The sequence below is a fragment of the Dendrobates tinctorius genome, unplaced genomic scaffold, assembly GCF_039654945.1.
Source record: "Dendrobates tinctorius isolate UK_male_01 unplaced genomic scaffold, ASM3965494v1 ptg000060l, whole genome shotgun sequence".
Classification (NCBI taxonomy): Eukaryota; Metazoa; Chordata; class Amphibia; order Anura; family Dendrobatidae; genus Dendrobates; species Dendrobates tinctorius.
In genome coordinates, this window is record NW_027361728.1 from 60,299,072 (window position 1) to 60,443,250 (window position 144,179).

Here is a 144,179-nt window from a genome sequence, read left to right on the forward strand (position 1 = left end):
AGTTCTGCCATCCCCGGCTGGGGGTGAGCTGAATTCCATTTTTGTCTCTGATCTGTTGATCTTTTGCTCTGTCTTCAGAATATACCTGAGTGCTGATATAGTCTTTTGAAGCCTAGCGACTTCAGGGCCTGTTTTTCCTATCAGTCGGTTGGCTCATTTTGATAGGGTTTTTGCGGATGGTAGACAGCAGCTTTCCTATCCTGTCCTATGTGGTTAGGTTGAGCAAATGATGGGGCCCAAGCTATCTTTCTATCTGTGTTAGTGTTTTCATCTTGCTTCACCGTCATTATATGTTGGGGCTGCCTATTGCTTTGGGGTCTGCTCTGGGGCAGTTTAGTTTTTCCCCTTTCTGTCTTTAGGCTATGTAGTTGTCCGGCTGTGATCGAGGGGTCTAGGGCAACCTTAGGAACCCCCCCACGGCTACTGCTAGTTGTTGTGAATAGGTTCAGGGGTCTGCAATCTGATAGCTGCCAACCTCTCTGGTTTTTCTGGACTTAGCTGGTATTTTGTTTTTCCCTCCTTCGGTGACTCATCATAACAATGGACCATTTTCGAAAATCTATCACAAATCACCCAGATAACAGTCATCCTCAGAGACAGGAAGATCAGAAATAAAATCCATTGAGATATGGGTCCATGGCCTCTTGGGCACCGACAGGGGCATCAGCAACCCACTAGAACGAGAACAGGGTTTAGACCGAGAACAAGTCCCACAGGACTGTACAAAATTTCTGATGCCACGAGATAAGGCAGGCCACCAAAAAGACCGACTCACCAAATCTCTGGTACCAAAAATACCTGGATGACGAGCCAATGCGGAGCAATGAATTTCAGACATCACTCTCTTTCTCCACTGGAACATACAATTTTCCCCATAGGGCAACGCTCAGATTTATCCTCCTGAAATTCCTCCAGGGCACGTCTCAAATCGGGCGAAATGGCAGAAAGAACTACCCCCTCACCTAGGATGGTAGTAGGCTCGGTCACACTAAGGGAATCGGCAAAGAAACTCCTAGAAAGGGCGTCTGCCTTAACATTCTTAGAGCCCGAAAGAAAAGAGACCACAAAATTAAAATGCATGAAAAACAAGGCCCATCTAGCCTGTCTAGGATTCAAGCATTTAGCCGACTCCAGATAAATCAAATTCTTGTGGTCGGTGAGGACTTGATGTCTAGCTCCCTCCAACCAATGTCTCCACTCCTCAAATGCCCATTTCATGGCCAACAATTCCCGATTCCCCACATCATAGTTGCGTTCAGATGGGGAGAACTTTTGAGAAAAGAAGGCACGGATTCATCTTAGAAGTCACAGGGTCTTTTTGGGACAAAACAGCTCCTGCACCAATCTCAGAAGCATCTACCTCCACCTGAAATGGAAGTGAGACATCAGGTTGCCGTAAAACTGGAGCTGAAGTAAATCTCCGGAAATGGTGAGACAGGCTCAGGAGACCAATTCAGCACATCAGCGCCCTTCTTGGTCAGATCAGTCAATGGTTTGACAATACCAGAAAAATTACCTATAAATTTACGATAGAAATTAGCAAAATCCAAAAACTTCTGGAGGGCCTTCAAAGAAGTAGGCTGAACCCAATAATAAATGGCCTGTACCTTGGCCGGGTCCATTTCAATAGTCGATGGAGACAAGATAAATCCCAAAAATGAAATCCTCTGTACACCAAAGAGACATTTTGATCCCTTAACAAACAGGGAATTCTCCTGTCAGGGATTTTTTGTCTTCCAATTAGAAATCGTCCAGACCTGAATAAGCAAGATGTGTCTTTATTTGGTCATGCCAGCATGGAGAGAGAGAATGACAGCCACACTAGGTGTGGACCGTTCTCTGTCTAACTTCAATACATATTCTTAGAGTTTAAATAGCAGGAAAAGAAGGCGTTGAAATTGAAAACACTACATTTGCAAAAAGAGTACATGGAATATGCTTAGCTTGTTAGCAATCCTTATCTACGCTACCAGAGAAGCAAAGGTATGACTTTTATTTTGTACGTTAGATAAGTTTTGCAACCTAAGCATTACACCCATGTATTACATCAGCTGAAAAGAGTTTCAGTCTAAACATAATAGCACATATGCAATTATATATATATATATATATATATATATATATATATATATACACACATTATTTATAATATATACACATATATATATATATATATATATATACACATATATATATACACATATATATATATATATATATATATATATATATATATATACATACATACATACACACACACACACACATACACGAACACACACACACACACACACACACACGAAAGAACATTATAATTATTATAACATTCCCTCATCTTGTAATAAAATCATTTATCTGTACACATTGGAGACAGATTTCTTTTTGCAGATTTCACAGAAGATCTTCATATAATCTAGAGGGAGAGTAACATGTTCAGTATATTTATCATTAAGTCCCAAAATTTTCATTCTTTCATTGGATTCCAAGGTATCCATTCCTTGATGCATACTTTTTGTTATGGCAGAGTCCGTTAATCAGTCTTTGAACGAGTCCTCTAATGCATAGAATAGCACAGCATCCACAAACAATCAGAACTCTGGCCACGATGGGAAGAGATGTCAACGCAGAAGTGAATAATCCGGACCATTTCCCAAACCATCCTTCAGTCCAGGAAGTGAATATGTCGTCATATCCAGAGTTCTCTGCTAATTCATTAGACGGGCAGTCAGTCAATCAAGAGCTTTGGATATACTCCCATCAGGATCTGTATTAAGGATAAGGGGTGCAACAAAATCCTCCAAACATTTTATATACACCTCCCTTTTCTGCTAAGAGCTTGTCTAATGCCATCTTATTCTACCAAGCCATAAGAGAAGTTGATCCTAATTGCTCAGCTGTCTCTTTAACTGCATCTCGGGTATAATTAGCAAATCTCTGCTGGTTATAGTACAAGTGGTTTATCCAATCTACATTCATTTTTATAGTCACCCACCAAATTATGGATTCCCACCCGACTGCTACCTGGATCCTATCCTTGTACTCGTTGGACACTCCCCTGGGAAGTCCAGTGTCATCTCTGTAGATACTAGAATGGAAGGATCCTTGCAGAGTTTCACGCTTCTGTCTCTTCCACTACATACCTTTGGCCATATCCCTGTTGACAACAGGTGGAACGGCATGATTAGCTGGACCACCGCACAATCCCCTCGGGAACCATGTGGTAGTCTGGCTCTTATGCTTTTATCACCGCACAACCACCATATGTCCGCTCTCAGGGTAGTGTGGTCTGACCATATGTCTGAGTACTTGGCCCTGTGAGAGACAATCTATTCTCTACAAGAATTGCCTCGGAGCTCTCCGAAGTCGTGCCCATGCCCTGGAAGACTAAAACAAGTATAGTTACCAGGATTAGCAATCACCTGTGGTGGGATATCCGGTTTCTCAAGTGGAGGATATAAAAATGATAACATTTTACATTTTCCTTCACTTTCTGAGCAGACATAAGTTTTACTATATAACTTAATTATTTTAAGCTTTTTGAAATATATTTAAGCCATTCTAGCCATTCATTCTTCTCACAGCCTCTCTCTAAAGCTAGTTTATCTTCATAAGTTAGGTTAGACAATCTAACTATGAAACCTATAGACTCTATTATGGTTCTCTCTGGCATACCTTCCTTGGGTCTATGTATGCTATTATTCTGAACTTCTATGTAGAAATGTCCTATTGGGTCTGTTCCTGGCATATCAGCTCCTATAACCTTTGATCCCTCATCCTAGGGTTTCGTTACAGTTCTCAGTGGCTGATTACTATTATTCTTATTTGTGCAAGGGGATCTCCTTTTTCCTAATGGAGAATCAGGCTTTAAAATCTATGTAGCCATAAGGCATATACCTATAGTCTCAGGCTACAATTATCCATGCTGCTTTACTCCAGTCACACACATCCATCCCCTCTGCTATTAGAGCTCATAACACAAACATACTTATCAGACTCTGCTAGTTTCACAGCTTGTTCCCTATCTCTGCATCATTTATACAACAGACAGAAATTCACTAATATGGCAGCCTCCTGCCCGATTTCAAAAGTAGGATTTAAAGTCTTAAATCTGAAACCATTCTACCACTCTGGACTTTCCTCTCCTGCTGGGTCTATTACTCTCCACTCTCCCATCACTATGGTCACGAAGAATATACATGTGACTAACCCTGATGTACACATCCTAGATCTGACCGTCTTGTCCGGGTAGGGAGATGAATGGGAGACTTCACCAGTTTGAGACAAGCTTTCCCTTGTGGAAAACCTCCCTTTGTAGCTGGACTTTGACAAGCAAGTCAGATCCTACTCTGTCCCTACCTGTCTGACTAGTTTACAGTGTGAGAGATGGATCCAGGAGCTGCGCTCAGCAATCTTGACCGCAGTAGGAGTAGTCAACAGGACTTGGTAAGGACCTTCCCACTTAGGATGGTGCTGGTGTTTCTTCTTTATCACCTTCACAAGGACCGAGTCTGCAGGTTTCACAATCTCAGGTTTTGTTAGTGGGTCACCTGGAACAAAACTACGAGTAGAAACTTCTTTGTGAGTTAATATCTTAGCCATATATTCTGCTAATGTACAATCAACTTCCTGATCTATCCTTTTAAAGGATTTTAGCTGAGGTAACAGAAAAGGTCTCCCGTATATGACTTCAAAGGCTGTCAGCACTACCAATGTCCGTGTGACATACATATTTAGTACAACCAATAGGAAACCCTACAACCAATTTTTCCTGTTTCCTGCATGGTCTTTGTCAACCTATTTTTCAAGATCCCACTGTGTCTTTCAACCAGTCCAGCTGACTGAGGATGACAGGCACAGTGGTTTCCCAACTCAATTGACAATGTTTTAGGTCAGGGGTCCTCAAACTTTTTAAACAGGGGGCCAGATCACGGTCCCTCGGACCATTGGAGGGCCGGAATATAGTTTAAAAAAAATTATGAATAAATTCCTGTGCACACTGCACATATCTTATTTAGAGGTAATAAAACAAAAATAGGAACAAATACTATATTAAAAATGAAGTTAAATCATCAAACTTACCGATTTTTTGGGTTCTTCGAATATCCTACACTTCGAGTCAATTTTTTCTCTTTCTTGATATCATTGCTTCCTAGGGATTCAAAATTGCTATTAGTAAAATACCAACATATATACAGCGCTACCAAAACAATATACCAGCAATAAAACTGCCCACACAGAGACATACAGACTGCACTGCCCATCAATGCAGCCTGATCAGTGCCCATCAATGCAGCCTGATCAGTGCCCATCAATGCAGCCTGATCAGTGCCCATCAGCGCAGCCTGATCAGTGCCCATCAGCGCAGCCTGATCAGTGCCCATCAGCGCAGCCTGATCAGTGCCCATCAGCGCAGCCTGATCAGTGCCCATCAGCGCAGCCTGATCAGTGCCCATCAGCGCAGCCTGATCAGTGCCCATCAATGCAGCCTGATCAGTGCCCTTCAGCACAGCCTGATCAGTGCACATCAATGCAGCCTCACCAGTGCCCATATTGGTGGAACTCCACTTTTACCTCAGGCTCAGACTGGTGTGGTGCAAGAATCCCCAATAGGCAACATTGGTCCCTAAAAGGCAGGTAAATGTCCCCAATAGGCAGCACAGGTCCCCAATAGACAGGTAAATGTCCCCAATAGGCAGGTAAATGTCCCCAATAGGCAGCACAGGTCCCCAATAGGCAGGTAAATGTCCCCAATAGGCAGGTAAATGTCTCCAATAGGCAGCAAAGGTCCCCAATAGGCAGGTAAATGTCCCCAATAGGCAGCACAGGTCCCCAATAGGCAGCACAGGTCCCCAATAGGCAGCACAGGTCCCCAATAGGCAGCACAGGTCCCCAATAGGCAGCACAGGTCCCCAATAGGCAGGTAAATGTCCCCATTAGGCAGCACAGGTCCCCATTAGGCAGCACAGGTCCCCATTAGGCAGGTAAATGTCCCCAATAGGCAGCAAAGGTCCCCAATAGGCAGCAAAGGTCCCCAATAGGCAGGTAAATGTCCCCAATAGGCAGCACAGGTCCCCATTAGGCAGCTAAATGTCCCCATTAGGCAGCACAGGTCCCCATTAGGCAGCACAGGTCCCCATTAGGCAGGTAAATGTCCCCAATAGGCAGCAAAGGTCCCCAATAGGCAGCAAAGGTCCCCAATAGGCAGGTAAATGTCCCCAATAGGCAGCACAGGTCCCCATTAGGCAGCACAGGTCCCCATTAGGCAGCACAGGTCCCCAATAGGCAGCACAGGTCCCCAATAGGCAGGTAAATGTCCCCATTAGGCAGCACAGGTCCCCAATAGGCAGGTAAATGTCCCCAATAGGCAGCACAGGTCCCCATTAGGCAGCACAGGTCCCCATTAGGCAGCACAGGTCCCCATTAGGCAGGTAAATGTCCCCATTAGGCAGGTAAATGTCCCCATTAGGCAGGTAAATGTCTCCAATAGGTAGCACAGGTCCCCATTATGCAGCACAAGTCCCCAATAGGCAGGTAAATGTCCCCATTAGGCAGCACAGGTCCCCAATAGGCAGCACAGGTCCCCATTAGGCAGCACAGGTCCCCATTAGGCAGCACAGGTCCCCATTAGGCAGGTAAATGTCCCCATTAGGCAGGTAAATGTCCCCATTAGGCAGGTAAATGTCTCCAATAGGTAGCACAGGTCCCCATTATGCAGCACAAGTCCCCAATAGGCAGGTAAATGTCCCCATTAGGCAGCACAGGTCCCCATTAGGCAGGTAAATGTCCCCATTAGGCAGCACAGGTCCCCATTAGGCAGCACAGGTCCCCATTAGGCAGGTAAATGTCCCCATTAGGCAGAACAGGTCCCCAATAGGCAGCACAGGTCCCCATTAGGCAGGTAAATGTCCCCATTAGGCAGGTAAATGTCCCCATTAGGCAGCACAGGTCCCCAATAGGCAGGTAAATGTCCCCATTAGGCAGCACAGGTCCCCAATAGGCAGCACAGGTCCCCAATAGGCAGGTAAATGTCCCCAATAGGCAGGTAAATGTCCCCATTAGGCAGATAAATGTCCCCATTAGGCAGCACAGGTCCCCAATAGGCAGCACAGGTCCCCAATAGGCAGCACAGGTCCCCAATAGGCAGGTAAATGTCCCCATTAGGCAGCACAGGTCCCCATTAGGCAGCACAGGTCCCCATTAGGCAGGTAAATGTCCCATTAGGCAGCACAGGTCCCCAATAGGCAGGTAAATGTCCCATTAGGCAGCACAGGTCCCCAATAGGCAGGTAAATGTCCCCATTAGGCAGCACAGGTCCCCATTAGGCAGGTAAATGTCCCCATTAGGCAGATAAATGTCCCCAATAGGCAGGTAAATGTCCCCAATAGGCAGCACAGGTCCCCATTAGGCAGCACATGTCCCCATTAGACAGGTAAATGACCCCAATAGGACCCGGCGTTAAAAAAAAAAAAAAAGTACTCACCTATGTCCCCCGCTGCTCTGAAGAGGCGCCCGCTCATCTCAGTCTTCTTCCTGCACAGGCACACAGGCGGCGTGACGTCATCAGGCCGCGCAGGCGGCGTAATGATAATCAGGCCGTCTGTGTGCACTGTGCTCTGCTGCGTACGGAGGGCTGCGTAACGCCTTTCCTCGGCGCCTCGTCCCGCCCGCGATTACAGGGCCTGCCGGCATTGAACTGCAGTGCAGTTCATAAGTTCAATGTCGGCCTGGCGGGGGGCCGGATAAAAGTCCTTGGCGGGCCGCATGTGGCCCGCGGGCCGTAGTTTGAGGACCCCTGTTTTAGGTAATAATGCATTACTTAGTATACTATATATTTTCTGGAACCCCAAATCTGGGTATGACTTCCTTGAGAAGGACCTTTGGTATTAATACATCAGAGTGGACAGCTGGAAAAACTTCAATCCACCTTCTGAAAGCATCCATAATAACAAGGCCGGACTTTTTCCCTCGCACTTGTTCAATAAAATCCATTCAAATGTGTTGGAATAAGTATTCAGGGTGAGGACATTGTCCTCTCTCTGGTCTCAGGTTCCCTTGGGAATTATTTTTTTACACAAGTAATGCAGATTAAGCAAAAAATTGTAATAGTTAGTAAAGCCATACATCCTAAATACGCAAGATATGATGTCTACCATCCCTCCTGTGGAGACATAGCTTATGCCATGGCTCAATACTGTGCCATATCTTAGGAGGTTACTGGGCAGTTTATACATATAGGTCATCTTTAAAAGATAACCCGTTTGGTTACCAATTTTTATTTTTTTAATGCCAATAGCATGTTATCCACATATAAGAGCATCTGGCTACCTTCTGGTGACTCACATTGAGCTAGGTTAGCCGATTTTACCTGGAAAACAATAGTAGGTAATTCACCGTACCCTTGTGGGATTCTGGTGACTGTATACCTGCTCCCCTTATATGTGAATACAAACCAAACCTGGCTATCTGGATGTACCATGATGCTGAAGAAGACATTACTGACATCACTGTAAAGACCTTATGTTCCGGCCTCCAGTCATTCAGCAGAGTATGGGGGTCTGGCACTGTGGGGGCTCTTGTTATCACAGCCTCATTTACAGATGGGGGCGCCCTCCCTACTGGAAACAAGGCCGTGTTACAAGGTGAGCTGAACAGGATATAATCACCTCTTTTATCAATGCCACATCTGCAGGTCATGAGGACCACAAAGATTCTGGGTATGTGGTCAATTCTCTCTCTAATTCTAGGAAAGGATCAGCATTTCTCACTCGTTCTCCTGCCTCGCTGCAGGTGGACACTGGGTTTAGAAATGGTGTTCCACTTTAGTACTTGTAAACATGCCTGCAGTCTGGCATTGCAAAATAAGCCATCATCCAAAACCTCCCATTGTTACTTTCCTTACACTCTTCAACAAAATCACCAAGGAATTTCCATAATCTACCTTTACATCTGGAGGGGGAAATATGTGGCACGGTGCCTCTAAAATGCAAAAACAATTTAATTTGTTCTGACAGTTTACAACTGATATCACAGTTCCCTTTATCATACCAGTATATGGTGTGCAAAGAACAATCTAGAGCATGGAAATTCTCATATTTTACATCAGGACCCCTAAAATACCTGTAGTACATGGTGCAGTGTAGTTCTTCAGGTGTGTGAACATCTACATGTGTATACCTTTATCTATTGCTTCCTTGATGAAGGACTCCGTAATAAAGGATGGTCCTGCAGTTATTAGATCTAGACTGTTATAGTATCTAGATTCTCCATACCCCTGGAGCACCATTGTCTCAGCCATGGATTTCACCTATAGTCCAGCAGCAGTAGAAATAATTCCCAGGCTCAGTGCTTGCATCATATTCCTCCCACACAGTTGATATTATAATTTGTGTAATTGCACTTTTACCTGTGCGGAGGGCCCGGTGTCTCCACAGGCGTAGACAATGGTTCTCTGTGTCTTACCACTTGCTCCTTTTACCATTATGCAGGCAGCAGACAGTCCAATAGTCAATATCTCTTCTGGTTGTACTATGGTTCTAGTGGCTCCTGAATCAACAAGAAAAGTGACCTCATGGCTTCCCACAAGGAGAGTTACTTCTGAAAATAGAGTGTTCTGTATATACATTTCTATTTAATCTAAGTTAAATATTACTTCAGGAATCTTATTTTTTTCCTCTGGCAAAAAGGGATCTGATATTTGTGATGTGATGTTGTTTTTATCAATTGCATTTAGTCATTGGTTTTGTATATTTGGGGCGTATTGTCTATCTGGGCATGGTCAGATAAGGTGTCCAGTTTTCCCACAATGCCAACAAGATAGTCTGTCTCCTACTCTCTTACCTCTCCCCCTTCCTCTTCTTCTACCCCTGTGTCCTTGTCCTTTATTTGGATCTTTTTGGGCAAAGAAGATCTCACACCTATCATCAACTAAAAATACCTGACCCTTTTTAGCTCTTTTCTTGTCTTTGAAGTACCGTTCTGCATGCCTGGTGTAATCTAAAACTTCAGTCAGTCGGGCTGTCCTATGTGTAACCATGTGTTTGATAATATCCCCACTTATTTGGGACTGACAACCCTTTAAGAAGGCGTTTTTAATTGCTGTTCATAGGGGGTATCGTTCATCATGTTAGCAGGTGGGACTATGCCACTATGGATGTCAAATACCTCTTTAATTCTGTGATAATATTTATCAACATCCTCGTCATCCCGCTGTATAGTCGTATTAATTTCTGTCCAATTTGCTGTATCTGTGTACCTTGTCCTTACTCTATCCATTAAGTTCCCCATGTTCACAGCTTATCTTACAATCTCAAAAACTGTTAGTTCAGCTTGTACAGTACCTTCTACTGGTTATTCAAGATGAAAGGGACATCTGAATGTTCTATTTTCAAAGACATACAATTTTACTCTCTATATGGTGCAAAAGTTAGGCTTATCAATCTATAAGCAAAAAGAACACATTGCACATTTAATCTGAAGACTGTTCTCTCTGGGTACCTGATGAAAAAGGATCATATCCAGTTTCAATCCAGAGGTACCCTCTTGGTACAATCTTAATAACTTTCCAGCTTTCAGATGAAATGGACAATAACAATTCTGCCTTACAATGAGGACAAGATCTTAAAATATATATATCTATGGGATAAAGTCCCATAATGATGTTACATAAAATTCTTAATCACAAAATGACAAGCAAGATGAGAACTATACAATATAAACCCTGGAGCAGCATGGATTTCTACCCACTTGCAAGAAGTTTGACAGACCACCTCCAAAGACCTGCAGCATCATCTTGCTGCAGATGGTGTCACTGTGCATCGGTCAACAATACAGCGCACTTTGCACAAGGAGAAGCTGTATGGGAGAGTGATGCGAAAGAAGCAGTTTGTGCAAGCACGCCACAAACAGAGTCGCCTGAGGTATGCAAAAGCACATTTGGACAAGCCAGTTACATTTTGGAAGAAGGTCCTGTGAACTGATGAAACAAAGATTGAGTTGTTTGGTCATACAAAAAGGCGTTATGCATGCGCTGTATTGTTGACCGATGCACAGTGACACCATCTGCAGCAAGATGATGCTGCAGGTCTTTGGAGGTGGTCTGTGGATTGTCCTTGACTGTTCTCACCATTTTTCTTCTCTGCCTTTCTGATATTTTTCTTGGCCTGCCACTTCTGCGCTTAACAAGAACTGTACCTGTGTTCTTCCATTTCCTTACTATGTTCCTCACAGTGGAAACTGACTGGTTAAATCTCTGAGACAACTTTTTGTATCCTTCCCCTGAAAAGCTATGTTGAATAATCTTTGTTTTCAGATCATTTGAGAGTTGTTTTGAGGAGCCCATGATGCCACTCTTCATAGGAGAATCAAATAGGAGAACTACTTGCAAGTGGCCACTTTAAATACCTTTTCTCATGATTTGATACACCTGGCTATGAAGTTCAAAGCTCAATGAGGTTACAAAACCAATTTAGTGCTTCAGGAAGTCAGTAAAAAGTAGTTAGGAGTGTTCAAATCAAGAAAATGATAAGGGTGCCCATACTTTTGCACCGGTCAAATTTTGTTTAAATGCAGATTGCACATTTTCTGTTAGTACAATAAACCTCATTTGAATCCAGAAATATAACCGAGTCCATCAGTTATTAGATATATGAAACTGATATACCTGTTGCAAAAACCAAAATTGTTATAAAGAAAAAAGGTTAACATTAATAGGGGTGCCCAAACTTTTACATATATATACACATATACATATATATATATATATATACACACATATATATATATATACACATATACACACATATATATATACATATACACACATATATATATATATATACACACATACATATATATATATATACACACATACACATATATATATATATATATATATATATATATATATATATATATATATATATATATATATATATACACACACACATACACATACACACACATATATACATATACACATACACACACACATATATACATATACACATACACACACACATATACACATACATATATACATACATACACACACACAAAAGAACTTTATTACAATTATTATAACCTCTCCCTCAAAATCCGGAACACAGTCCGGACGTGTTCCACATGAGAATCCCAATCACTAGAAAAGATCAAAATATCCAGATAGATAATCAAAAACTTATCCACAAAGTCACAGAAAATATCATTCATAAAGGACTGGAAGACAGAAGGGGCATTAGTGAGCCCAAAAGGCATCACCAGGTACTCAAAATGTCCCTCCGGAGTATTAAACGCCGTCTTCGATTCATCCCCGTGCTTGATGCGAATAAGATTATACGCCCCCCTGAGGTCAAGCTTAGTAAACCAGCAGGCACTCTTAACTCTGGAGAATAAATCAGACATCAGAGGTAACGGGTACTGATATTTAACAGTCATCTTGTTAAGGGAACGATAATCAATACACGGTCTTAATGAACCATCTTTCTTGGCCACAAAAAAAAAAAAACCAGCACCTAAAGGTGACGAGGATTGTCTAATATGACCCTTCTCCAACGACTCCTTAATATAGGATCGCATAGCATCATGTTCGGGTACTGATAAGCTGAAAAGCCGACCCTTGGGAAATTTACACCCATCCATCAACTCAATTGAACAGTCACAACTCCTATGAGGAGGCAAAGATGCAGACTTGCTCTAACTAAATACATCAGAAAAATCAGGCTAGATAATCAGGAATATCATGAGACTGAGGAGAGGTGGAGAAAACAGGAGCGTCCCTAAGAACACACTGAAAACCCCAACTCACCACAGACCCAGATTTCCAATCCAAAACTGGATTATGAGTTTGCAACCAAGGAAAACCCAGAACAGTATCATGCAAATTAAGCAGCACCAAAAATTTACAATTTTCTTGGAGGTCTGGGGCAACTCACATTGTCACCTGGGTCCAAAACTGAGGTTTATTCTCCGCCAAAGGAGTAGCATCAATACCCCTCAAAGGAATAGGCGTCCGCAGAGGAGTCATGGAAAAACCACAACGTTTAGCAAAGTCCAAATCCATCAGATTCAACGCTGCTCCTGAATCCACAAAAGCCTTCATGGAAAACGTGGATAAGGAGCAGATCAGTGTAATTGCCAAAAGAAACTTAGGTTGTACACCACCCACAGCAAATGTGTGTGCAAAACATTTCTCTCGTTTAGGGCAGACAGAAATAGTATGAGAGGCGTCTCCACAGAAAAAAAACACAGCTTATTACGCCTTCTAAACTCCTGACGTTGCGCCGTGGACAAAACCTCATCACATTGCATAGGTTCAGACGTTTGTTCAAAAGGTGGCAGCGCCTCCTGTGTAGTTTTACGTTCACGTAAACGCCGATCAACTTGAATGGCTAATGACATGGAATCATCCAGACCAGAGGGAACAGGAAATCCCACCATAACATCTTTTATGGTCTCTGATAAACCCTTCCGAAAGAGAGCTGCCAATGCACTATCATTCCATGTGGTAAGGACCGCCCACTTTTGGAATTTTTGACCGTATAACTCTGCAGAATCCTGACCCTGGTTTAATGCCAACAGGGTTCTCTCAGCTTGATCAACAGCATTAGGTTCATCATACAACACCAAGGCTTGAAAAAATGCATCTACATTGGTCAGAATAGTATTTTCCGTTGTCATAGAAAAAGCCCAATCCTGGGGATCGCTGCGCAGCAAGGAGATGACAATTTTAACCTGCTGCACAGAGCTCCCCGATGAGTTAGGTTTTAAGGCAAGAAATAATTTACAATTATTCTTAAAATTCAGAAATTTAGACCGATCCCCAGAAAACACATCAGGAGTAGGGATCTTAGGTTCAGCAGCATGTGACTGAATGAGGTAGGTGGAAATTCCCTGCACTTTAGCAGCAAGTTGCTCCACATGATCAGACAATTGCTTAATCTCCATTAGGAAAAAAAAAAAAAAAAAAAATTCTCCTACGGCCCCAGAGAAAAAGAGGAAAAAAATATATAAAAAAAAAAAAAAATTCTGACTTTTTTTTTTTTTTTTTTTAACAACTTTTTCCTGCTTTTGAGTACCCTAGAATTTGCGGTATGGCTGGTGATTCTGTTATGAATGGGTCACTGAGGAGAAAAAAACAAAACAAGCTAAGTCACAGAAAACCAGAGAGGTTGGTAACTATGCAGATTGCAGATCCCTGATCTTAACCACAACAACTAACAGCAGCCGTGGAGCGTACCTACGATAATCCTAGATGCTTCGTCACAGCCAGAGAACTACATAAGCCTGAAGCAAGAAAAGGGGAAAGACTAACTGCCCCTGAGCAGACCCCAAAGGAAAGACAGCCCCCACACATGTATTGACGGTAAAACAAGATGAAAGCACAAACACAGGCAGGAAAATAGGCTGAGCAAACGATGGAGCCCAAACTAACTAGAAAGGACAGGGAAGGAAAGACACTGTCTGCAATTTGCAAAAAAACCCTACAAAAATAACGTCCAACACTTCTGATAGCAAAATTAACCCTGAAGTCACTAGACTTCTCCCACTATATCAGCACTATGAAATATTCTGAGACAGAGCAAAAAGAGGCCAATCTAATAAGGGACAAGAAGCAAATTGGCCAATACAGGTAAATAAGAGTGGAAATTCAGCACAGCCCCAGCCGGGGCTGGCTGACCACACAAAAAACTGAATAGACCAACAAAATCAAGTGTGAACATTAGCAGAAAAACTTAGCTTTAGATGACTGGAACAGAGCTGAAAACCAAGACCTGACAAGCCAGAAGGAATGACCAGCACCAGAATAGGGCATCGGCTGTCTTAAATCCAGTCTGAGATTCCTGAGGTCCAATCGTCATCCTCCTTATCAGGTGGCAGATCTCCACTGATTAAATCAGCCTCACTACCTCCTGTTACCACCAGAGGGAGCCTGGAAGGAGAACTCACAACTGGTGGACCAGAAAATGAACTCACAAACCGGGACCCCCCTGCCTCCAGGCATTACATCACCCCTTAGAGGGAGGCAATGTCACCGTGGCAACTGGACTCTGGGGTGCTACATTCCCCCCCAGTGAAATTCAGTACTCCCGGATTGAACTAACATAACAAGAACTGTTAACAACAATAAATTAAAATCTAAAAAGTCGTAAAAATTATCAAAACCTAAAAAATACAACAGTTATTGCAGCGACCAGTCCTTACACTGCAGTCCAGGAATTGTCTTTGTCCTTGTACCTGGAGTTTGATTGGCGGGAACCGCCTTAGCCCAATTTGTGTGTCGTCCCTGGGTGTGGCAACAGGACACTCTGTAGATGGGCCTGGTTTTCAGCCACGCCGGTGGCTTAATTTCATCACCAAGTTGGGGTAACTATTTACAAATAAAGTCCTGACCACACAGTCCTGTGGCCCAATTTTCCTTCAATTGGTTATTACTAGTGATGGGCGAACTCTAAAATGCTTGGGTGCTCGTTGCTTGGGTCAAGCAAATTGGAATACTTGGGTACTCGGACAGAATAACAAGCCCAATGTAAATCTCTGGGAGACAGGAGAATTTTTAAGGTCTAAAAATGTTTGAAAATGATGGAAGCACAGCTCAAATGACATGGGGACATCATGGGGATCGCCACTAGAAGCCTTCCTGACTCCTAGTTCACAGCTTTAAACACTGTTGTCAGAGTTTTATGCCATTTTTACAGATGCACCAAAAAAAAAAATACCAAAATAAAACCAAAATGGATTTTGCTGGTAAATATGTTAAGGTACATCCTTTCCAGGTTAATGACTTGTATATAAGGCAAAATAATTAACCCCAGACCAAAATGTTCCTCCACCACTTGGACTATGTTCAGACGCAGCGTTTTTGAGGCATTTTTCAACTTTAACATTGCTTTCAACCAACGAAAATACATTCACTGGGAAATATCATTGTAACATTTACCAACCCTAGCTGGCCATGTGGCGTGTGACACATAAGCAGACATCTTGTTTCATTTATGGAGGGACTCTTAAAAGTCACAGAGCCTATTTTTTCAGGGGCATCAGGCAGCATTAATCTGCTTTAAGGGCCATTATTAAACAGTGGGTCTCCTAAACTGTTATAGCCTATGCAGTGAGTGGATGGGCTGCCAAGAATTACGATGCACCCCAATACCCCTTTCACGAGATGTCCAGGAGGGCTTCCATAAAAAATGTTGCATTGAATGCAAGGCCTGCACTGCTACCAAGTCATATGCACCCCAATATGCCTTTGAACTGAGGTACTGGATGGGCACAGGAAAATTCACTTCACATTATTCTTTTTGTATTCCCATTCTGTATTCTTATGCATTGACTGCAAGGCCTTCCCTGCTACCAAGTCACCCTGTATGACTGAATATGTTCACCCTGGTGTTCAAGTGGTGGTGGATGGTGAGGATGAGGAGAAGGAGGAGGAGCACATCAAATAGCCAAAATCAGGAAGCGTATATCTATGTTTGGTTGTCAAGAGGTGCATGGGAATACACCTTCCAAAAAACATTACATTGGAGTTTATGCTTCGCTGTCATCATTTGGTGGTGTCAAGAAGTCAGGCCCAATCCATCCCTTGTTCATTTTTATAAGAGTCAGCCTGTCTGCATTTTCTGTAGAAAGGCGAATGCGCTTAACTGTGATAATGCCACCAGAAGCACTAAAAACCCGCTCGGTCAAAACACTAGCGGCAGGGCAGGCCAGGACCTCCAAGGCGTAGAGAGCCAGCTCATGGCACGTGTGCAGCTTGGATGCCCAATAATTAAAAAGCACAGAGGAATCACGGAGGACGTTGGTATGGTCAGCACTCCCACAGCATCTTAGAAAAGATTGCATTCCTTGTGAGATTACCCCGCGCCTCAGTGCATAGCGATGGGAGGGTCATAGAAAAGGGTCCCAGAACTTTGCCAGTGTTCCCCTGCCTCTGCTGGAGTGGACTTGTGTCTGTCTCGCCTGTCCTGCTCATCTCTGCCGCCAGCGTTTTGAGATGGGAATTTTTTTTTAATAATTCTGCAACAATGGCCCTATGGTACTGCACTATTTTGTTACACCTGTCTGCCTCTGGAACAAGAGATTGAAAGTTATCCTTGTACCGTGGGTCTAAAAGTGTCACTAGCCAGTACTGACTCAATATTTTGACAATACAAGGGTCACGGGAAAGGCAGCGCAACATAAAGTCAGCCATGCATGCCAGACTGGTAACAGGCAAGCCTTCCGTCTTCTCACCAACAGGACTGACCAAAGCGTCCTCCTCCTCCCTGTCCTCAGGCCATCCATGCTGAACAGACGGTATGACAGTTGTGGTTGTAGTCCCATCTATAGCGCATGGAAGTAGCTCCTGTTCTTCCTCCTCCTCCTCCTCGTCAACCAATCCACGTCGGGATGACGAGGCTGGGCTGTGTGTAATCACACTGTATGGTTCCTTGATCCATGTCCTCGTGCTCCGCCTGCAATGCCTCCTCTTTCATTGTGAGCAGAGAGCTTTTAAGAATGCAGATGAGCGGGATGGTGATGCTAATTATGGCGTCATCGCCGCTCACCATCTTGGTGGACTCCTCCAAGTTTTGGAGGATGCTACATATGTCTGACATCCATGTCCACTCCTGAGGTCTTATGTTTGGAGTAAAATCTGAAAAACGACTGCCGTGATGATGCTGGTATTCAACAACGACCCGCTTATGCTCACAAATCCTTTCTAACATATGCAGTGTAGAGTTTCAATGCGTGGGGATGTGGTACTAGCAGGTACGCGGGATGCAGTGATGAATCGCAAGACGGTTATGGGTTTTCGGTAATAACTTTTATAGGTTTACAGGTAACTATCCGCAGGGGTAGTGTAACCGAACAAGTAACAGGAATTGTCCTCGCAGGGACTCAATACAAGCAAACACGGAAATATAAGAACACGACTACGTCCGGCAAAAGCCGGTCACTATAGGGCCGCGGTATGGCCGACTACGGGTCCTTCACTCTATAGTGTCACTTAACCGTCCCGACGTCCCTCGGCATCCTGGACGATGGTTCTTTAGCGTAGCAGCCACTGGGCCCAGCTGCTGAGGATCTGTCGTAGTCTTCGAGTATTCCGACACTCCGGTGAAGCGGGGCACAACAGGCCCCGGAGGAGTCCTTGGACAGATGGGCCACAGCCCCCGGATAGGGGCAAGCAGTGGCAATGCGGGGTGGCGGCTGGCAGGCCACCTGCGCAGCCAGCGGCTGCAACAGGGATCCGTGGCGAGCAATGGCCCGGCCCTTGCCGCAGACTGGAGCGGGACAGCGGTGGCTGCCAACAGCACTGAACTAGCCATGGCCACGGGTGGAAGCGGGGCAGCTGCGGGCAGCAAGAGAGACAGGCCGCAGCCGCAGGCTGGAGTGAGACCACAGCGGCCACTGATGACCGCAGGCAGGCCGCAGCTGCGGGCTGGAGTAAGGTGGCAGCGGCCGTTGGTCGACGTGGGGCAGCGGTCCTCGGATGGTCGTCTCGGCGCCGTCCCACTGATGTCCAGGGTGAGTGTCTCTCCTGCCTCTGTCCTCCTCCCTGGCTCCGGTAAGTTGCTCTGGCTCTCAGTCGCTCCCACGGTCTCCTGCTCCTTGTCCAGTTCTGCTAACTCACTCTGACTAGTGTTCTCCTCCCTTTTTATATCGGCTCCTCCCCCAGCCCATCTGTCAGTCTCCATGGTCCAGCCCTGAACTCTGTCCCCCGGAACCTAAATGACGGTCCCCTTGGTTCTGGCCCGGACACTCGACGGGGGCCCCTTCTCCCACAGGGAAATCACACACCAACCGGTGAGCCGGAATCTGCAAACACTGCTGAAGCACGGCAAGGGTGGCTGAAGCTGTAGCTGACTTTCTAAAATGTGCACACAGGTAGCGTACTTTACCCAGCAGATTCGGATAGCGTTTCAGAAAATGTTGAGCAACGAGGTTCAGCACATGGGCCAGGCATGTTATGTGTGTCAGTTCGCCTTGCCTCAAAGCCGCCACCAGGTTCCTGCCATTGTCACACACAACCATGCCTGGCTGGAGATTCAGCAGTGTCAGCCACACATTTGCCTGCTCTTTCAGAGCGGTCAACAACTCTTCAGCATTGTGCGGATTGTCACCTAAGCAAATTAGCTTCAGCAAAGTCTGTTGCTGCTTGGTTTTGGCAGTGCTGCAGTGCTTCCAGCTTGTGAATGATGCGCTCATTTCAGACATGGAGGCTGAAGAGGAGGTGGTGCAGGAGTTGTACACAGTGGGGTAATCCTGACTGATGTAGGGCCCGCAATCCTTGGCGTTGGGAGGACGTGTTCCATCCCAAGGTCTGACTGGGTCCCGGCTTCCACTGTTAACCCAGTGTGCCGTCAGCAAGATGTACTGTCCCTGGCCATAAGAACTTGTCCATGGTTAGGTGTACTTTCCCAGTAACTGCATTGTTGAGGGCACGGGTAATGTTGTGGGACACGTACTTGTGTAATGCCGGGAGGGCACACCGGGAGAAAAAGTGGCGACTCAGGACCGAGTACCTTGGGACGGCTGCTGCCATTAGCTTACATTTCCACAAGCCTAAAAGGTAAAATTTAGAGAGCAAGCAGATGAGATATGTGTGAATTTAGTACGGTGGCCTGTGGGGCGTTGGCTGCGTATTTTTGCTTGCGTTCCAACAACTGGGGTATGGACAACAGAAGGCTGCGCTGGGAGGACATAGACGTGCTTGATGATGGTGGTAGTGGAGTGTGGGCAATGACAGGTGCAGGGCAGGAGGCATCTTCGCATGCACCATGGACATGGGATTGGCTTGCATGCACAAGTGGAAGAAGCAGTGGTGTCACCTGCAAATACTGTCCCTGGTGCCTGGGGTTGGGCCCACATGGCTTTGATGCCATGTGCCTGATCATGCTGGTGATGAACAGGCTGGTAGTTTTGCTACCCCTGCTGATGCGGGCATGGCAGGTGGTACAAATGGCCTGTTTGGGATTATCAGCAGAATCTTTAGAAAACAACCAGACTCAGGAAGACCTAATCGTTGTACTGCTAACTTCAGTCGTGTTGGTGTTACGAGAAACTGTCTGCAGCACCACACTGCTTCTTCCTGCCTGTTGGGGTGCTACGCCACCCTCCCCCTGTGTGCTGCTGTCCTCCTGCCAGGTTGGGTCCATTACTATATCATCCACCACCTCTTTTTCCACTTCTGCACCCTTGTCCTCCTCCTGACTTTCTGGAAATTGTGTCTCATCATTCACCTCTTGTGACACGTTTCCACCTTCGCCTTCATGTGATCGTGGCTCCTCAAATATTTGGTCTCATCTTGCCCCACTTCTAGTGGACCGGACGAGAAGCCTGAATCTATAAACAGAAAAGTGAACAGCTCTTCGGAGTGTCCAAGTGTAGGATCAGTTGTCTCCGGGCACTCGGCCTGGTGGGAGGAAGGAGGATCAGCGTGTGGTAAATGTGGTCCAGATTCACGGCTACTCAGACTTGACACTGTGGAAGACAGGGTGGTGGTAGCAAAGTGATTGAAAGTATTATCCGCTATCCAACCAACAACCTTTTGGCACTTATTTGGGTTGAATAGTGGTGTTCTGCAGTCCTAGTAATTCAGACAGGAAGGTCGGCCGAGAAAATGTGGGTGTTTGTTGTGGCACAAGTTCAGCTTGGCCTCTGCATGCACCATCACATCCACTTCCCCCATCCCTTGCCATGCACCATGCCCATATTAAATGGACTACAATATTTTCCACGTTCACTACAAATGACCGAATTTGGAGCGAACTTATATGTGATCCTTGTGTGGGAAAACCACAGTTTAAAATATCTGGCCTGTAGCTAACAATTTTTTTTTTTCCAGCAAACTGATGTCAGTAACTAAACAATGACACTGGAAAAACAGTTGAATGTAGGCCTCAAATGCCATAATTTGTAGCCCACAGATAGATGAGGCGTGTGACAGAGATACCACACTTAAATATATGTCCTGTATATTATTTTTTTGGGGGGCCTGTAAAATTGCGTCAATAAGTAGGCTAAGACAACAAAACAATTCTACGGAGGCCAGAAATGGCACAATTTTGACTGCAATGATATGCGATCCGTGTGGCAGACAAAACCCCGTGGAAAATATCTGCCCTGTAGCTAAATATTTTTTTGGCAGCAAAATGTTGTCAAGTAATCAGTTGTATATGACACTCCAAAAAATATTTTACAGTACCACAAGAATGGCAAAATTTTCTGCGCACTCGGATGTGATCGCTGGGACAGGCAAACCCGTTTAAAATAGCTGAAATTTCACGCTGTACTATGAAAAGGATCTGCCTGCATTCTGCAGTGTCAAGCAAATGGAGAGAAAAAAAAAAAAAGTGGCATCTGGATTGCTTTTGAATAAAACAATCAGGATTAAAATGCAGCAAAAAAAAAAAAAAAAAAAAAAAAAAAAAAAAAATATTCCTAGCCACTGATACCTGGGGCTATGTACAACTCCTGGCAAAAATTATGGAATCACCGGTTTTGGAGGATGTTCATTCAGTTGTGTAATTTTGTAGAAAAAAAAGCAGATCACAGACATGGCACAAAACTAAAGCTAATTAAAATGGCAACTTTCTGGCTTTAAGAAATAAAAGAAATCAAGAACAAAAAATGTGATAGTCTGTAATGGTTACTTTTTTAAACCAAGCATAGGGAAAAAATTATGGAATCACTCAATTCTGAGGAAAAAAATTATGGAATCACCCTGTAAATTTTCATTCCCAAAACTAACACCTGCATCAAATTAGATCTGCTCATTAGTCTGCATCTAAAAAGGAGTGAGCACACCTTGGAGAGCTGTTGCACCATGTAGACAGACATGAATCATGGCTCCAACACGAGAGATGTCAATTGAAACAAAGGAGAGGATTATCAAATACTTAAGAGGGTAAATCATCACGCAATCTTGCAAAAGATGTAGGTTGTTCACAGTCAGCTGTGTCTAAAATCTAGACCAAATACAAACATGGGAAGGTTGTTAAAGGCAAACATACTAGTAGACCAAGGAAGATATGAAAGCGAGACTATTGTTGTCTCATCTGCGCTGTGTGAACCTCAGGATATTGTTGTTCCCCATAGAAGTGAAGTAGCCCTAGTGGTGGGCATGCCTGAGGAAGTCGTACCGCCCCAGGACATACAACTAGCAGTAAGTCCAGAAGACCCATAGTTGGTGAAAGTCACTACCTCTCCAACGGCCGAACCGCAGTACATTCAGGAGGGTTGGCGTGTCCTGGAGCAAATACGTGCTGAACTATCCAAGCTCACTCCCACTCAAGTACATCAAGTGGAGGTGTTGCTGGGGTGCTACCGATCCATCTTTTTGAATCATGAATATGACTTCGGTTGCACTACAGCAATTACTCATGAGTCCCTACGGGAGAGTCCGCACCCATCCGAGAATGTTACCGGCAGATTCCCCCTCAGTTGTACCAAGAAGTGAGAGAGATGCTCAGTAAGATGCTACAGGAGGGTGTCATCAGAGAAAGCCAAAGCCCATGGGCGGCCCCTATTGTACTAGTACGGAAAAAAGATGGAACCCTGAGGTTCTGTGTGGACTACTGTAAGCTTAACACCTGCACTGTACGTGACTCATACCCCTGCGCCGAATTGAGGAGTCTGTCTGCATTGGGCAAGGCCAAATTCTTTTCCACACTGGACCTCGCCAGTGGCTACTGGCAAGTGCCCATGTCAGAAAAGGACCTGGCGAAGACGGCCTTCATACTTCCCATGGGCCTCTTTGATTTCAACCAAATGCCGTTCGGCTTGGCCAATGCCCCTGGTACGTTCCAGCGGCTGATAGAGAGGTGTCTAGGTGACATGAACTTTGAGGCCACCCTGATCTACTTGGATGACATCATTATGTACGCTGCTACTTTTGAAGACCAATTATGAAGACTGGAGCAGGTGTTAAGCTATGTGCAGAGATACAGGCTAAAAGTGAAACCTCAGAAGTGGCACCTGTTCTGGACTCAGATCGAGTACCTTTGGCATATCGTTTTTGCCGAGGGAGTGACACCATCACAAGAGATTGCGGTGATCAGAGATTGGCCGATTCCAGAAAGCGTGAAGGATGTCCGAGCATTCCTAGGCCTAACAGGATACTACCGACGTTTTGTGAAGAACTTTACCCGTGTGCTACAACCGTTGTTCAAACCCCTGAAGGGTGGTGCCCCCGAATGCCAAGGGTAGATTCATCGCCCACACACAAAAATGGTATCAATAAAAACTTGGGAATTTTTTTTACCACTTAAATAAAAAAAAAAAAACCTAGACATGTTTGGTGTCTGAACTCGTAATGACCTGGAGAATCATAATGGCAGGTCAGTTATTGCATTTAGAGAACATGGTAAAAGAATCCAAAAAACAATTGTGAAATTGCACATTTCTTTGCAATTTCACTGCATTTGGAATTTTTTTTTTCCAGTTTTCCAGTACACGATATGGTAAAATCAATGGTGCCATTAATAATAATAATCTTTATTTTTATATAGCGCTAACATATTCCGCAGGGGTATACACACACATCATCACTGTCCCCATCGGGGCTCACAATCTAAATTCCCTATCAGTATGTCTTTGGAATGTGGGAGGAAACCGGAGTACCCGGAGGAAACCCACGCAAACACGTGGAGAACATACAAACTCCTTGCAGATGTGCCACTGAAAAGTACAACTCTTCCCGCAAAAAAAATAAGCGCTCACATGGCCGAATTTTGGAAAAATAAAGTTATGGCCATGGGAAGAAGGGGAGAAAAAAAATGGAAACACAAAACTGGAAATACCCCTGATCCTTAAGGGGTTAAAGTTACACAACCCTCACACCATCCACATACTTTCATGCATACAATTTCACATGAAGTTTAAATGACCAGAACAAATGCAGTGACCTGAATAAAAACCTTTATTAACACACATGTAGTTTGCACAAAAAACATTATAAAAGTAACAGTTAAAATACACATTCAGTCAATTTGTTTCAGGTGTCCATCTTTCTTGTAGTTGTCAAGTCACTATAATGCAAATTGTGCAGCAATCTTACTATCCGGAGCAGAGCCGTTCAGTTTAGTGGCAAATCTGTCAAAAGCAATGTATATTTTGACTGGTGTGTAAATGTGCCACAGGGCATTAAGGTACAGAATATTGTGTGGTCACAACCTGTGGCTCTGCAGCTGGTATTGTACCACAAGTGCCAGCATGCTATGAAAGTTGCAGTCCTTGCATGTTAAAAGAGTTTCCCCTTCATCGCAGTGAACAGTAAATGTAAACACGTCATGTACATTTTTGCTTCAGGGATACATGGCCAAGTTAAGACTTTAGTGATCTGCTTCACCTCTTAAACCAAAGAATAAGTAAGAGAGAGAAAAGAGTCAAAGCAGTAAGGGCAAAGTACACACTAAGCATGAGGATTTCATTTTGACTTTTCCTGATTTGACACATTTACATACAGTGGGTACGGAAAGTATTCAGACCCCTTTAAAAATTTTTCACCTGTTGTGCTCAGACACTCATATTTAAGTCACATGCTGTCTATTTCCTTGTGATCCTCCTTGAGATGGTTCTACTCCTTCACTGGAGTCCAGCTGTGTTTAATTAAACTGATAGGACTTGATTTGTAAAGGCACACACCTGTCTATATAAGACCTCAAAGCTCACGGCGCATGTCAGACTAAATGAGAATCATGAGGTCAAATGAACTGGCCAAGGAGCGCAGAGACAGAATTGGGGCAAGGCAGAGATCTGGCCAAGGTTACAAAAGAATTTCTGCTGTACGCATGGTTCCTAAGAGTACAGTGGCCTCCATAATCCATAAATGGAAGAAGTTTGGGACCACCAGAAGTCTTCCTAGACCTGGCCGTCCAGCCAAACTGAGCAACTGTGAGAGAAGAGCCTTGGTGAGAGGTAAAGAAGAACCCCAAGATCACGGTGGCTGAGCTCCATAGATGCAGTAGGGAGATGGGAGAAAGTTCCACAAAGTCAACTATCACTGCAGCCCTCCACTAGTTGGGCCTTTATGACAGAGTGGCCCGACGGCTGCCTCTCCTCAGTGCCAGACACATGAAAGCATGTATAGGGTTCGCTTTTAAACAAAAAAAAAAAAAAAAGCCTCATGCAATACTTGGGGAAACAGCAGAAATAAAACATGAGCAAAAACTCAACTTTTGAGATGGCAACAGATCCTCTTTAAAGACTATGTACATAGTGGTTTGTAGAGTTTTCAGAGCAGAACCTTGGATAGAAACTTTCAAAAATCTTAAAAAAAAAAACCCACACAAACACGAAGATGGATCACCTCTTCTTGAGAATGTAGTAATTTTCAGAAACTGAAATGCCCAGATACATATATATCGCACCTCATTTCAAATTTGCCTGTAACAATATATTTCATATATCAAAGTTCAACAATCTTTTTCAATATACTTAAAAAGTTTTCATAAATATTACATTTTACCAGGTTACAATATAGAAACACATTTACACCTTTTACTTGAACATTTCTTTCCACACGAGTCCAATGATTAACAGTTCCAAGCTATTTGTGCTTTCTTATGGAAACCCCATCACTTACAAGGGGAATAAAAGCTGTACACTTTTTATTATAACTTCGTTAAAAAGGTATTGTCCACTACTTTTTAAAGGGAGTCTGTCACGACATTTTATCCATCTAAACTATTACCATGGGGGCATGCAGGTTACAGAACCGAAGTTACCGTATTTTTCGGACTATAAGACACTTTTTTTCCCTCCCAAAATGTGGAGGAAAAATGGGGGGGGGGGGGGGTGCATCTTATAGTCAGGATGTACTGGCTCTGGCTGTGGTGGGGAGGTGGGGATATGGTTTCTGCGGAGCAGCGGGTCACAGAGACAGGAGTCGGGCGGCTGCGGCCAACTCCTGTGCCCGCTGCTAAAGAGAAATGAATATTCACTGCATTCCACGCCGATGGGCATGGAGGTCAATGAATATTCATTTCTTTTTGGAATCCTGGTATGAGTGGCCACATCCCGTTCCTGGTATGATTGACCCCATCAGAAAAGATTTAAAAAAAATAAACCATTACACTTACCGTCCTCCACTCTATCTGAATAATAATTTCTCTTAAGTATTGGCACATGTGACCGCCGGTAGCAGCAGGAAACCGGTGGCTGACACTGCGCGCTACTGAAGAGCAATGAATACTCACTGCTCTTCTGCAACGGACAGTCCCGCTGAGTATTCCGGACGCTGTGCTCTGCTTGTGAGCAGCGCATGACGTCCCTGCCATGCGCTGCTTACAAGCATAAAGCAGTTGCTGGCACCGGAGCAGGACACTGCGAGGGAGCAGAGGAAGGCAAGTGTAATGGTTTGTTTTTTTAATCTTTTCTGATGGGGCCATGCATACCAGGATAAGGATGGGGCCATGCATACCAGAACTGGAATGGGGCCCTGCATACCAGTATAGGGATGAGGGCGATCATTCCTGCAGGGATAAGGATGAGGGGGCCATGCATACCAGGCTAGGCATAAGGAGACCTGTATACCTGGATGAGGATGCCATGCATAACAGGATAGGAATGAGGGAGCCACGCTTACAAGGATGTGGAGGAGAGGGACCATATTTACCAAGATAGGGGATATTAAGTACAGAATTGACCACATTTTTTGCTTCAGTTTCTTTTCCTAGTTTCCTCCTCTAAAACCTAGGTGCATCTTATAGTCCGCTGCGTCTTATAATCTGAAAAATACAGTCTCTTCCAGGCAACATCCTCCCCAAGTAAAACATGGATTTATCTGGAATAAGACATCAGATTGCAGATATCAAGGTATCATATAGACTGCTTAGGAGGGTTTACCTTACTGACAGATTCTCTTCAAAAAGATTAATGGGCCAGATTGGAGAAAGCAAAAAGAATAAAAAAAAATATAATAATATCTATGCACGCAAACACTTTCCACTGTGACGGCAGTGGTCGCTGAACACCCCCCCCCCCCCCACATCACCACTGAAAGAAGAAGCCGGGTGACAATTGGGGATACAGCGCAAAGTACGGAGGTACATCTGAGGTCCATATTTACAGTATGTTTTCCTACAACCCTGGGCCCATTAATGGTCTTTTATAAAGCAGTAGTATTACCTGGAATGCGTCACTCCTTCAAATTGGAAGAAGTTGTTAATAAGATGGAAGAAAATGGCAAATTAATTATAATCCATCTACAGAAACATTTTTAAGCACCACAAATCGTAAGAGTCTTTAGGGCATATGTGATTTACTATTAAATAGCAGTTTTTGCCTTTTTAGCCATCAGTGGGACTCCCACACAAGAATACCTGTACAATAGTTTAGTATTCGGTAGATCGTTCTATATTTACACTAACAAACTGTGCACCACACAGTGTAGTTTACAAATCACTGAATTATTCCTTTATGGGTACATTCACACTTGATAATTTTACAAAATCTCATTTACATGCTAAAATAATCCCATCCAGAGGATAAATGGGCTGGTTGCAAGGATCTGGCGTCCACAATGAATCAGTTTATCCGGTAGACTAACAGTGGATCCCCTCCACCTTTTCAATGCAAAGGTTGAAATTTGTGGTAATGGCACAACATTTCTAGGGTGAAATTAGTTACAAGTCCCATGTGGACATTCCCTCATACTTCAGTTAATAAACAAGTTATTAAATAACATACCACCAAAAGCGACAGTGTGCGGTCAACAGGGCCAATAGTCTAACACGCCAAAGTAACTTTTAATCCTGGATAAAGAAGGGTTGTTTAAATTTAAGGGGCTGTACAGGACTTGCATCACCAATATGAGGTAGTGGGGGGGGGTCAGACCCTCCCATCTGCTCCAGCAGCAGACAGAACACAGCAGCCCTACCAGGTATTAAACCATCCCGCCATTTACTCACCACTGCCGACTATGCAATGTACATAGTCTAATTCTGGCCACTGCAGTTTTGGCTGATTTTTGAAGATGCCAGACCTTCACTGATCTCATATTGAAGCAGCAAACATTAATAGGTCACCAATTGTTAAGTCCTGCACAACCGCTTTTACAATGTAAGTAATGGTATAGGAGCCAATTCCAACAAGGTCTATGCAGAATACATAAAAAATAAACAGATTGGACACCAGCCGCTTGTTGAAATTGAGCCAGACAACTGTCTTCAGGCTCTTTCATACATTCTCATATTTCTAGTACCAGAAAAAAACAGTACTGGAGATAATGTCCATGTATGCATCTCATACATGTGGCAACCGTGCGCCGCATCCGTATGACACATACCGGCTCCTGGAAATCAGCGATACTGTTTGCGCTGCTCCCCAGTACCGGGTGCTAAAGACAGCTCACATCACTATCCCCTGCTCGTGCTGTGATCAGCGCTAGCAGGAGGATAATGTTCAGAGTTGTATTCAACCGATAGCCAAGAGAGAAGCTGCTGCCTGTGCTATAAATAAAAATAAAACGACATGGGGTTTCCATGTATTTTTGATAACCAGACAGGTTTAGCAAGATTTAACAATCACAATTTCTACATTTTTGGCTTTAAAGCATCACTGTAAAAGTCATCACTTGGAAACTACGGTACACAAAAATAAATGAAAAGCAGCACTGATCATGGCAACAAATAGTTTGATTCCCTCCATGTAATTAAAAGAAATCTCATGTAACATTAAAATAATCGTTCAATTCAGACATTGGTCACTCAAAAATATAGATTACACAACTTCACAATAGGAAGTCTAAGTAAATTAAAAAAAAAAACAAAAAAACACGTAAACCAAAATATATTAATTTTGAAAACTGAAAGGCCGGTCCAAGACACTAAGTTTCTTCTTCATCCACAAGCAATGGCTCCACTTCTAGTGCTAGTAGGCTAGACTGGGTGGTCCGGTGCTTTCGATAGAAAATGAACTGTGCCGTCATCTTGGTTTTTTAAGTTAAGGAAAATCACAGACAAAACTTTAGAATACACTTGAAAGAGGTTTTCACATCAAAATTTAACATCTCTAAATGTATAAAAAGTTAATTCCAGAAATTTGCATTTGGTATGAGGTCATGTACTGTAGGTCAGCAATGACGTTTCCATTGTGACCAGTGTGGGGCACCAGTGGTCATCAATGGCTCACAGATGTCCATTCACCCTTAGGCAATTGTTAATAGCATGTCGTAAAGCTGCCAACGCAAATTACCATTATATATACACAAATTATAAGACAAAAAAGTCTACTACATTTTTTCAGACTTTTTTCCCCCCTTTATGGAAGACTACCAGCTTGTAGTGGATGGATGCCAAGGAAGATATTTTGGCCTCCTGGCAGTAGTGCCCTATATATTCAACAGCTTGCAAAAGTATTCACCCCCTTGGCTTTTTACCCATTTTGTTACTGTACAAGCTGTATTTACATATTTTGGTAATCAGATTTGTGCATGATACATCAGAACTAAAATAGTCTAAGTGGGGGAAGTGAGAAAAATGTAGGCATAAATTAACTTTATCGGATCAAATAACTAAAAATTGGCATATGCAAAGTGCAAATCCACCCCTTTTGCAATGAAGACCACAAAAATTTCCAGTGCAAGCAAATAAATCACATGCTTAGTGAAAGGAAGTGTGTGTGCAATCTAAGTGTCCCATGTTCTCTCAGTATACACCCCTTTTTTGAAAGGCAACATTGTCTGCAGCACCATTAAGCAAGAGGCTCCACTAAGGCCTGTTTCACACATCAGTTTTTGTCCATCAGTCAAGATCCGCCGCTTTGCAAAAAAAAAGGATCCGCCATTTTGCTTGGCGGATCCATTTTTTTTTCCCCATTGAGTTGCATTACCGGCGGATGTTGACGGATGGCCATCCTTTTTTTGCGGATCCGCCAAAATTTTTACGTCCGCAGACATGCCCGAACGGAGCATGTAACGTTTTTTCGGCCGGCGGGATCCGCACCTCACTGCGCATGGCTGAAAGACCTCTCTCTCTCTCTCTCTACCCCCCCCCCCCCCCCCCAGGCAGCGGTTCCTTTAAAATTCTTCCTTTCACGGATCCGTTAAAATAACGGTCCGGTGACAAATGTTGTGGTCAGTTCAGAAACGGATCCGCTGTCTGCCATTTTAGCGGATTTTGACTGAACACAAACTGATGTGTGAAACAGGCCTAACCAAACACCATGAAGCCCAAGGAGATCTCCAAACAAGTCAGGGACAAAAGTTGTTGAGAAGTACAAGTCAGGGTTGATAAATAGATAAATAAATAAAATAGATAAATAGATAAAATAAATATACGTCCCAATCTCTGATCTTCCAGACCACCATCAAATCCATTATCATCAAATGGAAAGAACATAGTACCACAACAAACCAGCCAAAAGAGGGACGCCCACCCGGGCAAGGAGGGCATTATTAATCAGAGAGGCAGCGCAGAGACTAACAGTAACCTTGAAGAAGCTGCAGAGTTCCCAAGCAGAGGCTGGAGTATATGTCCATACAACCACAATAAGCCAGACACTCCATAGAGGACACCTTTATGGAAGAGTGGGCAGACAAAAGCATTTTCATACAAATTGTAAGGCTCATTTTCGAGTTTACCAAAACACATGTGGGAGACACCCCAAATGTATGGAGTAAGGTGCTGTGATCAGATGAGACCAAAATTTAACTTTTTGGCCACCAAGGTAAACGTCAAGTCTGGTACCAAACCAACACAGATCCTCACCCCAAGAACACCATCCCCACAGTGAAAACATGGTGGTGGCAGCATCATGCTGTGGAGATGTTTTTTGATAGCAGGGACAGGGAAAATGGTCTGAGGCGAGGGGAAAATGGATGGTGTGAAACACAGATATAGTCTTGAGAAAAACCTGTTTTAGTCTGTTAGTGATTTGCGACTGTGACAGAGGTTCACCTTCTGACAAGAAAATGACCCAAAGCATACTGATAAAGCAAGACTCAATTGGTTTAAGGGGAAATGTGTAAATGTTTTGGAGTGGCCAAGTCAAATCCCAGACCTTAATACAATTGAGAATCTGTGGTCAGACTTCAAGATTGCTGGTCACAAGAGGATATAATCTTACTTGAAGGAGCTGGAGCGATTTTGATTTGAGGAATGGGAAGAAATCCCAGTGGCAAGTTGTGGAAAGCCCATAGAGACTTATCCAAAGTGACTTGCAGCTGCAATTGCCTCAAAAGGAGGCTCTACAAAGTACTGACTTTAGGGTTGGGGGGGGGGTGAATATTATGCACATTGAAGTTCAGTTATTTTGTCCTATTTGTTGTCTGCTTCACAAAAAGAAAACCTAATGTTCACAGTTGTAGGCATGTTCTTTACACAAACTGATGCAAATTGCAGGTTGTGAGGTTGCAAAACATAAAAAATGTCAAAAAGGGGAGAAAACTTTTGCAAGCCTAGGGCTGTGGAGTTGGTGTCAGTGTCCATTTAAAATATATGAAAATATTAGTACAGTAGTACAATCCAGGATATGCTGTAAATGTTTGGGAAGTTATGAAATGTCCTATAAACCTCTGTTCTGTTCCTGATGTAAGGATCTCAGCTTTTAGTTGAGATGAATCTGTGCTGCACTTTATGCACATGCTCAGTAGTGACCAGTGCTGTGGAGATGAATCTGTGCTGCACTTTATGCACATGCTCAGTAGTGACCAGGGCTGTGGAGATGAATCTGTGCTGCATTTTATGTACATGCTCAGTAGTGACCAGTGCTGTGGAGATGAATCTGTGCTGCATTTTATGCACATGCTCAGTAGTGACCAGGGCTGTGGAGATGAATCTGTGCTGCACTATATGTACATGCTCAGTAGCGACCAGTGCTGTGGAGATGAATCTGTGCTGCACTTTATGCACATGCTCAGTAGCGACCAGTGCTGTGGAGACGAATCTGTGCTGCACTTTATGTACATGCTCAGTAGTGACCAGGGCTGTGGAGAGGATTCTGTGCTGCAGTTTATGTACATGCTCAGTAGTGACCAGTGCTGTGGAGATGAATCTGTGCTGCACTTTATGCACATGCGCAGTTGTGACCAGTGCTGTGGAGTTGGAGTCATGGAAAATTGAGGAGTCGGAAGTTTGGCTTACCGACTCCACAGCCCTGTGGAAGCCACTGTACATTTAGCTAAACTGCACTGATTGAGCATGTTTTATGATAAATTAGTAAAACCTTGACATGTAGTTTAGTGGTCTGATGAAGCAGGCCACAATTTGTTTTTAGCCAAATTCATGGGGAAAACCAAACACACACACCTTACGGGTATCATATGACCTCGAAGGTCGATGGCAAAGACATCATTGGGTTGAATCATAAAATGTGAAGACAGTTCCATTTAGGTTAGTGTTCATATGTAACATTTTGGCAGAAGGGATCGGGTTTTTGCTCCCTGCGCCACCTGCATCATCTGTAGAAGGCTGATCCAGGTCACGACACCGCACTGTGCAGCATCACTTGTCACAGCTCAGTAAAAAGTAACCATTCATCAGTATTACTTGATATTTAAATGTGACTACATGAAGGATACAAAAAAGTCAAGTACAAGAACACCAAAACTTCCAATGAGCCAGGGCAAATGGTGTAATATATAGCGATTCTTACTATATGGAACTGAAGGTAGTTTCAATAGGAGACTTAACCCGTATGTAAAGTTTCCAAGCATTGCTAATGCAAACAACATATACGATAATCCCTCTGTAGATTTCTTCTGAAACTGTAGGAAGAATAAGAACAAATCTAGTTACAATTATCCTTTATAAAAATTAATAAACTTCACAAATCCACGAGAGAGCAGAAAATTAAAGTAACCACAGTTCACCAGTTTCTAATAAGGATATACACAGTTTACAGTCATCCCTTCTACTCCTTGTTACAGCGGGATGAAGGAACCGCAAACGGTTTCTATACTGAAGGAACTTTCAAGACACTCAAAAAAGATAACTGGGCGTCCTCCAGGTGTCCTTTGAGACTCCCCACTGTCAGCTCCTTTTAGCTGCTTGGACTATTTTGAAACCTGAAGCAGGTTAGAGAAGCTCCAAAGCCTGAACATATGCACAGCAGAGTTGTTTTTATATAAAAATGCATATATGTTTATTATTGTTTCATTTTTTTAGGTTACGTGTGCATGTTGCATATTTGCTTGCAGAAATTTCTGCAAGGGTTCTGCATCTCTTGGCAGAAAAACGCAGCGGAATAAACGCGAGTTTTTAATGCGCTTTTGCATGTTTTTTTCCTGTTCATTCAAATGGGTCAAAAACACAGGCAAACAAGAATTGACATGCTGCAGAAAATAAAATGCTGCAACTACGGACGGAAATTTACTGATCATGTGCACAACACTTCAGGATTGCCATTGCATTACCTTGCATAAGTATTCCACTGCGTTTTTGGACCATTTACGTGCATTAAAAAAAAAAAAAATGCAGCAAATATGCAACATGCGCACATAGCCTTAGAGTTTTCTCCTCCATATTTCAGGAAAAATAAGCCTGAAAAACTGCATATAAATCAGTTCCAGAAAAGTTAGCTCAAGTAAAACAACAATTTCACAGAACTGTGCAAAAAAAAAAAAAAAAAACACAGTAAAAAGTACATTGTATGAACTTTTTCTTTGTCTGTGATGTCTGCAGCACATACCTACGTAACTTACATTTTAAAAAGGGAACTGCACAGGAGACTCATGCTGCCTAAACCACGGGCAGCATAAATCAGTCTGCCTGCGCTACTGCACAAAGTGTATGCTATTCCCACAAAAGCTGCGAGCGTCAGAAAAGACTTAAAAACAAGCCGGGGACTTGGAGTCTCAGCTGACTAGTGCGAGAGGCAGGGGCCCGACAGCTTCTTCATGCCTCTCCCTGTACAAAACACAAAGGGAGAGACCCTTCGGTTTGGGAGACCTGGGCAGGGATATGCTGCACACAGAGAAAAACAAGGCGGCAATAACGCAGCCAGTGTCAGATTCATGCTGCCGTGGCGGAGAGGACTCTCCCAGCAGGGTCCCTTTAATCAAGGAAACCCATAAAACTAAAATAATTACTCGGGCATTACCCACTGACTATTGTAGACGGTCATTCCAGGAGACTTCGTTCACGAGGAGCTCACTGACCAGAATTGGCTCTGCCATGATCAGAAAACTTCACAAATGTTTAACTTAAAGAATGACTTAATCTAAAGTAGAAAGCTAAAAAGAGCTACTAGTATTAGTGTATGTGCCTCTGGCCATTTATAAACCTGACTGCAGTGAAGACCCCACAGTCCGTGCGGTCTCCTAGCTTTCTGCCTCCTGAACCGCTCACATTACTGTCTACAATGGAGGTAAAGGGGAGTCCGTGCGGCTATTTCGTACTCCAGCAGCTTTTCTCTACAGCTGGAGGACACCTCTTTGGGGTACTGTAATCACAGACACATACTTACATTTTTATGGAGTTGAGGGAAACGAGAGCCCAAATAAAAAACAGAAGAAACATAACCGCAAATAAACCCGGACATCTCTGTAGCTCCAAGCGAATGCTAAAGGGAAAGAAATAATTGCATTTTAAATATTCTCTCTTTTTAAACTGATGCAACATTTCTATTAGTGGTACAAGCATAGTAATGAACTGCACAATATGCCACAACCATAGTCCCACTACATCACAGCAGGACGGGCCGACATCATAACAGCATCCATCATACTAGTCCTGCTTTGTTCTGCCAGCTGGAAACATGGGGCAATGACCTCACTACCAGAGGTGGCGATTTAGATAATGTCGTTTTTGCTCATGCGGGAAGCACACGGGACCAGAAAATAAAAATCCCTATTCGAAAACAGCTGCAAAACTGTGTGCAGTTATTTCCATGCAGAGCACATCTGCTACATGAAGGCTGAAGCCATCTTATAATTGAAGTCTTCAATTACAGGTGTATCTCAAGTTGTCAGCTCTTGATGTACCATAATCTTCTTAGTCTCCTTACGCCCTGGTTACTAGCAGGACGGGCTCTCCTGATAGTCACCAGGACGGGCTCTCCTGATAGTCACCAGGACGGGCTCTCCTGATAGTCACCAGGACGGGCTCTCCTGATAGTCACCAGGACGGGCTCTCCTGATAGTCACCAGGACGGGCTCTCCTGATAGTCACCAGGACGGGCTCTCCTGATAGTCACCAGGACGGGCTCTCCTGATAGTCACCAGGACGGGCTCTCCTGATAGTCACCAGGACGGGCTCTCCTGATAGTCACCAGGACGGGCTCTCCTGATAGTCACCAGGACGGGCTCTCCTGATAGTCACCAGGACGGGCTCTCCTGATAGTCACCAGGACGGGCTCTCCTGATAGTCACCAGGACGGGCTCTCCTGATAGTCACCAGGACGGGCTCTCCTGATAGTCACCAGGACGGGCTCTCCTGATAGTCACCAGGACGGGCTCTCCTGATAGTCACCAGGACGGGCTCTCCTGATAGTCACCAGGACGGGCTCTCCTGATAGTCACCAGGACGGGCTCTCCTGATAGTCACCAGGACGGGCTCTCCTGATAGTCACCAGGACGGGCTCTCCTGATAGTCACCAGGACGGGCTCTCCTGATAGTCACCAGGACGGGCTCTCCTGATAGTCACCAGGACGGGCTCTCCTGATAGTCACCAGGACGGGCTCTCCTGATAGTCACCAGGACGGGCTCTCCTGATAGTCACCAGGACGGGCTCTCCTGATAGTCACCAGGACGGGCTCTCCTGATAGTCACCAGGACGGGCTCTCCTGATAGTCACCAGGACGGGCTCTCCTGATAGTCACCAGGACGGGCTCTCCTGATAGTCACCAGGACGGGCTCTCCTGATAGTCACCAGGACGGGCTCTCCTGATAGTCACCAGGACGGGCTCTCCTGATAGTCACCAGGACTGTCGCCCAAAGAGAACTGTAGTATTAGTACAATGATACAGCTCTGCTATAACAGCAGTGATCGATTCTGAGCCTACACTGCTATTACACGGAGGTAACAATGCATGTGAGCGCACAGCTCTGGAGCAGAGAATAGGAGATCTGCTCTGAAAGCTGCAGGCTGGTGATTTATAACTGCATCTCTTCAGGAGACGGAGGGAGGAAGGTGAGCAAATAACTGTCGTATAGAAATAAATGGGCTGGAAAGAGCCGACCGGGATGTTAGAATAGTTAACCTTGCTCTTGGAATGTAATTATTGCATACTTGGCAAAGCTCCATGGAAACGAGTTGTAAACTATAAAAGATAAACGCTCTCTCAAGAGAATGACAGCATGTACAGAAAGCACATCAATTGAAAACTTATTTCATGTTGTGCAACTAACTAAAGCAGTTTAAGAACTTGAGAATACCCCGTCAAAGGGAATCTGTCCCTACATCATGCTGCTCTCAGATTAGGTGGCAAAAACCTGGTGACAGAGACCCTGAATCCAGCAATTTGTCACTTACTAGGCTGCTTGGTGTATTTTCAATACACACACTACTGTTATCAGCAGGAGGTTATTACTACAGGACTAGTAAACCTGCTGCCAGGTAGGTAGTCTTTTATATTCATGAGCTCTGTATAACCCCGTCCACACCAATGATTGGCAGCTTTTTGTTTACACCATCAGTGGTGTGGGCGGGGTTATAGAGAGCTCAGCATTTGAGAACAGGTAACTCTGCACCAGATAAAACAGCATGTATATCAAAATGACAGCAAGTGACATTACTGGAATCAAGGTCTCTGCCCCAATATTATGCTGTCCTCAGATGAGGCAGCAAAAACATGGCGACAGATTCCCTTTAAGGAACAGATATTTGTCTCAGCCATAAGTGTTTTATGCAGTACAGGCTCACCATTCACTTCAACAACTAAACAGCCAATACCACATTTATCATTTCCCAGCAACCATAGATTTAATGCACGTTTTGCAATATAAAAGAAGATTTCAATTGAGAAATGTAAAAAAAAAAAAAAAAAAAAAAAATCTTGCATGGTCTACATCTAAAAGCAAGTAACCATGAGAATACGATGATTTTTGACATTTTGGGTGACCTTTTCAACTAGTATGGTGAACGTGGGAAAATTCCATGTTGCCACCTGAATCAGCACATCTGATCGCTGAAAGACAAATTCTCATGTTACCATGTCTGCATTATAAAACAATAAGTGATCCCCTAGGGTCAAAAAGATCTAGGAACTGTCATCACAACATATTATTCAGGCAGCGCTGTATAAAAACAAAACAGAAAAGAGCACTAAAGAATAATTCAAAGAACTGAACATATGAACTGCATTGTAAAAACAATTTACTCTTCATATAGTCAGACCCTTGAGTAGGTTTTAACTTCTTCAGGTTTTCAAAGCCGCAGCGTGGGTTAGAAGTAGAGTTCAGCAAATTTTTCAAACACTGTTTTTGCAATATTCGCCGAACGTCATTGGAGTCAATGGAAGTAGAAATGAACGAATATGTTCGGAGCCGATCATCAAAAATATTCGACACGAACAGATTACCAATATGGCAAATTCAGATTTGGTGACTGATTCAGAACATATTCGCTCACCTCTAGTTATAAAAAGTGATGTTCCCATCAGGGTTTCCTCCTGCAAATCTTGGCAGGTACGCTGGTGTGTACAGTCCATCATGTGCACATACTGGTAATGTATGAAACTATGCACTAATACTGAGGACATCGCTTATCCAGACTGCAGAATCTGTGCAAGCCTAAATGCTGTAGTAATGGATAATATTAGGTTGGAGATTAATTTGTGGAAAGTAAAATGTTTATGTGGTATGAAAAAAAAAAAAAAACAAGAGTTTGTGCACAAGAAAATGACTTGAATAGGATATGCCAGCTCTGAATAAAATGAGCCTTCATACTACGGATGACCCGCTGTGCTGCGATCTGCAGCCGGCCCCATCTACTTCAGTGGAGGTGTGTGACATTTCCCTGCACCACGGACAGATGGCAGTGCGGAAGGAAGCACAATGGGCACCCCATGCATTCGTTGTTGTACATGTTCAACAAAAAATATAACTTTTTTTCTTTTTATTTAAATGGAAAACAATCTGTGTGCTGCATTTTCTGGGGTTAAATAATTTACCTGGTTTACTTCAACATCGGCAGTTCTCTCTAGGTTCCTCAGAAGCAGCTGACTAGGGAGGATAACAGAGAGCATGATACAGAAGACCACCCATCCAATACAAACACCTTTCAGGCTTCCACTTCCTATAAAAAAAACAAAACAAAATAAATCTATATTATGTATTAATAAAGACGTCTTAAAAAGTGAACTATATCTGGCACAAATTGTGTGAACATGTACTGAAGATCACTTCACTGCTAATGTGTTGAGGACGCTCAGGTTGCACGGACGTGTGCCTGGATCCAAACTTTTCTATCTCAAAACATACAAAAAGATCAGCAATGCAGAGATGATCCCATAAGAGGCAACTTTTATTATATCATACAAAATACAGAAGACCATAAACTAACCCACGTCATGCCTTACTCAAGGCCAACATCAAGTTTCTCTCCATTTGTAGCCTTGTCAGACAAGGTCCAGACAGCCGCATTCGAAATTAGGCCCTTCTGCATCTTTTCGACGTGTCAAACAGTGTGTGTTCACTGCGGACAGGTGCTGGAGCTGCCTTTACACTGCACGCGTTGTTCTCATCCATAAAATGAACCAAAAGTAGTGCATGCTGAAAATTTTTACATGCGAACCATTGGTCGGGGTGGAAAAGTTGGCCATGTGCACGATCGGTCCATGGGATCTCCGGAATGATTACACACTTGTCTGAGTCCTTATGGTCAGCAATGGCTGATCAAACGATCCTTCTCTGCTTGAAACTAGCTATCAAATTTGTGGGAGCAAATACAGAAAACATGCAACTGCAAATAAATACACATCAGGCCACTTTCACACGTTCAGTATTGTAAGCCAAAACCAGGATTGGGTGAAAAAGTACAGACGTCATGCCTTCACATTGCGTTCAGGGGTCCCTTTGGAGCAAACATAAGAACCCCTCCACAAAACAGGGTTCGGACTTATGTGCCGATAGGCCATAGACTGTACTGGTGACGGTAAAGCGAATGTGTGCGCTGATGTACACCATTTTCGGACATGTACGGCTATCAGAGACAGACACTGACTGCCTAAAGAGCATACACGAGAGCTCAGGATAGCAACCTGTTCAATGATCATAAAATTAATCAGTATTTTGTAACATTTCTGTTGGAAGCAGATATCTGAAACAAACTTCAGAATATAAGGACTGTATAAATTCGAGTATACGCCGACCCGAGTATAAGCCAAGGCACCCAATTTTGACATGGAAATCTGGGTAATCTTATGGACTCGAGTATAAGCCAGGTATGCATGGCTCCCCCGTCTTGGTATGCAAGCTTCGATATATATATATATATATATACATATACATATATACATATACATATACACACACACACACCAGGATGGAGGAGCCACGCATACCAAGACATGGATGAGGGGACAATGCATACCTGGCTTATACTCGAGTCAATAAGCTTACCCACATTTCCATGTCAAAATTGAGTGCCTTGGCTTATACTTGGGTCGGCTTATACTCGAATTTATACGGTACTTATATTATGAAGATTGTTTCAGATATCTGCTTCTGGAAGCCGGAACCAACGAGAAGCTGCGAGGGCGACACGAACAACGAGATGCAGGGACGCCGGAGGGTGAGTATGATTGCTTCTGGAAACCGGCAGCTGCAGCTGTCACTGTGCGCGCTATAAGAGAAATATTCATTTCTCTCTTGCAGTGGCACAGGCTGCAGCCACAGCTCCTGCCTCTGTCACCCGCTGCTCTGCCGCTCCTCTTTTCCCACCAGCCCTCTGGGACAATTGACTCATGAAGCACAACACAAAACACATATTGACCACGAATACCAAGAATAAAAGAATATATTTTATTGTACATCACAAGATAAAAATACAGGTATTAAAAATAGCAAAGCATCAGTGTTAATACATAATCTTCTAGTATAATATTAAATATATTATGTGTGTCAGTGTCCAGCTGCAGCAATGAGACTCATGGGTCTTTCCCACCTGGTAATCAAGTACCTGCACGGACTGGATTAGGAGTAGATCCTTCAATAGGAGAACAAAAAGGAAATCCAGCAAGAACTCAGCAAACCAGGGTTGGAGTAAAATGATGCTTTTCTTTATTTCTTCAACAAGGTAAAAAAACGACCCACAAGGATCAGAAACCAGAGTGCATGGCAGAAATAAGTGCAAATGGGACATCGGGTATTCTAGAGTCTCTGTTAAAATAAAAGACTGGAAGATGCCGGGAGCGTGGTGAGAGGAGGGACAGAGTCCGCGGGTCGTCGTAAGGTGAGTATATGACGATTTTTTATTTTAACAGAGACTCTAGAATACCCGATGCGATAGAATCGAGCCACCATCTAGTGTATTATGCTCCTGTTACACCCGGAGCTGCTGTCACTGTTCTGCTGTTACCTAATGTATTGTAGTCCAGTTACACCCAGAGCTCCTGTCACTATTGTGCTCTTACCTAATGTATTGTACTCCAGTTACACCCAGATCTGCAGTCACTGTTCTGCTGTTACCTAATGTATTGTACTCCAGTTACTTCCAGAGCTGCAGTCACTGTTCTGCTTTTACCTAATGTATTGTAGTCCAGTTACACCCAGAGCTGCAGTCACCGTTCTGCTCTTACCTAATGTATTATACTCCTGTTACAGCCAGAGCTGCAGTCACTGTTCAGATCTTACCAAATGTATTGTACTCCAGTTACACCCAGAGCTGCAGTCACTGTTCTCCTGTTACCGAATATATTGTACTCCAGAATAAGTACAGGACTGTGCATGTGTAACGAGCGACACAGCAGTGATGCCTTTAACGGCTGTAATATGACTGTACAATAAGCAATGTGGCCGTGTTGCCGCGACGACTAAGCAACTGTCGCTAATTGGTTGCAGGCCTAACTGCCGCGACCAATCAGCGAGGCGGGATTTCCATTACAGACAGACAGACTTGGACAAATATATAGTAGAATATATGCAAGGGGGCAATACTATCCAATATGTAGGGGCATACAAGTGCAGCAAGTAGTGCTAAAAAATGTGCTACACAAAATATATATCACTACAAAATATTACACAAAAATTGTATTATGGTGTGATATATACTGACAAATGTTTTTGTCTTTTGCTGCTAGTTTTGGGCGCCGTTCTGCAGGTGTGGATGGCTTTTGTTTCTGTCTTTTTACCTGATGTCACTGGGACATAGATGAATTGAAAGAGGAAATACTGTATATCAACAAGATACATGCAGATAATATATATTTACGTATCTATGTCATTATTGTTGTTGTCAAAACAATTCATGCCAATTTTTGTATATTGTATCACTAGGAAATTAGATATATACATATCTGCATTGATCACTATGTTCAGGAATAACATGCTATATGGCTTTTTGAGTTATGGGTCAGTACACATCATGTAATGTACGCACGTGCGGCAATGGCACATGTGTGGGCCCCATTTGTGTCGCATCTCCATTCTCCACACATCCTGGCTGCAACCATTGCAGCTTCGATGTTGACGCGGCTCACCTGGGTGCTTCACCATTCCTTGCTCCGTGTGCGTCACTATTGGTCTGACATTTGATGTGAGACATGGCTATTTTTAACAAGAATGAGTCAACCCAAATTCCTACTCAGGTCAAGTGCAGATCACTGTGATATGTTTTTCCTATTTCTTATTTACTCATTTACTCTTAGTGACCATATGGTGTGTATATATGAATTTTTTAAGATGGTCACAATTGCCTTAATCCCCCCCCCCCCCTCTCTAATCTTTTTTAATTTATGCCTGTTATCGCTGTGGCCAACAAATGTAACATCATAGTGTATTTCACTGCTTACTAATACGTAATGACAGAATATACATTCTATTGTGTGCCGCAATTTCGGTTGCTATGGACGCTATATGAGGACGGTATTCCATGTCCATTTATATGTGGCATTAGTCCTAATTCCTATTACGATGGACGCTATTCTTTTTGTAGTGTGGCGTCCACACTTCCTCCTGTCATCCGCAGTGTAAGTTTCTACTTATGTTGCTATGGAAGCTATGTATCCACAAGTAGTGGCTGCCATTTTCTTCCGGTCATGCACAATTAAGACCGGACCTCTTGTATTCTCACACGCTGCAGAGATCTGCAATGACACGATTCCCTTTTCCGGGCATGCGCAGTAATAGGGGTCTAATTCATGACGTATGAAGTGGAACAGGCGGGGGAGTTGAATATGCTCATTGATAAACACGCCCCCTCATCTCTGATTGACCAGTTTTGCCATATTTGTTGAGTGATTGGTTGGTCTGGGTATGCTTACCTGTGTCCCGTAGGCACCACCCCCTGACAAAGGCTACAGGCCGAAACGCGCGTTGGGGAGGGCTGCTATCCAAGGAGACCAGGAGCAGTGTAGTCTGTAAGTGGTTACTCCCTAACTACTTTAATTTTTTATGATACACTCTGTATCTCTGCATCTTCCCTGGTCTATGATAGAAATAATCTATATACTGACACCCATTGGTGCCATTGGGTACTACTACTATTTGTTTTGTTGCATACATATGCAGTGACACCTGCTGGTGGTTCACTTTCTTCTGCACTAATATAAGCACTTTATCAGTACTATTTTTTGCACCTTAAGAAAAACATTTATTCATGTCATAATGTGCACGTGTATATCAGTTCCTACACTACTTTTACTAAGTTTTTAGGCACCTTATGAACAGAAAGGTTTTTGTCACTTAATTTGTGTGTAATGTTTTGTAGTGAAATATATTTTGTGTAGCACTACTTGCTGTACTTGTATGCCCCTACATATTGGATAGTATTGCCCCCTTGTATATATATATATATATATACACACATATATATATATATATATATATATATATATATATATACACACATATATATATATATATATATATATATATATATATATATATATATATACACATATACACACACACACATATATATATATATATATATATATATATATATATATATATATATATATATGTGTATGTATGTATGTATGTATGTGTGTGTATATATACACACACACACACACACACACACACACACATATACATATACATATACATATACATACATACATACACACACAGAGGAAGATTATGTATTAACACTGATGCTTTGCTATTTTTAATACCTGTATTTTTATCTTGTGATATACAATAAACCACCATGGTTACTTACCGGTAGCCGGTTTTTCCGGAACCCATGACAGCACCACATGAGAGAGGGATCCGCCCCGCCAGGACAGGAACCTACTGAGACATAAGGGGCGGCACCTCTCCCCCGCTTCAGTTGGGTTACAGAGCATTGAGAGGACTTCCCGGTTAGTTACATGTTTATCCAACACCACAACACTCAAAACACCCTACTAATTGTGCACACCATACAGTGAAAAAGGGGGGGAATGTACGGGTGCTGTCATGGGTTCCGGAAAAACCGGCTACCGGTAAGTAACCATGGTGGTTTTCCCTTCACCCATGACAGCACCACATGAGAGATTTTTGGAGACTTCGAAACACCTTAGGGAGGGACCACTGCTTGCAGCACCCTTCTACCAAAGGTTAAGTCAGCAGAGGAGGATAGATTTAATCTATAGTGCTTAAAGAAGGTTGAAGGTGAGGCCCAGGTAGCGGCCTTACAAATTTGTTCGATTGATACCTCTGCCTTTTCAGCCCAGGAGGTCGCCACGGCTCTGGTGGAATGAGCTTTGATGCCGTCAGGAATCGGGATACCACTAGCTGAATAGGCTACACTAATGGCTTCCCTGATCCATCTAGCAATAGTCCCTTTTGAAACCCCATAGCCTTTCCTGGCACCCTGAAAAGCTACGAATAGGGACTGTGACCTCCTCCACTGGCTAGTGGCAGATATATATTCTACAAGAGCTCTTTTAACATCCAGACTATGGAATTTTTCCTCCCCCAGATTTTTTGGATTTTCGCAAAAGGATGGAAGAACAATTTCCTGACCCCGATGGAAATCTGACACTACCTTGGGCAGATAACTGGGGTCTGTTCTTAACACTACCCTATCCTGAAAGACTTGCGTATAAGGAGGATTTACTGAGAGAGCCTGTAAGTCGCTTATCCTGCGGGCTGATGTGAGGGCTACTAACAGGATCGTTTTTAGGGTCAAAAACTTTAGGGGTAGCTGATGTAATGGCTCATACGGTTCTTTTGTAAGGGCTTCTAACACCAGGTTTAAATCCCAGGGGGCTATTCTAGGTATTGGAATAGGTCTAGCTCTATGGCAGGATTTAATAAATCTGGCTATCCACCTATCTGATGCCAGTTTGCAATTGTAGAGCGCCCCTAGTGCCGACACCTGAACCTTAAGTGTGTTTACTGCTAACCCCATCTGCAACCCAGATTGTAAGAACTCTAGGATGTCACTAATCGGAGGTTCTTTCCCTAACGGCTTACCCAAGAACTGTAGGAACTTATCCCATGTTCTGCCGTAGATGTTAGTAGTCACCGGTTTCCTGCTTTTTTGCAGAGTGGCCACCAGCCCAGGGGAGAACCCCCTATCTATTAAAAGCGACCTTTCAAATTCCACGCCGTCAGATGGAATCCTTTGACCTGAGCGTGTAATATTGGACCCTGAGCTAGTAGGTCCGGGATTTCTGGCAGAACCCAAGGATCGGAGAGGGACATCTTCCGTAGCAGAGCGAACCAGGGCCTTTTTGGCCAAAATGGAGCTATTAGAATCACCCTGGCTTGATCGTTTCTGATTTTTCTTACCACAGTCGGGATCAGAGCTACTGGGGGGAACGCGTAAGCCAGTCTGAAGTTCCACTGGATGTGCAATGAGTCCACTGCCCATGGGTTTTCCCTTGGGTTTAGAGAGCAGAACCTTTCTGTTTGCCTGTTGTGCTTGTTTGCAAAGAGGTCTATCACCGGTTCCCCCCAAAGCTGAATTAACTTTTGAAAAATGGATCGGTTTAGTGCCCATTCTCCTTGCCTCAGGGTATTGCGACTCAGGAAATCTGCCTCTATGTTTTCTGCCCCTTTTATGTGTAGGGCTGTCACGGAGTGTAGGTGATCCTCTGCCCTGCTCAGAATGTTTGTTGCTGCTTCCATTAAGGAGTGTGATCTTGTCCCTCCTTGGTGGTTGATGTATGCCACTGCTACCTTGTTGTCTGACATGATGCGTACATCTTGACCCTGGAGTAGCGGAATGAAGTGGTTTAGGGCCTTGCCCACTGCACACAGTTCTCTCAGGTTGGAGGATGCCTTCCTTTCTTGAGGTGTCCAGGAACCCTGACCTATGAGGCCCCTTAGGTGTGCCCCCCACCCCGAGGAGCTTGCATCTGTTAAAATTATATCTGTCGCCTGTCTGTCCCATGGTATTCCTAAGGTCAGATTTGTCTCGTTCAACCACCAGTTGAGAGAGTCTCTGGTTTTTAAGGAAAGCTCCAGCTTTCCTTCCAAACGCCCTCTTAGCGATCTTTGTGCTCTTAGTATCTCCCACTGGAGTTGCCGGGTGTGAAACTGAGCCCACCTGACCGCCGGAATACAGGATGTTAGGGTACCTAGCAGGGACATTGCTTTTCTTAATGTCATACATGGTTGGTTTCGGCCTGCCAAGGCCAGATTTTGCACCTTCTCTATCTTGGACTCTGGGAGCAGACACTCTTGCCTTTCTGAGTCCAGTATAAATCCTAGGAAGGTCTGTTTCTTTAGGGGTTGTAATTTTGATTTTTTGAAATTGACTATCCACCCTAACTCTTGCAAGGTGTTGATCACCTGAGTCAGCTGTGCTGTACAGTGGTCCTCTGAACTGCCCACTATAAGAAAATCGTCCAGGTATGGTATTATGACCGTATCGTGAATCCGGAGAAAGGCTGTCACTTCCGCTATGACCTTGGTGAAGACCCTCGGGGCTATGGATATGCCAAACGGAAGAGCCCTGAACTGAAAGTGCCTTAGTGTGCCCTGAATATAAAGCGCTACCCTCAGGTATTTCTGGTAATCTGGATGGATAGGGATGTGGTAATACGCATCCTTTAAATCGACTACGGCCATGAAGCAATCTTGATGTAGCAGCTTCACTGCCGTAGTTACTGATTCCATCTTGAAGGTCGGGTTCTTTATCCATAGATTGAGGCGTCTGAGATTTATGATTGTCCTGAACGACTGATCCGGTTTTTTTATTAGGAAAAGGGGTGAATAAAACCCCTTTCCTTCCTGTAAGCGTGGCACCTCGGACAGTACCCGCTTGTCTATCAGGCTCAGGATTTCTGTTTCTAAGGCCAGTTGTTCTTCGGTCATCTTCCTGATAGGTGTGATGACGACCACGGATTTTGGCTGACGAATAAAGGGGATTTTCAGGCCTTCTTTTAGGATGCTCAGAATCCAGGTGTTGGAGGAGATCTTTTCCCAGGCCTGGAAAAAGAGTGCCAATCTCGCTCCTACTGGAATACTGGCGTCACTGTGGTGACTTTTTGGAGGTGGAGGTGCCTCCACCAAACATAAACCCTGATTCTTTCTTCTTTTTATCCTCCCATCTTCTCCTGTCAGCGGGAGGACGTCCTCTATTGAATCTTCCCCTCCGAAAGGGCTGTCTCCTCTGATCCATAGGGAATCTGGGGAAGCCTTTTTTCTTATCGCCTGCTTTCTCCAGAATATCATCCAAGTTTTTGCCGAACAGGAATCGGCCATCGCAGGGGAGAGAGCACAATTTGGTCTTGGACTGAAGGTCACCCGGACAGCCTTTAAGCCATAACGCGCGTCTAGCAGCATTTGATAGTGACGCTGCTCTGGCTGTTAATCGCATAGAGTCCGCCGAGGTATCTGCCAGAAAAGCCGCTGCCCCGTGCAAGAGATACATGTCTGATAAGATCTTCTCTCTTGGGACCCTTGACGCCAGCTTCTCTTCTAACTGCTGCAGCCAGATCATGAGGGAGCGTGCCGTGCAGGTGCCCGCTATTGCCGGCTTAAGACCTCCTGCTGTTGCTTCCCATGCGTGCCTCAAATATGAGTCCGCTTTTTTGTCTAGCGGGTCTCTAAGAACCCCTGCGTCTTCCAAGGGCAGGGCCGACCTTTTGGAAGACCTGGACACCGCTGCATCTATTTTTGGGACTTTGTCCCATATTTCCGTATCCTTGTATTCAAAGGGGTATCGCCTCTTAGAAGCGGATGGAAGGGCCCCCGATTTTTCAGGCTTTTTCCACTCCTTCTCAATAAGCGCCTGGATTTTCGCGTTTACTGGGAAGGTTCGTTTTTTCCTCTCCTGAAGCCCCCCAAACATGACGTCCTCTAGGGTTTTGGCCGCCCTTTCTTCCTGTAGGCCCATTGTGGTTCTAATGGCCTTTAGGAGGGCATCTGTATCTTCTACAGGGAAACATGGCTTACCCCCTGTGTCACTATCTGAGGAGTCTGAGGAGGATGATTTTTCCGCCTGAGATGATACTGATGCGGAATCTGAGGGGGAACTAGGGAAATCCTTCCTGCTTTTTTTCCCTTTTTTCAATAAGGACTTAATTGAGCCTTCCATTTCTGACCTGAGGGCAGATATTAGATTGGCTGCGAAACTAGGTGCTTCCTCCGCCATAGTTCGCTGAATGCACGAAGCACAGAGATCTTTTTGCCAGTCTCTTGCTAGGGGAGATTTACATATAGCACAATCCCTATTGTTCTTCTTGCTTCCTGCTTTTCTGGGCCTTTCCTACAGGGTGAAGCATACAATAGAAAAACCCCCTATTAACATACTGCTGACATTCACGAAGATCACTCACCACCCGTAATCAAGGGTACCGGATTTGGAGGCTGCGTCGGAGCACCTGACCCGCGCTCTTTGGACCTTGAGGAGTGCCCCGACCTGCGGCTGGGGCGACTACTGCTTGAATGGCTTCCATGCTTTCTGCCAGAGGGCTGTGAGGGAGGCAGGGACGCTGAACGTTCCTGCTCGGACTCCATCTTGCACCGCCGATCTACCGCTGTCTTCCCCTTTAAATCTGCATGCCTCCGCCTGGTGAGCGTCTTCCTCCCCTCCCCCCTGCGACCGCCGGCCCAGCGCTTCAGAAAGCCGGCGTCGCACCCGGCGCCATTACACCGTCGCCTTCTGCTGACGTCAGCCGGCGCACCCAGCATTCCAAGCGCCGCTGACGTCAGCGGCCGGAAGACGCCAGCGTCTCTCCCCTGCCACGGGGATCGAGATGCGGCGTGCGCGAGGGGAGGGCGGCGCGGTGGGGGCTTCCCGGAGCCACCGGGATCCCATCCACGCCCGCACGAACCCGGAGCCCCAGGGACCCCGGGGACTGCGCTTCCAGGACCCGACGGCCGGCGCTAAGCTACCTGTTCTTCCCGCGCCGGGACGGGCCTGGGTCTTCTTTCTCTTCGCCCATGACAGGCACCGCCACAGTGGGATTCCTTCCAGGACAGGAACCCAACTGAAGCGGGGGAGAGGTGCCGCCCCTTATGTCTCAGTAGGTTCCTGTCCTGGCGGGGCGGATCCCTCTCTCATGTGGTGCTGTCATGGGTGAAGGGAAAAATATATTCTTTTATTCTAGGGACTCATGGTCAATATGTGTTCTTTGTGTTGTGTTTTGTTTAGTGATTTGGCTGTCCTATTAGTCATAATTATTAGTGTCTATAGGTGCACCAGCAGTGGATATCACTTGGTCAGGATATATCACTGTGTGATAGCTGGTCCTTCCTTTTTATGTGTGGTGGTTACAGTTGACTCATGTACAAGCCGGGGGGGGGGGGGGGGGGGGGGCGTTTTCAGCAAAAAAAAAAAAAAAAAAAAAAAAAAAAAAAAAAAGTGCTGAAAAACTCGGCTTATTTACGAGTATATACGGTATATATAAATACATAGCCTAAAGCCACTACATTCCCCCTCAAAAAAAAAAAAAAAAAATTATAATAAATATAAATATATATATTTTTATTTTTTTGGAATGCAATGGCGTTAAGCTATGCATTTAATTTTGGAGTGGTGGTCTACATATAGATTTTACAGCACTGTCTCTACTCATACAATGGCCCCAAATCTTCAAGAACGGTCATCTTAATGAGGGGGCGTGTTGGAATCAGACATCCCTGACGTCTTCCATGGGCCACACCACAAGCGTTATGCTAGTCCCAGACTGGAGTTTAAAGTACGACAGCGCTACTCATGAATACGATGAGCTGTGGCGTCATGCCCCCACCCAGCCACAGATCCACAAATATTGGTGACAAATGCGGAGCTTCTTAAAAATGTTGCGACTGTCAAAGCAATTTACGCCAAAATTCTGACTATTGCTTTAATGAATGAGCCAATGTGTTTAATGATGCCCATTTCCTTTTACTAACCAGCAATAGTACAAACAGAATTGTTTAAGGGGTACAGAAATGAGGGAAGATTTGGAACTGGCCTGTACAGCAGCAGAATACAATCTATTACAATATTAGGAATGGAAATCTCTGTGCTGTGCTGCTGGGTGGACGCTAGAGACTGAAGAATGTAGAGGGGGGGGGGGGTGGGGAGAGCACGTAGCGGCTCTACAATTCTGTTCTATTGAGGCACCGACTCTTTCCGCCCATGAGGCTGCCACTGCCCTCGATGAATGAGCTTTCAGTTTCTCTGGTATGGCTATCCTATATGAGGAGTATGACAGTGTGATGGCATCCTTTAGCCATCTCGCCAATGTGCCCTTAGAAGCCTTTTGCCCCTTTCAAGGTCCCTGAAAGCACACAAAGAGACCTATCCTTCCTACACTCATGTGGCCACTAGATATTGGATTAGGCACCTTCTGACATCTAGTGTATGTAATACTCTCTTTCTTGTTCTTGGGATTGGGACAAAAAGAAGGGAGGGAGATCTCCTTAGATCTATGGAAACTCAACACCACTTTTGGCAAGTAGGCCGAGTCTGTCTTAAGAATAACCATCCTCCAAGATTTGTGTAAAGGGGTGGCCAGCCGATAATGCCTGGATGTCACTGACCCTACGAGCTGACGTGAGAGCTACTAAAAATGATGTCTTAAGGCAAGGTTCCCCAACACCAGTCCTCAAGGCCCACCAACAGATCATGTTTTCTGGATTTCCTTTGTATTGCACAGGTGATGCAATTATCACCTGAGCAATACTAAGGAAATCCTGAAAACATGATCTGTTGGTGGGCCTTGAGGACTGGCGTTAGGGAACCCTGTCTTAAGGGACAGGATTCACAGCGAAGCCTCTGCCAGATGTTCGAAAGGAGGTTTGGTCAGGGCTATAAAAGTACCAAATTTAAATCCAAAGGAGGAGTATTCCGAAAGATGGGTCTAGACCTGGCCGATGCGTTGATGAATCTGGATATCAATTGATTCCTATCTAGGTCGTAATTGTATAGGGTCCCTAATGCAGTGACTTGAACCTTTAGAATCATAGAATGGTAGAGTTGGAAGGGACCTCCTGGGTCATCTGGTCCAAACCCCTGCTCAAAGCAGGATTCACTAAATTCTCAGACAGATGTCTGTCCAGCCTGTTTGAAGACTTCCATGGAAGAAGATCTCAACACCTCTCGTGGCAGCCTGTTCCACTCATTGATCACCCTATGAAAAAGCTTTTATCTAATCTGTGTCTCCTCCCATTCAGTTTCATCCCATTGCTTCTAGTCTTTCCATGTGCAAAATGAGAATAAAGATGATCCTTCTACAATGTGATAGCCCTTCAGATATTTGTAGACAGCTATTAAAAGTCTCCTCTCAGTCTTTTTTGCAAGCTAAACATTCCCAAATCCTATAACCGTTCCTCATAGGACATGGTTTGCAGACCGGTCACCATTCTGGTCGCTATTCTCTGAACTTGCTCCAGTGTGTCGATGTCTTTTTTTAAAAATGTGGTGCCCAAAACTGGACACAATATTTCAGATGAGGTCTGACAAAAGAGGAGTAGAGGGCAATAATGACTTCACGTGATTTCGACTGTATGCTTCTGTTAATACATTCCAGAATTGCCTTTTCCCTTTTTTTCTGCTGCATCACACTGCTGACTCATGTTCAGTTTATGATCTATTAGTATACCCAAGTCTTTTTCACATGTGCTGTTGCTTAGCCCTAGTCCTCCCATTCTGTATATGCTTTTTTCATTTTTCTTTTTATTGCCCAGATGTAGGACTTTTCTTTCTTCTTTGTTAAAAACCATTCTGTTAGTTGCTGCCCACTGCTCCAGTTTATATCTTTTTGAATCCTCTCTCTTTAAAGTGCTTGTAGCTAGGCCCTGTTCCAACCCCTTCTATAGCAACTCTAAGATGGCTGTTAGAGGAACTCCTCCTTCTAACTTGGAACCTGAAGATAAGAACTTTCTCCACGTTTTCCCATAAAGTTTGGTGGTTACGGGTTTCCTACTTTGTAGCAACGTGGAGGTTTATTTCAGGAAAAATCCCTCATTAGTTAGGAAAGCCTTTTCAAATTACAGGCTGTCATGTGTAAGTTCGTTACCTGAGTATGAAGAACCAGTCCCTGGAAAAGAAGGTTCAGAAGCTCTGGAAGTAACCAGGGGTCCGAGATGGACATCATCCTCAGCCAAGAAAACCACGTCCTCTTTGGCCACAAGGGGGACATTAAGATCACTTTTGCCCTGTCTGGATTTTCTTCAGAACTGCCGGAATCAGGGCAATAAGAGGAAAAGCTAGGCTAGATTGTGGTCCCATGGAATCATGAAGGCCTCCAACGCTATGGGGGGGGGGGGGGTCTATTTCGCAACCTGTGTCTACTTTCCTGTTCTGACAGTTGGCAAATAGATCTATGGAAGGATGTCCCCACCTTTCTGCGATCTGGACGAACACTGACTGATTCAGTTCCCACTCGCCCTGTCTCAGCTGGGTCCGACTCAGGAAGCTCTCGCTGCGATTTTCTGTCAGTCTTACGTGGAGTGCATAAAGAGACTCCAAGTTGCCCTCAGCTAACTGAAACATGGACCTTGTCACTTTCATGAGAGGGATCAGGTCCCTCCCTGGTGATTTAAGCATGCTACTACTACCCGATTGTCTAAGAATACTCTTAGGGTATGTGCACACGTTGCGGATTTGGCTGCGGATCCGCAGCGGATTTCCATGCGGTGTACAGTACCATGTAAAACTATGGAAAACCAAATCCGCTGTGCACATGCTGCGGAAAAAAAGACGTGCAGATTTGCCACGGTTTATTTTCCGCAGCATGTCAATTCTTTGTGCAGAATCCGCAGCGTTTTCACACCTCTTCCATTACAGGAATCTGCAGGTGTATCAACGCAAGTGAAATCTGCACAAAATCCACAGTAAATCCACAGGTAAAACGCAGGTCATTTTACCTGCAGATTCAGCCAAATCCACGTGGAAAAATCCGCAGCCAAATCCGCAACGTGTGCACATACCCTTACGTGGTGTCCCTGGAAAGTGTTCAAGAATTCTAAAAGGGCGAACTTTACTGCAATAGTGTCTTCATGTTTGAGGATGCTGATCTTAGCGCAGGGGGTCTGGACAGAGGACCCATCTAGTCGTTCAGGCGAGCCCCCCCCAACCCCTAGAGCTTCTGTGGTAGGAACAAGAGATTGAAATCACCCACAGAATGCCCCGTGTTAAGTTGTTTAGCCTCACCCATCATTCTAAAGAAAGTACCATTTCTAATGACAAGGTTAACTGCCCTTCTAAATGCCCTTTTAGAGAGTTTTCAGCTGATAAAATTTCCCACTGCAAATCTCTGGTGTGTGTCTGAGACCATGGAACTTCTGGGACAGGCAATCATGGAACCTAGGAGGGACATCACTTTCCACAAAGTCATAGAGGAGAGGTCCCTCATCCGAGATATCAGGGCTATGATTTTCTGAACGTTCTTCAGGAGGCGACACTCGTGTTTCTTTGAATCTAATATGATACCCAGATATTCCTGCACTTGGTTCGACACAGTTTTGGATTTCCCTAGATTCAAAATCCAGCCTAAGTTCCCCAAGGAATCCATGACTTTCTCTAGTTGGTTCTTGCAATGGTGGGGGGAGTAGCCCATTATCAGAAAATTATCTAGTTATGGGACAATTAGGATATCTTGTTCCCTCAAGTGTGCCATTACCTCTGCCACCATCTTGCTGAATGGACAGTGATTTTCTACCCCATTTATCGGGACTGCTACTCTGAAGAATTTCCGATAGTCTCTGTGGATGGGGACATAATAGTATGCGTGCTTCAGGTCCAGCACAGTCATTAAACAGTCCGGAAATGGCATTTTTACTGATGTTTTTATTCTTTCCATCTTGGAAGATTTGAACTTTCAGTAACTTTTTCAGTTTCTTTAAATTTATGATTGTTCTGAACGTTCCACCTGGCTTTTTCCTCGGGAACAGAGGGGAGTAAAATACTTCACCTTTTTCCCGGTAAAGGACCTCTTGAAGTGCTGCTTTCCGTATCAGACCCAGAACCTCCCGCTCCAAGTCTAGTTACTCTTCATTTGAAGATCTCCGGGGTGTCACTGAAATTTGGACAGGGAAGTGAGTGGAAATGAAGTTTTAGACCTGATTTTATTAGGTCTACGATCCAAGAGCTGTTGGAATTTTTTTTCTTAGGCCAGAAAAAAAAAAAAAAAAAAAAAATAAAAAAAAAAAATAACCTTCCCCCCCACCTGGGGAAAACCCTCATTGGGATGTCTCCTTTTTGTCATTGGGGGGCCTGTTGAACAAGAACCCCTTGGATTCTTCCCCCTTCTATCCTCCCACTTATCCTGGTTCCTGAGGGGCTTTCTTCGGATAAGTTTCCTACTCCGAAAGGATTTCCTATAAGAGGTATTGGAGAGGATAGGGAAGCTTTTTTTTTTTTTTTTTTAATTATCCCCCACTTTGTCCAAAATATCAAGTGTAGGCCCAAACAAGAATTTGCACTCACAAGGAATAGAGCATAGTCATGACTGTCTGCAGATCTCCTGGCCAACATTTAAGCCAGAGAGCTCACCGGGCTGCAATAGAGAAGACTGTTGATCTGGCTGCCAGCCTGACCGAGTCCGCCAATGTGTCAGCCAAGAAAGCAGCTCTTTTCATTACTGGATGGAGTCTAGTATATATTGTCCCTAGAGGTTTTCTCAGCTGTGATTCCAGCTGGTCAAGCCAGGCCATCAGTGAAAGGCTGTACAAGGGGCAGCTACAGCAGGTTTTAGCCTTCACCCGGTGGTCTCACATGAACCCTTCAGGAAAGTATCTGCTTTTTTGTCCATGGGATCCTCCCATATCCTCAAAGGGAAGAGAAAACCTTTTTGGAAGCCTTGGCAATTGCCACATCTAATTTTGGGGCCTTCTGCCACAAAAGAACATGCTGGGTCATCAAAAGAATATTTCTTCTTTGGGGATAAAAGGCCCTCTCTAGTTTCTTCTACTCTCTTAATTAGGGATTGGATTTTCTGATTTAGGGGGAAAGATCTTTGTTCTAGTCAGCTGAACATTATGTCCTGAACTGATCTTTTTGGACGAGGGTCTACCAGTCCCATGGAGGTTCTGGCTGCTTCGATGAGGCTCTGTTTCCTCCAAGGGGAAACAGCCAACACCGCCGCCGGATGAAGATGCTGATGAATTCGACGTATCGAAGTCCCTCTCTTCATCCTCTGAACTGCTACAGGCAACGAACTCTGGGGACCTGTCTCTGGACTTTCGCCGTTATTGCCCCTTATCCTGAAGGGACCTAAACGTATTTTCTACGTGTGATTTTATTAAGGACCTAAGATCTGATGCAAACTCCTGGGTCTCTTCAGATAGCTTGCGATATACAAGAGCTGCAGAGTCTTTTTCCCCCCATGTAGTGGGTAACTCCTCCATGCAAAGTGCACAGGTCCCGTATTTGGGGCCCCAATTATAAGGTGGACGTTCACGTAGCTCAGTTACTATTCTGACAGAAGGGGAACCGGGGTTAGGAGGAGGAGGAACCATTCTTGTAGATGGGTTCTCCTGTGTTCGACGCCATACTGGAGTCCGTGCTGCACTGGGACGATCTGCCAGAACGACCACTCCCACTGTTACCATGCTCGTTATGATGGGAAGGGTCCTCTTGGTGTCCCGCTCGTTTTTCCTCCTGCTGTCGCTGTTGTGGCTGTGACAACGGCTGCTGCTGCTGGGGTTGTGATTGGGCATGCAGAGTCTGCACCTCCTGGTGATCCTGATCGCTTATGACTAGTGCTTTCTGGTGTTAAATAAGCCGTGGCATTTCCCCTTCCCCACCCCAAGCACACCTGTGCTGTTTCAGTGTGTCATTAGGCCTAGATGCCTGTATGCCCTTCATAGGGCAGACAGTATCCGGCATATACACTGCCGGTGAGGACACGCAAAATGTGCTGACTGGATTTCCCCAGTCCTACCTTGCAGCGCCGCGTCATTGGGGGTGCAACCACGTCCCCGCGCACTAGACCCCGGAAGTACCGGAGCACGCGTCTCGCATCAGCCTCCAGTGCTGGCCTGGCCGGACCGCCTGCAGAGCATACCCAGCGATGCATCTTCCGTGCTGCCTCTCCACACAAATCCTAGAAGCCCACTGATCCTAGCAGTGGCGCCTCAGTACACTGCGCCAGCCGAGGCAAGGAACCCCTGCTGGCTAAATCGGTCTGGCCGGGCCTTGCATCCCACAACAATCTTCTGGCACTTCAAGAATGCCTTCCTTTGCAGGTATGTCGAGTGTAGGTTCCCCGTCAAGGACAGGAAACCAACGGATGCAGGAGAAAGGTACCGCCCTTTTTATCTGTAGGCTTCCAGTCCTTGTAGAGTGGATCCCCTCTCTCCTTGGCTCCGTCAAGGGGGAACGAGAAAAACGCAGTCATCAGGTTTTGCGGCTTTTTCGAAAACCTGATCCTATAGAATAGGTCTCTCCCCCCCCCCCCCCCCCCCAACACTAAACTTTATCAGCATGCACAAAAGATATATCTAGCATGCCAAAACCACAAGCAAGAACAAGCAAGCTTTATTTTCTGCAGCTTCTATCCTGTCAAGAGATAAGGTTTTTCTGCAGAAAAAAAAAAAAAAAATTACTGAAAAAAATGCCTAGTGTGAACTTACACTAACAATGCTCTGTAGGGAAGTAACATTCAATAATAACTTCCTGGATGCAAATGTACTGTCCCATTGCGGATGAAATCATCTTTGAATTTTCCGTACACGATGCGGAGAGTCCAGCGAGGGTGGCCTACTGGTGTCCAGGGCAGACATTCCCCATTTGCCTGACGTGCCTTTGTTATCCACAGTGCTGAGTGTACGTCACTCACACGGACAGGGTTGGGCACTAGGCTGCGGAGAATGGATACACTAGCCAGGGATGGAAGAGCCCTTTCCCTTTTTCTACTCTACACAGATAAGTTTGGTGACTCTAAAGTTCAGGAAATGTTCCCTTAAAGGCGAATTGGGGGGGTGGGTATTTTCTGTTCAGAGATTATTTATTAAGTTACCTTATTTCAGTAGATTATATAGAGTGAAAATAACAAATATACAAGAAACTCATACTGTAGTCATTTCTTCTTCAGGTTGCTATATTAATCACTGTTCTATGAGACACAATGAATACAAATGTATAATTACCTTTCAACTTCTTGTTTTTCAATTTGTAGTAGGCAAACTGAGATATCATAATTATATCCATGTTGACATAAAAAATGGCAGCGACAACCTGAAAAGAAACAAGTAAAAATAAATTAACATGGAATCTAGAGGACCAGAAACATAAAATAATTGCGTTAATAGACAGTGGTTGCCTCTTATGACCAGGTGGCATTGCTGTGTCCATATTTTATGGCACAGCAAACATGATCGTGGTGTTAAAGGGATGTGTGCAGGAATAGACCACTGATCAGCTCTTAGTACATCCTGCAGGCGGCTGAAAGACACAGAGCCGGAGCGCCACAGCGCTGTACACTGCAGTGGCTGTTCTTGGTACTGCAGTTCGATTCCCACTCATTTTAATAGGAGCTGTGCTGAGAACAGCCACAATACAGTGTACAAATATGGGTGTTCTGGCATCTGATATTGAGGACTTTATCCCATGACATGGTTGTGAATATCATGGTCCTGGAAAAACATTAAGTACAAATGGCATAGGAAGTTATCTCCAGGAGTCTTACAAATGAACTCATAACTTACATTGTTCTAAACTAAAAATCTCTATTATTAAGCCTTGATGTTAATCACAAGACATGCACAGCCCCGAGTGTCAAACTGCCCTTGCATGAAGGGGCCGTTGCACCCCATCCGAATATTCAGAATTCCATTACTACACTGGTCAGGGTTCATGCAGACATCCGTGGATCTCGGTGAAAATACGGAAAGTATTGTATGGACTGCCCGCTGGCCTCTGATCGCACAACAGCGTCATATGACTCTATGAGGCTGTCATGCCAGGGTGGGGAGACCCACGGCCAGTCAGTGCACGGTGGTCCATGGTAGGACTGAACAACCGATGACTGCATGAGCCCTTAGGAAAAAGGAATTATGGATCCTAATCAGTAACTTTGGGCACCACTTTTGACACGAGGACCTTACAATGGATACTGAGATGTACCTGGATTGGAAGCTGCCTGGTTAAATAGGACCCGACAAAATTTGAGACGTCCCCTCCGAGCCAACATAAAAGAAATCCAAGAGAAAGTGCTTGATCCACTCTTCCGTTCTTGTGGGCAACATACAGCTGGCTGAGGGGAATACAAAGTCACAATGTAATAATTACTGACATTGCAACTCCAACAATGGCTGCTCTACACTCCTGAACAGCAGACTGGCCTAGTTATGGAGCAATACATCCCCGACTCTCATATCACCGCACAGCTAGGGAGACAAACCACTTGAGAACCATCTGCCTGGTCTCCACATCAGGAGGTCACATCTGCTGATCATACACAAGGGGTAACAGACCGCCACGCTCTTCTTGGTGACCGCCATCTCCAGGGTGGATTTGATTTAAATCTAACTGATTTAAATCACGATTTAAATCACTAGTCAGTATGGCTTGATTTAAATCAGTGATTTAAATCAAAGTTTCTACCTAAACTAGTTCTTGCTACTTTAACATGCAAGTAGATGAAGATTTTTAGAATCACTTTTTATATTACTTTTGTCTCCCCAGTTTAATGGGTTAATCATTCATATTTGGACACCACTGTTCTGTTGTACTTAGGAAGGAGAAAAATAATCCTGACCTTAATAACAATTTAAATAGATTCATTCAACTGAAACAATAACAACATTACAGCATAAGTTATTTGCTTAAACAAACATCCATGTTTGTTAACTAATTTGGCTAAACAAAATATATATATATATTTTAAGAAACTTAGACTGTCAGCCCAGCCGACACATGAAAAACTTAAATACTACTGTCCCTGCTGTCCTCTGTAGCTCACTTGTCATCTTCATCATCATCTTCTTCTTTGTTCCTATTCATAATCTGGAAAAGAAAAACAAGCTTTCCTGCTTTATTGGGTCCCAACCGATTTCTCAATTTAGAATGAATGAGTCCAAAGGAAGAGAATATTCTATCAACGCCTGCAGAAGAAGCTACTGCTGTTAAAAGTGAAATCATTACTTGAACAGTCTCTAACTACAAGCGCTTAAGTGACTTCCACCAGTTTACTGGTGTGACCTTCCTTAAAATATCTTCAAACATATTTCTTGAATGGTTCCCCCTTAGCTCTGAAGTTTATTATAGTTGGCATTAAAGATGGATGATTGCTGGATACCCATGTCATAGCTAACTCCTCTTCCTCAGCACTTAGGTTTTGACCCTGATATTGGATATTGACAATATTTGCCAAAAAATGAGCTGGAGTCAGTGCTTGTCCCATTCGTTTGTTTACTGCTTGCAATTTAATTCTGTCCATGTGTAGTTCTGTTTTTAAGTGTTCACTCAGTTCCTTCCAAATTTCAACAGCATCCGCAATAAAACAGCTATTTTTCTGTATTTTGTTTAAAGCTTGAGAGATGGGTTTCAGGAAGCTCAGCATATGTTCAACATTTCTCTTAAGCCCAATGTTGAGGATTTTGGCCGTGACAGTGCCATCTATTTTATCTCGATTTTCTTCACAAAGTGTCATCAGAATAGGCCAGTTTTTGATATACTGCTCAAAACAGTCCACCACAGAGTTCCATCTAACATCTTGTGGGAGCGTTAGCTTGGTTCCACCCATCCTTTTCAGAGCTGCTGCAGCAAAATGATTATTACGGAAGTATTTAGCAATTTCAACAACATTAGCCTTTATTTCTGGAACACTTAAGTCTTTGGCTAAGAGGTGCAGCAAATGAGCACTGCAACCATATGTTATTAGCAGCTTTGTATTCCCTCCCTGCTCTTCTAAATCTCTTCTCATCTTGGATACGTTTGCAGCATTGTCAGTGACCAAACTGCGTACTAGACATTTGAATTTTTGTTCACATGTCGTTATAGCTTTTACTGCCACTTCTTGTAAGTATTCTGCTGTGTGTGCATTTCCTGACGTATCAGTTGTTTGTGCAAGGAAGACTTTACCTTCTTCTGTTATACAAGCACATACAATAGGATCATTGTGGACATTACTCCACCCATCAATACTTAGGTTAACAATTTTACCCTCCAGAGCTGTTGCACATTGCTCCATTTCTCTGTCATACACTTGATCCAGCAGTTTCCCTGCAACATCAGCTCTGCTGGGTGGACTGTATCCTGGTCTCAGTGACTGAACCATATTAATGAAATGTGGGTTCTCCGTCAGACGGAAAGAAGAGTTCGTTGCATAAATAAACTGGGCAATTTTTTCATCAATCAACTCTTTTTCTAATCTGCTAGTTCTTATCACAAACCTATCTATGGTGGTTCCAGGAGGTAAAGGTTTTTTCTTCCTTTTGGGTGATGGTGATATGTGGCTGTGGGTGTCTGATGATGATGATGATGCTGCTGCTGCTGCTAATGAAGCACTATCCTGGATGGATAACTCTGAAACTGTAGAACAGGATGATGGTGATATTGGAGGTGGATAGTTTCCAGAATCCATGAATTCCCCTAAACAAAAAAAGTCAATGCTGTTATTTTATTGTTTATACAATTTCTGCTTATTGTACACAACACATCACTGCCCCTGCCCCAAAAGGAATATTTGTTTTTCTTCATAACTGTACCAAATGACAGTAACATGCAGTAATAATAAGAAATAATTTTTCTCACACATGACAGTTCAGTCTTTAGAAATAGGATTCAATAAAAATATTTACCAACCTGAAGATCCTGCCTGTTCAGAAGTGTTTCTTTGGTCATCTTCATCACCGCACTTCTCATGATGTTGCCTCATTCGCGCCACCAGGCCTTGCATCTCTTTGTTGCATCGTTTGCATTTTGCACGCATGCCTGCCTTACCGATAGGCGAAGGCGCTTCATTAAAATATTCCCAAACTGGGTCTCTTTTACGGCCTGCCGCCATTATAAGGAAAAAATGTAATAAACCTCAGATCGTACACAAACAGATCCAGACTTGTCTGTCTGTGGCTATGCTGCAGTATTGTGCTCAAAGTTTCACTTTCATTTTCTTGTCTGCTTGCCCTTCCTCTTCCTCACACTTAGATTCACATTCTTCTTGTGTTGTGCAGATCTATTCCACTTCAAACAATCAGAAACATATTGTCTAACTTCTTGGACTTGGCACTGAAGGGCTTGATTCTGTATTCATAGGTTTGTAGAACAATAGGATTAAGGTCTTTTTCTCAACTCTGTTCATGTTGTAACATTTTTGCCGTGAAGAAGAGGCTGGGACCTCTGCGGAGTCAAATTCAGTTTTGAGAACTGCGTAAGTAAAGCGAGCGTCTGTGATAATATAGGAGAGAAACTGCCCACTAATCCTACAGAAACCTCTGGAAGAGCATGGCATTGTGAATGTTACACATATACAGCCTTTATTCTACTGAGTTAAACAACTCAGCTTTATCTCATGATTGAAGAACCTTTGGATGGTAAAATATTTTCCTCAAAAAGCAGTTTATTGAAAAAAATCCGATTTAAATAAAAAAAATCCGATTTAAATAAAAAAAATCCGATTTTTAAAAAAAAAAAAAACATTGATTTTTATCCACCCTGGCCATCTCCCAATTGCATACTTGCAGTCACAAGTCAATCCGATTCAATCAGTGTTTTATTGAGAGAAAACAAATGAGACGCTAGTCAGCTCATGACTGCAAATATGCAATTCACGCACGGCATGAACCGACTAGTGGAGCGGAATCCCAACAGTGTGGATATTACAGATGGTTAGCATTGGGCACGCTGCTCTGCTGGATGAGTTTGCCCTGGGGAGGAAAGAACATTAAATATACTATATTGTATTTAATACTACAAAATGTTGTAACTGATGCAGTATATATATAGTAGCCAGAATAAAATCCACACTCAAAGTGAAGTTTCATGCAAAATTATTACAAGCTGGAAGGATAATAACAAAAGAGTACAATAATGTACAGGATATACAATAAAAGGTTATAAAAAGTCACGTTAGTCCTCACCCAGACACCAAAGTACGAAATATCATTGATATTACCAAGAATGGTGACACAATGTACTGCACTAGCATGCCTCCAAATTAATCTGCACTAATCCCCTCCCTGTAGCATGCATTTTTATTTAAGAAAAAAGACGTTTTCCTAAATATCAAGCAGGACTGCGATCCGGACATCCGGGTGATGGAATCCCACTTTTTCTGCACGTATTAAGGCCTGTACACACGTTGCAGATTAGTTGCGTTTTTCTGCACAAAACCTGAAGGGTTTCCTGATGTCAGCAAAGTGAATGAGAATCCTGAAGTTTCATGCGCACACATTGCTTATTTCTGACTTGCAGATTTGGTGCAGATTTAAACATGCAGCGTGTCCATTTTTGCAGAGTTTTTTTGCTACAGATTTTACCCATACTAATGAGTGGAGAAAAATCTGCAGCAATAACATGTAAACAAAACACTTATTTTACACTGCGGTTTGCCTACCAGAAGACAAATAACGTGTTGACATACCCTTACGCAAATTTTTATTTCCCCATTGCATTTGAGTGTTTATTTTTAGATGCACTTTTATCGCATTTGATGCTGTGGTTTTTGTCTTTTGTTGGTATGTTATATTTTAAATAAAGCTGGTATGTTTTAGAAACTTCTTGATATTTGGCTTTAACAAGACTTCATTGATGCAGCCATAAGCAGATTGCATCTTTACTGCGTCTCCATTGCAGAAATACACATGCAATGTTTTCTGCATCTAATGCAATTCTACTTCTTTTCTGCTTCGTACTCACAGGAGAAATTAACCCCTTCACCCCCAAGGGTGGTTTGCACGTTCATGACCAGGCCAATTTTTACAATTCTGACCACTGTCCCTTTATGAGGCAACAACTCTGAAACGCTTCCATGGATCCCGGTGATTGACATTATTTTCTTGTGACATATTGTACTTCATGTTAGTGGTAAAATTTCATTCATATAACTTGCGCTTATTTGTGAAAAAAACGGAACTTTGGCGAAAATTTTGAAAATTTCGCAATTTTCCAACTTTTAATTTTTATGCCCTTAAATCACAGAGATACGGCACACAAAAAACTTGATAACTAACATTTCCCACATGTATACTTTACATCAGCACAATTTTGGAACCAAAATTTTTTTTCTTAGGAAGTTATAAGGGTTAAAAGTTGACCAGCGATTTCTCATTTTTGTAACACCATTTTATTTTTACGGACCACATCACATTTGAAACCACTTTGTGGGGTCTATATGATAGAAAATACCAAAAAGTGACATCATTCTAAAAACTGCACCCCTTAAGGTGCTCAAAACCACATTCAAGAAGTTTATTAACCCTTCAGGTGCTTCACAGGAATTTTTTGAATATTTAAAAAAAAAAAATGAACATTTAACTTTTTTTCCACATAAAAATACTTCAGGTTCAATTTTTTTTATTTTACCAAGGGTAACAGGAGAAGTTGGACTGCAAATGTTATTGTGCAGTTTGTCCTGAGTACGCTGATACCTGATATGTGGGGGGGAACCACTGTTTTGGCGCTTGGCAGAGCTCAGAAGGGAAGGAGCGCCGTTTGACTTTTTCAATGCAAAATTGGCTAGAATTCAGATCGGACGCCATGTCACATTTGGAGAGCCCCATGATGTACCTAAACAGTGGAACCCCCCCACAAGTGACCCCATTTTGGAAACTAGACCCCCCAAGGAACTTATCTAGATGTGTGGTGAGAACTTTGAACCCCCCCCAAGGGCTTCACAGAAGTTTATAACGTACAGCAGTACAATTAAAAAAAATCATTTTTTCCACAAACATGATCTTTTAATCACCAATTTTTTTATTTTCCCAAGGGTAAAAGAAGAAATTGGATCCCAAAAGTTGTTGTCCAATTTGTCCTGAGTACGCTGATATCCCATATGTGGGAGAAAACTACTGTATTGGCACACGTCGGGGCTCGGAAGGGAAGTAGTGACGTTTTGGAATGCAGACTTTGATGGAATGGTCTGCGGGTGTCATGTTGCTTTTGGAGAGCCCCTGATGTACCTAAAGGGCTTGTCACACTAAGCAATATCGCTATAACGTCACTGGTTTTTATGACGTTATAGCGATATCGCTATGTGTGATACTTACCTCCGACTGGCTCCCCCGCTGGTTATCGCTGATCACGCGAGAACGTCCTGGATCGTTTCTCGTCGTCAGCTTCCTGCTGTGGAGACGAGCGACGCGTGTACGCGGGCAGGAGGACGTCAGGATTGCCTCGTCTGACAGGTAAGTAGCAACCCCCGACCCCTGCGATGTCGCTGGTGAGATCTGCCTATGTGGCAGCTCACTAGCGACCACTTAGCGATGCATCAGCGATCCTGACAGCGTCATATCGCTGGTCAGGATCGCTGGTGCATCGCTAAGTGACAGTGGCAGTACCTTAAACAGTGGAAACCTCCCACAAGTGGCACCATTTTGGAAACTAGACCCCTAAGGAACTTATGTAGATGTGTGGTGAGCACTTTGAACCCCAAAGTGCTTCACAGAAGTTTATAACGCCCGGGCGTGAAAATAAAAAAAAATCGTATTTTTTCAACAAACATGCTCTTTTAGTCCCCTTTTTTTATTTTCCCAAGGGTAACAGGAGAAATTGGACCCCAAAAGTTGCTGTGCAATTTGTCCTGAGTACACTGATACCCCATATGTGGGAGAAAACTACTGTATGGGCACACGTCGGGGCACGGAAGGGAAGTAGTGACGTTCTGGAATGTAGACTTTGATGGAATGTTCTGCGGGTGTCGTGCGTTTGGAGAGCCCCTGATGTACCTAAACTATTGAAACTCCCCACAAGTGGCACCATTTTGGAAACTAGACCCCTAAGGAACTTATGTAGATGTGTGGTGAGCACTTTGAACCCCAAAGTGCTTCACAGAAGTTTATAACGCCCGGGCGTGAAAATAAAAAAAACATTTTTTTTCCACAAAAATGATATATTGCCCCCAATTTTTTATTTTCCTAAGGGTAACAGGAGAAATTGGACCCCAAAAGTTGTTTTGCAATTTGTGTTGAGTACGCCGATACCCTATATGTGGGGGTAAAACACTGTTTGGGCGCATGGCAGAGCTTGGAAGGGAAGGAGCACCATTTGACTTTTTCAACGCAGAATTGGCTGGAATTGAGATCAGACGCCATGTTGCATTTGGAGAACCCCTGATGTGCCCAAACAGTAGAAACCCCCAATTCTAACTCCAACCCGAACCCCAACACACCCCTAACCCTAACGGGAAAATGGAAATAAATACTTTTTTTATTTTATTATTTTTCCCTAACTAAGGGAGTGATAACAGGGGGGGGGGGTTGATTTACTATTTATGGCGGTCTTTATATTTGGCAGCTGTCACACGCTAAGACGCTTTTTATTGTACAAATAGTTTTTGCATCACCACATATTGAGAGCTATAATTTTTCCATATTTTGACCGACTGAGTCATGTGAGGTCTTATTTTTTGCGGGACGAGTTGACGCTTTTATTGATATCATGGTCGGGCACGTGACATCTTTTGATCGCTTTTTATTCCGATTTTTGGGATGCAGAATGAACAAAAACCAGCGTTTCATGAATTTCTTTTGGGGGGTGCGTTTACACCATTCCGCGTGCGGTAAAATGGATAAAGCGGTTTTATTCTTCGGGTCAGTACGGTTACAGTGATACCTCACTTAGGTCGTGTTTTATGTTTTGGCGCTTTTATGCAATGAAAACAATTTTATATAAAAAAATAATTATTTTTGCATCGCTTTATTCTGCGAGATATAACTTTATTTTTTCACTGATGATGCTGTATGGCGGCTCGTTTTCAGCGGTATCATGCATATTTATATGCGTCTTTTTGATTGCGCGTTATTGCACTTTTTGTTCGGCGGTATGATAAGTCATTTTTTTGCTTCGTTTTTTTTTTTTAAGGGGTTCGCTAAAGTGGTTAACTAATGGGACAGTTTTATAGGGCGGGAATATTTTTTTTTTTTTTTTTCATTTATTTAGCGATTTTTTAAAAAATTTTTACTTTTTTTTTTTTAAACTTTATTACATTGTCCTAGGTGGGACATCACTGTGACAGATGAGCGATCTATCACAGGTACTGCACAAGGCTTCCTCCTTGCCTGCGCTTTGCAGGCATGAGGAAGCCAGCTCCCTGCAGGCCCCCGAAGGTCCCCGTCGCCATCTTAGATTCGGGGACCTGCAGGGATGGAGCCCCCCGCAGCAGCGCTGCACCTTGCGCTGCTGTGGGGGGCTCAGGGAAGCACGGAGGGAGCCCCCTCCCTGCCGATGCTTCCCTTTAACCCCCGGTACACCGCGATCGTGTTTGATCGCGGTGTGCAAGTGGTTAAGGTGTCGGTCTGTGACCGCCCCTGACACATTGTGCCGGATGTCAGCTGTGATAATCAGCTGACACCCTGCCGCGATCAGCGGCGCTCACCACGTGGGCGCCGCTGATCGCTGTGACGTACTATCCCGTCCCTGGGAATTAAGTCCCAGGGCACAAGGACTGGATAGTACGTCACATGACAGAAAGGGGTTAAACATGTTGCAGATTTGAAACATGCAACAGAGGTCAGTTTAAAGGGAATCTGTTACCCTCCGGAATGTATATGACCTATTAATATAGGCATACGGGTTACAGAAATGTTACACTAGTCCAGCCTGTCTGCCTCCTTTTAATGGTTTTGTTGCTGAGAATCGTTATATTCTGCCTTTATGTTAGTGATTTCTTCAAGGCTGCGGGGCATGTGGTACCTGGAAGAAATCCCTGCCTCCTGTCTTCATTGTGATCCTATCCCCCTCCCATGAGCGTCAGTTACGGCCCCGGAATCCCACACCTGCGCCCTGCACTCACTCAGAAATACACACCTCATCCTCCCTTCTGTGGGCACTGCATTCAGGGATCTTTTGTGCAGGCGCCAGTGATTTCAGCTCCAGTGAACTCCGGTGTGCGCGCCGATTAGATGCTCTCCCCACTTCCTCCCTGCACAGTCATCGCCATGGTTCTTAGCTACGACTGTGTAGGGAGGAAGTGGGGAAAGCATATTATCGGCCCAAACACAGGAGGTCACAAAGACTCCCCGGCGCCTGCGCAGAAGATGCCTGAATATAGAGTGCACAGAAGGAAGGATCAGGTATGGATTTCTAAGGGAGTGCAGGGTGCAGGCGCGGGATTCCAAGGCCGTAACCGACGCTGATGGGAAGAGGCAAGGATTACAATGAAGACAAGATAGGGATTTCTTTGAGGCACCGCATGCCCCAGAGCCTGGAAGAAGTCAGTAACAATGACAGAATATAACATTTCTCTGCAACAACACCATTAATATGAGACATACAGGTAGGACTAGTGTAACATTACCTGTATGCCTATATTAATAGGTCATATATGTCCCGGGGTAGGGAATAAACATAAGATGCTCCATAGATTATACCCCCATATGCTGCCCCATAAGATGCTCCATAGATTATACCCCCCATATGCTGCCCCATAAGATGCTCCATAGATTATGCCCCCATATGCCCGTGCTGCTGAAAAAAAAAAAAAAAAAAAAAAAAAAAAAAAAGACACTCACCTCTCGTCACTGGGGGCAGTGTCGGGTCCTGAGCAGGTGGGGACACCGGTACGCTATGGGGGCCAGGTGCCGGTGTCGCCACTGGCTCAGAACCCTGGCACCTGAGATATTCACCTACCCCGTTCCATTGCTGCTCGCTGCTGTCTGCCGCGTCCTCTGTCAGCGACTGCTCAGGCAGCAGAGGGCGCGCTCTATCCATGTCATCGCTCCCTCTGCTGCCTTAACGTCACTGACGGAGGACTGGCAGACAGCGGCGAGCAGCGATGGAACGGGGACAGGTGAATACTGCATATACTTACCCCTCCTCCTGGCGCGGTCTCTGCAGCCCCGCTTCTCCCACGGTCTTCCTTCCTTCAGTGGTCACGTGGTACCACTCATTAAAGTCATGAATATGAACATATTCATGACTTTAATGAGCTGTACGTGACCGCTGAAGGAAGGGAGACTGTAGGAGAAGCAGAGGGGCTGCAGAGACATGGCATATATGGCTCGCGTATAAGCCGAGAGGGGGACTTCAGCCCCAAAAAATGAGCTGAAAATCTCGGCTTATGCGCGAGTATATACGGTATATAGATTATATATCAATACAAAATGGAACAGCACAATACTTATCTTTGGGTGTAAAGCCCCCAGGCAACCACTCCACTCACTGCCCAAAGTATACAAATTTCAAAAACGAAGGCAGCGCTCCATAGTCTTGATAGAAAAAATGTGCAAAATTTATTCAACCCACATGTCTGGGCCGGGCCACGTTTCGGCTCTGACAGAGCCTTTCTCAAGCAGTCGGCGTTACAACAGAGTGTATATTTATAGTGTCTTAATTCTAAATCCGGTTTCACACTTCAGTCTTTTAGAATCAGTCACAATCCGTCAAAGTATTGAAAAAAAAAAACGGATCCTGTGCTGGTTGTAAAAAACTGATGCACCGGATCAGTTTGACGGATCCGTCGAAGCAGCAGTTGGTGGAATTTAAGAGGGAGAGGGAAAGCTTGTATGTGCCAGAAAAGCAGTGGGGGTTAAATTAAATGATGAGAAATTGTTCTGGGCATGCTCAGTTTGAAAAACGGAATCCAGCGACGGATTCCATCTTTTGACGGACAGCGACGGATCCTGCGCCCATAGACTTCCATTATAGCCAATGACGGATGGCGCTGGATCCGTCGCTGTCTGAATTTTTGACGTACACAAAAAATGTTAATCTGTCTGTTGTGTCCTGCAAGCGGACAGAGATTTTCTGATGGATCCGTTGGACGACGGATGAAACGTGTGGCCATCCCGTCACTAATACAAGTCTATGAGGAGAAAAAAAAAAAAAAAAAAAAACGGGGGATCCAGCATGAAAAAACCCTGAATCCGTTATTTTTAAAAAACGACGGATTGTGACTGATGGCAAAAAACTGAAGTGTGAAAGAGGCCTTAATTACAGCCAATGACATTATATAATACAACCAAACAGATTATATATTCATGAAGTGCATTACATCATATTTTTGATACTTGTAGGAGTGCATTAATCTATTTCAGAACATCCATATATCTTGTTCAGTGCATATCATAAAAAGTGCTCCATGCTTATATAAAAACAAGACATTCTTTGTCTACATCACTGGATTACTGTTCAAACATTCTGTATATTTATGCATCATTATATCTTACCCCCAGGAGTCACATGTCTTCTCACGAACGACGCCATCACCGCTGTGCAGCGTTCTTTAACAATCACTGTGTATGTGAGCGAGTCATCACTACGTACTAGATTTCTGGCCAATCATTAGTCTTGTGTGGTATTTTTTGGATTGCGCATGCACATTGCTGCTCATATTAGTTGTGGCATAGATATGATTTTTTTTTTTTTTTTTTTTTACAAACAGCGGCAATACTGTGAACATTTAGCAGTTTTAGAGCGCTACTTAGCGCTAACATAATACCGCCTAATGCCATAACATTATTTGGGACCATCCTCTTAAAAATACTTATTATTTACTAGGAAATATTACACCTTATATTCACTGCCTCTTAGACTTATGTGCTTCATCTACCCTGAGGCACCGGACAGCACCTTATTCAGGTTTCTCCAGGAGTCAAATAGTGGCCAAATGTCACAGATGGCCCCTCCGGGCCAACATGTTACAAATGTGACAATTAATAGGTAGTTGCACCATAGTCCCGACAATTAAATATGTTCCAGACAAAAGATATTCCTTAATTATTTACTATAGTTATTATTTTATTGTCGCAAATTCATTGGCCAACAATCCAGTATCTCAGTGACAACTCATTTAATTAATACGCAATTGGATTCTCAAAAAAGACTTGAGCAAACAAAATTTTTTACATTAAATTGCACAGCTTATATAGAAATACAATTTTTTACAGAAAATACAATTTTTTTGTCCTCCATGTTATGTTCTCCCAGCGAGAGACAATGATACATCTGAAACAACCAAGAAAAATAATAAAAATTGGGAACATTAATAGCCAACATAACCTTAATACACTGCGCAAAAAAATAAAGGGAACACCAAGATACTATATCGTAGATATTACTGAATGAAATATTGCAGCTGCAAATCTTTATTCTTTACATAGTGGCATGCGTTGAGAACAAAAAAAACCCAAAAATGATCAAAGTAAATAAAAATGAATATCCCAGGGAGGTCTGTATTTGGAAGGATACTCAAAATCAAAGTGGAAAATTAAATTACAGGCTGATCCAAATTCAGTGGAAATGCCTCAAGACAAGGAAATGATGCTCAGTAGTGTGTGTGGCCTCCACATGCCTGTATGACCTCCTTACGACACCTGGGCATTCTCCTGATGAGTCGACAGATGTTGTCATGAGGGATCTCCTCCCAGACCTGGACTAAAGCATCCGCCAACTCCTGGACAGTCTGTGGTGCAATGTGACGCTGGTGGATGGAGCGAGACATGATGTTCCAGATGTGTTCAATCGGACTCATGTCTGAGGAACGGGCGGGCCAGTCCATGGCTTCAATGCCTTAGTTTTGCAGGAACTGCTGACACTCCAGCCACATGAGGTCTGGCATTGTCCTGCATTAGGAGGAACCCAGGGCCAACCGCACCAGCACATGGTCTCACATGGGGTCTGAGGATCTCATCTCGGTACCTAATGGCAGTCAGGCTACCTCTGGCGAGCACATGGAGGGCTGTGCGGCCCTCCAAAGAAATGCCACCCCACACCATTACTGACCCACTGCCCAACCGGTCATGCTGAAGGATGTTGCAAGCAGTAGATCGCTCTCCATGGCGTCTCCAGACTCTGTCACATGTGCTCAGTGTGAACCTGCTTTCATCTGTGAAGAGCACAGGGCGCCAGTGGTGAATTCGCCAATCCTGGTGTTCTGTTGCAAATGCCAAGCGTCCTGCACGGTGTTGGGCTGTGAGCACAATCCCCATCTATGGACGTCGGGCCCTCAGACCGTTTGAGCAGACACATGCACATTTGTGGCCTGCTGGAGGTCATTTTGCAAGGCTCTGTCAGTACTCCTCCTGTGTTCCTCCTTGCACAAAGGTGGAGTTAGCAGTCCTGCTGCTGGATTGTTGCCCTCTACAGGCCCCCCCCAGATCTCCTGCTGTACTGGCCTGTCTCCTGGTAGCGCCTCCAGCCTCTGGACACTACGCTGACAGACACAGCAAACCACCTTGCCACAGCTCGCAATGATGTGCCATCCTGGATGAGCCGCACTTCCTGAGCCACTTGTGTGGGTTGTAGAGTCACTCATGCTACCACGAGTGTGAAAGCACAACCAACATTCAAAAGTGACCAAAACATCAGCCAGAAAGCATTGGTACTGAGATGTGGTCTGTGGTCCCCACCCGCAGAACCACTCCTTTATTGAGGGTGTCTTGATAACTGCCAATAACTTCCTTCTGTTGTCTATTCCATTTGCACAACAGAAATGTGAGATTGATTGTCAAACAGTGTTGCTTCCTAAAGGGGGTTTTACACATCGCGATATCGCTATAACGTCACCAATTTTGTGACGTTATAGCGATATCGCTATGTGTGATACTTGCCTCCGACCGGCTCCCCCGCTGTCCATCGCTGATCTCGCAAGAATGTTCGGCTCCATTTCTCGTCGGGCGCTTCCTGCTGGGGCTTCCTGCTGTGACGAGCGACGCGTGGAGGCGGGCGGGAGGACATCAGGATCACTGTGTGTGAAAGGTATCGTGCGTTGCGTCGCTGCTGCATCGCTGTGAGGTCTGCCTGTGTGACAGCTCACTAGCGATCATTTAGCGATGCACCAGCGATCCTGACCGGGTCGGATCGCTGGTGCATCGCTAAATGTAAACGGCCCTTAAGTGGACAGTTTGATTTCACAGAAGTTTGATTTACTTGGAGTTATATTCTGTTTAAGTGTTCCCTTTATTTTTTTGAGCAGTGTATATTCTTACCAGTAAAAATTAAATTAAATTAGACTAGAGTCCTCAAACTATATAGATGGGAATTACTTAAATAACACTATGTATCTTAACCCCCTTCATGACCCAGCCATTTTTTTTTTTGCAATTCTGACCAGTGTCCCTTTATGAGGTAATAACTCAGGAACGCTTCAACGTATCCTAGCGATTCTGAGATTTGTTTTTTTCGTGACGTATTGGGCTTCATGTTAGTGGTAAATTTAGGTTGAAAATTTACAAAACCTTTTTTTTTTTTTTAGGGACCACCTCACATTTGAAGTCACTTTGAGGGTTCTATATGGCAGAAAATACCCAAACGTGACAATTCTAAAAACTGCACCCCCTCAAGCTACATTCAAGATTAACCCTTCAGGTTCTTCACAGGAATTAAAGCAACGTGGAAGGGAAAAAGGACATTTTAATTTTTCCAACAAAAATTTTCTTTCAGCATCAGTTTTTTCATTTTCACATGGGTCACAGGATAAAATGGATCCTAACATTTGTTGGGCAATTTCTCCTGAGTACACCGATAACTCATATGGGGTTATAAACTACTGATTGGTCGCACGGCAGGGCTCAGAATGGAAGGAGCGTCATTTGACTTTTTGAATGGAAAATATGCTGGAATACTTAGCGGTTGCCATGTCACATTTGGAGAGTCCCTGTGTGCCTAAACATTGGAGCTCCCCCACAAGTGACCCCATTTTGGAAACTAGACCCCCCCCCCCCCCAAGGAACTTATCGAGATGTGTGGTGAGCACTTTGAACCCCCAAGTGCTTCACAGAAGTTTATAACGCAGAGTCTTGAAAATTTAAAAATAAAGTACCCGTACAAGGTTCTTTACTTCCCATTCCCTTTCCTCCCTTCCCTTACCCTGTTTAATGACTGAAAACCAATAAAATTTGGAAAGAAAATTTAAAAAAAAAAAAAAAAATCTTTTCTTTCCTCAAAAATGATTTTTTTAGCCAGCTATTTTTTATTTTCAGAAGGCCAACAGGAGAAATTGGACCACAAAAGTTGTTGTGCAATTTGTCCTGAGTAAACCAATACCCCATATGTGGAGGGGGGGGGGGGGGACCACTGTTTGGTCGCATGGGGAGCGAAGGGAAGGAGCGCCTTTTTGGAATGCAGACTTTGTTGGAATGTTCTGCAGGCATCATGTTGCGTTTGCAGAGCCCCTGATGTGCCTAAACAGAAGAAACCCCCAACAAGTGACCCCCTAAGGAACTTAGCTAGATGCATAGTGAGCACTTTGAACCTCCAGGTGCTTGACAGAGGTTTATAACGCAGAGCCATGAAAATAAAAATAATTTTGTGGGGGGGGGGGGGGGACCACTGTTCGGGCAAAAATCGGGGCTCGGAAGGGAAGTAGTAGTGACGTTATGAAATGACGACTTTGATGGAATGATTTGCGGGCGTGATGTACGTATGCAGAGCCCCTGATGTGCCTAAACAGTATAAACCCCCACAAGTGACCCCATTTGGAAATTAGACCCCCCCCAAGGAACTTCTATAGATGTGTGGTGAGCACTTTGAACCCCCCCAAGTGCTTCACAGTTTATAACGCAGAGCCGTAAAAATATAAAATAATTTATTTTCCACAAAAATAATTTAGCCCCCAATTTTTTATTTTCCCAAGGGCAACAGGAGAAATTAGACCCCCAACGTTGTTGTGCAATTTTTACTGAGTATGCCGATACCCCATATGTGGGGGTAAACCACTGTTTGGGCACACGTCGGGGCTCGGAATGGAGGGAGCACTGTGACTTTTTGAACGCAAAATTGGCTGGAATAAATGGTGGCGCCATGTCGCGTTTGGAGACCCCCGTGATGTGCCTAAACAGTGGAAACCCCTCAATTCTAACTCCAACCCTAACCCCAACACACCCCTAGCCCTAATGCCAACCCTAGCCCACCCTTAACCCTATTTCCAACCCAAAACCCAACTCCAACCCTAGTGGAAAAATAAAAATATTTTCTTTATTTTATTATTTGTGCCTAACTATGGGGATAAGGGGGGGGGGGGGGGAAGAGATGGCGGCGCCCATGATCCGGGACATAGGAGGTACCGTGGAGGGGGAGGGGGAGCAGATGATGACGGCGGTGGACGATCGGCGCCGTCAGTCGGTGGGGTGTTGGATTGGTGTCTCTAGCCATGCCCGATGCTATTGCAGCATCGGCCATGGCTGGATTGTAATATTTCACCAAACTTAATTGGTGAAATATTACAAATTGCTCTGATTGGCTGTTAAAAGTAATTGTAGCCACGTGGGGGTGAAGTACAAAAGGGTCCTGTGTATGCAGGTCGGGTGACCTTTCCGTGACCCCGGTCGCCCGACCCACAGGGGGGCTATTAATTCATGACGCCACGTAGGCGTCATGGGTCGGATTGGCACAGACTTTCATGATGCCTACGTGGCGTCAGAGGTCGGGAAGGGATTAAAGTCAACACCCAAGCCTCTCAGTCTAAGCGTATTAAGCTCATATATCCACATCCACATTTTTTCACAATCCTTCTCTATCGCCCCCTCTCCTTTGGATTGGAACTGCATCTATTATTTTAAACTTCAATTCTTTTTCTGCATGATTATTTTCTTCAAAGTGTTTAGGGACTGGAAGATCCATTCTTTTCTTCCTTATGGTATACCAGTGATTAATCCTGGTTTTGAATTCACACGTTGTTTCACCGATAAACCATAAGTTGCATGAGCACACAAGATAATTTACATAATCTGAAGTGTGTTACACCGCTCTGCCATACTCACCCAACCTCCGCTCCCACGCCGCAGCCTCTCTCCACCCGACGGCCACGGCAGTCACCTGAGACGGGCTCACGACCGATGCCTTCCCTGCATGCTATGCGCCATAGGCCGCGGCCACGCCTCCTTCCTATGCTCCGGCTGTGCCCTGACCCGGAAGCACCTTTGGACCAATGGCTGACCAGACGGGGCCATATCAGGCCGCTTCCCCCTGAGGGAAGCGCCTGATCGTGGTGTTTCCTAGCACTCTGGCCTCACTTCATCGTGTGCTCTCTGCTCCTGCGGTTCCGTTCTCGGCTGCTCCCTACAGCAGCCTCTCAGTTCTGCTGCCTGTGTTCCTTGTTCTCGTCCGCAGTCCTGTCTCCAGTGTTCCTGGCGTCCTACTCCAGTCCTGCCTCCAGTTCTCCTGCCGTCCTGCTCCAGTCCAGCGTTCCTGCTGTCCTACTCCAGTCCTGCCTTCAGTGTCCTTGCCGTCCTACTCCAGTCCAGTCTCCAGTGTTCCTACTCCTGTCATTACTCCTTGTTCCAGTCTTCTGTCTCTCTTCATTCCAGCCTCCTGATTCCAGTCTTGTTATTCTTTACTCCAGTCTCCGTCTTACTCCGGTCCATCCAGAGCCGTCCCTCTCGGTACCGGCTACCGTGGTATTCGAACCCCTGGGCCTGCTCCTAGCGGTCCCTGTATAGGGGTCGGTTCCATCTGGCAGCTCGCCCGGGGCCCTTCGGTGCCACGGTCCAGATGGTCCACTCCCGGAGGTTCCTTCTTAAGACCACCCACGCTAACAAAGTGCATGTCAAATACTATCTGATATCATATTTTTTATGCGTTTCCTGGTGCTCAAATGTTGGACCCTTAATCATGTGGGCAAAGTTTACACAAGATAAACATGGATAGCATCCTGTTTTTTTGATACCAGTCATGGTCATTTGGAAACTTTTCAGGGGACCAATATCTGACTTTACTAGATAATCTCAAATATATATATATATATATATATATATATATTATACATATATATACATATACACACATACATACACACACACACACGTACAATGCTGGCCTTGTAAATTCCTTTATAAAACGGGAGACATCTCCCCAACATTCCCCAATGTTTATTAATAACTTTTGCCACTCCCCTACTCTCTTCAGTGTATTTTGTAATTATAGGTACCAGATTTAAATATTTGTTATTGTCTCTTAGTTCTTTATTGATCAAACTACTCCTTTCTAGTTCTAACACCCTATTTTTTGTTTTTCTAGTAGGTTTTTAGGGTATCCTCTTAAAAACTTTTTAATTAGAGAGTCAATGACTTCATCTGTCTCTTCAGGTTTTTTTTTTTTTTACTATACTTACTAAGAAGCCGACTTAGGTCTGTTTCACATTTCCGTTTTTTTGACGTCAGTCAAAATCCGCCACTTTTAGAAAAAAATGGATCCGCCCCTTTTTTGGCAGATCCGTTTTTCCCCCTATAGACTTACATTAGCGGCGGATTTTGACTGACGGTCGTCCGTCACATCCGTTTTTTGACGGATCCGTCAGAATTGTAGCGGCTCCCGGGCGGAGGAGATGGACTCTGAAACGTTTTTTCAGAGCGACGGTCCGCTATTTTGTATTGCGCATGCAAAAAACACAATCTCTCTCTCCTTTTCCAGGACGCGGTTCCTTTAAATTTCCAAACATTTCCTACTTCAGCGGATTCGTCAAAAAAACAGTCCAGTAGCATACGTTGGTGTCACAACGGAAACGGATCCAATTTTACCATCTTTGGCGGATTGCAACTGAACAAAAAAACAGAAGTGTGAAACTGGCCTTAAGAGTATCTACCTCACCATGTTACGTGGATGCTGGCTATCTTATATAAGCAAATTGTTCCTATCCGTTTTGTTTACAAATAATGTCATAAGTTCACCATCTTTCTGCTGAACAAAAGCATCAAGAAATTGTATATCTGTACTAGATGATACAAGTGTGAATTTGATTGTTTGGTCAATAGTATTGAGAAACTGATGAAACTCCATTAGTTCATCCTGAGATCCTGTCCATAGAAGGAAGACATCATCTATGTATCTCCACCACACCAACACATGTTGGTCCTCCAGGACCTCTATAAATAGATTTGCGTACGTGGGGGCCATATTGGCCCCCATTGCGGTCCCTTGTCGTTGTATATAGAACATTTCATCAAATAAAAAATAATTCCGCTTTAGAATTATCCTGGGGGTAAGATATAATATGATACATAATATACAGAATGTTTGAACAGTAATCCAACGATATAAACAATGAATTTCTTGTTTTTATATAAACACGGAGCACTTTTTATGATATGCACTGAACAAGATATGTGGAAGTTCTGAAAAAAAGATTCATGCACTCATACAAGTATCAAAAATATGATGTAATGCACTTTATGAATATATAATGTGTTTGGTTGTATTATATAATATGATTGGCTGTAATTAAGGATTGTTAAGACACTATAAATATACACTCTGTTGTAACACCCACTGCTTTAGAAAGGCTCAGGTAAAGCCAAAACGTCACCCTGCCCAGACATGTGGGTTGAATAAATTTTGTGCATTTTTTCTATCAAGACTGTGGAGTGCTGCCTTCGTTTTCGAAATTTATATAGAGTATATAGATATATACACATTTCCACACAGTGGGCTTGAGATTGCTATAAGATCCATCCACTTTGCTGGAATTGTCCACTCTTAGTAAAATTCTTCGAGTCTCAAAAGACATTTGGTGTAAAGGCAAATAAAGCAATCTAAGGTTTATATCCGGACATAACATCAGACCCATTAGGATGTAAAAAAATGGGAAAAAGGAAAAGAGAACCACCTCACTGCTCAAATTGTATTACAATAATGGATAAGAGGCAGACAAAATGGAGCCATATCACCCAGCAAAAACTGTATCTAGAATACATACATCCCATAGTACCGTAAGTGCTACAGTGGCCACTAGATAGACATTAATCAAAGACATGTGAAAACTAGAATAATAATTACCTAAGTGGTGCTGCCGCAGAGCCCAGGTGTCCCCTTACCCAAACACGTGTTTCGCCGCCAGCTTCTTCTGGGTGCATCCCCCATGATCTCCCCTTTATTTACATTTTGTATTATGCATCTCCCATTTTTTTTTTTTGCCCTCTTATATGCCCAGTGTTCCCTACGGTGCTTTTTTGTTATTCTATCCAGTGCTTTTTCACCTTTACTGGTGCAGCTCTCCCCCCCCCTTTTTACATCCTAATGGGTCTGATATTATACTTTTGAAATGCCCCCTTTTTCTACTATGGACCTTGTTGAATAAATTATATCAGGCCATCTGCCTCCTTGTCAAGAAACTGACCAGGTTGAAACTAAACGTATTTGCTCCAGAACAATCAGCATTTTCTGCCAGCTTCTAAGAAACCCTGATTGCCCATAATCTTCGAGAAAACAGAATCTAGCAGTCATAGCAGCACAAGGATTGTTAAAGCACCAGAGAAAGGCCGGGGCGACACGGCCATCGATTGTCTCATGCGAGAGAATTGAGCAGATTATGCAAGTGACGCTCGGCTCAAACTGTCAGTCTGATCCAAGTGTCATCTTAGTGTGATCTGATCCTATCGCATGAAAGAATCACCGCGGAGGAGACAAAGTAATTTCTCCATCTACTCCATTGCCTGTCTCGGCGCATATCGCACTGCACTGGGATGACATCCGAGTGCAGTCCGATGCTTCACACTTGTATGGGCGAGAGTGAGACGTCTCACTGCCAATCGCAGAATGCTGACCGAATCAGCACGAGAAAAATCGCAGATCTGCAATGTCCCATTGTATAGCATTGGTCTGAGTGCTATCCGATAAAACATCACATAGCATTCGGCAGTGCTATATGCTCGTGTGAGCGAGGCCTAAAGCGAAGGCTTTACAGTGCGGTAAAGGGAACTGGTCACCTTCCACAACACTGTTTACCTGTGGAAATAGTGGTAATAGAGCATTTAAAGGGGAACCTGTCACATGCTGTGCAAACCTTGGAAAACACAAATCAGAGGCTGGCTGCATTAATGCAGATATTTACTTTTTCTGAAACATCAAAACATATCAGAGAAATATATCATTAGAATATCTGGCCAGGGACCGGAGAGTAGACTACTCTGGCACCTCTCATGCCCGGCTTACCCGAGTGCCAACCCAGGTGGTTGACAGGCATTTCCCCTTAACAAGACACCCTGTCAATCACCTTTAGCAGCGCTGGGAGAAGTCGGCCATGAGACGCGCCAGGGTAGTCTCTACTCCGGCCAGATCACTTTTACCTTTCTCTGCAACATCAGAACATTTCAGAGAAATTGATATCTGGCTGCAATAAATAGCACAGCTGGGATCCATGGTGCCTGAGGTTTGGGCAGCACAAATCAGGGGACCGGTTCTCTAGTTGGCAACAGACCAGGCTGGAAGACAAGCAGAGGAGAGCGGCGGTGGTCGGTGGGGGGGTTAGGGTCACAAGCAACCTAGTCCGAACATCACAGATGGCTTGGAGCGGACTCACAGCTGCATTAGAGGATTCATCAGACTGAAAACCATGGAAATGAGGCTCTGCACACAACGCTACGGTGCTCATACAGTTTGATAGGGACCATCACAGAAACATGAAGATCCCCATTATAGCCATCACTGAACTCCTTGAAACATGGCTCCTGGCATCCTCCCTACAGGATCGTGGCAGGACGGCTGTGACGGCGGGATGGTCCGGGGACGTTTGGATGTGGGGCGCCTGTCATTTCAGATGCTGCAAGGTGGGCTGGTAGTCAGCTTTGCATTAAAGTGACAGCTCCGCAGGGGGCTCCATTATAGCTCAGTGGGGGTCCTCCAGCACTGCACTGAGGATACATGCCCCTCCTTGGGCAGCACAACACAGGGCACAGGCTCAGGAGCTGGCAGGTCCCCCAGACCATGCCCTGCCCAGCACTGTCACCCACACAGCAGCCTCCCTGCCCAAATGGCACACCATGTTTACTTACGGCAGAGCTGCAAACAGGAAGCAGCCGATGGAGAGCAGTCCTATGGCCACACTGCAGTGCTCCCACACATCCCGCACACACTGCTCCAGCAGCTGCCAGATCCACGGGCTCCCGTCCGGACACAGCAGCTGTCTCGCCTCTGCCCGTGACACATTCATCCCGACCAGGGGAGGGTACCGGGGCCCGCCGCCTGCCATCCTGCCCCCGGAAGGTGTACAGCTCAGGGCTCCGTGGTCCCCGGCGTCTGCTCTCTAGGAAACCGTCCTCTCATCAGCTGCGCCGGCCGCACGGCCACTCCGGCTCGTTGATTGGTGGAGCAGACCCCGCCCCCTCCCGCTTGTGTTCCCTCCTAAGTACGTGTCGTTCTCTACGTCACGAGGCAGCGGCGCCTCCTACACTGAGGGGAGTGCTGGGAATGTGAGGGTGGGCTGCACTGTAGGGCCGTCTCCTCCATTGTAGGGTGGTCTCCATTGTAGTGTCTGTCCTCAATTGTAGGGCAGTGTCCATCATAGTAGGGTGGTCTCCAGTGTAGTGTCCTCCATTATAGGTCCGTCTCCTCCATTGTAGGGCCGTCTCCATTGTAGGGCAGTGTCCTCTATTAGGGCTGTCTCCTCCATAGTAGGGTGGTCTCCATTGGATGGTCGCATCCACTGTAGGGCAGTGTCCTCTATTATAGGGCCGTCTCCTCCACTGTAGGGCTCGTGTACCTGGTGGTACTGGTTCTGGAATAAGGCTGTGTGCATACGCTGCGGATTTTGCTGCGGTTCTGGCCGCTGCGGACCCGCAGCAGTTTCTGCTGCGGTGTACAGTACAATGATTCCCTATGGGAATCAAAAACCGCAATGCAGACGGTGCGGAATTTTCCGCGCGGATTATCTGCGGTTTTCAATCCGCAGAAAGAATTGACATGTCAATTCTTTCTGCGGATTCTCCTGCGGTTTGCCATCTCCTCCACTGAGGAGATGAAAAACCGCAGGGCAAAACCGCAGAGCAATCCGCAGGTGAAACCGCAGGTATTTTGACCTGCGGATTTTGCAAAATCCGCGCGGATGAATCCGCACCTTTTCCGCAGCGTGTGCACACAGCCTAAAAGCTGCACCACTGTGCGATATTATACTATTCTAGCCGTTTCCAGCCAGCTAACGCTCGGCACGTTCATTGCTATCTAATTAACGCTGCCAGTGATTAAACTAAAGTAAATAATGACAACATTCAATAGCGCTCACGCAGGTGGTAAATTAAATTAAAATGAAGTTAATAATAATAATCATTAAAAATCTGAATAACGCTAATGATACATTTTATTCACAGTGTAAAATCAAAAGCAAACTGGATTCAGTAAGATGTGTTTTTTATTCATTCCAGCATCACAGTTTGTCAAACATATCCATGAGCTCTACTTTTACCAAAACTATGAATCAATCACGTTCAATCATGGTTGTAACATATAGCATCCAATCAGGAAAAAGCACGACTGAACACGCGTGTCACAGAATGCGGAAATATAATATTGGCATAAAAATTACAAATGCAGAAAAAGAAATGCATCTATATATATAAGAGGCATCGTGATTATTCGCTAATCCCGCCCCCTGCACAGTAGCTCCACCCCCCACCACATCACCACATAATCCCGCCCCCACCCCATTACCACACAATCCCGCCCCCACCACATTACCACACACAATCCGGCCCCCACACCACATCACCACACACAATCCCGCACCCCCACCATATCACCACACATGTGTGGTAATGTGGTGGGGGGGTGGGATTGTGTGTGGTGATGTGGTGGAGGGCGGGATTGTGTGTGGTAATGTGGTGGGGGCGGGATTGTGTGGTAATGGGGTGGGGGCGGGATTATGTGTGGTAATGTGGTGGGGGGGTGGGATTGTGTGTGGTGATGTGGTGGAGGGCGGGATTGTGTGTGGTAATGTGGTGGGGGCGGGATTGTGTGGTAATGGGGTGGGGGCGGGATTATGTGTGGTAATGTGGTGGGGGGTGGGATTGTGTGTGGTGATGTGGTGGAGGGCGGGATTGTGTGTGGTAATGTGGTGGGGGCGGGATTGTGTGGTAATGGGGTGGGGGCGGGATTATGTGTGGTAATGTGGTGGGGGGGTGGGATTGTGTGTGGTGATGTGGTGGAGGGCGGGATTGTGTGTGGTAATGTGGCGGGGGCGGGATTGTGTGGTAATGGGGTGGGGGCGGGATTATGTGTGGTAATGTGGTGGGGGGGTGGGATTGTGTGTGGTGATGTGGTGGAGGGCGGGATTGTGTGTGGTAATGTGGTGGGGGCGGGATTGTGTGGTAATGGGGTGGGGGCGGGATTATGTGTGGTAATGTGGTGGGGGGGTGGGATTGTGTGTGGTGATGTGGTGGAGGGCGGGATTCTGTGTGGTAATGTGGCGGGGGCGGGATTGTGTGGTAATGGGGTGGGGGCGGGATTATGTGTGGTAATGTGGTGGGGGGGTGGGATTGTGTGTGGTGATGTGGTGGAGGGCGGGATTCTGTGTGGTAATGTGGCGGGGGCGGGATTGTGTGGTAATGGGGTGGGGGCGGGATTGTGTGTGGTAATGTGGGGGGTGGGATTGTGTGTGGTAATGTGGTGGGGGCGGGATTGTGTGTGGTGATGTGGTGGGGGCGGAGCTACTGTGCAGGGGGCGGGATTAGCGAGTAATCACGGTGCCTCTTATATATATATAGATATTCTACTCTGCTGATACCCATGGCCTGGAACTGGATATAGATAAATTGCTCTATAAACCCGTCGTCACCAGGCAATTTCTTGTTCCTTGTCCTCCAAGAAATTATCGTTTTGTCACTGACACGTTTTTTTTTTTTTATGACTGCAGTTAATTGAAATTGCACTGAAAAAGGAAATGTAACATCTTGTGTCATTCATCGGGCAGCAGAGATGCCATATTATCAATCAGCTCATGTATCCGAGCACATAATCTGTGTGCCGTGTACACAGGCTTCAGGGATCGCTCACACTTACATAAAATAATTGGTCCCATTCTCATCCAGGAGAGTGGGACGATATTTTGTCATCCGTGTGCGGTCCGTATACAATCTGTTGTGCAGCCTTTACTATTCTTAAAGGGCCAGCAGTCGGTCCACAATATTCTTAAAGAGCCATCAGCCGGCTATGCTTTGTTGTTTTCATCATTAAACAGTGGGTCTCATATACTCTTATTGCATATGCAGTGAGTGGCTGGGCTGCCCAAAATTTGGATGCACCCCAATACCCCTTGAAGAGACGTACAGGAGGGCCTCCTGAAAACAATGTTCCCATTATTAGGAAGTGGGTCTCCCATACTGTTTGCCTATGCAGTGAATGCATAGGCTGCCAAAAATTATGCCCCGTGGAAGAGACGTGGAAGAGGGCATCATAAAAAAATGTTCCCATTAGAAAGGAACAGGTCTCCTATACTTGTAATGCCCATGCACTAAGTGTATGGGCTGACAAACATTTGCCCCTGAAGGTATACATGAACATACTGTATGGCAATGTTTTTTTACGGGCATCATAAACACCCTTTAAAAAAATTATGTGGATGTTGCATCATGGACCACGGTCACCCTGGTGATATTGTGGTGGAGGATGAGGAGGAAAACAACAAATAGCAATAATCAGGAAGCGTATACCCATGTGTGGGTGTGAAGAGGTACATGGGAATAGACCTCCCAAAAAAAGACACTGGATTTGAGTTTATGTTACGCTACTATCATTCAGTGGTGTTGAGAAGTCTGGCCCATTCCAGCCCTTGTTCATTCTTATAAGAGTCAGCCTGTCAGCATTTTCAGTTGACAGGCAGATGCACTTATCAGTTATAATTCCACCAGGGGCACTAAAAACCTACTCTGACAAAACGCTAGTGGGTCGCCCTCCCAGGGCTGTGGGGTACTCAGTACCGGGCCGGTCTCTCAGAGGGGAATGTCACAGCAGCGGTGACCTGGTCCATGGCCCTCGGCGCCCATGTAAAAAGGGGTTTGAGTGGTGAAATAAAGTTTATGAGTGATTCGTGACGCCACCTGTGGTGTTCGGCAATGAAGGTGTTAAGCCGACGCTGCAGACAGATCCTCTGGGACAGATGGTGTAGTGCAGCAAAGATGTTGTAGCCCTCCACATGCAGGGCTGTTGGTCCCAGGTCGATGTAGATAGGTGTTGGGGAAGAGGGTGCAATGTCTGGCACAGAGATGTAGCAGTGCTGCGGAAGTTGCAGGAAGAAGGCAAGGACACAGCAGAATGTAGTTTCTTTACCTTTACTTGTAAGTGCAGTCCAGGGTCCAGATTACAGATGGCACAGGAGATGATTAGCCTGGAAGCAACTTAGGAATCTCTCTGTCAGATGGGTTGTGTAGTCTCCTCTCTAGCGCTTACTTGAGGTACATGCAGTACAGTGCTACACTGACGTTCCTCCTTCTTCCCTTTTGGATCTACCTCGTATGGCAGACAGCTGTAGCCTTCTATCTCTCTTGGCTCACCGTTCGCTGTTGTGCCTCCAAGTCTTAGTTGGGAATAGAGCACTTACAGCTTCCTATTCCTCTGGTTTCTGTTGCAGGACCTTCAGTATTCATACAACCGTGGAGACCAGTCTCCAGATCATGCGCTATCACTGGGAGGGAGCTCTCTATCCTCAGCTCAACCTCCAGCTTCTTTCCATGTGTCTACACTCTTTGCCCTCCTCACTCTAACTAATTTCCCTTCCTGGCCCTCAGAGAGCACTCCTCCCCCAATTCTGGTTCAGAGCTCCCTCTGCTGGCCTGGAGTGGGAACTGTGTTGCATGACATGGTTAACTGTCAGAGAGATCCTTCATTGTTTCCAAGCCTGACATCACCCTCCAAGGAGGAAGGCAATGCCAGTGTGGCGACCATACTCCTGGGGGCACCACACTAGTGGCAAGGCAGGCCAGGACCTCCAAGGCGTAGAGAGCCAGTTCAAACCATGTGTTCAGCTTGGAGACCCAATAATTATAAGGCACAGAGGAATCACAGAGGACATTGGTATGGTCAGCAAGGTACTCCCTCAGCGTCTTTCCAAACTTTGCTCTCCTTGTGAGAGTACCCTGCGCTTCAGGGCCTGTTGGATGGGAGGGTCTGAGAAAACTCTCCCAGAACTTTGACAGTGTTCCTCTGGCTCTGCTGAGTTGGAATTGTGTCTCTCTCACCTGTACCCCTTGGTTGTCCAACGAACTGTAACCTCTGCTGCCAGCGTTTTCAGATGGAAATTTTTTTTAAATTCCGCAACGGGCCTTCTGGTACTGCCCTATTTTAATAGACCTGTCCGCCTCGGGAATGAGACAAAGGAATTTCCCCTTGTAGCATGGGTCTACAAGTGTCACCAGCCAGTAATAACTGTCACCCAAAAGTTTGAGAATGTGAGGGTCACGGGAAAGGCAGCGTAACATAAACTGAGCCATGCATGCCAGACTGCTAACAGTCAAGTCTTCTGTGTCCTCACCAAGAGGACAACTGACCATGCTCTCCTCATCCCTGTCCTCAGGCCATCCATGCTGAACAGACGGTATGACAGTTGTGCAGGTAGTACCGTCTATAGCGCAAGAAACTAGCTCCAGTTCTTCCTCCTCCTCTTCTTCATTGTCACCCAATCCACGTTGGGATGACATGAAGCTGGGCTGTGTGTAATCACCCTGTGTGGTTCCTTGCTCCATCTCCTCGTGCTTCGCCTGCAATGCATCCTCTTTGATTGTGAGCAGAGAGCTTTTCAGAACACAGTGACGCTAATTATGGCGTCATCGCCGCTCACCATCTTGGTGGAGTCCTCAAAGTTTTGGACGATGGTACATATGTCTGACATCCATTTCCACTCCGGAGGTCTTGTGTGTGGAGTCTGAACTGAATACCGATGGCCTTGTTGATGCTGGCAGTCAGCATAGTAACATAGTTGTCAGGAACACCGCACTGATCTTGATCACTGAGCCAGTGCGCGTGTCCTGAGTAAAGCGAACTGTGTTCAAAGATACCTGTGGAGCGGGCAGCAGCTGAATAGGTGCGTATGTGGCACCCCTGAGGCTCAGTTGCCACAGAGGCACTACACCTTCTCCTAAGGTGTGGTGCCCCACCAGGATAGTTCAGCAATGGCCTGCATTGCGGCTCATGCTTAGAGGGTTAGCAGAGCACAATTCGTGGGTCCTTGCTTCGTAACACGAGATGTGCTGGGAGGTGGGTGGAGTTAGGTATAAAAGAGTGGGAAAGTTTAGAATTACAGTTCAGTCTGGAGGTCAGTCTGAGGGGAGCTCAAGACGGAGGACGACAGTCAGTCAGGCGAGGCTGAGGACTGGTCTTAGTGGAATGAGCTCCCAAGGAAAGGAACAGAAGGAGAAAGACGTAGAACTGCAACCTAAGCTTCCATAAGAGAGAGAAGGGACAGCGCGGAATGAAGGAGTAGGAGAACAGAGAGGAGTTGTGGGTTGGAAGAGGAACCCTGCATATAGGTTCTCAGCACAAGGCCGGGGCCCGGTCCCCGAGGTTGTATGGACACTTATAGTTCTGCAGCAGACACCGGTGGAGTAGTTGGCTGTAAATGCACTACTCCCATGTAAGACTTGGGACACAACACCAACACAGATAGAGAGCCGGGATCCAGGAGTATCCCTGAGCAGGCTACAGCTGTCTGTCATACAAGTAAAGTTCTAGGAACATCTGACAGGAGGAACTTCAGAGTAACCACGGTACTGGAGCTCTTCACACTAATAGGCGCAATAGCGGAGTCGTTCAGGACAGGTATATGTTGGCGGAGTGTTGGAGAGGAGAAGCCTAACTTGCCCAGGAGGTTGATTGTGTCTCTGCCCCGGAGGACACGGCACGGAGGCAGGCACTAGTGTGTACCACGAACTGTGAGTAAAGCTTTGGAACTACAAGCCCTGGTGTCTTCCAGTCATTGTGCGCCAACACCGTCAGCACCGCTACATCTGGGTATCATCCTTTACACTACCTGCACCTACACACTGCCCTGGGGTTACGGCTTCACCTGTGGGGAGCTATACCATCTATGCTGCAACACACCATCAGCCCCAGAGGACCTGCACGCAGCGTTGGCTTAACATCTTGCTTGCCAGACACCACAGGTGGCGTCACGAACTATTTCATAAACTATATTAGAAACCACCATTGTTATTGGGCGCCCAGGGCCACGGACCGGGTCACTGCTGCTGTGACACATCCCCCTTACACCGGCCCGGTACTGAGTACCCCACAGCCCTGGGAGGGCGACCCAATTTGGCGTCACGAACAGGATGACGAGACCCGATGCCATCGGGTTCTGTGCGCCTGACATTTGTGAGACTTTATGCTTTTGAAAATGTGCAGAAGACCTGATTTAATAGACTGTAAAATGGACATTAGAAATGGCCGCTGGCGTGGAGAAGAAGGGCGTGAAGAGGTGGGAGGGCCTAAGAAAAGACTGCGAAGAGTATTGGGCCTTCCCTGCCTAAATTACTACATGACAGCGACATGGCCCACCCCCCGAGGAGTTCGTATACTGGCTTGGTATGGAGGCGCTGGAAGAAGACGCCGCCCCCAGAAGGAGGGTCAAAAGAAGCCAGTGGCAGGAAAGGGGCCGAGGCAGGAAGAAGAACGCCAGAACGCCATTTTGGAGAGTGAGGGAAGGAGGCCTGAGGAGCGCGGGGAAACGGATCTCCCTGGCGCCATGGCTGACGGCTCCAACCCGAGCTCCGGAATGAACCGCCAGCAGTTAGAAGATGAAATTGCTGAATTGACCACCCATCTGCGGCTGAGGCAGGAGGCCTTGGAGCAGCGGAGACGGCAGTGCATCACAGAGAGGCCCACGCCTGAGGTACCCGCTTCACCGGAACCTACTACCGCTGTACCGGACTGTCCCCCGGAAGCGTTGGTTTTCACTTCCACACTGTCCGTGCGGCTGAGTGCCGCTTGCCCGAAGAGACTGTGCTCCCGCCCGGACCTGTTGCGGCTGTGCAGGTCCCGACCGAAGCCCCCGCGGACCTGGAGCCGCCATCGGCTACACCACCACCGACACCCGGACCGCACCGCCAAGAGGCCCCAGGTACGTCACATGTCCCTTCACCTGGGAGGGCCCTGGGGTGTACCACGGCTGCAGCGGCTGGCCAGGTCGTGCTAGACCTGGTCTGGGACCGGGATGCTAGTCCTGTGGGTGAGAGCAGGTCCCGGGAAAAGCGGGAGGATGAAGAGAACTGGGCAAGAGGCCGGGCCACCATCCGACAGCTGGCAGCGGAATACCGGGAGAGAGAGCAGAGAAAGAAGGCTGTGCTGGGCCCAGATCTGGCCCGGAAGGAGAGGGCCCATACAGGTCATTATGGCCCCCAGGATGCAGCCGGATGGGGGCAAGTGCTGAACATGAACAAAGAAATAGGTTTTGGATTTATTGCAGACCTCAAACGAATTAGTGACTTGTTCTTTAACCGGAGGGATGTTGAGCCACATCTGAGAAAGGGACATCCTGAGAGACCTGCAGCCTGGGGAGTATGTGACATTCACCCGGCACGAGGGGCTCAGGGGGTGGTCTACCCTGAATGGACAGCTTATCCCAGAAGAGTTGATTGAGAGGTACAAGCCAAAGCGACCAGTTGCTGCTCCTCCACCCACCGTTGCCACCCAGACTGTTCAGGTACCTGCTTCCAGGAATCAGGCTGCTTCTGCATCAGCTCCAGTGCGACAGCCCAGACCAAAGATCCCTGGTTTGAGCCCTTGGGAAGAGGAGTACCTAAAGATTGCCAACGACTACTTTGAATCTGGTAGCAGTTCCAGTTCAGCTTCCAGAACCCCAGGAGGGGACCAGCACTAGAAGATTTCTCAAAATTCTCATTACCCAGGAGGGTTTGTTTGCACCAGTTGTGCCTTTTTGTTATCATGTTTTTCTGGTAGCGCTTTTGTTGTCTAGTTTTTGCAATGGCAGCATGCTTCAATTTTGAACTAGCGATCATGAACTTGGAGTGATCCAAAAACTTTTATTGTAAATAGTTGCAACTCTTTAGGTGCCCTTTCTTGGTTTTACATATAGAGACACTTTTCTAAGATGATGTCTACCTCAAAGGACACTGCAAGAGATCTCGGCAGGGAGCGGTGTCCAGCACTTACAAGAATAATTCTTAAATGTTTTACTGTGAAGTATTTGATAATGTGTTTTATAGGAGTATTAGTAACTGAGAAATGGCTTTTATAGAATAATTAGGAATGTCTGATATAGATATGAGTGATGTGAATAAAGAATTGAAAGTAGACAGGTGACGGACCAGGTACTTGCGGTCAGCGTCTAGAAAAGACAACGAAAGTAGAAAAATAAATGTGTAAAATGTGTTACAGAGAATAGCACTTTGAATAGAGAATTGCACTTAGAATTAAAAATTTTAGATAGAATTTTAGATAGAATTGTTTGTAACGATCAAGATGAGTACCTCCTATACTAGGAAGATTAGTATAAGAAAAGTTTGTTATGCATTACAAAATTTTTGTATGTTTCTTTGCTGTCTACTTTGTTGTCTTGCAGCCCACGGATGTGCTGTGTTTAATGGGGGGGTATGTGGTGCCCCTGAGGCTCAGTCGCCACAGAGGTACTACACCTTCTCCTAAGGTGTGGTGCCCCACCAACTAGGTAAGTTGGGAACTCCTTTCCACACTCCAACACCTGCACCCACACACAGGATAGTTCAGCAATGGACCGCATTGTGGCATATGCTTAGAGGGTCAGCAGAGCACCTTTCGTGGGTCCTTGCTTCGTAACACGAGATGTACTGGGAGGTGGGTGGAGTTAGGTATAAAAGAGTGGGAAAGTTTAGACTTACAGTTCAGTCTGGAGGTCAGTCTGAGGGGAGCTCAAGACGGATGAAGACAGTCAGTCAGGCGAGGCTGAGGACTGGTCTTAGTGGAATGAGCTCCCTAGGAAAGGAATAGAAGGAGAAAGACGTAGAACTGCAACCTAAGCTTCCATAAGAGAGAGAAGGGACAGCGCGGAACGAAGGAGTAGGAGAACAGAGAGGAGTTGTGGGTTGGAAGAAGTACCCTGCCTATAGGTTCTCAGCGCAAGGCCGGGGCCCGGTCCCCAAGGTTGTATGGACACTTATGGTTCTGCAGCAGACACCCGTGGAGAAGTTGGCTGTAAATGCACTACTCCCATCTAAGACTTGGGACACAACAGCAACATGGATAGAGAGCCGGGATCCAGGAGTATCACTGAGCAGGCTACAGCTGTCTGTCATACAAGTAAGGTTCTAGGAACATCTGACAGGAGGAACTTCAGAGTAACCACGGTACTGGAGCTCTTCACACTAATAGGCGCAATAGCGGAGTAGTTCAAGACAGGTACATGTTGGCGGAGTGTTGGAGAGGAGAAGCCTGACTTGCCTGGCAGGTTGATTGAGTCTCTGCCCCGGAGGACATGGCACGGAGGCAGGCACTAGTGTGTACCACGAACTGTGAGTAAAGCTTTGGAACTACAAGCCCTGGTGTCTTCCAGTCATTGTGCGCCAACACTGTCAGCACCGCTACATCTGGGTATCATCCTTTACACTACCTGCGCCTACACACTGCCCTGGGGTTACGGCTTCACCTGTGGGGAGCTATACCATCTATGCTGCAACACACCATCAGCCCCAGAGGACCTGCACGCAGCGTTGGCTTAACATCTTGCTTGCCAAACACCATAGGTGGTGTTACGAACTATTTCATAAACTATATTACAAACCACCATTGTTATTGGGCGCCAAGGGCCACGGACTGGGTCACTGCTGCTGTGACACATCCCCCTGACACCGGCCCTGGGAGGGTGACCCACATACTTCAGAACTGCAGAACCTGAAGCACGTGACTGCTGGGGGCCTGGCCTAAACTGCAAAGAGCTAGGAGCTGCAAGAGAACTCCTAGCAGGGTAACTGCGAGACAAAGTTACCAAGGGGCATTGACAGGGAGGATAGTGAGGACGTAGCCAATGAGTCATAGACAGAGATAGCTGCAAGGTACAAGAGGGGCGAGCAGAGAGTAGTCAGATAACAGGCAACGAGTCATACACAGAGAGGGTAGCGCAGTACAGAATCAACAGGCAAACTCACAACGGGGAACAGAACCGGGTCAGAGCCATATAAACAAGCTATAACAACAAAAAGGCACAGGCACACGGAGGTCACCACACTCGGCCAAAGGCAAAAGTATAACTGACAGAGATTGGAGCTTCCCAGGGGTTTAAGAATTTCTCCCAGAACCAAAAAGAGGCCACAATCATTAACCCGAGGAGAGCAGGTCAAAACCTGCACTAAGCTCCAGACATTAACCCCTGACGTGCAGCTCAAAAACCTGCACTGGGATCATGATAGTACCCCCCTCTCAACGGGGGGCCTCTGGACCCCCAGGCTTCCCAGGGTACTTGGCATGGAAAGCCCCAACCAGGCGATCTGCATGTACAGAGCGAGCAGGGACCCATGAGCGCTTCTCTGGTCCATATCCCTTCCAGTGGACCAGATACTGCAAAGAGCGGCACACCCGCCGAGAGTCCACAATATGCCCAATCTCATACTCCAATTGACCCTCCACCAGCACTAGAGGAACAACAGGTTCGGTGTCCTCTTTGACATAACCTATGGATTTCTGGAACACCTTGGATATTTTTAAGGAAGCGAGGAGACGCAACCTATATGCCACTGGGTTGACCATCTCCATAATCTCGTACGGACCAATGAACTTTGGTCCCAACTTAGCTGATGGTACCTTTAAGTTGATGTTACGTATGGAAAGCCGAACTTTCTCTCCCACCTGAAACATGTCTCCCGAGGCTCTCTTTTTGTCCGCAAAATATTTGTACCTCCCCTGGGCCCGAGAGATATTACGCTGGACTTCAGCCCAGAGGCTTTTTAACCATTGAACGGACCCCTCTACCCCTGGACAACCGGAAACCACCCGTGAAAACTCCCCAAAATGCGGATTAAACCCATAGTTAATCAGGAATGGGGACATGTTGGTGGACTGACTCACCCGGTTGTTAAAAGCGAATTTCGCCAACGGTAACACATCACACCAATCCTCCTGTCTGGCGGAGGTCAGACACCTGAGAATTTGTTCCAGGGAATGATTGGTGCGTTCTGTCTGACCATTACTCTCCGGGTGATATGCCGACGAGAAGGAGAGTGAGATGCCCAATTTCATTCAGAACGCCCTCCAAAATTTGGCCACAAACTGCACACCTCTGTCAGACACCACATTCAGGGGTACCCCATGCAATCGGACCACATGCTGCACAAACAACCTGGACATTGTTTCTGCTGAGGGTAATGCTGCCAAGGGAATAAAATGGGCCTGTTTAGAAAACCAATCCACCACCACCCAGATCACGGTATTGCCCCTGGAAGGTGGAAGGCCAGTAATAAAATCCATGGAAAGATGAGTCCATGGCCTATCAGGAACCGGTAAAGGTATGAGTTCCCCAGCCGGCCGGTTCTGCGAGCTTTTGGAACGGGCACACACACCACAAGCAGAAACAAATTTCTTGACATCGGACCTTAGTGACGGCCACCAAAAACCCCTGGCTACTGCCTCTCTAGTGGCCATGATACCTGGATGAGCACTCAGCCTAGACTCATGAAACTCCTGCAGAAGTCTCGGCCGCAATAAATCTGGAACAAACAATTTATCCCCTGGCCTGGTTGCCAGAGCTAGGGCCTGAGCCCTTAGAATTTCTTGTTCCAACTCAGATGGAACCCCCGTCACTACCACCCCTGGGGGAAGAATGGAGGATGGCTGCTTGGAGGGAGACACCGGGTCAAAACTTCAGGACAGGGCATCCGCTTTAACATTTTTGGACCCCGGTCGAAAAGTAATGGAGAACTGAAATCGTGAAAAAAAAGTGACCAACGGGCATGTCTAGGAGTAAGCCTCTTAGCAGATTCAAGGTATGCCAATTTTTTGTGATCCGTGACAACCGTGATAGGGTGAGCCGCCCCTTCCAAAAAGTGCCTCCATTCCTCAAACGCCAGCTTGACCGCAAGAATTTCTCTGTTTCCTACATCATAGTTTCTCTCGGCTGAAGAGAACTTCTTGGAGAAGAAGGCACAGGGTCTGAGATTGGTAAGGGTGGCCGGACCCTTGGACAGTACTGCCCCCACCCCTACTTCAGAAGCATCCACCTCCACAATGAATGGTTTGGACGCGTCTGGTTGGACCAACACCGGGGCGGACATGAAACATTTCTTAATAGCTGAGAAGGACTCCTTAGCGAGTGCAGACCAATTTTTTACATCAGCACCCTTCCGGGTAAGATCCGTGAGTGGTTTAACCACTTGTGAGAAACCTTTAATGAATCTTCGATAATAGTTCGCAAATCCTAAGAAGCGCTGGAGCCCCTTGAAATCTCGAGGCTGAACCCAGTCAGCGATCGCCAGCACCTTCTTAGGATCCATTCGAAAACCCATCTTTCTTCTTCACAAAGAAGAATCCTGCTGCCACAGGTGACACAAAAGGCCTGATATGCCCTTTGCGGAGACTCTTAGCTATGTACTCCTTCATGGCTTGGCGCTCAGGCCCAGACAAAGTGAACAATCGAGCCCGTAGTCTGTGATCCATGCAAACCGCTTGGGTCATGGCATCCTCCACGGAGTCAGGTGGAGGATGGAGTGCCAAGGCATCCTTCAGACGTTCACACAGGCCTCTACGGAACAGCTCACGAAGGGCGGCATCACTCCAAGAAATCTCGGCTGCCCAACATCTGAATTCCATACAGAACCATTTGGCCGAGTGCTCCCCCTGACAGACACTCATCACCTTCTCCTCAGCCAAACGCACTCTATCAGGCTCATCATAAATAAGCCCTAAGGCTTCAAAAAATGCATCAACAGACATTCTCTCCGGGGCAGAAGAGGAAAGCGAAAATGCCCAGGCTTGTGGGGACCCCCTAAGCAGGGACATAACCACCCCCACCCTCTGTCTCTTATCCCCAGAGGAGCGGGGTCTCAAAGAGAAAAAGAGCTTACAGCCCTCCTTAAATGCTCTGAATTCATCTTTGTTACCAGCAAACGTATCTGGCAATTTAACCTGGGATTCGGGTCGGACTAAAATGACATCTCTATTCCCCACCTGCTGAAAGCCTGCAGAATGCACCCCTGAACTGAGTCCTCAACCCGCCATGGGGACTTAGCCAGAGCTTGGTGTTCCAAACTAAGCTTCTGCAGCGACTGAGTCAAGCATTTCACCTGCTCAGATAAAGCACACATTGGGTCCATGCTGCAGAAGTGAGGAGAGAAAAAAAAAATTCAAGGTCAGTTATAATGTCAGGAACACCGCACTGATCTTGCTCACTGAGCCAGTGCGCGTGTCCTGAGTAAAGCGAACTGTGTTCAAAGATACCTGTGGAGCGGGCAGCAGCCAAATAGGTGCGTACTTCAGAACTGCAGGACCTGAAGCATGTGACTGCTGGGGGCGTGGCCTAAACTCCAGAGAGCTAGGAGCTGCAAGAGAACTCCTAGCAGGGTAACTGCGAGACAAAGTTACCAAGGGGCATAGACAGGGAGGATAGTCAGGACGTAGCCAATGAGTCATACACAGAGATAGCTGCAAGGTACAAGAGGGGCGAGCAGAGAGTAGTCAGATAACAGGCAACAAGTCATACACAGAGAGGGTAGCGCAGTACAGAATCAACAGGCATACTCACAACGGGGAACAGAACCGGGTCAGAACCATATAAATAAGCTATAACAACAAACAGGCACAGGCACACGGAGGTCACCACACTGGGCCAAAGGCAAAAGTATAACTGACAGGGATTGGAGCTTCCCAGGGGTTTAAGAAGCTCTCCCAGAAACAAAAAGAGGCCACAATCATTAACCCGAGGTGTGCAGGTCAAAACCTGCACTGAGCTCCAGACATTAACCCCTGACGTGCAGCTCAAAAGCCTGCACTGGGATCATGACAATAGTAACATAGTGTTAGGAATCTGGTTTCTGACACGTCTATACAGAAACCCAGATTCTCACATGCTGCAGTCTCTTGCCCTTCTGCTGCAGCAGAATGGATTGCTGAGGAGATGGTCTCACAACAACTGTCTCCAGAGGCTAAGTCCTTTATTCCATCTATTGGGCATGCTCACGGGACGAGTTCCTATTGGACTTCGGGGGTCAGGTGCTCAGGTCTCGCTCCGGATCCTATCGGCTCTTCCTGGACTCCTGGAGATTTCTGGAAGGTCCCGTGCGCTATAAAAAGTGCGCATGGCCGTTCCGCCATGCGCTAGTGTAGCATATTATGCTGTGTGTGTAAGGTGATGCATGCATGGACTGGTGACTGACTTATTATGAAACCCCTTCCCTTGGTTATTACGAATGGTGACAGTGTGTCGGTCTTAGTCAGTTACAGCGCCAGCACGCCATTTGCATCCCTGCCTCAGCAGCCTAGCGTCCATATTGCGCTTGCCTGATAGCAGCGTTTTCTTAGCGGTTGCGTTCCTGCCGCGCTGCTCTAGCAGCACAGTGTACATTCGCAGTTGCGACGTCTCTGTCACAGACGTATACAGTAGGTCTAGACGGAGTTCGTGCCGTCAGCTCACGCCTCTCCTGTGACCAGTTACCGCGTCTGTGTAGCTGAGCCTCTGTGAGTCAAACAGACTCAGCACTTTTCCATTTCTGTTTATCCTGGCAGCTCTGTGAGCTAAACTGAGCTTGCCTAGTGCAGCAGGATGACTTTACCCCCGTGGACTCTACCGCCTTATATTCTGCCATCTCCTAGCAGCTGTCTTACTATCTGCCGCACGGTGGACCCCGGGTGGCGAAGGCACTTTATTCATAATTTTTATTTAGTGCCTTCTGCCACTCCTAACACATAGTTATTAAGGTTGATGGAAGACTTTAAGTCCATCTAGTTCAACCCATATCCTATCCTAACTTGCCCTAACATGTTGATCCAGAGGAAGGCAAAAAAAAACCCATGTGGCAAACAGTAAGCTTCACATTGGGGAAAAATATTCCTTTCCGACTCCACATACGGCAACCAGACTAGCTCCCTGGATCAACACAACAACTGCCCTCTTCTGCTCACAAACCTTCCCAACATCTGCAGTGTACAGTTCCAACACGTGGGGACATCACACAACAGTCGGTGAGCCGGAAGCTGCAAACACTGCTGATGCGCGGTAAGGGCAGCTGAAGCTGTAGCTGACTTTCTAAAATAGGCACACAGGTGGCGTACTTTGACCAACAGATCCGACAGCTCCGGGTAGGTTTTGAGAAACCTCTGAACCATGAGGTTAAGCACATGGGCCAGGCATGGTACGTGTGTGAGCTCGCCTCACCTCAGAGCCACCACCAGGTTCCGGCCATTGTCACACACGACCATGCCTGGCTGTAGGTTCAGCGGTGTTAACCACAGATCTGCCTGCTCTTTCAGAGCTGTCCACAACTCTTCAGCATTGTGCAGTTTGTCACCTAATGTGAGGATCCGTGGTGGTGGGACCTCTAGAAGGTTAGCCCAGCTTGAGTCCAGGTGGATATGGACACTTGGCACGGTCCATCCATCTGGACTCAATGAAACATCAGTTATGCCCCATTTTTGTAATCACCATTCTGCATTATAGATAGCATATATGCTGTGTGTGTTCTCACTTTTAATTAATTTTATTATTTTTTTTTAGTCTTTTTGTCATTGTGGGATGACAGATGGAGAAACATGGACATACTCTTTGGCCAATAATTTATATAGTCTTTGGCCAGCTCTGGGTGGCCTCCTGAGGCGAAGAAACAGTGAAGTCAACGTCATATTATATGTATATCACTATATGTATATTATTGTATTGTGTCCACTTTGTATTATATGATATTTTGTATTGAATGGATAAAATGTGGATGCAGAGATATATATTAACATTTTTTTATGGTATTTTGTCACGTTATATTGATTTTTTTCATAGTATGTCCTGCTTTTCCTATTTGATGTCCATTGTCGGTTTTAATACGGTTGTATGATTTAATTGTTGTGATTGTGCAATGAGTTAGCACTTCCGTCCTGCACGCGCCTGTTTCCTTGTCATTGCTGCCCCTGCCCGCTCTCTGCGTTTTTCTACGGTGGTAGAGCCCACCCCAGCTCCTCCCACTGTGTGACGCCAACGCTGGCCGGCGTCGCAGTTGTCTTGGTGATAGGGTTCGTCATTTCCAGGCCGGGACCGCCACTTCCAGTAGTGCGGTTTACCGCGCGGTGACTGGGTGATATAAAAGACGGACTGGTATTCTGGGTAGGCCCCTTGAGAAAGGAAGGTCTGAAACATGCGTCAGGGTGGACGCGCTTCATCTGGGCATTGGTACAGCCTCCTATTGCTGACATCCATCCATCGGTAAATATATATGTGATTGGGCAATGTCTTATATTGAGGTGGGCACTATGGTGGAGTTGGAAGTCGGTAATTAGGTGGCGTTGCCTCCGTTCATACATATGCTGTCCTAATGAATTCTAATTGGAAATTGTGGGCAACACCCTGTGTTAGTATAATTTAGTTGTGACTATGCATATGAGCTATAGTGATTTAATTATTTGTTGTTAGATTATTTCTATATATAGATCTGTGGGCGGAGGTGGAGAACTTAGTTATTACCTGCATATTTCATATACCCGTATATACTCGCATATAAGCCGAGATTTTCAGCCCATTTTATACTCGAGTCATAAAGCCAGGGGGTAGATGGGGGAGGTGGGGGAGGGGGAGTGGGGGTGTCAGATCATACTGACCCCCCCGGTGTGGTCTCTGCAGCCACCCTGCTTCTGCCACAGTCTCCTTTCCTTCCTACAGCATTCACATGGTACTGCTCATTAAAGTAATGAATATACGCATATTCATTACTTTAATGAGCGGTATCACGTGACCGCTGAAGGAAGGAAGGGAGACCGTGAGAGTCAGAGAATGGGGTTGCAGAGACTCGCCGGGGGAGGTAAGTAGTAGTACATGCTATATTCACGTGTCCCAGGTTCCAACACTGCTTGCTGCTGTCTGCCCATGGGGTCCTCTTGTCAGTGACGTTCAGGCAACAGAGGGCGTGATGACGTAGTCAGTGCGTGTCCTCTGCTGCCTGACGTCACTGACAGAGGGACCCGGCGGGCAGACAGCGGTAGCAGCGTTGGAACCCGAGACAGGTGAATATCTCAGGTGCCAGGTCCTGAGCGAGCGGCGACACCTGTCCCCCATAGCGCACCGGTATCTCTGCCTGCTCAGCACATTGGCACCTGCCCCCAAGGACAAGAGGTGAGTATGTCTTTTTTTTTTTAATACCTGCAGTAGCGGCAGCAGCAATATATGGGGGCATAATCTATGGGGCATCTTATGAGGGCAGCATATGGAGGTATATTCAATGGAGCCTCTTATGGGGGCATATTCTATGGATCATCTTAGGGGGGCAGCATATGGGGGCATATTCAATGGAGCATCTTATGGGGGCATATAAAATGGAGCATCTTATGGGGGCAGCATACTGGGTTATATTCAATGGAGCATCTTATGGGGGCATATTCAGTGGAGCAATTTATGGGGGTAGCATATGGGCATATTCAATGGAGCATCTTATGGGGGCATATTCAATGGATCATCTTATGGGGGCAGCATATGGGGCATATTCAATGGAGCATCTTATGGTGGCAGCATATGGGGTCATATTCAATGGAGCATCATATGGGGGCATATTCAATGGAGCATCTTATGGGGGCAGCATACGGAGGTATATTCAATGGAGCCTCTTATGGGGGGGGCATATTCAATGGATCATCTTATGGGGGCAGCATATGGGGGTATATTCAATGGAACATCATATGGGGGCATATTCAATGGAGCTTCTTATGGGGCAGCATATGGGGGCATATTCAATGGAGCATCTTATCAGGGCAGCTTATGGGGATATTCTATGGAGCATCTTATAGGGGCAGCATATGGGGGCATATTCTATGGAGCATCTTATGGGGACAGCATATGAGGGCATATTCTATGGAGCATCTTATGGAGGCAGCATATGGGGGGATATTCTATGGAGCATCTTATGGGGCCTATTCTATGGAACATCTTATGGAGCAGCATATGGGGCATAATCTATGGAACATCTCATGGGGCCATAACCTTTATGGAGCAGCATATGGAGCATATATTATTCTATGGAGCATCTTATGGGGTCATTATTAACCTTTGTGCAGCATTATATGGGGTGTATTTTGTATGGAGCATCTTATGGGGTCATTATTAACCTTTGTGCTGTGACATCGGCGGTTATGCCCGCCGATGCCCCTTCTGCTGCAGCGCGCGCTGCAGCGTTTCCTCACCTGCGCGCTCCCGCCCGGTCACGCGCCCGCCGTCCACTCGTCCTCACGGCGGCTCCTGGCTCCCGCCCCCTGGTTCGCGCTCGCCGCCTCCCGCGCTCTCTCTCCTGCGGTGGGCGGCGCTGAGGGGCGGGCCTGGGTGACGCACTTCCGGGGGTTGCTGTACTTCAGGCGTCCTCGCTGTTAGGAGGACGCCTGATGATTGTGTAGTTTTTCTGCACCCTCTGGCCTCTACAGTTCGCCTGTAGCTCAACCGCTCTTCGCCTGACTCGCCCTGTCGCCCTCTGTCTCGTGTCTCCCTTCCCTTCCAGTCTGCCTGGGCGCTGCCTTCCATCCCCGGTGCCGTCCTCTGTCTCCAGTCCGCCTTGGTCTTTCCACTTGCCTGTCTCCCGTATTGTTTCTTTCCTGCGCCACTGGTCCCTGCTCGTTTTTCGCACCGTTGCCTCCCCTGTCCTTTTGTCCGTGGAGCCGTCCCTCTTGGTTCCGGCTGTCGCGCCTCCGTCCTCTGTGGTCCTGCCCCAAACGATCCCTGTATAGGGGTCGGTCTTCACCTGGCGTGCTCGGCCCAGGGGCTCCGGATCCGCGATCCAGAGGGTCCACTCTCTAACGTAGTTTTCCCCTAAGTATTACAGTATCATCAGGCCATGGACCCCGCCGGTGCCGCGGCTGCCACTCAAAAGGAACTGCTTTTCCTTAGAGAAAATCAGACCCGTATCATGTCGTTCATGAAGTCCATGGACACCCGGCTGTCCGCTCTTCAAACCGCAGACCCAGCACACGCACCTCTCTTAGTCAGTCTCCAGCAGGAGCTCGCACAACAGCGCGATGCTCAGTCTCACATTTTGGGGTATATGGCGTCCGTGGATGATCGGCTGCTTTCTTTGCAGTCCTCTGCGGCCGCTTCCACCCAAGCCCGGGACACCGTCTCATTTCCTCCCCCCCGTCTCGGTAAACCGCCCAGGTACTGTGGGGACCCAAAATTGTGTAGGGGATTTTTAAATCAGTGCAGATTGCACTTTGATCTGTTGCCCCAACAGTATCCTACGGACCGTGCTAAGGTGGCCTTTATAATCTCCCATCTAGAGGGGGAGGCGTTGGCTTGGGTGAATCCGTTATGGGAGAGGGATGACCCGGTGGTGACCAACATCCAGTGTTTTTTGGAGACATTCCGTAAGGTTTTTGATGAACCTGGACGCCTTGCTTCCTCTACAGAGGCCCTTTTTAACCTCAGCCAGGGGTCCCTTACGGTAGGGCAATACGCCATCCATTTTCGGACCTTGTCCTCGGAGCTGGGGTGGAATAACGAAGCCCTGGTTGGTGCGTTTTGGAGAGGCCTTTCTGGTAAAATCAAAGACGAGTTGGCCGGGCGTGACCTTCCCACCACCCTGGAAGATCTCATCTCCCTGGCTACTCGTATTGACCTGCGTTTTCAGGAACGCGCCAGAGAGTCAGCCAGGGAGAGGAGGCCCTTTAGGTTATACCAAGCTCCCATTCCGCGCACCGTTGCTCTCCCTAGTAACACTGCCCCTGAGCCTATGCAAGTAGATCGCATCAAGCTGTCTGAACAACGGCGTAAGGAGAGGATGACCAAGGGACTCTGTCTCTATTGTGGAGGGGCCAATCACTTCATACGCACTTGTCCTGAGAGACCGGGAAACGCATCCGCCTAGGCCAGGTAGGAGAGGGCCCCCTAGGTGATCCGACCCCCTCTCTTCCACTTACTGTTTCAGCTCTACTTATTTCAGGTCGGGGGCGTAGCTCTGTGGAGGCGTATGTGGACTCGGGCGCGGCAGGCAACTTCATCCACCAGGAGGAGGTTGACAGACTCCAGATTCCCGTGGTCGTCCTAAGTAACCCTCGAGCAATCACCTCCGTTGATGGCAAACCTCTTCCTGGGCTCATCACCACGGTAACCACTGAAGTAAACCTGCAAATTGGCGCACTTCATTCTGAGAAGATTGCCTTTTATGTCCTGCCTCAATTATCCCACGCCATTCTCTTGGGGCTACCTTGGCTTAGGCGGCATGAGCCAGTTATCGACTGGCGCTCCGGAGAGATCCTGTGCTGGGGGCACGCCTGCCATGTAAGCTGTTTACGTACCCTGGTCCGTTCCCATCCTCAGCTCAAGCCTACAGACCTCCCTGGTCTTCCTGTGCCATACCACGCCTATGCTGATGTTTTCTGCAAGAAAGAGGCGGATTCCCTGCCTCCGCACCGGCCTTATGACTGCCCCATCGACCTGATTCCTGGTGCGGTTCCTCCCAGAGGTAGAACATACCCTCTCTCTCCAGCCGAGACCGCTGCCATGACGGAATATATCCACGAAAATCTGTCCAAGGGGTTTATCCGAAAGTCCTCCTCTCCCGCAGGCGCGGGTTTTTTCTTCGTCCGGAAGAAAGATGGATCACTGCGGCCTTGCATTGATTACCGGGGTCTGAACAAAATCACCATCAAAAATCGTTACCCCCTTCCTTTGATTCCGGAGCTTTTTGACCGGCTGAGAGGAGCCCGGATCTTCACGAAGTTAGACCTGCGGGGAGCCTACAATTTGGTCCGAATCCGTGCTGGGGACGAGTGGAAGACGGCCTTCAATACCCGTGACAGGCATTATGAATACCTAGTCATGCCATTCGGCCTTTGCAATGCCCCCGCTGTGTTCCAAGAATTTATCAATGAGGTATTCCGGGATCTACTCTATTCTTGTGTTGTCATCTACCTGGACGACATTCTCGTTTTCTCCCCCGATCTGCCCTCTCATCGCAAAAGTGTACGCTTGGTCTTGCACCGCCTTCGAGAGAACCAACTCTACGCCAAGATCGAGAAATGCCTTTTTGAGCAGTCGTCACTACCCTTCTTGGGATATGTCGTCACCGACTCCGGTCTAAGGATGGATCCCGAAAAACTCGGTGCGGTACTCAAGTGGCCCCGTCCAGTGGGGATTAAGGCCATCCAGCGGTTTCTTGGGTTCGCAAACTATTACCGTCAGTTTGTGCCTCACTTTTCTACGGTTACCAAACCCATCACGGACCTGACTCGTAAGGGAACGAAGCCCAACAGCTGGTCCCCTGAAGCGGAAAACGCTTTCCAAACTCTGAAACGTTCTTTTGCGTCAGCACCCATTTTGCATCGGCCTGTGACCAGCAGACCCTTTGTCCTGGAAGTGGATGCCTCCTCCACTGGAGCGGGGGCGGTCCTGTCCCAGCAGGCTTCGTCCGGACGGCTGGTTCCTTGCGGCTTCTTTTCTAAAGTCTTTTCACCGGCGGAGTGCAACTACTCCATTGGAGACCGAGAATTACTGGCCATTAAGATGGCCTTGGCTGAATGGCGGTATTTACTCGAGGGGGCTGTACATCCCTTTACCATCCTTACGTACCACAAGAACCTGGCCTATCTGCAGTCTGCCCAAAGGCTCAATGCCCGGCAAGCCAGGTGGGCCCTGTATTTCTCCCGCTTTGACTTCCAACTTCACTTCCGACCGGGTAATAGGAACATCAAGGCCGATGCCCTTTCCAGGTCGTTGCAGTCTTCAGAGAGGGATGAAGTCCCATCCTATATCATCGAGCCTACTAGGATGATCACCGTGGCTCCTGTGAATTTTGCTATCCCTCCGCCCGGTAAGACCTTCGTCCCTCCAAGCAGACGTATAGAGGTGTTGGGCTGGGGACATTCCTCCAAAATTGCTGGACACGTTGGGACAAAGAAGACTCTCTTACTGCTTTCCTGGTATTACTGGTGGCCCACGCTTCGCCAGGATGTGATGGACTACGTGGCCTCTTGCACAATCTGTGCCCAGAATAAGGTGGCTAGGACTTTGCCCGCCGGTCTTCTTCACCCGTTGCCAGTTCCTGAGGCCCCCTGGCAGTAGATTGCCATGGACTTTGTGACTGACTTACCCCGCTCAGCCGGATGTACCACCATCTTAGTCGTGGCAGATCGTTTTTCCAAAATGGCCCATTTCATTCCCTTACCGGGACTACCGTCCGCCCCGAAGTTAGCTGAGATCTTCATCCACCAGGTCTTCAGGCTGCATGGTCTTCCTCAGCGGATTCTGTCGGATCGGGGGGTCCAGTTCACCTCCCGCTTCTGGAGGGCACTCTGCCGGCTTATGGGTACATCTCTTGACTTCTCCTCCGCATATCATCCTCAGACCAACGGGCAAGTGGAGCGAATTAATCAGGGGTTAACCACCTTCCTACGTCACTTCTCCAACGCTCATCAGGACGACTGGGTTGCGCTCTTACCTTGGGCTGAATTCTCGCACAATAATCATCCCAGTGAATCTACCACCAGGTCACCTTTTTTTGTGGTAACCGGTCAAAACCCAGGTATTCCGTTGCCTTTCTCCACCTCTACAGGAGTACCCGCAGCCGATTCTCTTGCTAAAGAATTCTCGCAGATTTGGAGAGAGACCAGGGATGCGCTCAAAAGTGCCAACGACCAAATCAAGAAACATGCAGACAAGAGACGGAAGGATGTGCCCCCGTACCATCCAGGTGACAAGGTCTGGCTTTCAACTCGACATATCCGTCTGAGAGTTCCCTCTTATAAGCTGAGTCCTCGGTACATTGGACCGTTTGAAGTGATTGGACGTATTAATGCCGTGGCTTACAAACTGAGGTTGCCTGCTTCGCTCCGGGTGCCCAACGCTTTCCATGTCTCGCTCTTGAAACCCGTAGTCCTGAATCGGTTCCAACCAGTTTCCATCGTCCCTCCCTCACCTGCTATCTCGGACAACGTCTTCGAGGTCAAGGACATCTTGGCTATGAAAAAAGCCCGGGGTAAGACCCTTTTTCTTATCGATTGGGTGGGTTTTGGCCCCGAGGAGAGGTCCTGGGAGCCTCGGGAAAATATCAACGCCCCTCGCATTCTGAAAAAGTTTTTGGCCAATCTCAGTAAGGGAGGGCGTAAGGGGAGGGGTACTGTGACATCGGCGGTTATGCCCGCCGATGCCCCTTCTGCTGCAGCGCGCGCTGCAGCGTATCCTCACCTGCGCGCTCCCGCCCGGTCACGCGCCCGCCATCCACTCGTCCTCACGGCGGCTCCTGGCTCCCGCCCCCTGGTTCGCGCTCGCCGCCTCCCGCGCTCTCTCTCCTGCGGTGGGCGGCGCTGAGGGGCGGGCCTGGGTGACGCACTTCCGGGGGTTGCTGTACTTCAGGCGTCCTCGCTGTTAGGAGGACGCCTGATGATTGTGTAGTTTTTCTGCACCCTCTGGCCTCTACAGTTCTCCTGTAGCTCAACCGCTCTTCGCCTGACTCGCCCTGTCGCCCTCTGTCTCGTGTCTCCCTTCCCTTCCAGTCTGCCTGGGCGCTGCCTTCCATCCCCGGTGCCGTCCTCTGTCTCCAGTCCGCCTTGGTCTTTCCACTTGCCTGTCTCCCGTATTGTTTCTTTCCTGCGCCACTGGTCCCTGCTCGTTTTTCGCACCGTTGCCTCCCCTGTCCTTTTGTCCGTGGAGCCGTCCCTCTTGGTTCCGGCTGTCGCGCCTCCGTCCTCTGTGGTCCTGCCCCAAACGATCCCTGTATAGGGGTCGGTCTTCACCTGGCGTGCTCGGCCCAGGGGCTCCGGATCCGCGATCCAGAGGGTCCACTCTCTAACGTAGTTTTCCCCTAAGTATTACATGTGCAGCATTATATGGGGTGTATTTTATATGGAGCATCTTATGGGGCCATCATGAACTGTAAGGAGCATTATATGGGGCTCCTGATTCAATATGGCTATTCAAAAACATTTAACCTACTGATGTCTCAACTAATTTTACTTTTATTGGTATCTATTTTTATTTTTGAAGTTTACCAGTAGCTGCTGCATTTTCCACCCTAGGCTTATACACGAGTCAATAAGTTTTCCCAGTTTTTTGTGGCAAAATTAAGGGGGTCGGCTTATACAAGGGTCGGCTTATACACGAGTATATACGGTAAGTACATTCCATGCCTGGATGAGTGTGTTGCTATGTGTGTGCAACCACATTTTGCAACTGCGCTTTTCTATTCTCCTGTTCCCTTATTGGTGTTATGCATTTTAAAAGTATTTTCATAATAAAATTTGTATTGACTATTTGATAATCTGGCCTTTTGAACATCCTTTTTTTTATTTGACTCTATGAGATAATTGATGATAGGCTTTATTAATCCTTATGGACACATGGAGAGTGTGAATTGATACCATGTGTCCATGGCATACTTGTTATGTTTGTTTAACTCTTGCTGTGTTTTGCACAGGTTTCTGGTTTGACATGGATTTTCAAGCCAAGAAGAAAGCCTGGCTTTCGCATATTGACCACGTTTTTGGGGGAGATGGGTCCAACATACAGCAGATCGGTATTACAAGATATGGTAGCTAAGAGAACTAAATTGTGGTGGAACCGCACATTTTTGGAGAAATACTTGACCAAGAAAATTATACCCAGAGACCTAAGAGTCCGGGTGATTCCTACTTTTCCGGTGGAGAACAGTGGGTTTGTGTCTAACTGGGAGGAGGCCTGTAATGAGTGTTCTAAGGCATTTATGCATCTTCTGAGTGAGCACAATAGTGCTGCTATTGCGCAATTGGATGGATCAATTAAGAACATGGAAGACGAGCTGAAATCCAATGGCACAGTGGAAAAATGGAAGACTTTCCATAGTCAGATGGCTAAGACATTGGAAACTGTGGTAAACAAAATTCAGGCTACCCAGTTGAATAAGTTAAATCGTGATCGTCATCACTATGAAAATAATACAGTGTATTTGTGGAGGAAATCTCCATCACAGGGTCGTCAGTTGGGGCGTACCCCATCCCAAACTTCCATTTCATCTATGAGTGATATGTCAGAGGCATCTGGCTCATCTATGGCTACTAGGTCTGGACTGGTGAGACGAAATCAAAGAGAATATATGTTTCACCCTCATAAACATCAAAATCATTTTCCTGTGTCTACTAAATACAATAATAAGGTAATCAATTTAAGTACTCAAGTGTTTACTGATATTGATTTGACTATTCTTGAAAAAGGCTTTTCATTTTCACCTGCTGCACCATTTGATGCATTTTTGGCAGTTAAGGATTTGGACCTGTTTGCCCGTTCCTTAATTTTTTAAAAAACATTTTTTTGATGGCAACCTCTCCAAATTGTTCCCTACAGAAGAAGAGCAAGTAGCCCTACGGGTGTTGGAGGACTTGTCCGATGAACACAGTGCTCCAGAGGAAGGTAAGGTTCCACCATCCATACGTCCTAAATCTAAGAGGTTTCCTCCCTTGTCATCATGCCCTAACGTGGACTTATTTGTACAGATTGTGAGTAAGGAATTTCTTGAGATCCCACGATATGTTTATGGTGACAACCTTACAAGGGAGAAAAGGGGACATCTGCGTGCCCTTCAAAATCTAGCGGATGTAGTTTTCAAGGGCAAATGATATCTGATAGAAAAACTTCCAGTATCAGTTGATCCGGCACAAGGAATAAGGGACCAGCGGCGAAGAAAGAAGGGAAAAAAAAACCCCCAAAAAACTGATCAACTGATAATGGAAGTTTTTCTATCAGATATAATTTTTTGGTGGTGTCAAATCAGATGAAGTTATGGTGGAGCCGCGGGTTAGCGGTGTCATCATTGTATATTGGAGTGTGGGCTCTCTAATATGAGTTCACCCCCCCCCAATGTTCTTTTAGCTAGATGATTTAACCATGTTGCTGAAGCTTTTAAGTAACCTTAGATGATGACTGCAGAAGCTAAAAGCAGCTAGAATTGGAAATTATGTTCCTAATCCTATCGTTTAGCCACTGAAGCATGGGTTCTATGTTACTATCATTTTTGTTGATTTGCACATCGATTTACACAATTTTATATTTTTTATATATGGTAAATATTGGTTTTAGCATTTCATATTATATAAAATGTCTTTATTCATAGTTTTATAATAATTTTTTCATCAAGGTGATAATTTTTAGTTTAATGTGGGCATTCCCACAGGAACTGACATCATTCTGATGTCATCTGTGTAATGTATATAATGGTTTCTTGTGAACTGACTGTAACATTGTTACCCTGATGTAGTGGCCAGGTGGCCATGAAATGCGTTGGCTTGAGTGTGAGTAAAGGTTTGCTTGCATCTTCGGTTGGTTCCTTGTGGTCTAGCGCGGATATAACCCGGCTTTTATCTTCATCTACTGTATGAGCCTTGCATTCAGCAGTCTCCCATTTCTCTCCGGCCGCAGAGGAGGCTGCTCAGACCAGCTCTGTGGGTTTGGTTGCTGCTGCCACCTCTGGTCCAGTTATAGCAACGCATGCTGGTCAGCAGCGAGCTACTCCAGGGACTAAGTCCTCCTTTTGGTCTACTGAGCATGCCCGTGTGACTATCTCTCATTGGAGACCGGAGGTCACATGCTCAGGTCCTTCTCCAGCTCGGATTGGACCATCAGGAAGGTCAGGAAGGTCCCGCAAGGACACGGCTATAAAAGGTTCGTATGTCCGCTCCGCCATGCGCTATGATAGACTTTGATGCTATATTATCTAGTGTGTGTGAGATGACGGAAGTATGAGACTGGTGACTGACTCATTATGATTCCCCCTCCTATGATATGTATGAGTTAGGGTTCAGGGATCAGAGTTAGCACCATTCTCCAGTGCCTCGGGGCGTCGGCCAGTACATGCCTTACGTACCGCTGCTACCGCAGTGTCTGCCAGAGCAGCGCCGCGCTCTGTTATGTGCGCTTACCAGCAAAGTTATTAGGCTGGTTGGTGGTCACCACCAGGGCAGACATTGCACCCGCTCTGAGTGGTGCTTCACATAGCAGTGACCTGTGATGTTAACAGGTCTCATCTACACGCCGGCTGGTTTGGACTCCGTGGAGTAACGGAGTCTGTTCCTGCAAGCACTGGGTCAGTGGTTATCCGCCAGTGTCCGGCTTTCTCATACCTTATATCTCACCTCATTGCTTAGCTGCAGTTTGTCACCTCTGCACGGTGGACCCTGGTGTTATGAATGGGTCACCGAGGAGGAAAACTAAACAAGCTAAGTCACAGAAAACCAGAGAGGTTGGTAACTATGCAGATTACAGACCCCTGATCCTAACCACACAAATAGCAGCAGCCGTGGAGCGTTCCTACGATGAATCTAGACGCCTCGTCACAGCCGGGGGACTAAATAAGCCTAAAGCAAGAAAAGGGGAAAACTAACTGCCCCAGAGCAGACCCCAAAGGAATAGACAGCCCCCACACATGTATTGATGGTGAAACAAGATGAAAACACAAACACAGGCAGGAAAATAGGCTGAGCAAACGATGGGGCCCAAACTAACTAGAAAGGACAGGAAAGGAAAGACACTGTCTGCAATCTGCCCAAAAAACCCTACAAAAATAATGTCCAACACTTCTGATAACAAAATTAACCCTGAAGTCACTAGACTTCTCCCACTATATCAGCACTCTGAAATATTCTGAGACAGAGCAAAAAAGAGGCCAATCTAATAAGGGACAAAAAGCAAATTGGCAAATACAGATAAATAAGAGTGGAAATTCAGCACAGCCCCAGCTGGGGCTGGCTGACCACACAAAAAACTGAATAGACCAACAAAATCAAGTGTGAACATTAGCAGAAACACTTAGCTTGAGATGACTGGAACAGAGCTGAAAACCAAGACCTGAAAAGCCAGAAGGAATCACCAGCACCAGAATAGGGCTTCAGCTGTCTTAAATCCAGTCTGAGATTCCAGAGATCCAATCGTTATCCTCATCATCAGTTGGCAGATCTCTACTAATTAAATCAACCTCACTACCTCCTGTTACCACCAGAAGGTGCCCGGAAGGAGAACTCACAACTGGTAGACCAGAAAATGAGTTCACAACACCCCGGGCTGCGAACGCACCTCAAATTCTATTACCATCTTTATTATTTGGTGCGTTCCACCAGCCCTTAACAGTTCCTCCCTGATAGGGCCGCCATTGCAGCCAGAAGATCAAGAAATCTATGGGATCTACTGGTCCGTAGTCATTATACTGGGGAGACAGTCACCACCTTTCTCGACTAAGTGGCGGGGCATCATGGAACCTCCTCGTGTGGCCGCTGTGTTGCTTGCCACAATATTGATCGCATGGATACTTTTGTAAATCAAGATGGTTCTTGTGAATATAAATATAAGTAATACATCACATGCACAAGCAAGAATGTGATATATTATGCTGTCTGCCCTTGTAATATGATTTATGTAGACATGACAACTAGACAGCTTAAGATACGCATTCGTGAACATGTGTTGGGCATTGAGGCAGCAGTGGCCATCGAGGATTCAATGTTATTGAAAACGATTCCCCGCCACTTTAAAAGATATCATGGCTGTTATGTCGGCCATCTCAGGGTTAGGGGCATTAACATGTTAGATGTGAGGATCCGTGGAGGTGGGACCTCGAGAAAATTAGCCCAGCTTGAGTCCAGGTGGATATGGACACTTGGCATGGTCCATCCATCTGGACTCAATGAAAACATCAGTTATGCCCCATTTTTGTAATCACCGTTCTGCATTATGGATAGCATATATGCTGTGTGTTCTCACTTTTAATTAAGTTCATTATTATTTTTTTTAGTATTTTCAGTCTTTGTCATTGTGGGATGACGGATGGAGAAACATGGACGTACTATTTAGCTAATAATTTATATAGTCTTTGGCCAGTTCTGGGTGGCCTCCTGAGGCGAGGAAACAGTGAAGCCAACGTCATATTATATGTATATCACTATATGTATTGTGTCCACTTTGTATTACTGTATATGATATTTTGTATTGAATGGATAAAATGTGGATGCAGAGATATATATTAACATTTTTGACGGTATTTTGTCACATGTTATATTGACTTTTTTTATAGTATGTCCTGCTTTTCCTATGTGATCTCCATTGTCGGTTTTAATACGGTTGTATGATTTAATTGTTGTGATTGTGCAATGAGTTAGCACTTCCGTCCTGCACGCGCCTGTTTCCTTGTCATCGCTGCCCCTGCCCGTTCTCGATGTCTTTCCACAGTGGTAGAGTGGGCTCCTCCCACTGTGTGACACTGACGCTGGCCGGTGTCGCGGTTGTCTTGCTGACAGGGCACGTCACTTCCGGGCTGGGAACGCTACTTCAGGAAGCGCGGTTTACTGCGCGGTGACCGGGTGATATAAAAGATGGACTATCATTCTGGGTAGGCCCCTTGAGAAAGGAAGGTCCAAAACACGCATCGGGGCAGACGCGCTTCATCTGGGCATTGGTACAGCCTCCTATTGCTGACATCCATCCATCGGTAAATATATATATGTGATTGGGCACTGTCCTGTATTGAGGTGGGCACTATGGTGAAGTTGGAAGTCGGTAGTTAGGTGGTGTTGCCTCCGTTCATACATATTCTGTCCTAATGAATTCTAATTGGAAATTGTGGGCAACACCCTGTGTTAGCATAAATTAGTTGTGAATATGCATATGAGCTATAGTGATTTAATTTAATACTTAGGTATTACCAGCCTAGTTCATATAAGTATTTTCCATGCCTGGATGAGTGCGTCGCTATGTGTGTGCAACCACATTTTGCAAGTGTGCTTTTCTATTCCCTTGTTGCCCAATTGGTTTTATGCATTTTAAAAGTATTTTTCATAATAAAATTTGTATCGATTATTTGATAATCTGGCCTTTTGATCATCCTTTTTTTGATTTGACTATCAGTTTGTCACCATATTATCTTCAGCACAGCCTGCTGCCACTTGGCTGAGGCAGTGCTGCAGTGCTTCCAGCTTGTGACTGATGTGGTAATTACGGAGATTGAGGCTGAAGAGGAGGAGAGTGAGGTGCAGGATCTGTAGACTGTGGAGGCAACTGTTATGGATGAGTCACTGAAGGAGGAAAAAACAAAAATAATAGCTAAGTCCAGAAAACCAGAGAAGTTGGCAGCTATCGGATTGCAGACCCCTGAACCTATCCACAACAACTAGCAGTAGCCGTGGGGGGTTCCTACGGTGCCCTAGACCCCTCGATCACAGCCAGAGAACTAAATTAGCCTAAAGACAGAAAGGGGAAATCTAAACTGCCCCAGAGCAGACCCCAAAGCAATAGGCAGCCCCCAACATATAATGACTGTGAAGCAAGATGAAAAACACTAACACAAATAGAATGATAGGTTGAGCAAATGATGGGGCCCAAGCTAACTACATAGGACAGGATAGAAAAGCTGCTGTCTGCAATCCGCAAAAACCCAATCCAAAAATGTACCAACAGACTGATAGGAGAAACAGGCCCTGAAGTCGCTAGGCTTCAAAAGACTATATCAGCACTCAGGTTTATTCTGAAGACAGAGCCAGAGATCAACAGATCAGAGACAAAATTGGAATTCAGCTCACCCCCGGCCGGGGATGGCTGAACTCCAAAAAAACAAGGCAAACAAAACCAGAACTAAAGTGTACAAAAGGCAGAGAAAAACTTAGCTTTGAGAAATCAGAAATCAGACTGGTCTCCAAGAATCCAGCAGGAAAATCACCGGCAAGGCAGCAGGGCGTCGGCTGCCTTATATCCAGTCATCAGTTCCTGTGACCCAGTCATCATCTACCTGCTCAGCTGTTTGGTAATCAGCCTCACTACCTTCCTTCGCCAGAAGAGGGAGTTCATCAGACCTCACTGGTGAAGGGAAAAATGAACTCACAACAGTACCTCCCCCTTGAGGAGGGGTCACCGAACCCTCATCCATGCCACCAGGGCGATCAAGGTGAGCCCGATGAAAGGCACGCACCAATCTTTCGGCATGAATATCGGAGGCAGAGACCCAGGAATTATCCTCCTGACCATAACCCTTCCACTTAACCAAATACTGGAGTCTCCGTCTAGCCGGACAGGAATCCAGTATCTTCTCTACCTCATACTCCATGTTACCTTCAACCAATACAGGGTCAGGAGGTGCCACCCCAGGAACTACTGGTTCAACAAACCTCTTCAACAAGGACTTATGGAACACATTATGAATCTTAAACGTGACAGGAAGAGCCAACCGAAAAGAGACCGGATTAATAATCTCCAAAAATCTTGTAAGGTCCAATAAATCTAGGATTAAACTTAGGAGAAGCCACCTTCATAGCGATATTTTTTGATGACAACCAAACCATATCACCCACCTTAAACTGGGGACCAATGGTCCTATGCCGGTTGGAAAACCACTGGGCCTTTTCCTGGGAGAGAGACAACTTATCCACCACTTGGTCCCAGATCTGGTGCATTCTCTCCACCACAGTGTCAACACCTGGGCAGGCAGAAGGCTCCACCTGCCCTGAAGAAAATCGAGGATGAAACCCAAAGTTACAAAAAAAAGGTGACATCAAAGTAGCAGAACTAGCTCTATTATTTAAAGCAAATTCGGCCAAGGGCAAAAATGAAACCCAATCATCCTGATCAGCCGAAATAAAACATCTCAAATACGACTCCAAAGTCTTGTTTGTTCTCTCCGTCTGCCCGTTGGTCTGAGGGTGAAACGCAGAGGAGAAGGACAACTGAATTCCCAGCTTGGAACAGAAAGTCCTCCAAAACCTAGACACAAACTGAACTCCTCTGTCAGACACAATGTTCTCAGGAATCCTGTGCAAGCGAACTACCTGTTGCAAAAACAAGGGCACCAACTCAGAGGAAGATGGCAACTTAGGGAGTGGTACAAGATGGACCATCTTAGAGAATCTATCACAAATCACCCAAATAACGGTCATTCTCTGAGAGACAGGCATATCAGAGATAAAATCCATTGAAATATGGGTCCATGGCCCCTTGGGCACCGGCAAAGGCATCAACAGCCCACTAGAGCGAGAACAAGGTTTAGACCGGGAGCAAGTCCCACAGGACTGCACAAAATTCCTGACATCACGAGACAAGGCGGGCCACCAAAAAGACCGACTCACCAGATCTCTAGTACGAAAAATACCTGGATGACCAGCCAATGCAGAGCAATGAACTTCAGACATCACTATCTTCCTCCACTGGTCAGGAACATACAACTTTCCACTGGGACAAGGCTCAGGTTTGTCCTCCTGAAACTCTTCCAGAGCACGTCTCAAATCGGGCGAGATGGCAGAAAGAACTACCCCCTCACCTAAGATGGTAGCAGGCTTGGTCACAACAGGAGAATCAGCAGCAAAAAAACTCCTATAGAGGGCATCTGCCTTGATATTCTTAGTGCCAGGAAGAAAAGAGACCACAAAATCAAAACGTGTGAAAAACAAGGCCCACCTAGCCTGTCTAGGATTCAAGCGTTTGGCCGACTCCAGGTAAATCAAATTCTTGTGGTCAGTAAGGACCACGACCTGGTGTTTAGCTCCCTCCAACCAATGTCTCCACTCCTCAAATGCCCATTTCATGGCCAACAGTTCCCGATTCCCCACATCATAGTTACGTTCGGATGGGGAGAACTTTCGGGAAAAGAAAGTACAGGGATTCATTTTAGATGTTACAGGATCTTTTTGGGACAAAACAGCTCCTGCACCAATCTCAGAGGCGTCCACCTCTACCTGAAATGGGAGTGAGACATCAGGTTACCGCAGAACCGGAGCAGAAGTGAATCTTCGCTTCAGCTCCTGAAAGGAAGAAACAGCCTCCGGAGACCAATTCAGCACATCAGCACCCTTCTTAGTCAAATCAGTCAATGGCTTGGCAATACTAGAAAAATTAGCTATAAATTTCCGATAAAAATTAGCAAAGCCCAAAAACTTCTGGAGGGCCTTCAAAGAAGTGGGCTGAACCCAATCATAAATGGCCTGTACCTTGGCCGGGTCCATTTCAGTAGCTGACGGAGACAAAATGAATCGCAAAAATGAAATCCTTTGTACCTGTCATGATCACGTGTGTCAGGACGCAGATGTTTCCGCAAGGCGAACCCATGTGACACACGTGACCCTGGATACACCGCCTCCAGTGGGGCGCATTTAAATAATAAAACGTGCAGGTGGATACGCCGCCTCCGCCTGTCGAATTTGGGTATTACACGTTATACATACAATCTGGAAACCCTGCCTCCAGAAAGGCGAATTTAAATAATAAAGGGGGAACCTGGGAAACTTTAACAATGGTGGGCCCTGCGATAGGGAATGGGGGACGTGGAGACCTCCTAAGCTCCCCTGAGCCAGTGTCCCTGCACTCCTTACATTCCCTAAACAGGCTCCGCACCTGTCGACGCACGCGTACCTTAACGCCCTTGCTCACCCTGACCCTAAACCCTCACTAGGGAATGGGTCGGTGCGGAGACTAATCCCACCACTGCACTAATAACACACATGAGGAAAGAGACAATACAGGGGAAACACCACTTAGCTTTGCTCTGTTGCGTGCGCTCCTAGCAACAGAGCCCACCACCTGCGTGCGTCCTCTCCTCCACCCGGATCCATCACCATAACAGGATCCTTCACCTTAGTGCAGCCTTGGAGCAGAGTCCACCACCAGTTGCAGCTGCTCAGCACCAGAGTCCCAAGGAAGTGTTCAGCTTCTGACACGAAGTCAAGCATGCTTGAGTCCAGCTCAGCGGCCAAGTCCCACATGGTGAGTGCCACTCTCCATAGTAGCCACTCCACCAGACCATGCAGACACTTCCCGCTGACACCATCACTGCGACCCCACCACGCCATGCCAGCCCTTCGTCCAGACACCATAGCTGAAACACGTCCCCCATTCCCTATCGCAGGGCCCACCATTGTTAAAGTTTCCCAGGTTCCCCCTTTATTATTTAAATTCGCCTTTCTGGAGGCGGGGTTTCCAGATTGTATGTATAACGTGTAATACCCAAATTCGCCAGGTGGAGGCGGCGTATCCACCTGCATGTTTTATTATTTAAATGCGCCCACCTGGAGGCGATGTATCCAGGGTCACGTGTGTCACATGGGTTCGCCTTGTGGAAACATCTGTGTCCTGACACATGTGATCATGACATTATCACAGGCCCCCAGAGTGAAACACAAACTCACAATATCACAGGCAGTGATTGCACACCCCTAGCACACCTTTATAGGGTGTCACACCTGATCCCTAATTAAGTGCACAAAAACCTAAAGTGCAATACACCTAACCACCACTGGGGACAGTCAAGACACCTTGGAACTTTCCAAAGTAAAAAAAAGTTCACCCAGTGCAATTTAAAACTGTCAGATCATGACAGTACCCCAAAAAGGCATTTGGATTCCTTGACATACAGGGAATTCTCCCTCAAAATCCGGAACACAGTCCGAGCATGTTCCACATGGGAGTCCCAATCCTTGGAAAAGATCAAAATATCATCCAAATAGATAATCAAAAATTTATCCACAAAGTCTCGGAAAATATCGTTCATGAAGGATTGGAAGACAGAAGGGGCATTAGTGAGCCCAAAAGGCATCACCAGGTACTCAAAATGTCCCTCCGGAGTATTAAACGCCGTCTTCCATTCATCCCCACGCTTACTGCGAATAAGATTATACGCCCCCCTGAGGTCAAGCTTAGTAAACCAGCAAGCACTTTTAACTCTGGAGAATAGATCAGAAATCAGGGGTAACGGATACTGATATTTAACAGTAATTTTGTTGAGGGCACGATAGTCAATACAAGGCCTTAATGAACCATCTTTCTTAGCCACGAAAAAAAACCCAGCACCTAAGGGTGAAGAGGATGGTCTAATATGACCCTTCTCCAACGACTCCTTAATATAGGATCGCATAGCCTCGTGCTCGGGTACAGAAAAATTGAAAAGCCTACCCTTGGGAAATTTACACCCCGGGCTCAGCTCAATTGCACAGTCATAACTCCTATGAGGAGGCAAAGACACAGACTCATTCTCACTAAATACATCATAAAAGTCAGCCAAATAGTCAGGAACATCATGTGACTGGAGAGATGTGGAGAAAACAGGAGCATCACTAAGGGCACACCGACAACCCCAACTCACCACAGACACAGATTTCCAATCCAAAACTGGATTATGGACTTGCAACCAGGGAAACCCCAGAACAATGGTATCATGCAAATTATGCAACACCAAAAATCTGCAATTTTCTTGATGGTCTGGGGCGACCCGCATTACCACCTGGGTACAAAACTGAGGTTTATTTTTCACCAAAGGAGTCGCATCAATACCCCTCAAAGGGATAGGCATCCACAAAGGCGTCATAGGAAATCCACAACGTTTAGCAAAATCCAAGTCCATCAGGTTCAGAGCTGCTCCTGAATCCACAAAATTCTTGGCGGAAAATGTGGACAGGGAGCAGATCAGAGTAATTGCCAGAAGAAACTTAGGTTGAACACCACCCACAGAAAACGTGTGAGCACAACGTTTCTCTCGTTTAGGGCAGACAGAAATAATATGCGAGACATCTCCACAAAAAAAAACACAGCTTATTATGCCTTCTGAACTCCTGACGTTGCGCCCTGGACAAAACTCTATCACATTGCATAGGTTCAGACATTTGTTCAACAGGTGGCAACACCTCTCGTGCGGTCTTGCGTTCACGCAAACGCTGATCAACCTGAATGGCTAATGACATAGAATCGTCAAGACCAGAGGGAACAGGAAATCCCACCATAGTATCTTTTATGGTTTCTGACAAACCTTTCCGAAAGAGAGCTGCCAAGGCATCATCATTCCAGGTAGTAAGGACCGCCCACTTTCGGAATTTTTGACAGTACAACTCTGCAGACTCCCGACCTTGGCTCAATGCCAACAGGGCCTTTTCAGCCTGATCAATAGCATTAGGTTCATCATACAACAACCCCAAGGCTTGAAAAAATGCATCCACATTATTTAGAATAGGATAATCAGGTTTCAAAGAAAACGCCCAATCCTGGGGATCGCCGCGCAGCAAAGAGATGACAATTTTAACCTGCTGCACGGAGCTCCCCGACGAGTTAGGCTTCAAGGCAAAAAATAATTTACAATTATTCTTGAAATTCAAAAATTTAGACCGATCCCCAAAAAACACATCAGGAGTAGGGATCTTTGGTTCAGCAGCATGTGAATGAGTAAGATAGGCGGAAATTCCCCGCACTTCCGCAGCGAGCTGCTCCACACGATCAGACAATTGCTTCATCTCCATTGAGAGAAAAAAAATTCCCCCTATGGCCTCAAAGATATAGAGGAAAAAATATACACAAAGAAATTCTGACACCCTTTTTTTTTTTTTTCTTACAATTCTTTCCTGCCATTGAGTACCCAAGGATCTGCGGTATGGCTGGTGATTCTGTTATGGATGAGTCACCGAAGGAGGATAAAACAAAAATAATAGCTAAGTCCAGAAAACCAGAGAAGTTGGCAGCTATCGGATTGCAGACCCCTAAACCTATCCACAACAACTAGCAGTAGCCGTGGGGGGTTCCTACGGTGCCCTAGACCCCTTGATCACAGCCGGAGAACTAAATTAGCCTAAAGACAGAAAGGGGAAATCTAAACTGCCCCAGAGCAGACCCCAAATCAATAGGCAGCCCCCAACATATAATGACTGTGAAGCAAGATGAAAAACACTAACACAGATAGAAAGATAGGTTGAGCAAATGATGGGGCCCAAGCTAACTACATAGGACAGGATAGAAAAGCTGCTGTCTGCAATCCGCAAAAACCCTATCCAAAAATGTACCAACAGACTGATAGGAGAAACAGGCCCTGAAGTCGCTAGGCTTCAAAAGACTATATCAGCACTCAGGTTTATTCTGAAGACAGAGCCAGAGATCAACAGATCAGAGACAAAAATGGAATTCAGCTCACCCCCGGCCGGGGATGGCTGAACTCCAAAAAAACAAGGCAAACAAAACCAGAACTAAAGTGTACAAAAGGCAGAGAAAAACTTAGCTTTGAGAAGCAGAAATCAGACTGGTCTCCAAGAATCCAGCAGGAAAATCACCGGCAAGGCAGCAGGGCGTCGGCTGCCTTATATCTAGTCATCAGTTCCTGTGACCCAGTCATCATCTACCTGCTCAGCTGTTTGGTAATCAGCCTCACTACCTTCCTTCACCAGAAGAGGGAGTTCATCAGACCTCACTGGTGAAGGGAAAAATGAACTCACAACAGGCAACCCTGATTGACCTAGGGCCCACAATCCTCTGCGTCGGGAGGAAGTGTTCCATCCCAAGATCCGACTGGGTCGCGGCTTCCACTGTGTTAACCCAGTGTGCCGTCAACGAGATGTACCGTCAATGCCCACAAGCACTTGTCCACGTGTCCGTGGTAAGGTGGACTTTCCCAGTAACTGCATTGTTGAGGGCACGGCTAATGTTGTGGGACACGTGCCTATGTAATGAGGGACGGCACACCGGGAGAAATATTGATGGCTGGGGACCGAATATTGAGGGATGGGCACCGCCATCAGGTTGCAGAAAGCTTCCATCTTCATGAGCCTAAAAGGCAACATTTCGAGTGCAAGCAGTTTCGAAATGTGGGAGTTTAGTTGTGTGGCTGCATATTTGCGCTTGCGTTCCAAGGACTGGTGTATGGACAACTGATCGCTGCGCTGGGACAAGGACGTGGACGTGCTTGCTGTTGGTGCTAGTTGAGTGTGTGCAACGACAGGTGCAGGCCAGGAGGCATCTTCGCATGCACCATGGACAGGGGATTGGCTTGCATGCACAACAGTGGAAGAAGCAGTGGTGTCACCTGCATGCACTGTTCCTGGACCCTGGGGTTCGGCCCACAAAGTCAGGTGCTTTGCTGCCATGTGCCTGATCATGCTGGTGGTGGTCAGGCTGGTAGTTTTGCTACCCCTGCTGATGCTGGCCTGGCAGGTGGTGCAAATTGCCTTTTTGGGGTTATCGGCAGAGTCTTTAAAAAACAACAAGACTCGGGAAGACCTAACAGTTGTACTGGCAACTTCCATTGTGTTGGTCTGCCTCCCTCCCCCTGTGTGCTGCTGTCCTCGCTCTGCATGTCCTTCTGCCAGGTTGTGTAAGTTACTATATCTTCCACCACCTCGTCTTCCACTTCCGCACCCGGGTCCTCCTCCTGACTTTCTGGCAATTGTGTCTCATCATCGTCCACCTCTTGTGACACGTTCCCACCGTCGCCTTCATGTGACCGTGGCTGCTCAAATATTTGGGCATGCAATCTCCTTTCGCCCTCTTCAAGTGAACCATGCGAGATGCCCGAATCTATAAATGGAAAAGTGAACAGCTCTTCGGAGTGTCCAAGTGTGGGAGCAGTTGTCTCCAGGCACTCGGCATGGTGGAAGGAAGGAGGATCAGGGTGAGGAATATGCGGTCCAGACTCACGGCTACTGAGACTTGACCACTGTGTGGAAGACAGGGTGGTGGTGGTGCTGGCAAAGTGACTGGAAGCATCCGCTATCCAACCAACAACCTTTTGACACTGCTCTGGGTTCAATAGTGGTGTGCTGCGGTCACCTACTAATTGGGACAGGAAGGTCGGGCGAGAAGATGTGGGTGTTTGTTGCGGCACAATTTCAGTTTGCCCTCAGCCTCTGCATGCACCATCACGTCCTGTTCCCCGTCCCTTGCCATGCTCCTTCCCCATTTTAAATGGAGGACAATATATTCCACATTCACTACAAATGGATGAATTTGGAGCGAACTTATATGTGAACCATGTGACGGAAAACCACAGTTTTAAATAGCTGGCCTGTAGGTAACTATTTTTAACAGCAAACTGGTGTCAATAACTTTGCTAACACACTGCAACAAAATTTAAATGGAGGCCAGAAATGGCAGAATTTTGAGTGCCCTTATATGTGATCCGTATGACGGACAAACCACAGATTTAAATAGCTGTCCTGTAGGTAACTATTTTTAACAGCAAACTGGTGTCAATAACTTTGTTAACACACTGCAACAAAATATAACTGGAGGACAGGAATGGCTGAATTTTGAATGCACTTATATGTGATCTGTGTGATGCACAAACCACAGTTTTGTAATATGGAAAGAATCTGGCTGTATTTTGCAGGGCCAACAAGCAAATGGAGCTGAAAAGTGAAACGCTTTTTAACCAAATAATCAGGATTAAAATAAAAAAAATATATTCCTGGCCCCTGATACCTGGGGCTATGTCTAGAAATATCTGTTAAAGCAGCCGCAGCAGCAGACAGAAGTGGAATGGACTTTCTTGCTATATGCACTGCAGTCTGCCACATACACTGCTTGCCTAGCACTGATATCTATGCAGCTGGATTAGTCCTCAGAAGAACTGTTAGTTGAGATGGATATGTGTATAATATGTTGTAGTATACCTACACTAACTAAGAAACAAGCAAATCTCTCCCTAGCTCAGCAGCACCACTTTCTACACTGCCTGATTCCAGAGTAGACTGTGATGAGTATGTCGGTGCCAGGTCTGATATAGACCTGATGACGCTGTGCGTCCAGCCAATCACTGTAATGCCACAAACAACATGGCTGTGGCATTACAATGTGTTGCAGACAGTCCCTGCGTGTTCTTTGGCTCTTTAAAGAGCGCCAAACATGCAGGGAGAGGACCCGAGCTCCCGCCGAGCAACCCCAGAAATACCAATCTCCGAGCATCTCTAGCAGTGAGATGCTCGGGTGAGTACCAAGTAGTGGTGAGGATGCTCGATCAGCACTACTATTTGGCAGTAATTTTCCTGAGTCTGCTGTTGGAGTGTGTCATAAAGACAATATAAAAAAAATTACTCTGCTATTGGTTAAATTAAAAGCGTATATTTATCTAGGAGTTGAGCGACTGGCACAAAGCCTGCTGAGATACGCAAACATGACTGTTTACCAGTGATTTTCCTTATTCTGCTGTTGATGTGTGTAATAAAAGTGATATAAAGAACAAATTACTCTGCTATTAGTTAAATAAATAGCGTATATTTAGCTAGCGGTTCTGCGACTGGCGCAAATCCTGCTGAGATATGCAAACGTCACTATTTACTAGTAATTTCTCCGAGTCTGCTATTGGCATGTGTAATAAAGGCGATAAAACAAAAAAAATTATTCTGCTATTGGTTAAATAAATAGCCTATATTTATCTTACAGTTGTGCGACTGGTGCAAAGCCTGCTGAGATATGCAAACATCACTATTTACCAGTAATTTTCCTGAGTCTGCTGTTGGCGTGTGTCATAAAGGCAATATAAAAATAAATTCCTCTGCTATTGGTCAAATAAATATTAAAAAACTTACAAGAAGCAAAATAAACATAAATCCTGCTGTGACTAAAGTAAAAAGCAAAAGTGCATTTAAATAACACAGGGTTCTTAGTAATACTGTTTTTGATCAAAAATAGCATGAAAGCCATCTTACCGTCGACAAGGTGACCCTGATCGAGACGGTCCTACACTGTCCAATTCATACATCATGGTCTCTTTCAACTTGTATGATACAGACCCCTTAGGAAATTTTTGGAAACATTTGTACATTGTGCAATGGTGAAACTTCTACTCCCCATCTCTAGCAATTCTAATAACTGCAAATTTTTTTGTGAAACCTTTGTACATTGTGCAATGGTGAGGCCAAAATTTATTGTGAGGTCCCCACCACAGTCTCTTTCAACGTATATGATACAGACCTCTTAGGTAATTTTTGGAAACTTTTGTACATTTTGCAATGGTGATACTTGTACTCCTTATCTCTAGCAATTATAATAACTGCAAAAATTATTGTGAGGTCTCCATCATGGTCTCTTTCAGCATGTATGATACAGACACCTTGGATAATTTTGGAAACTTTTGTACATTGTGCAATGATGAAACTTATACTCCCTATCTCTAGCATTTATAATAACTGCAAAATTTATTGTGAGGTCTCCAACATGGTCTCTTTCAGTGTGTATGATACAGACCCCTTGTTTAATTTTTGGAAACCTTTGTATATTGTGCAAAGGTGAAACTTGTACTCCCTATCTCTAGCAATTATAATAACTGCAAAATTTATTGAGAGGTCCCCATCATGGTCTCTTTCAACGTGTTTGATACAGATCCCTTGTGTAATTTTGGAACCCTTTGTACATTATGAAATGGTGAACCTTGTACTCCCTATATCAAGCAATTATAATAACTGCAAAATTTATTGTGAGATCTCCATCACAGTCTCTTTCAGCTGGTCTGATATAGACCCCTTGGGTAATTTTTGGAAACCTTTATACACTGCTCAAAAAAAATAAAGGGAACACTAAAATACCACATCCTAGATATCACTGAATTAAATATTCCAGTTGCAAATCTTTATTAATTACATAGTGGCATTCATTGAGAACAATAAAACAGAGATAATCAATGTAAATCAAAATTAATATCCCATGGAGGTCTGGATTTGGAAGGATGCTCAAAATCAAAGTGGAAAATCAAATTACAGGCTGATCCAATTTCAGTAGAAATGCTTGAAGACAAGGAAATGATGCTCAGTAGTGTGTGTGGCTTCCACGTGCCTGTATGACCTCCCTACAACGCCTGGGCATGCTCCTGATGAGGCGGCGGATGTTCTCCTGAGGGATCTCCTCCCAGACCTGGATTAAAGCATCCGCCAACTCCTCGACAGTCTATGGTGCAACGTGACGTTGATGGATGGAGCAAGACATGATGTCCCAGATGTCTTCAGTCGGATTCAGGACTGGGGAACGGCCGGGCCAGTCCATGGCTTCAATGCCTTCATCTTGCAGGAACTGCTGACACACTCCAGCCACATGAAGTCTGGCATTTTCCTGCATCAGGAGGAACCCAGGGTCAACCACACCAGCATATGGTCTCACAAGGGGTCTGAGGATCTCATCTCGGTACCTAATGGCAGTCAGGCTACCTCTGGCGAGCACATGGAGGGCTGTGCGCCCCTCCAAAGAAATGCCACCTCACACCATTACTGACCCACTGCCAAACCGGTCATGCTGAAGGATGTTGCAGGCAGCAGATCGCTCTCCACAGCGTCTCCAGACTCTGTCACGTCTGTCACATGTGCTCAGTATGAACCTGCTTTCATCTGTGAAGAGCACAGGGCACCAATCCTGGTGCTCTGTGGCAAATGCCAAGCGTCCTGCACGGAGTTGGGCTGTGAGCAAAACCCCATATGTGGATGTCTGGCACTCAGATCATCCTCATGGAGTCGGTTTCTAACCGTTTGTGCAGAGGTTTCCAACCGTTTGTGCAAACACATGGACATTGTGGCTTGCTGGAGGTCATTTCGCAGGGTTCTGGCAATGCTCCTCCTGTTCCTCCTTGCACAAAGGCTGAGGTAGCAGTCCTACTGCTGGGTTGTTGCACTCCTACGGCCCCCTCCATGTCTCCTGGTGTACTGGCCTGTCTCTTGGTAGCGCCTCCAGCCTCTGGACACTACGCTGACAGACACAGCAAACCATCTTGCCACAGCTTGCATTGATGTGCCATCCTGGATGAGCTGCACTACCTGAGCCACTTGTGTGGGTTGTAGAGTCTGTCTCATGCTACCATGAGTGTGAAAGCGCAGCCAACATTCAAAAGTGACCAAAACATCAGCCAGAAAGCATTGGTACTGAGATGTAGTCTGTGGTACCCACCTGCAGAACCACTCCTTTATTGAGTGTCTCTTGATAATTGCCAATAATTTCCATCTGTTGTCTATTCCATTTGCACAACAGCATGTGAAATTGATTGTCAATCAGTATTGCTTCCTAAGTGGACAGTTTGATTTCACAGAAGTTTGATTTACTTGGAGTTATATTCTGTTATTTAAGTGTTCCCTTTATTTTTTGAGCAGTGTACATTGTACAATGTTGAAACTTGTACTCTCGATCTCTAGCAATTATAAAAACTGTAAAATTTATTGTGAGTTCCCCATCACGGTCTCTTTCATCGTGTATGATAGAGACCACTTGGGTAATTTTTGGAAACTTTGTGCAATGGTCAAATTTCTACTCTCAATCTCTATATATTCTGTTATTAGAATTTTTTTATTGTGTTGCTCTTCTCATGGTCTCTTTAAGTATGTATCTGGGATGCTGATGTTGATTTTTTAGTCCGCACTTGGACATTGTGGAACATCAATGCATTAATATGCTCCACACACTTCTTCAGGTTGCAGCCTTACACAGAATAATAATATGAATAATGAAACATGCTCTATATATGCTGCTGGTTCGAAAATCTTACCCACATTTCCCTATATAAAGTGAAATTCATGATAATACCTCTGTTAGCATACGCCATATACTGCTGAATACGCAGCACCCCAGTAGGTTTACGGAACGCCTGTGTTCAAAATCTGTGACTGAGGGTGAAACCACTGGCCCTTCCCCTGTGTTACGTCTTTCCCAATCTGCTGTCCAGGAAGCAGGCGTTGATGCCTCTTGCCCACAACCTGCAGTTGTACATTTAGTAAGAACATTCAGCAATCATGTCCACTTTTTGGTCCCAGCGCAGTCTTCAGTTTTCCCTTGTCAGCATATACAGTATGTCTCTTCCCAAATTGTTAGTTAGATAGGGCATACATATTCATTAGCACTTTACATTGTCCGGTGCTGGACAAAGACCATTCCTGGCTTTTCCAGACTCCTAAATGATAATTGTGTCTCTTTAGTAAACTGTCGCTTCCCTTAAATTTTATAAATTTTTGTAAAAAAAATGGTGGTGAGGTACTGTCCAGTTTCTGTACATTTTAAGTAGGTCTAAGAGACTGGGTTAATACGCTCCACAGACCTATTCAGTCCGCAACCTTACACATATCGGAACATGGTCTTTGCCACGCTAAGGCCTTTACTTGTGCTCTGTTGCACTGCCTGTCACCTGAGTAATACACTCTGCAGACCTTGTCGCTCTCTGGGACATATCCTGTAATTAAATTGTTGTTGCTCAAAACCATGCAAAAGATTCTGCCAGGTTGGGTAGTTTCCAGAAGTGTGTAGGTTTGTCACTCCTGTCTCTTTCCCTTGAGGAGGCTGCTTCCAACAAAAAATGAAGCTTGTTCTTGTTCCTGACATGGGTTTCTGGCCTGACAGACTGACCACAATACAGGCCCTCGCTTGCATACACTGTATTCAGAATTTAATTGAAATGCTTTTGGTGTCTGGTAGAATCCAATTTTCTGACATTGATCATACAGCTCCCACAGGGAAAGACCTCCAAAATGTAGGAGTAAGAGCGCCACCTGAGGGCCCTTCCCAAACTCAGGTTAAATGGCACCTGCTGGCAAACCGAAAATGTGAAACGAGGGCCGCATAATGACATGGCAGTGGACGTGGTGATGGTGGCGAGTGTCCTGCCTTCATACACGTTGACACGGTGTGCAATTCACCATACAGCATAAACCACTTTCTGTCTTCCAAAATAAGCAGACTGTTCTCTGTAGTCTAACTTGTTTATTGGTGAAGAGTATAGAACATGCGGTAAAGCTATAAAGAATACAAACGACATGGGTAAGTATTGGGCAGATGATCACACAGCTAACACAATTACAGAAAATATTCATTGTGATGCAAACTTTACATAGAAACTGTTAGGGACGACGGAACGCACTAAATATAAAATAATAAAAAGTGCGTTCGCCGCCCGGAGTCCACCGTGCAGAGGTGTTAAACTGCTGTTATATAATGGCAGACGCACAATATGGCGGTATATCGCACATGGGTTGAACGTCACCTGGTGTGCACTGGGCGTACTCTGTTATATTCACAGAGTCGCCTTAAGGCATAAACATAAATGCCGAGCCTGTTGACCTCACAGGTCTCAGCGGTGTGCACGCACGGTATATGATCACAGGACTCAGGCCCAAGACACAGGGTCGGTGTCCGTCTAGACCTACCGTGCGTGCGGCGTCGCTACCACGGACGCCCACAAGTGCTGCTGACCGCAGCGCGGCAACTGACTCAGCTGCTATACGACAATACCCAGGAGGGGCGCACTGTCGGACGCTAGCTCTGTGTAGATGAGCACTGTGGCTTGTAGCATGCCACTGACTGGCGCTGACTCTAGGGCTAAGTTCCTATCCACACACGAAATATCAGAGGGAGGGGATCTTAATGAGTCATTCGCAGGTTCATGCATCCATCATCATTCCCACAGTAGTAATTAGAGACTACACTAGAGCATGGCGGACCTTTTATAGCCATGCAGGACCTTCCAGATCTCTGGGATGGACCAATCCGATCAGGAGAAGGACCTGAGCACGTGACTCCCGATCTCCAATGGGAGATTGTCTCGTGAGCATGCCCAGTAGCATGATGAGAAGACTTAGCCACTGGAGTGGCTTGCTGCAGGGCAGCCTGCGCTGCTATTGCCGATCCAGAGGTGGCAGCAACAACCAGTCCCACAGAGCTGGTCTGAGCAGAGCGCCTGCGACACTGAGATTGCTGTGCAGGCTCCTGAGCGGACTGAGAAGAATGGGAGACCTCAGGATGCAAGGCTCTGGATTCCTGCTGTGCAGCTGCAGGAACCCGACGCCTAACAGAAACACACAGGTCTCTAATTACATCTGCTGATCGCTTTGATCACCGCCCGGTCGCCAGTGCTCAAAGCATAGCAGCAAATTTGCTACATATGGGCGATCTGCCCATCGCCCATATGTAGCAGAGCCGATCGAGTTGTGCATGCTTCAAGACTCCTATGGAGGCTATTGAAGCATGCCAAAAGTTAAAAAAATGAAAAAAATAAAAAAACTTAAAACTTCAGATCACCCCCCTTTCGCCCCAATCAAAATAACACAATTAAAAAAAATTACACACACACATATTAGGTATTCCCGTGTTCATTCAGAATTGCCCAATCTATCAATAAAAAAAAGCATTAACCCGATCGCAAAATGGCATAGCGAGAAAAAAAATTAAAAACGGCAGAATTACATATTTTTGGTCGCCGCGACATTGCACTAAAATGCAATAACGAGCGATCAAAAGAACATGTTTGCACAAAAGTGGTATCATTAAAAATGTCAGCCCGGCATGCAAAAAATAAGCTCTCACCCGACCCCAGATCACGAAAAATGGAGACGCTACAGGTCTCAGAAAATTGCGCAGTTTTTTTTTCCTTTTAGCAAACTTTGGAATTTTTTTTCACCACTTAGATAAAAGAGAACATAGACATATTTGGTGTCTATGAACTCGTAATGACCTGGAGAATCATAGCATCTAGTGAACCTAGCAAAAAAGCCAAGCAAAAAACAAGTGTGGGATTGCACTTGTTTGCAATTTCACCGCACTTGGAATTTTTTTCCCATTTTCGAGTACACGACATGGTAAAACCAATGGTGTCATTTAAAAGTACAACTCATCCTGAAAAAAATAAGCCTTCACATGGCCATATTGACGGAAAAATAAAAAAGTTAAGGCTCTGGAAAGAAGGGGAGCGAAAAACGAAAACGAAAATTTGAAAAAAGCTCCGGAAGTAAAGGGGTTAAGATGCAGCTATAAATTCAGCCACCACTAGATGGTGCTAAGAAAACCAGCATGATACAAACATATTTGCCCTGTATTCAGAGGGCAGAACACTCCCCGCTTGGCTTTAACTAATGCCACTTCATTTTCCAGGTTTGGAGCGGTAAAGGCGTGCTTACAGTGGTGCCAACCTTTACAAGATGATGTTGACTTGTAAGACTGAGCCACATGAATTAAGCAAGCAATGGCACGAACAAGCGATTTCCAGGTTGAAAACCTGATGAAATGGTGGGATTTGAGGCGATTGTCTGAAGTCACCGTACTTAGAGCGGATACCTGAGGGCAGATTTCTTCATCTGCATCTGGATCTACCAGTTCAAAGGTGTGTCTGATTCTTCACTATAAGGCGTTGAACAGTATAGGAAATGCAGGTCCCGTAAACCAGGTTGTGTCCTTAAGGTGTCTTGATTCAACCGATCTAGTGGCGTGGTCCGCAGGATTGTGGTGTGTGGACACATAGCACCACTGTTTAGGACAAGTGGATCTCCTGATCCTTAGTACCCAATTGCTGACGTAAACATAAAAGCGTTGAGTTTCGTTGCAAATGTACAAAAGCACAACTTTGGTGTCTGAGTAGAACTCAACGTCCTTGATTTCCAGGTCAATATCTGTCGAGATAAGTTCAGCTAACTCTACTGCTAGCACAGCTGCACAGAGTTCCAGTCTGGGTATTGTGTGCTCCTGGACTGGCGCTAGTTTTGCCTGGCTCATAACAAGCCTTACATGGCATTGTTCCTTGATGTCAGTAGTTTTCAGATACACTACTGCTGCAATCGCTTTGGTTGAGGCATCACAGAAGACAGAGAGCCTTTGCGTCTTGACTTCTGTTGATGACACGGAAGCGTATGGTCATGTCATGTAAAGATCTGACAAGGCTTCTAAAGATTTCTTCCATCTTACCCACAAATCTCTCTTCTCCATGGGAAGAGGATCATCCCATTCAGACGTCTCTTTGGTGAGGTCACTCAACATCATTTTACCTTGGATAGTTACAGGGGTTACAAATCCTAGAGGATTTATCACGGACAGTACACCTCTATGTGTGAAAGTTTTTTCTTCTTCGCTGATCTGAAAGGTAAGTGCATCTCTCTTCAAATCCCAGAGCAAACCAAGGCTCCGTTGCATGGGAAGGGAGTCCATGTCTAAATCCAAGTCTTTTAGATTTGTTGAGTAATCTTGAGAGGGAAAGCTGCCATCATTTTTTGGCTGTTAGAAGCAATTTTGTGCAGCCTCAAATTGGACAAAGTGAGCATTTCTTGTGTCCTCTTTAGGAGACTAACTGCCGATTCATCTGTGGGTGTGGATTTCAAGAAAAACCTCAAATAGTTTCTATGTTCTTTTTTGACAAGGAAGCAATGAAACATCTGTTGTATGTCAGCCATGAATGCCACTGCATCTTTGCGGAAGCGATCAAGTACTCCTAAAAGTCTGTTATTGAGGTCTGGGCAAGACAAAAAGACATCGTTTAGCGAGATACCTTCATATCTGGCACTTGAGTCAAATACTACTCTTATCTGACCAGGTTTCTTAGGATGATACATGCCAAAAATGGGTAGATACCAACATTCCTCGGAATCTTGGAGTACAACTGCAATGAAGTATTTTCTCCATGAAGGCAAAGAAGTGCTCTCTCATTTCAGGTTCCTTCTGAAATTTGCGTTTGAGGGAGACAAATCGACCGTAGACAGGTTCTCTGTTGTTGGGTAAGCGTTGTCTCTGGGGTTTAAATGGCAGAGGAGCCATCCAACTCTTTCACTCATCTCTTACCATATCTCGATCCATGATGTCCAAAAACAGTCTGTCTTCTATGGACATTGCTACCTTGCTGTCTTCTCTTGTTATGTGGAAAACTGTGCACTCTATGTGATCTTGGTTGCCATCACATGTGTGGTCTTCACAGGAAGGATCAGCTAACGGACAAGGTAGAGGAGCATTGCGTGGCATTTCTTTTATCAGGAAGCTACTCTTACATGGCTGGAAGAGAGAAGGACGTCCATTTTCAAGAGTATTGGTAAGCATGCTGTCAACTAAGGCCGGCTTGTGTGCTCCTCCTAGGCAGACGTCTCCTATGATAACCCATCCAAGGTCGTGTCTCTGTGCGTACGGAGCGTTCCTGGAGCCATTTATACATTCTCTAGCCTTGTGGATTTGTAGTATATCTCTTCCCAGAAGTAGAGCTATTGGGGTTTCTGGATCCATCTCTGGTATCAGGAGGGCTATACGCTTTAGATGGGTGTGATGTGTTGCCACTTCCCGTGAAGGTATTTCTGACCTGTTGCCAGGAATCTGGTTGCACTCCAGGATGGATTGTAATGATAGGCAGGTCTGGCCATCTATGGACTCCACCTTGTATCTGGTAGCCTTTCTCCCCGCCGTCTCAACGGTACCTGAACACGTCCTCAGGGTGTAGGGAGAACCAGGGACTACTGTACAATGCTGAAGTTGTCAAAGAAGATGGACCGGGCTAGGGACCTGTTACTTTGGTCATCCAGGATTGCATATATCTTGAAGGCTTTGTCCTTGCGGCCTGCAGGATAGACTCGGACGAGGCAGATTTTTGAACAGGACCTTCCTCTTGTGAGTCCCCTACATATCTCCGTACATTTAGAGCTGACCTCAGGGGTGTCTTTGTCGGAGTCTTTCTGCTTCTCATCGTGCTCCTCTGCTTGTGACAACACTCGGGGAGTTGATCCAGGGTGCATGGCTGTATTGTGATCCGTGCTGCTGCATTCTGCACATTTCACGCTAGCTTCATAGTTCCTGGTGAAATGAGAGGTTGTGGCACAACATTTAAAGCAGATGTTGTTCTCCTTGAGGAAACCTTTGCGATCCTCTAAAGACTTCTCCCTGAAGACTCTGCATTTTAGCAGAGGATGTGGTTTCTTGTGTAGAGGACAATGTTTACTGACATCCAGCGGCTTGCTCTCGTCTGGAGGAGGTTTATTCACATTGTGAGGAGGGCCTGTGGAAACAATGTTAGTTTTGTGGACTGCCACGGGTGTCCTACTGGGTTTGACACCAGGGGCAGTGGAACATGACAGAGTAAAGTCAAAACTAGGGTCATTTCTAATCCTAGATTGCTTGGTGACAAAATCAACAAATACAATGAAAGGAGGGAATGATACATTATGATTTTGTTTATACCGTAAACCACATGTAATCCACTTTTCTTGTAGGTTGTAAGCAAGTTTCTGTACTATCGGATAGACACCCATAGCGGTGTCTAAGAATGCCAAACCGGGCAAATCTCCTTCCTCCTGGGCAATCTGTAACTCAATCAATAAATCACTCAAATCTCTAAGCTTTTGATAACCTTTAGGTCCTATCTTAGGAAAATCATCAAGTCTTTTATATAAAGCATTCTCTATGACTTCTACTGTCCCATAGCATTCATCAAGTCTTTCCCACACTTCACGTAGACCTGTGCTGGGATGCTTTACATTAATGTCTCTCAGTCTTTTGGCATGTTCGACCAACTCACTTCTGAGCCACTTTACTAGGAGATCTAACTCCTCACTACAAGAAAGATCCAGACCATGAATGGCATTCCGGAACGATGCTCGCCATGACCTATTGTTCTCGGGTTTGTCAGTGAACTTTACAAGTCCTTTTGTAACCAGTTCTCGGCAGGCAAAGAACTTTGCAAAGTCCATGGAGGCTCTGTCAGTGCTGGTATGAGCCAGTGTATTATAGTCATTAGAGTTGAGCGAAACGAGTCAAAAAAATTCAAAAGTCGCCGACTTTTGGCAAAGTCGGGTTTCATGAAATGAAACCCGACCCTAGGATGAGGTCGGCCACGAGGTCGGCGACTTACGCGCCAAAGTCGCGTTTCAAAAGTTTGTTTTGCGCTCTTTTTCAGCCAATCAGGATCCACGGACACTGTGGGCAACGTGATGACATAGGCACGGGTCACCACCATCTTTCAGAAGGGCATGCAAGTGATTGGCTTGCTTTGGTGGGCGTCACAGGGGGTATAAAAGGGCGTGCACGCCGACCGCCATCTTACTTCTGCCGATCTTAGTATAGGGAGAGGTTGCTGCTGATTCTGTAGGGAGAGCGTTAGGCAGGGAAGAAGACAAAAAAACTGCTTCTGCTGCTAGCGATTTGGCCTGCACAACACACCAGTCACTGTGTGTGCAGTGCAAGGGGAGGCTATATAGTGGTGTATCAGTGGTGTTGGTTGTTGGGCTGCCTTCTAAGGCTTCCTGACATTCCTGCATTGCTGTTTACCCACTGCTCCGCAAACTGCTTTTTTAAAAGCAATCCCAATTTTTTTTTTTTGTCCTGCTGAGAAGACAAAAAAACTGCTTCTGCTGCTAGCAATTTGGCCTGCACAACACACCAGTCACTGTGTGTGCAGTGCAAGGGGAGGCTATATAGTGGTGTATCAGTGGTGTTGGTTGTTGGGCTGCCTTCTAAGGCTTCCTGACATTCCTGCATTGCTGTTTACCCACTGCTCCGCAAACTGCTTTTTTAAAAGCAATCCAATCTCCCTTATCCTCTAGTCACTTTTGTCACAGCTGTGCCATCAATCCTGTCACATAGCGCTCAGATATTCATTGGGCCTCACACAATCCAAAAGTGTCCAGTGTCCAAAAGTGTGTGCAGAGATTCAAAATCTCCCTTATCCTCTAGTCACTTTGGTCACAGCTGTGCCATCGAGCCTGTCACATAGCGCTCAGATATCAGTGGGCCTCACACAATCCAAAAGTGTCCATCCAGTGTCCAAAAGTGTGTGCAGAGATTCAAAATCTCCCTTATCCTCTAGTCACTTTGGTCACAGCTGTGCCATCGAGCCTGTCACATGGCGCTCAGATATCAGTGGGCCTCACACAATCCAAAAGTGTCCATCCAGTGTCCAAAAGTGTGTGCAGAGATTCAAAATCTCCCTTATCCTCTAGTCACTTTGGTCACAGCTGTGCCATCGAGCCTGTCACATAGCGCTCAGATATCAGTGGGCCTCACACAATCCAAAAGTGTCCATCCAGTGTCCAAAAGTGTGTGCAGAGATTCAAAATCTCCCTTATCCTCTAGTCACTTTGGTCACAGCTGTGCCATCGAGCCTGTCACATAGCGCTCAGATATCAGTGGGCCTCACACAATCCAAAAGTGTCCATCCAGTGTCCAAAAGTGTGTGCAGAGATTCAAAATCTCCCTTATCCTCTAGTCACTTTGGTCACAGCTGTGCCATCGAGCCTGTCACATAGCGCTCAGATATCAGTGGGCCTCACACAATCCAAAAGTGTCCATCCAGTGTCCAAAAGTGTGTGCAGAGATTCAAAATCTCCCTTATCCTCTAGTCACTTTTGTCACAGCTGTGCCATCGAGCCTGTCACATAGCGCTCAGATATTCATTGGGCCTCACACAATCCAAAAGTGTCCAGTGTCCAAAAGTGTGTACAGAGATTCAAAATCTCCCTTATCCTCTAGTCACTTTGGTCACAGCTGTGCCATCGAGCCTGTCACATAGCGCTCAGATATCAGTGGGCCTCACACAATCCAAAAGTGTCCAGTGTCCACAAGTGTCTGCAGAAATTCAAAATCTCCCCTGTCCTATAGACACCTTGTACCTTGTTTTACATTACTATATGGTTTGTTGGATTTTGTCTACATTTCTACCAAAAATGAGGAAGGCTGGTGGAAGAGGCCGTGGAATTGGGTGGGGGTTGGCAGCTGGTAATGATGGTGTTGGTGGTGGATCTGATGGTAGTGGCAAGAGCAAAATAGGACCGAATGCAGGAGGTGCTGACCCTGCGTCATCGTCTGGCTACATAAGGCCTCGAACGCTTAGTTTTCTAGGAGTTGGCAAACCGCTTTTAAAGCCAGAGCATCAGGAAAAAGTTTTGTCTTACATTGCTGACTCAGCCTCCAGCTCTATCGCCTCCTCTTCTTCAGTTGTAAAAAGTAAAAGCACTGAGTCGTCATTGGAGGCTCATGTTCATGAGCCACACCTTTCCTTGTGTCCTGCACCCCAACCAAGATTGAAGGATGACGCAGGCCATACTACTGATTACTCCATGGAGCTGTTTTCACATACCATGCCTGGATTATCAAGTGAAATGGTGAATTACCCAGGCCAAGATGAATCTGACATGGAGTGCACTGATGCACAGCCGCTGATGGATGATTCTGCTGGTACATTCACTCAGAGCACTACATTGTCCTCGCAGTGTACAGAGCCAGATTATGACCCTGATGAGACTCAGGTGCCCCTTCCCGCACACTATACCACCATACACGGTGACACAGAGGAAGGTGCACATGACATAGAAGAGGAGGTGATGGATGACCCAGTTGTTGACCCAGATTGGCATCCATTGGGGGAAGAGGGTGCTGCTTCCAATAGCTCAGATGAGGAGCATCCACAGCAGACATCGACATCGCAACAGCTGTTATCTGGCAGGCCCGGAGCACTCCAAAGACAGGTTCCAAACATCAAAAGAGTTGCTGGACAGCTTGTCCAGAGGGTCAAAAGATCACAGCGTGCTAGGCCGCAAAATGTCTGCCAAAGTAGGAAGAGTGCAGTGTGGCACTTTTTTGAACAAAATCCTCATGATCAGGCCAAGGTTATCTGTAAGAAGTGCGCAAAGACCTTTAGCCGAGGGAAAAATCTGAAAAATTTGAATACCAGTTGCATGCTTAGACATTTAACCAGCATGCACTTGCAAGCGTGGACACAACACCAAACCTCAAGTGCCACATGTGCAACTGATCACAACGAAGGTAGTCAGCAACGCTACATTGTTTCCCCCACTGTAAGCCCACCGGTTAGCACAGCAGCAAATGTTGAGGTGTCGTTGCAAGACCACAGCCTAGAATCAGTCTTTCGTTGATATAACAGTGGGATTCCCTGACAATCCCACTGTTATATCAACGAAAGACTGATTCTAGGCCATCAGAAAGAACACCAACTCCATCACCATCATCAACCCTCTCTCAGTCCGCCCTGTCCACCGCTACTTCCACCATATGCAGCTCTCAAGTCCAGCTCACCCTCCCAGACACTATGAGTAGGTCAAGAAAGTACTCAGTCTCTCATCCGCGTACACTGGGTTTGAACGCCCACATTGCCAAACTAATCTCGTTAGAGATGATGCCCTTTCGGTTGGTGGAAAGCACAGCTTTCCGCGAACTCATGGCCTATGCAGTACCACGCTATGACCTACCCTGTCGCCACTTCTTCTCTCGTAAAGCCATCCCAGCCCTCCACCATCATGTGAAAGACCGCATTGTCCATGCACTCAAGCAGTCAGTGAGCGGAAAGGTGCACTTCACAACTGATGCATGGTCCAGTCGGCATGGCCAGGGCCGTTACGTGTCCATCACTGCGCACTGGGTTAATGTGGTGGATGCAGGGTCCACAGGGGACAGCGGTGGTGGGACAGTGCTTCCTAGCCCACGGTATAGGAAACAGTTGGCTGTAGGCGTTCGACCCTCCTCCTCCTCCTCCTCCTCCAGAAGCGAAAGCTCGTCCACAGAGCGCAGTCGTACGAGCACTCCATCTGCAGCTGCCACTGTTGCACACTAGGTGTCCCCCTATCGAGCAGCTAGTGGAAAGCGTCAGCAGGCTGTGTTGCAGATGATGTGTTTGGGCGACAGACACACCGCCGAGGTGCTGGCCGAGTACTTGAAGCGACAAACTGAGTCATGGCTGGGCAGTGTACATCTTGAGGCAGGCAAGGTAGTTAGTGATAACGGCCATAATTTTGTGGCAGCCATAGCCCTTTCAAAACTCAGCCACATACCTTGCTTGGCTCACACCTTGAACCTGGTGGTGCAGTGCTTCCTCAAAAATTATCCGGAGTTAACAACCCTGCTCCAGAAGGTGCGAAGACTGTGCGCGCACATCCGCCGGTCGCCTGTACACTCCGTTCGTATGCAGAAGCTGCAGCGATTGCTCCACCTTCCCAACCACCGCCTCATTATCGACATTGCAACAAGGTGGAACTCTACCCTGCACATGGTGGAGCGGCTGTGCGAGCAGAGGCAGGCCATAATGCATTTGTGGGAGGATACACGGCCAGGCACTTTGAGAGCAGACATGGAGTTGACAGGTGTGCAGTGGTCGAAGCTGAAAGACCTTTGTAAAGTCCTTCAGTGTTTTGAGGAATGCACACGGCTGGTAAGCGCAGACGACGCCATCCTAAGCATGAGCATCCCACTTATGCGTCTGCTCATGCAAACTTTGACGCACCTTAAGGAGCAGGCGTCTGCAGCCAATGTTGATGAGGAGGAAGAGGAGGAGGGAATCCTTGATGACATTCAGCCATTGTCTGCTCAGGGACCTCTCCTGGACGAGGTGGAGGAAGAAGAGGAGGAGGAGGATGATGATGGGGATGATTACTTAGGGGAGGAGGATGCATCTCGTGGGCAAGTGAAAATGTTGGCGTGGCAAGGTCTGGAACAGGGTTTGTGCGTGACTGGAGGGATGTGGATTTGCCAGAAAGTGCTCCTCCACCCAGCACTCGCAGTGCATCATTGACACCGGGAACATTGGCCCACATGTCAGATTATGCCTTGCGGATCCTAAAAAGGGACCCCCGCATTGCCAAAATGATGAACGATGACGACTACTGGTTGGCCAGCATCCTGGATCCACGCTATAAAGGCAAATTACAAAACATCATGCCACAGGAGAACCTTGACATAATATTGGCTAATAAACAAGCAACTCTGGTAAATCGGTTGCTTGAGGCATTCCCAGCACACAGCAGCGGTGATAGTTCTCACACGAGCCGTACGGGCCGGGGGCAGCTTGGCAGAGGTGTTCGTGGTGCACACAGCAGAAGTGGCGTTGGAGACAGGGGTTTCATGACAATGTTGTGGACTGATTTTTCAAATACCGCTCACACAACTGGTAATACTGCATCGATGGAAAGTGACAGGAGACAGCAGTTGTCAACTATGGTTACAAACTACTTTTCCTCCCATATCGATGTTCTCCCACACAGGTCATTCCCCTTTGACTATTGGGCCGCTAAACTGGACACCTGGCCTGATTTGGCCCAATATGCCTTACAGGAGCTCGCTTGCCCAGCTGCAAGTGTGCTATCGGAAAGAGTCTTCAGTGCAGCTGGATCAATCCTGACAGAAAAAAGGACCCGTCTGTCAACCCAAAATGTGGATGATCTAACCTTCATTAAAATGAACCACGCATGGGTTTCCAAGGATTTTGTCCCACCTTCCCCTGATGACACATAGGGTGACAGAAAAATGGCTTGCTTTGGTCCACCTCTTCCTGGTACTTCACCTATTTCGCCTTTTGCATCAGCTGAATGTCCAACATCAACATATGCCACTTTTTAAAACTCCCTAACTGTGCTGCCTCCCCCCCATGGCCGGGGTCACCACCTAGCGCACGACACCGTGCGAGTGCCGTTGCCCTGGACAGGTGGGTAGGCCGACTCTTGGGTGCGGGCACTGGCACAGGGTCCCTCATAGTGCAATCAAGTGTCTCTGACGGTGGTGGTGCACACCCACCGTCAGACACACCGCTGTACTATGAGGGGCCCAGTGCCAGTACCGACGCCCACGAGTGGGCCCCCCTTGCTTGGGCAGGGCCCCAGCATTTGCAATCTTTACCTCTCCCTGCTCCTCCGCTGTGTAATCTGGGCCGCCAAATCCATACTGTGCCTGACACCGTCTGAGCCTGCCTCCTGATGTATAGACATATATTTTGAATGTGTACGCTATCCATACATGTTATCCGGGGATACGGTACCCTTTCTAACCTTTGTGCAATCACGTGCAATCCATACTGGGCCTAACACCGTCTGAGCCTGCCTCCTGAGACATATATTTTGAATGTGTACGCTATCCATACATGTTATCCGGGGATACGGTACCCTTTCTAACCTTTGTGCAATCACGTGCAATCCATACTGGGCCTAACACCGTCTGAGCCTGCCTCCTGAGACATATCTTTTGAATGTGTACGCTATCCATACATGTTATCCGGGGAAACGGTACCCTTTCTAACCTTTGTGCAATCACGTGCAATCCATACTGGGCCTAACACCGTCTGAGCCTGCCTCCTGAGACATATATTTTGAATGTGTACGCTATCCATACATGTTATCCGGGGATACGGTACCCTTTCTAACCTTTGTGCAATCACATGCAATTCATACTGGGCCTAACACCGTCTGAGCCTGCCTCCTGAGACATATATTTTGAATGTGTACGCTATCTATACATGTTATCTGGGGATACGGTACCCTTTCTAACCTTTGTGCAATCACGTGCAATCCATACTGGGCCTAACACCGTCTGAGCCTGCCTCCTGAGACATATATTTTGAATGTGTACGCTATCCATACATGTTATCTGGGGATACGGTACCCTTTCTAACCTTTGTGCAATCACGTGCAATCCATACTGGGCCTAACACCGTCTGAGCCTGCCTCCTGAGACATATATTTTGAATGTGTACGCTATCCATACATGTTATCCGGGGATACGGTACCCTTTCTAACCTTTGTGCAATCACGTGCAATCCATACTGGGCCTAACACCGTCTGAGCCTGCCTCCTGATGTATAGACATATATTTTGAATGTGTACGCTATCCATACATGTTATCTGGGGATACGGTACCCTTTCTAACCTTTGTGCAATCACGTGCAATCCATACTGGGCCTAACACCGTCTGAGCCTGCATCCTGAGACATATATTTTGAATGTGTACGCTATCCATACATGTTATCTGGGGATACGGTACCCTTTCTAACCTTTGTGCAATCACGTGCAATCCATACTGGGCCTAACACTGTCTGAGCCTGCCTCCTGAGACATATATTTTGAATGTGTACGCTATCCATACATGTTATCCGGGGATACGGTACCCTTTCTAACCTTTGTGCAATCACGTGCAATCCATACTGGGCCTAACACCGTCTGAGCCTGCCTCCTGAGACATATATTTTGAATGTGTACGCTATCCATACATGTTATCTGGGGATACGGTACCCTTTCTAACCTTTGTGCAATCACGTGCAATCCATACTGGGCCTAACACCGTCTGAGCCTGCCTCCTGAGACATATATTTTGAATGTGTACGCTATCCATACATGTTATCTGGGGATACGGTACCCTTTCTAACCTTTGTGCAATCACGTGCAATCCATACTGGGCCTAACACCGTCTGAGAATGATAGATGGGGCCCACCATACACTGGAACATTCCAAAGGTGGACATCAGACACTGGAGCAGCATTTACAGGGCCCATTATACACTAGAGCATTAGAAATGGGGCCCATTATGTTTGGAGCATTATTTGGGCCCATAAGACAGTAGAGCTTCATCCATGGGGACCAACATATACTGTAGCATTATGTGTAGCTCATCATATACTGTTTCAAACATTATATGGGACCAATGATTCTGTATGGAGAAATAGATGGGCCTCGTCATGAGATGTAAAAAGTGAGGTATTTTTCATTGTACTATACCGCTATTTCTCTGCCGTATCGGAGCATTATGAGTTGTGGTATGTGTTAAAGGGGCGCTCTTTTGCCCAGGGCACATGAAAACCTGGAGCCAGCCCTCCCCCCCCACAGTCTGTAGCCAAATAACCCCCATTTTTCAGTGCGTAACTTGTATTATGAAGTTAATTAAGGTTGACAAGCTTAAGTAAGAAGAATTGATGCTTTTGGCATTCAAATGGGCACTGTTGGTGTGTTTCCTGTCCTCCTCTCACTGCCGACTTTTATTCCCCATTGACTTACATTGGGTTTCGTGTTTCGGGACGACCCCAACTTTTCCCTATAATCGGACGATCTTGCTCGACCCGACTTTTGGAAAAGTCGGGTTTCACGAAACGAAATGCGACCCTAAAAAACCAAAAGTCGCTCAACTCTAATAGTCATGTCTAGTGTGTGGTGTATCACCATACCTGTAAGACGCTTCTGACTCCGGATAGTCTGTGCAGTACCTTCTCGGTGAAGAAGGTGGCTCTTTAAAGCGGGATGGGAGCTGTACCTTCTTCTCAGTGGATCGGTAGCTGTGGTCGTCATCTCTGTGCTGGACGTCTCCTCGTCTATGGTCGGGAAGTTTGGGATTGGATCACTGGTAATTGGCATAGGCTGATCGATATGATGCATCAGGGCTGTCATCCACGATGGAATGTTGACTGACGTACTCTGTGACGTGCTGCGCTGGATCTTGCTGCTCTAGATCTGGTCCGAGAATGCTACTGTGTCTCTCATAATCAGGATCTTTCATAGCTTCCAGATACTCTGCTTTAGCTATTGCAGCTGCTGTCTCTTTGTCTGCCGCAAGTTTTTCTAGCTCTGCTTGCAAAAGTGCAGTTTCCACTTCTCTCTTTGCCTGCAAGCGTGAGGTTTCCGCTTCTCTCTCTGCCTGCAAACGTGCAGTTTCCGCTTCTCTCTCTGCCTGCAAGCGTGCTGTTTCCGCCTCTCTCTCTGCCTGCAAGCGTACGATTTCGGCCTCTCTCTGCCTCATGTTCTGCTTGTCTCAGCTTTAGATGTATCTCTCATTCGGCGAAGGAGGATCTTGCTTTGGCTGCTTCGGCCTCGGCACGAGCGACAGCAGCGTGCTCTGCTATTGACGACCGGCCAGAACTTGCTCGTGACCTTGATTTCAATGAGGATGTGCTGTTTCGAGACATTGTGCGCTTAGCTGCGTATTGCTGAGTATACTGGCGGGAAACAGTTTATGTGCGGCGGCTTCCATGTGGTGGGAATGATGAAGTGCTTGATGGCGGGCTGCACTCTTGGTACTTGTGACTGTATGGCGGCCGCTGCAGTGACTGTATGGTGGCCTTTGCAGTATCCGCAGGCAGTGCGGTGTGGGTACAAGTGGCTCCTTAAGCTATATTCACTATTGCAGGCATCTAACATATGTTTTACTGGGCCCTGCACTTGTCCCCTGTGGCTGTATGGTGGCTGCTGTAGTACCCATATGCGGAGCAGTCTGGGTGATAGTGGTCCCTTACAGCCTGAATTCACTATTGCAGGTGTCTAGCATCTGTTTTACTGTTCTGCCTTCATACACGTTGACACGTTGTGCAACTGAGCATACAGCATAAACCACTTTCTATCTTCCAAAATAAGCAGACCATTCTCTGTAGTCTAACTTTTTTATTGGTGAAGAGTATAGAACATGTGGTAAAACTATTAAGAACACAAACGACATGGGTAAGTATTGGGCAGATGATCACACAGCTAACACAATTACAGAAAGTATTCAGTGTGTTGCAAACTTTACATATAAACACGCAGGTGTCTAATTACATCTGCTGAGCTCTGGTTGCCATACAGTTAATAACCTCTCTGAACATCACTGCATTGCAAGAAAAGATGTTAATCTTACCAGATATGCCTTACCCAGATAAAGAACTCAAGTAGGGAGTTACAGGAGGACAGATAAACATGTGTGCCCTTATGAAATACACAGAATAAAATGGCATCATCTTCATCCCAGAATACATTGATTCATTCCCACAATGCATTGCTTCTGTTAGGCTGGTTTCACATTAGCGCATTTTCAGCGCGCGCACGGCCGGGGGTAGCTCCGCCCCCGAGCCGGCTCTCTGCCCGGCGTGCCCGCCCCTTGCTTGTAGCGCCGCCTACTAGCGGACAGCGGCGCCTGCGATCGACGCACCCTATCTTTAGCATAGGGTGCGCAGATCGTGCGCAGGCCGTGCGCTAGTTGCGCTTTGACCTGCGCTGCGCACTTTTGACGGTGCGCCGTGCGCGCCAAAATCCGAAAAGTTTGATTTTGGCGCGCACGGCGCACCGTCAAAAGTGCGCAGCGCAGGTCAAAGCGCAACTAGCCCACGACCTGCGCACGATCTGCGCACCCTATGCTAAAGATAGGGTGCGCCGATCGCAGGCGCCGCTGTCCGCTAGTAGGCGGCGCTACAAGCAAGGGGTGGGCACGCCGGGCAGAGAGCCGGCTCGGGGGCGGAGCTACCCCCGGCCGTGCGCGCGCTGAAAATGCGCTAATGTGAAACCAGCCTTAAAGACACAGGATGTAAATGCTATTTAAGACGCAACTATAAATTCAGCCACCACTAGCACAAAACCAGAATGATACAAACATATTTGCCCTGTGTTCAGAGGGCAGAACAGCGGGCGAAGCCCAACATTCAAATGGGCATGTTTTAGCTGGCATTGTAAAGTGCTGGGGAATATGTATTCCACTATCTAGCTAACAATTTTGAACACATGATAACGAACATAAACTGTCCAAGTGTAGCCCATAATGTTTACAAATGTTCGATGTGTCCTCCTTTTGTCACATGACACACATCTATGCGGTAATCCAGTTCGACCCAAACACACTGCAGCATGTCCTCATCAATGGTCTTTAGAGTTCTACTGTCCCAGAGCTCATTCAGTGCTGTTGGCAAGAGCGGCTATTAAACAATATCTTTGAAGTACCCCCAAAGGAAGAAGACACACACAGTCAGATCAGGACACCTGGGGGGCCATCTGAAGAGTCAATACCAGTACAGTGCTCAGTCCCAGGGCCATACCATCAATAATAGCAGACCACGCAGCTGCTATGGGGCCCGGACAGGTGAGGGGGCCCGGATGGGTGAGGGGGCCCGCGACAGCTGCTGCGGTTTGGCAGCTACGCTGTGCTGACACAGTACTATCTCCTTTAATTAAATGTAAGCACCGGCCGCCAGCCGCTGTATACCCCCTTGAAGCTCCCCTTTCCTTGTTTCCTGGTCAGCAGTTGGCTGAAGTCTCTGGCTGGATTTGCATAAGAACGCCACGCCTCCTGGCAGCCAGAGAGCACCACACGTGCATTGCAGGAAGCAGAAAGCAGAAAACATTCATGAGCCTCTCTCAGTCAAGACGGTGAGCCCGGCTGGGGGTGGATTTTTTTTGTTAAATGTGTCCCCTCACTGTGCTGGCAGCCTGGCACTTTACATTTACAATGGCTTTGGCTGCACTTTGCACCTTTGGGAGGGGGGCCCGCCTGCACGCACTGTGGAGGGTGGAGGGGGCACTGCATGCACTGCAGGTGTGTGTGTGTGTATATATATATATATATATATACATACACACCACCGAGCCACCAATGATTTATTCTGCCTTGCTAAATGTCTGTGTTATATATATTGACAATCAATCAGCTACTTTTGGCCAATAGCTGATAGCCCATTTTGGCATTTCTTATGCTCACAGGGTGATCAGTATAGATTGTTTTGTGTGCATAGATTATTATTGTTCTCAGCAGCACATACTGGTTACAAAGAAGGATGTGTTACTGAGTGGGATTATTTTTACGCCAGATTGAAAATCATTTTAGTGCAGTATATATGAGTTCCTGGACAGTACTTGGGCCCCTGTGCAGTATATATGGGCTCCTGGACAGTATTTGGGCCCCTGTGCAGTATATGGGCTCCTGGACAGTATTTGGGCCCCTGTGCAGTATAATAATAATAATAATAATAATCTTTATTTATATAGCGCCAACATATTCCGCAGCGCTTTACAGTTTAACAGTTTCAAAACACAAGTCATAAGTAACAACGCTAACAATACAATAATTAAAGCAAAATAAGACGAAATAAGACGACCCTGCTCGTGAGAGCGTACAATCTACAATGAGGTGAGGGAGATACAGAGTACAGGTGTGTATTTACAATGGTGTATTTGGGCTCCTAGACAGTATTTGGCCCCTGTGCAGTATATATGAGTTCCTGGACAGTATTTGGGCCCCTATACAGTATATATGGGCTCCTGGACATTATTTGGGCCCCTGTGCAGTATATATGAGTTTCTGGACAGTATTTGGGCCCCTGTGCAGTATATATGAGTTTCTGGACAGTATTTGAGCCCCTGTGAAGTATATATGGGCTCCTGGACAGTATTTGGGCCCCTGTGCAGTATATATGAGCTCCAGGACAGTATTTGGGCCCCTGTGCAGTATATATGAGCTCCAGGACAGTATTTCGGCCCCTGTGCAGTATATATGGGCTCCTGGACAGTATTTGGGCCCCTGTGCAGTATATATGAGTTCCTGGGCAGTATTTGGGCCCCTATACAGTATATATGGGCTCCTGGACATTATTTGGGCCCCTGTGCAGTATATATGAGTTCCTGGACAGTACTTGGGCCCCTGTGCAGTACATATGAGCTCCTGGACAGTATTTGGGCCCCTGTGCAGTATATATGGGCTCATGGACAGTATTTGGGCCCCTGTGTGGTATATATGAGTTCCTGGACAGTATTTGGGCCCCTTTGCAGTATATATGGGCTCCTGGACAGTATTTGGGCCCCTGTGCAGTATATATGAGTTCCTGGACAGTATTTGGGCCCCTGTGCAGTATATATGAGCTCCTGGACAGTATTTGGGCCCCTATGCAGTGTATATGGGCTCCTGGACAGTATTTTGGCCCCTGTGCAGTATATATGGGCTCCTGGACAGTTTTTGGGCCCCTGTGCAGTATATATGAGCTCCTGGACAGTATTTGGGCCCCTGTGCAATATATATGAGCTCCAGGACAGCATTTGGGCCCCTGTGCAGTATATATGAGCTCCAGGACAGTATTTCGGCCCCTGTGCAGTATATATGGGCTCCTGGACAGTATTTGGGCCCCTGTGCAGTATATATGAGTTCCTGGGCAGTATTTGGGCCCCTATACAGTATATATGGGCTCCTGGACATTATTTGGGCCCCTGTGCAGTATATATGAGTTCCTGGACAGTACTTGGGCCCCTGTGCAGTACATATGAGCTCCTGGACAGTATTTGGGCCCCTGTGCAGTATATATGGGCTCATGGACAGTATTTGGGCCCCTGTGTGGTATATATGAGTTCCTGGACAGTATTTGGGCCCCTTTGCAGTATATATGGGCTCCTGGACAGTATTTGGGCCCCTGTGCAGTATATATGAGTTCCTGGACAGTATTTGGGCCCCTGTGCAGTATATATGAGCTCCTGGACAGTATTTGGGCCCCTATGCAGTGTATATGGGCTCCTGGACAGTATTTTGGCCCCTGTGCAGTATATATGGGCTCCTGGACAGTTTTTGGGCCCCTGTGCAGTATATATGAGCTCCCTGACAGTATTTGGGCCCCTGTGCAGTATATATGAGTTCCTAGACAGTATTTGGGCCCCTTTGCAGTATATATGGGCTCCTGGACAGTATTTGGGCCCCTGTGCAGTATATATGAGTTCCTGGACAGTATTTGGGCCCCTGTGCAGTATACTGTATATGAGCTCCTGGACAGTATTTGGGCCCCTGTGCAGGGTATATGGACTCCTGGTCAGTATTTTAGCCCCTGTGCAGTATATATGGGCTCCTGGACAGTATTTGGGCCCCTGTGCAGTATATATGAGCTCCCGGACAGTATTTTGGCCCCTGTGAAGTATATATGAGTTG

The 144,179-nt window shown here is 46.0% G+C and overlaps 1 protein-coding gene across 1 annotated transcript; it reads right to left on the minus strand.

Moving 5' to 3' along the window:
• Positions 1 to 23,884: 23,884 nt before the first annotated feature.
• Positions 23,885 to 79,596, minus strand: LOC141092643 (lysosomal amino acid transporter 1 homolog). The gene is made up of 7 exons (XM_073578993.1): positions 79,263 to 79,596; positions 57,526 to 57,655; positions 56,550 to 56,637; positions 38,036 to 38,160; positions 34,390 to 34,485; positions 32,504 to 32,689; positions 23,885 to 28,912 (listed from the first exon to the last, which is right to left on the minus strand). Exons 1-7 carry the CDS (start codon positions 79,457 to 79,459, stop codon positions 28,811 to 28,813), a joined length of 924 nt encoding a protein of 307 aa, XP_073435094.1. The 5' UTR covers positions 79,460 to 79,596; the 3' UTR covers positions 23,885 to 28,810.
• Positions 79,597 to 144,179: the final 64,583 nt, after the last annotated feature.

Bases quoted from the DNA above. Each gene is read 5' to 3' on its own strand.
- LOC141092643 (XM_073578993.1), bottom strand. From the start codon at position 79,459: ATGGCAGGCGGCGGGCCCCGGTACCCTCCCCTGGTCGGGATGAATGTG. The intron at 56,638-57,525 runs GTACATCTCAGT...GTTTCTTTTCAG, and splicing joins CCAGGCAGCTTCCAATCCAG to GTTGTCGCTGCCATTTTTTA. The intron at 34,486-38,035 runs GTAAATTATTTA...CTTTCCCTTTAG, and splicing joins CCGATGTTGAAGTAAACCAG to CATTCGCTTGGAGCTACAGA.